This window comes from Myzus persicae, unplaced genomic scaffold (assembly GCF_001856785.1).
Source record: "Myzus persicae strain clone G006 unplaced genomic scaffold, MPER_G0061.0, whole genome shotgun sequence".
NCBI lineage: Eukaryota > Metazoa > Arthropoda > Insecta > Hemiptera > Aphididae > Myzus > Myzus persicae.
Window position 1 is genome coordinate 1694011 of NW_019104044.1, and position 142567 is coordinate 1836577.

The 142567-nt window shown below is 29.6% G+C and overlaps 15 protein-coding genes and 1 long non-coding RNA gene across 29 annotated transcripts in view; 5 read left to right on the forward strand and 11 right to left on the reverse strand.

The window, feature by feature from the left end:
- LOC111037984 (transcription factor Sox-10-like) overlaps positions 1 to 11330 on the reverse strand; it is a 13398-nt gene extending 2068 nt beyond the window's left edge. The window contains exons 1-4 of the mRNA XM_022320887.1: positions 11134 to 11330; positions 6033 to 6179; positions 1442 to 1663; positions 590 to 765 (exon numbers count right to left, since the gene is read on the reverse strand). Coding sequence (XP_022176579.1) covers positions 590 to 765; positions 1442 to 1663; positions 6033 to 6179; positions 11134 to 11330 — 742 coding nt within the window. The remainder of the gene's footprint in view (positions 1 to 589; positions 766 to 1441; positions 1664 to 6032; positions 6180 to 11133) is intronic.
- Positions 11331 to 50773: 39443 nt separating this feature from the next.
- Positions 50774 to 51616, forward strand: LOC111037991. Its single transcript, XM_022320894.1, has one exon. It carries the CDS (start codon positions 50774 to 50776, stop codon positions 51614 to 51616), a length of 843 nt encoding a protein of 280 aa, XP_022176586.1.
- A 905-nt stretch (positions 51617 to 52521) lies between these two features.
- LOC111037992 lies at positions 52522 to 53457 on the forward strand. Its single transcript, XM_022320895.1, has one exon. The coding sequence runs from the start codon at positions 52522 to 52524 to the stop codon at positions 53455 to 53457; it is 936 nt and encodes a 311-aa protein (XP_022176587.1).
- Positions 53458 to 54842: 1385 nt separating this feature from the next.
- Positions 54843 to 57005, reverse strand: LOC111037993 (uncharacterized protein K02A2.6-like). Its single transcript, XM_022320896.1, has 2 exons — positions 56822 to 57005; positions 54843 to 56737 (listed from the first exon to the last, which is right to left on the reverse strand). Exons 1-2 carry the CDS (start codon positions 57003 to 57005, stop codon positions 54843 to 54845), a joined length of 2079 nt encoding a protein of 692 aa, XP_022176588.1.
- Positions 57006 to 58165: 1160 nt separating this feature from the next.
- LOC111037977 lies at positions 58166 to 59728 on the reverse strand. Its single transcript, XM_022320878.1, has one exon. The coding sequence runs from the start codon at positions 58917 to 58919 to the stop codon at positions 58209 to 58211; it is 711 nt and encodes a 236-aa protein (XP_022176570.1). The 5' UTR covers positions 58920 to 59728; the 3' UTR covers positions 58166 to 58208.
- Positions 59729 to 59732: 4 nt separating this feature from the next.
- On the reverse strand, positions 59733 to 66635 carry LOC111037979. The gene is made up of 6 exons (XM_022320879.1): positions 66554 to 66635; positions 62260 to 62387; positions 61627 to 61769; positions 61132 to 61248; positions 60995 to 61060; positions 59733 to 60310 (listed from the first exon to the last, which is right to left on the reverse strand). Exons 2-6 carry the CDS (start codon positions 62297 to 62299, stop codon positions 60122 to 60124), a joined length of 555 nt encoding a protein of 184 aa, XP_022176571.1. The 5' UTR covers positions 62300 to 62387; positions 66554 to 66635; the 3' UTR covers positions 59733 to 60121.
- Positions 66636 to 71228: 4593 nt separating this feature from the next.
- On the reverse strand, positions 71229 to 72453 carry LOC111037994. The gene is made up of 4 exons (XM_022320897.1): positions 72401 to 72453; positions 71983 to 72087; positions 71616 to 71664; positions 71229 to 71539 (listed from the first exon to the last, which is right to left on the reverse strand). Exons 1-4 carry the CDS (start codon positions 72451 to 72453, stop codon positions 71441 to 71443), a joined length of 306 nt encoding a protein of 101 aa, XP_022176589.1. The 3' UTR covers positions 71229 to 71440.
- Positions 72454 to 77502: 5049 nt separating this feature from the next.
- LOC111037981 (UDP-N-acetylglucosamine--peptide N-acetylglucosaminyltransferase 110 kDa subunit-like) lies at positions 77503 to 88078 on the forward strand. Its single transcript, XM_022320884.1, has 8 exons — positions 77503 to 77963; positions 78843 to 78948; positions 79601 to 79683; positions 81738 to 81873; positions 82265 to 82283; positions 84146 to 85292; positions 87475 to 87961; positions 88029 to 88078. Exons 2-7 carry the CDS (start codon positions 78931 to 78933, stop codon positions 87932 to 87934), a joined length of 1863 nt encoding a protein of 620 aa, XP_022176576.1. The 5' UTR covers positions 77503 to 77963; positions 78843 to 78930; the 3' UTR covers positions 87935 to 87961; positions 88029 to 88078.
- Positions 88079 to 97079: 9001 nt separating this feature from the next.
- Positions 97080 to 100007, forward strand: LOC111037998 (ribosomal RNA small subunit methyltransferase NEP1). Of its 3 annotated transcripts, XM_022320905.1 has the most exons (7): positions 97080 to 97193; positions 97310 to 97386; positions 97767 to 97862; positions 98217 to 99155; positions 99224 to 99467; positions 99548 to 99756; positions 99833 to 100007. In XM_022320905.1, the coding sequence occupies exons 4-7, from the start codon at positions 99024 to 99026 to the stop codon at positions 99944 to 99946; spliced, it is 699 nt and encodes a 232-aa protein (XP_022176597.1). In that variant the 5' UTR covers positions 97080 to 97193; positions 97310 to 97386; positions 97767 to 97862; positions 98217 to 99023; the 3' UTR covers positions 99947 to 100007. The 3 variants fall into 3 exon arrangements, with proteins under 3 accessions (XP_022176597.1, XP_022176596.1, XP_022176598.1); XM_022320904.1 differs by lacking the exon at positions 97310 to 97386 and having other exon boundaries at positions 97083 to 97193; XM_022320906.1 differs by lacking the exons at positions 97310 to 97386; positions 97767 to 97862 and having other exon boundaries at positions 97084 to 97193.
- Positions 100008 to 102195: 2188 nt separating this feature from the next.
- LOC111037996 (myrosinase 1-like) lies at positions 102196 to 105661 on the reverse strand. 3 transcript variants are annotated; one of them, XM_022320899.1, is made up of 15 exons: positions 105524 to 105661; positions 105327 to 105463; positions 105038 to 105165; positions 104866 to 104913; positions 104687 to 104783; positions 104314 to 104447; positions 104112 to 104246; positions 103912 to 104034; positions 103674 to 103854; positions 103505 to 103602; positions 103272 to 103413; positions 103032 to 103180; positions 102842 to 102976; positions 102676 to 102782; positions 102196 to 102526 (listed from the first exon to the last, which is right to left on the reverse strand). In XM_022320899.1, the coding sequence occupies exons 5-15, from the start codon at positions 104766 to 104768 to the stop codon at positions 102397 to 102399; spliced, it is 1416 nt and encodes a 471-aa protein (XP_022176591.1). In that variant the 5' UTR covers positions 104769 to 104783; positions 104866 to 104913; positions 105038 to 105165; positions 105327 to 105463; positions 105524 to 105661; the 3' UTR covers positions 102196 to 102396. The 3 variants fall into 3 exon arrangements, with proteins under 3 accessions (XP_022176591.1, XP_022176592.1, XP_022176594.1); XM_022320900.1 differs by lacking the exons at positions 105327 to 105463; positions 105524 to 105661 and having other exon boundaries at positions 105038 to 105180; XM_022320902.1 differs by lacking the exons at positions 105327 to 105463; positions 105524 to 105661 and having other exon boundaries at positions 105078 to 105156.
- Positions 105662 to 105775: 114 nt separating this feature from the next.
- Positions 105776 to 108336, reverse strand: LOC111037997 (homocysteine S-methyltransferase 1-like). The gene is made up of 5 exons (XM_022320903.1): positions 107941 to 108336; positions 107711 to 107857; positions 107251 to 107513; positions 106331 to 106539; positions 105776 to 106269 (listed from the first exon to the last, which is right to left on the reverse strand). Exons 1-5 carry the CDS (start codon positions 108110 to 108112, stop codon positions 106122 to 106124), a joined length of 939 nt encoding a protein of 312 aa, XP_022176595.1. The 5' UTR covers positions 108113 to 108336; the 3' UTR covers positions 105776 to 106121.
- Positions 108337 to 114418: 6082 nt separating this feature from the next.
- Positions 114419 to 118155, reverse strand: LOC111037995 (myrosinase 1-like). Its single transcript, XM_022320898.1, has 12 exons — positions 118107 to 118155; positions 117274 to 117539; positions 116983 to 117116; positions 116790 to 116924; positions 116612 to 116734; positions 116372 to 116552; positions 116209 to 116306; positions 115483 to 115624; positions 115229 to 115380; positions 115039 to 115173; positions 114873 to 114979; positions 114419 to 114675 (listed from the first exon to the last, which is right to left on the reverse strand). Exons 2-12 carry the CDS (start codon positions 117407 to 117409, stop codon positions 114534 to 114536), a joined length of 1485 nt encoding a protein of 494 aa, XP_022176590.1. The 5' UTR covers positions 117410 to 117539; positions 118107 to 118155; the 3' UTR covers positions 114419 to 114533.
- On the reverse strand, positions 115949 to 116169 carry LOC111037999. The gene is made up of 2 exons (XR_002604929.1): positions 116081 to 116169; positions 115949 to 116019 (listed from the first exon to the last, which is right to left on the reverse strand). It is a non-coding gene; the product is annotated as an uncharacterized LOC111037999 (long non-coding RNA).
- Positions 118156 to 127012: 8857 nt separating the features above from the next.
- Positions 127013 to 131904, reverse strand: LOC111037962 (non-canonical poly(A) RNA polymerase PAPD5-like). 5 transcript variants are annotated; one of them, XM_022320839.1, is made up of 11 exons: positions 131138 to 131904; positions 130154 to 130222; positions 129145 to 129523; positions 128915 to 129085; positions 128691 to 128808; positions 128352 to 128588; positions 128136 to 128282; positions 127894 to 128075; positions 127561 to 127765; positions 127347 to 127491; positions 127013 to 127279 (listed from the first exon to the last, which is right to left on the reverse strand). In XM_022320839.1, exons 3-11 carry the CDS (start codon positions 129492 to 129494, stop codon positions 127047 to 127049), a joined length of 1788 nt encoding a protein of 595 aa, XP_022176531.1. In that variant the 5' UTR covers positions 129495 to 129523; positions 130154 to 130222; positions 131138 to 131904; the 3' UTR covers positions 127013 to 127046. The 5 variants fall into 5 exon arrangements, with proteins under 5 accessions (XP_022176531.1, XP_022176532.1, XP_022176533.1 ...); XM_022320840.1 differs by having other exon boundaries at positions 131134 to 131904; XM_022320844.1 differs by having other exon boundaries at positions 127201 to 127297.
- Positions 131905 to 132102: 198 nt separating this feature from the next.
- LOC111037964 (glucose-6-phosphate isomerase) lies at positions 132103 to 137038 on the forward strand. Its single transcript, XM_022320851.1, has 10 exons — positions 132103 to 132472; positions 133642 to 133735; positions 134340 to 134531; positions 134590 to 134670; positions 135345 to 135560; positions 135630 to 135869; positions 135936 to 136262; positions 136335 to 136539; positions 136626 to 136692; positions 136760 to 137038. Exons 1-10 carry the CDS (start codon positions 132342 to 132344, stop codon positions 136881 to 136883), a joined length of 1677 nt encoding a protein of 558 aa, XP_022176543.1. The 5' UTR covers positions 132103 to 132341; the 3' UTR covers positions 136884 to 137038.
- Positions 137039 to 137621: 583 nt separating this feature from the next.
- On the reverse strand, positions 137622 to 141915 carry LOC111037963 (acyl-CoA synthetase family member 3, mitochondrial). Of its 6 annotated transcripts, none has more exons than XM_022320845.1 (9): positions 141194 to 141909; positions 140966 to 141087; positions 140255 to 140463; positions 139873 to 140181; positions 139414 to 139570; positions 139124 to 139324; positions 138914 to 139059; positions 138078 to 138308; positions 137622 to 138019 (listed from the first exon to the last, which is right to left on the reverse strand). In XM_022320845.1, exons 2-9 carry the CDS (start codon positions 141082 to 141084, stop codon positions 137628 to 137630), a joined length of 1764 nt encoding a protein of 587 aa, XP_022176537.1. In that variant the 5' UTR covers positions 141085 to 141087; positions 141194 to 141909; the 3' UTR covers positions 137622 to 137627. The 6 variants fall into 6 exon arrangements, with proteins under 6 accessions (XP_022176537.1, XP_022176542.1, XP_022176541.1 ...); XM_022320847.1 differs by having other exon boundaries at positions 137628 to 138019; positions 141241 to 141915; XM_022320846.1 differs by having other exon boundaries at positions 137628 to 138019; positions 141182 to 141915.
- Positions 141916 to 142567: the final 652 nt, after the last annotated feature.

Here is a 142567-nt window from a genome sequence, read left to right on the forward strand (position 1 = left end):
AGTTGTCTCTGTTACCTATATATATATAATTTAAAAATGTCATACTTTTGCACAGTTAATTTCATTTGTATAGACATATTATCGAGTTAACGTTTTAACGAAATTGAATATTCACAAAAAGTAACGGCTTTAGTTTAGATTTTATTAGAATTCAAAAAAAGTAATTAATCGTCGAATTTTAAACTTTTCGCCATTCCGAATACATTAATATATTTACTGCACACGATGACATTTTCAAAATATTTAAGCTATTTTGAAACTATTTATACACACCGTGTTGCGGCACGGCACTCGGTATTGATTTATAAGTTAATAACAATAAATTTTAATTAATAAATTATAAAATATCCTTAAAGGACATTGCGCCGTTTCGACTCTGAATGGTTTTTCATATAGTTTGCAAACGATTTATCATCGAATTATAATTCAATATACACATATTATATTAAATTGCAGCGCAGTGACCTTATTCAGTGGTATAATTGATGGTACAACTCGAGGCGCACTCGAATCGTATATACAGCTACGGGGCAACTTTCCGGGTGTTTTAAGTTAAAATAGGTGGGTGATGTGCCGAAGTAATGCTTACCGTAACAAATAGTGTGCGTAGTGTTGCAATAACCGTTTTTGGGTTTGGCTGGGTAATAGTTTGGAGTAGTAGGAGGAGTCAGTGGTTCTGGTGCTGAACCGGATGGACTACTACTACTGGTCGATGATGAGCTGGCAGGAATCATTTCTTGTTTAATTGGACGACTACTAGCGGTGCTATTAAAAAAAATAAGTAACAATAATAATAAACATAAATATTATTAACTTTTATCAAGAACAGCATATACAACAAAACGATTACTCCCGAAAATTTGTATTAATCAAATCTGAATCTATATTAAGCCTAATCAAAACGTATGCTTATATAGTTAAAATATACTATGCATAATTGAGTAAGAAATACAAAATGTAAATGTTTTGGTTCGTTCGTACAGGTTTTTTATGACCAACTTAACAGCAGCGCCTACAATAAATCTACTTATTTTTTTATTCATGCTGCATAATAAATTCAAAAATGTATTTATATGCATATAAATGTTTAATATTACACTTGTATCTATCTGAAAACGTTTTAAACGCAACGCAGGAATAAAAGTTAATTTTAACTAGTCTTTGAATATTATGAGATCGCCATATAAAATCTGATAAAAATGCAGATATAAGTTGTATCGATGTGTAATACGTGCAAATAAAAAAAACATTACGAAACTGTGCCCAAATCGTTTGATATAATATCACAACAGGCTACAACTACAACTGTCTATAATCTATTACATGCAATTCAAAAATGCACAAAATATGAAATATTATGTACATTTATATAAATAAATTATTCACAATGTACACAGGAAGCTTTGAATAAACGATATACAATTATTATTATTGTTATTACCTGTTACAATTCATTGACATGTCGTGCTTTAAGTGCCGTTGATACTGAGGATCGTTTGTTTCAGATTTATCATGTTTTGATTTGTCCTGTATTTTTGGTATGCCCTTAGCCGCATTGCGCCGACGTGGTTGATATTTATAATCGGGATATCTGTTCTTGTGGAGCACTCGCAGTTTTTCAGCCTCTTCTATAAACGGCTGTTTATCGTCTCCACTCAAAAGTCTAAAGAAAAACATGTTTAAAAAGTATATTATAGTCACTGTGTAATATAATATAGTTGGACACATAATAATCCATCTAATATGATATACGATCGTGGGTTAACATATTTTGTGTATCCAAACACGTTTTAAAATATTTACGTCCAATAAACTAAACCAAACTGAACATAATGTACATCGTTAGCCGTCACAGAAGATTAGATGGTTAGCTCATAGAAACTCATACATTTATAATGTGTTTGCTATTTACGTTCTGTATAATATGAACAAAACAATAAACGTGCTAACCGTTATTACCGCACTTTAGGCCTTGGAAATTATAGATTTAATGTACCTAATTTACTGCGGCATGAGCGTAATACGACCCACCTCCGGATTATGACAATTTTTGTTTTTTGGTACAGATCATTTCATTCTCACTACAAAACTATACATTATTGCTCTACAATATGGTTTTTGATGAACACCTTAAAAGTATAAAAACGCGTAAGAAAATCACAAATATTGTATAACACCATCATATAATATAGAATACCGGAACTATTCGTTTTATTTTTATTGTTTTATCCTTGTGTTTTGGGCACCTGTTGTCAACCAGCCAAGGGATGAAAAATGTATTCCTCATGTTTTTTTAATATTTGACGTACCCAAAGGGTTAACGTGCTTGGGGTTGAAAATAAACGGACAATTAAACGTACGTCCGAATTGTCCCAGATGCTCGTGTGCTGGCATATCCGTCCCCAGACACTCCCTGTATTATGTCATATTACCATTTCTGAGAGAGACTAATTAAACGCGGGAGTGTCTCTCTGCGGAGTATGACCTTTCCCATTTTAATATTAATATTTTACGCTCCACTACAGTGTAGAGAAGTTAAAAAAAAAACAAAAACAAAAACAAATTGAAGACCGGAGATATTATTATCATGACGAAAAGTTATAATACGCATTATATCAAAGGTGAATTTATTTCTTTAAACAGTGGTGATATACGTATATAGTTGTTCGCGCGCGTTGACCATTATTATTGTACACGTTCTGAGTTCTGGTGTACACAATATACCTGTACAGGTACCTCTACAGCCTCTACGGCCATTTTTACATAATAATATGTGAATTATTCATCATAATAAAAAACCTCTGAAAAGTATTTACGGTGAAATTGAAAAATAAAAAGTTATAAAAAAATTCGTACACTTAAATAAAACAGCTGAACTGAATTTAGTGCGAAAACTTTAATCTCATAAATATATACGATTTTTTTCGTAAACCTATGGGAACAGAATTTTGACACCCGCATATTATATTATCATCCATTTATTTTACTTCTACCAACATGATGTTGTTATTTATAAACAAGTAACAACCCATCGTAAGTAATTTCGAATCCCATATGTATGGGTACCATGTTATATTATTGCATTTGTAATTGACACTAAATGTTTAAAATTATATTATCATTGGAAAAGTTCAGAAAAATAATGCATAGTATATAGTAAGACGTAATCTTTGACGTTTTAATTTAAGAAAAATGTACTATGTTTTATAATTTTTAAAAGTCACTTTATTATATTTGTCCGTTATAATATGTTTACAAAGGGTCGAAGTGGTTAGTGGTATTACTATAGAGTTAATTATATACTTATTATTTTAACAAAGTTTTTTTTATATTAAAAAAAACTTCTACAACCAATTGAAACCCATAAACTTAAAATGTTAACGAAAATAATTATAATATTATACTTATGTAATGTATACTTATCATATTATACATAATATATAAATTTACTATTTGATTTTATTCTATATTTTACGTTAAGTGACTAGATAGTAAGATAATTAAATATGTAATAAAATCCATTTCAAAAGTGAAATTATTGAATTGAAATATGTTAATTCATCAAACAATTTAATTATAAATGCCATACGAATATAGAATATTATGTCATAGCAATATAACTATTTTTCGGTGAAGTAATGAAGTTTAGATGTATAAAATAACATCAAAAATAGTTAAGATTATATAAATAATAAATGCCTAATTTAAAAATAAATATTTTACATAAAAAATAGCAGAATCTCATAAAATAAATTGCTTACACAATACAAATATTAACTATAATTTTTTTTTGCTTGATCAATAATATGGTGTAAGTATTATAACTATATATAGATTTAGTATGTATATGATACAATATCCATGCTGTATTATTCAGCTACAAAATGAGGACGAAATGTATTGAAGTATATTTTATTCGTTATATTTAAATCTTTACTTGCATTTTATCGGTTAAAAGAATAAAAAATCACTTTTAACACTTAGTAGTGCACACTAACACAAATATTATTCGTCAGCACTTTAATATGTAAAACGTGTTTACCATCATTTTAAACTGAACTCAGATCTAATCGTTGATTTTACTTTTTAACTTCTCTTTGAATTAATGCCGCCCAAACAAAAAAAAGTTATAATACTTCAAAATTCAAATAGTAATAATAGATGATACATTATATATAAATATAAAACAAATCATTGTAAGAATTTTGTACCCTGATGTGAGTAAATATATTATGTGGGCAAATTTTTTATGTTTATTACTATTAATCTTGGTTAGGCTTAGGCACAAACATAATATTACGAAGTACACCATAAATGAGTAACGATGGTTGGTTGGCTTTCATTTTTATTGCTGGGCTGTATGTAAGCTTCTTTATTTCAATTAGCTTTGTTTAAACAAACTATAAAAACACATAGGTATGAACACCAGTAATATAAAAATATATGTTACCATTTAGGTACCTATATATAGTTATAATTTCTATACAACATGCCTAATAATATACATATAGTAATATTTTTTGAAAGTGGCCATATACAGGATGTAACAGAAAGAACTGGCTAATGCAATAACTTTTGTTGTAATCAATATTTTTTTTTTATATATACATATATAATTTATACTCACTTGCGTTACAGACATAATATAAAAAAAAATATTTTTATTTTTCAATACTGAATATAAAAATTTAAAATCGAACTACATTTTTTGGGGGGTAAGTTCAAAATAGCTAATATGCGAATCTAATTATAAGAACAATTTTGATGGTAAACACATTTATCTAATTCGAGTAGTTTATTTTTAGAATTTTTTTTAAATATCTATATTTTTTTGATTTAATTCATTTGGAACGTAACAACTTTTTTCAAAATAAAATTTTAGGAAATTAGTTGACATAAGTATATTTCTTAAATTATTTAGTACTCATATAATATTTAAAAAATTTGTCCTACGTTAAGGTAGCATCATTATTTTTTTTTTGGTCAGGTCAGTCTGTTACACCTTGTATATATTAATAAATATTCGAGCTTTCTTCAATTTATGTACATTTTTATATATATTATGTTTGAAAAAAATGTTGCTATAGAATATTGAGTGATACCTACGTTATTAAAGTATGTCGAGTGAGATGACATAACCACGTTTTCAATATAATTCGATGGTAAAATAAAAATAAACATGTTTTATTTCAGGTACATGCTATAAATAATAATAAATTGATTACTATTATTACTTAATCAATTATCCCCAAACGTAAATTTATTCACCATAAGTATATTATGTAACTGACAAACATATAATATCTAGTAATGGACATTTGTGTTTAGTATCCGCATGTATCTGTATAATTTGAATTCATGGATAATTTTAAGCAGAAATTTGTGAAGATATATTAAACTCAAATAGGTGCCTACCCATATTCAAAAACAGTAATAATATTGTAACAATAGCACAGCTGAACAGGGCTTTTCGATCCCCACATATCGAACAATTTTAAATATAATAATATTAATAATAAAAAAAAAAATTAATAAATAAATATTAAATATTAATATTTAATTTAACATAATATACCGTTAATAATGTATCAAACAATGCTACGAGAATACAAATGAACTACGCTCAATATAATACACCATGATAACTAAGAAACTAATCTATGTTAATTTTATTTATTTACTTTTATTATAACGTGGACAAATATAATATATTTGCTAGGTTATAAACTTAGTTTTTCAGTTTATGTTATGGTTTTAACCACTGTAGTTTCAACTCATTCAAATTAGATGTTTCAGTTGTTCAATTTAGTTTAGAAAGTTGAATGTGTTATTTAGTAAAGAATAAAAATGATTTTTATAAGATTTTTGTTTGTTGAAACATTCAATGTATGCACTATATTCGTATAATTTGCTTACCACAATATTATGCTACATTATATCATCAAACTAAGAGTATATTTATTGGCTATTGGGCTATTTATAAATTGAATACTAAAACGCGTCATTTTATATTTTTGTGTAATAATATTTACCTCCACAGTTGTCCAAGCGTTTTACTGAGCTCGGCGTTGTGCAGCTGTGGATACTGATCGGCAAGCTTGCGACGTGCTGCTTGTGCCCAGACCATAAAGGCATTCATCGGCCTCTTTACGTGATAATTTTTCTTCTCCGTAGGTGGTCTAGAAAATACAATTTGTGTGTTATTAAGACATCCAATGATAATTTGTTGAAACAATTATAATATGTAATAATTGGTCTATATTACGTCGACTCACAAAACTATGATAATATGTTACTTAGTAAATGCATTTTTTTATTGATTTACTGACTTTGTAAATACATTTTAGTGTATATTATAGTATGGACCATGATTCAATACGAAATCGAGGATAATAAAATAGTACTTATTTCAGTTTTAGATAAATGAAAATTCGTAAAAGATTTATATATGAGATAATGTTTTATTGGACATGTAGTTTAAACACACCTAATATAATTTTTCGTAAACATAGTATACTTTTGTGTAGGTAAATAATGGTACAGGCATTATTTTATTATAATTAAAACGCTATTCTCAAATTTCAAGTTTCCTGTAAAAAATAAAAACGTTTACTATTTTTATCGACATTATAAATTTCGTATGAAAAACCTCAAATTTAGCAGCTATAACGGTTCAGTTAAATTTAAAGTGAAGACAGGCGACTGATAGTATCTTCCTTTGAGGGGTTTCGACCGAAAATACGTATTGGTAGGTGTCCAAGACTCATATGTTCTCGAAAAGATATGGCAAGACGCATAAACGTACGTAATTTGTATAAGCATTACAATAATTAAGTATACCTACGCGATGGCCACGGTTCGTAAACGAAGAAATTACGAACTGTAAAAAAAAGTGTCGTCTATAAATTACACAAAACATGCGATAAAATTAATTATAGCGACGATCGGCGAGGGCTTAATACATAATAATATTATAATTACGACCTATTGTGGTTTTATTCGTTCACGCTTCGTTATGGTTTGTTTTTTACACAATCACAATATACATGTTTCTTAAAGTACTATTATTAACACGGTGAACTTTTTTTGGTAACAAGGTAATTGGATACTAATTTAAAAAAAAAAACATACACACGAACTGCTTCTGTCTCATCCTTATTTACATGTTAATTTTTTTTTAATCATTTTGCGACTTTACTAAAGTTAGTATTTATAACGAGAAAAATTCAAATTTACTACCATATTCGATTTTTATTACGACCAATGAGCCGCTGTTACCAATTTATTTTAACCTATGGATTAGAAATATTTGTTAAAGGCAAAATATACCATAAACAACAATCTATGCATGAAACGTCATACTATTTATATAGGTACATATAAATGATATGTCGTGTATTTTTTCTAACTTTTCTTAACTTAGAAATTAATAATTAAATTATCTTAATTATTCAAATGATTTTTATCTAATATTATTCACACTTTACAGTAAACGTCAAAGCTCATATATTGGGCGTTATAGATAATGTAATATTATTGTGAATTTGTTTTAGAGTTTATCTTAATCATACGCTAAACGCACCTATATATTATAGTCATACAAGTTTAAGACATGAAGAACGGTTATGAGTTGTCACGTGTCAGTGTCGGATAGGACGAATACAAAGAATGTTGCCGAGACATCCTGCTCCTTATTTTTCAATATGAATAGGTACCTATACCTACCTCTTTTGAGGTTTTAATTTCATCCTGGTATCTGTACTAGATACTTTATGAGTAACATTACTCTTTTATAATAGAATTTCATAAATTCTTAACTTTTTACTCGTTTGCATCATGTAAAATAAACTATATGTACAATACACTCATATTTTTTGTTAGGTATAGTTAAGAAATAATGGGAAAAGTTTACGTTTCATTATTGAATTCTTGATACAATAACTTAATATAATATTCAGCTATATATACCTAAAATATAATCCTCAGTATTTTTCCTCCGAAACCACTGCTTGAATTTATTTTCTAAGAACTGTTTAGACATTGTTTTTATTAACCCCTACATGTTTTGTTTATTTAAGGAATATTTTATATCGATTCAAAAAAAAAAAAACAATTGTACATCCTTTTTGACTTAATGGCAGACACGTGTGGTTTGAATGAAAATTCACTTTCGTCCTTTTCACCGCAGGGTTATTTACGATTGACCGTGGTTTGCGTTTGATGTTTAAACAAAAATTAGCTGACTGTAGTGTTTGGAATATTGATCATCATGACATGAGACTAGGCGTCAGATAAAATTAACAAATATTTTTATAATTTTTTTTTTCGATTTAGATTTGTGTTTGGGACCCCGTAGGCGTTGGATCACAAAGACCGCTATCAGTATAGTTATGCTGATATTATTTTTTATTATAAAATACACTTCACATAGATATAAAACTAATAGCCTATCGAATTAGATTCCATCCACGTTGTGTGTCTTACTAAAGAACTTCCGGTCGTCCCTTATCTTCCGGTAGGACGGACGTAAAAAAAAAATGCCGCCAATGCCGTCGACAGAAACTGTTAACATTCCTTAATGAATTCATCTAGACTCTAGAGCATCGTATTAACTTATCAGATATTATGAGTACGCAGGTCTTCATATCGCAAATATGCATTTATTATTTATTTTCAAATGTATATCTGTATCCGTAAACGGATATCTTTGAAAAAATGTTTCGATTATATTGTAGACATTTTATTGAGGTTATAATACTATAAATATTTTTTCATAAAAATGCATCAACTGAAAAAAAATACTACTACATGTAATGTAATAATTAATCGAAAATGTATTAAACAATATTGTTAGAGTGGTTAGAGTGGTTTTATTTATTATTATGAGATGATTCATAAAATAAATTTAAATAATAATATCTTGTTGATGGTATCAAAATGTTATAATATTTTATTTTATAACAAATTAATGCAGTTAAAAGTCTATTATACCTTAAATAATTTAAAGTTAAGTAATATCACGGTTTTTTTTTATTTCTTTATTCCAAACCCATTTAAATTGTATTGTTGTATTGATAGAATATGATCAAATGTACCTACACGCCATCAATATTCATAATAAAAGTATACTAAACAATTAATCATTTCAGTTTTGTGCGAACATTGACAGAGTCGTTTAGGTAGGTTTAAATTTCAATTTAAAAACATCAGCACCAGAAAATGGGTTTCTTTATTTTAAATTTAATCGCGAAATATATAGTAGGTATGAAAAAAAAAACAATTCTGCACGAATCTCACATTAACAAAAAATGGTAGATTTTATTTTTTTTTTTAAGATGGCTCCATAGATTTATTTCACCCGACGTATTTTTTTGTTTTCGCAATTTCTTCAACAACAACTAGAAATTAAAAACAAAAACTGCTCGTGAAATACAATATATATTATAAAAAATTCTCATTGTACTACTCCTTGATTCCTCTTTTGGACCGCTTGGAGTATAAAATGTCATCGCGAGTTAAAATATGAACTTTTCGATACCTAAATCTCAGTTTATTTAGCAATAAAGTATAAATTACTTGTGCTTAAATTTAATGAAAATCTTACGTGACACTTACGATGTGCCACCAATCTATGGAGAAACTGGGATTAGGAAACCCTTTTAATCCTCGAATATCCATTAACCCAAGCAAGTACTTACCTAAGGTACTTTCTACAATGAAAATAGCAATTAATAGATTTATAATATATAATATTATTTATTATTATTATATTATACACTATACATTATATAATAGCAATGATTATTATTATTCATACACATTTAAGAATTTTAATGGATTTTTATTTATTATTACATTTATATAAGTGCAGAAAAAATGTATAAGAGTACAGCAAAAAAATCGAACTGAAGGTAATTCTTTAGTAGATATCATTTTGAAAAAATGTTGACGTAAACATATGGATAGAAGAGGAGAAAAATCGAGAACCATCTATTTAAACTACTGGGGTGGGCTAGAAGTAACACTACTTGTCGAACAGACAAGGGATGGATTTATAAGTGGTATGGATCTATTTTCGTGTCAGGTCGTTAGGGTAGTTTGACAACAACAACTTTTCTACTCACACGCTGACACTATCTCTCGCAGCTTTCAAGAAAATATATTTCCCAAGTTATCCCAGCCAATCCCGAATTATTGTTGAACATTGTACCCATTTCATAACTATCCTCCTTTCCTGTGATTAACCTCCCTTCCAATAAAACAAAATTTGCAATTAATACAAAATTAATAATTCTAGGGGTAATAACTTATATCAAAATATATTCGAACAATTGTTATTATGGTTGTTTGCTACAGAAAATTATATACTTTTAAAAATTGTGTAGCATTATCATCATTATAATTTATTTTAAAATAAAATCCTTATAAATTATTTAATCAAATTTATCAAGAGTCTTGGACCAATCAATCCCTAATTCTGATTGAAATTAAAAGTATAAGTATTAGGTTCTTGGTTCGTATAACACAGAATACAAATTACAATATATTTTAAATAAATATACAATATTATATTATTGCGATGAAGATACATTTTCATACGCGTTTTTTTTTTAATCGTGTAGACTCTTATAAGTTAACAAAATAAAACAAAATATCATAATTACGATACTCGCGATGATAACTTAGACTATTGACTGCAAAGCCAAAAAATATCAGCTGTATACGTAGGTAATGTTTAATATTTTGAATGTGCCTAGAATTTGTTGAGAAACCAAGTTAATTTTACGGTTAAAAAAATGAAAACGTACAGTCTATAAAACTGTGATACCATGGGTACTGGGTAGGTACCCACCCAAAAGAGTTCGAATAAAACGAGCTTTGTCTGAACTAATTTCAACGGCAACGGCGTTAAAGTTATGGGCAGAACGATTCACAATTTAACTACAGCCGTACAATATGCATGACGGGATAGGACGTTTTTCGTCTAAGATGGCCTCGGAATTTCGCAAGGCTGCAGACCGCGTTTTCGACCGAAGTGCGCGGTTTACAACGGCATATAATATATATGTATACGATTACGACATTATGATTTTATTATTACGATTAAATTAAAAGACGAAAAAAAAAACATACTTGGCAGGCACCGGCACTAGAGTCCAATCGTATCCACCCAAGACTTTGCTCACGGCATCATTAATCTGCTCGTTGTCTTTCAACGCATTGCTCATCGCCGCCTTCGCCGCGGCCGTTACGCTCGCCGCCGCACTGGCCGTAATAGTGACCACTGGTTTGCCGGACGGACCGGGTGATTTTACCAGTGAACAGTTCATTATTGAAATATTTGTACGACGAGAAAAAAACCGAAAAAAAAACAAAACGTATATATATATATTACAGTGTATAATGTATTTTCGAACGCGAGTTGGGCACTTGAAATCTTACGAATATAATAATATGTTGTACGAACCAACGAAATATGAAAAAATAACTAAATAATCCGTTGGGTCGATCGAACGAACACAAACAAGACGAGACCATGTACTGTTGGACGGAGATCATGTCCGCTCGTCTCGTATGGATCTTATCGTGGATCTTTACTCCCACTGCGCTAGACCAGGCGGAGCGTAACAGAACTCGAGCGGACCCCTGCCCCCCTCCCACCGCTTAATTGCACGTTGCCTTTTTACGGGGCACTTAATTTGATATATTTTTTTCAATTCCTGAAAAATCAGAGTAAAAATAACAAATTACGTATAGTAATAAAACACAATCAACAATAATCCAACAGGTGAAACAAGGGTTTCACAAATGTTTTGATATTAATACAATATAATATAGAAGAACTATGAAACTATTTTGGTTGATTTATTTTTACAACTTTTAACCGATGGCTTCCCTTATAATAACATAATAATGTAAGAAAAAAAATTAATTTCACGATGGGTTGGTATGTAAGCGCCTGGTAATATAATAGTCAGAGGAAATATTTCGGATTTCCTAATATATATATTTATATATATATATAGGTCCCCATTTAACTTTCAAAAAAATATATTTCATATAATTGTACCGCTAATATCATACATCAGCCCGCGTTTATGCAAAGCGCTCGAAGTTAACGATCATCTAAATTAACATTGTGAATATAATACATATTATATGCAAATTGTATTTTTCGTATATACCCTCTTCAGACAATGACACAGTGTTTAGGGTCGCGCATTAATTATTTTCTTTATGAGTTATACACTAAAACGTCTAAAAGTCTGCATTATTACTGTTATTAATTAAATAGTAACTAACACACAACGGTAAGTGCACATAAGGATTAAAGGACCATTCGCTTGCTGGCTTAAACGAAATTGTAAATGTTACGCTATAATATGGACACTAACAATATTATAGGTAATTTAATTTATATTTTTAACAATCAATAATCGTTACCCGGTTAATACAATTGAATACATTTCAATTGGTGTGAAAAAACACGCATAATCGTACAGTCAAGTAATAATTAAAAAAGGGTATTACTAATAAATTTAACTAAAAAATATCGAAAAGTTGCACTCTATGAACTGCAATATTCCATGTAATATAAACTATAATAAGTATCTACCTAACATGTTCGCTTCTAAATCTGTATACCTCAATAATACAGTTGGATTTAGATGGACAACAAATATAGATTCATATTGTATACACAATTATAAAAGTATAATAATTCAAATAATTTTAAAAAAGGAAAAATGTATTTAATACTAATTTAAAGTACCTACTATTGGTTGTATTTTGTTACAAGCGAGGTATTTTCATTTTTCAATGATTTTTTACCTTTTGATTACTTAAAGATAACTTATATCGAAATTCTTCAATCTAATAGTAGTACCTATATTTTTTCCAAAGATTTGAAACCTTATAGTCGATAAGTGTTTAAGCGTGTTTTAATTTCTTTCCCAGAATCCCAGTAGGTACCTATTCATTATATTGCTCAAACTCAATATTTGAAGATACAAATTACTTTTTGAATTATATCATACCATATTATTATATTTTTACTCTGAAAATCTAAAATCACTTTTAATTAACCTAACTTTCCACTGGCAGTATAAAATACAAACTGTAATTAATTCTGAAATAAGTTTTTTTATCAATTTCTTTTAAAACAATTAAAGTTACACTAAAAATTATTCTTTCATAAGCGATAAACTATGGTAGAATATTAAACTCACATTTATTATTCCAAGTTCGCAAAAAAACTCGTATTTAGTCTTTAAAATCAAAAAAAATGTCGCAATAACATTAAAGGATTGTTTTAAAACTTAAATTTATTTAATGATCGACATATCGAAATTATAATATGTTTTAATATATATTACTAATATTTATAATCGTATTAATTATTTACATTATATTATACCGATTTAGCTTTTACATAAATTAAATACAAACTTATAAGTGTTTGAGTTGTTTAAACAAAGATTTAATTTTACTATTGAGAAGTATATTTATGTTTGATTCTAGATATTATTTACATATCTATTCATAATATATAAATTAAGACGATTAGGAAAATGTAGACAAATTGTATTATTATTTAATAATTATTATTTGTTTACTTATATTTATAATGTATTATAATGATTTGAAACTAGGCACAAGGTTTTAAAATATTATCTTTGTATACATCCTAAAAGCAAAAATAATTTTAAAAATGTGTATTATTATTATTTGAAAGTTGACCTATTTATTATGTAGATAGGATTATGAAAATTTAGATGAGGTTGCTGTAAAAACTAACCCTTCGCCATACATTGGATTTGACCCAATTGCTATAAAATATTTCACAATATACGTACAGCGTACGTAAATGTTTTGTTTTTGACATAGATCTTTTACTATTTAGGTACTTATAGAATACATGCATAAGGCTTATTTACTTATGTGTTATTTTATTAAACTACATAAATTTTAACCTCGAACCAAGTTGTTATTTTCTTTTAGTAAGTTAAATTTCAATGGATTATTTTCGATCGGAGTACTATATGTTGTATAAATATTTAGGTGATAACAACAATGTCAAGAATGCTTACCATAACAAATTCAGGGACAGCGTATTTAAATTTATTTACAATATTGTGTCCATGTGCGTGTGGTAAAATAACATACAAATAAATACCATCTCACAAAATGTAAATTATTAAGTTTTTATCGTTTGTTTATTTTCCATGATATCTTATTATTATCAGATGATCCAAGGGTGATAAAACCGCATGTACCTACTTACATTTGTCATGAGTTCTAGTTTTTGATTTTGATTTCAATCGCGTTCATAATACGAGTAGGTATCTATAAAAATATTAATAGCTATTTTTCACTAAACATTTTTTAGATCACAAGTGAGTCACTATAACACTATATAATATACATCACCTACTACGCTGTACAAAATAAGAATACATTTTGAATTTTCGATCGATTCTTTAATTGAGGTAATATTGTATGTAAGTATTTACAGTAAATGTCAAGTATACGTACATTTTATACATGCATTTTAGAAAGTCGTCGGCTGTGTTTTACATAAGGAACATTACTTGCAATTTTCAATATTAGAAAAACAAAAATTAAAACAAGTAACAATAAATATTTTTTATGATGGTAAAAATTAATAATCGTGCCAAGTCTGAAATATTTCAGTAAGGTATAGCCAGCTCTAATTTTTGACGAATTACATAACACATATTATTATTAGGTATAATTGTATAAATATGTAACACAACTTTTAAATATTAAATGAACTTATCCGGTTATAATTCCCCAATTTTGAAATATCATATTTCTAAGAGATACTGATTAAGTTGTTTTTTAATTTTTACTAAATATATTTTGGTTTAAAAAAAAAGGTTGCACCAGATGTCGGAAACTTATATCAGCTGTCATCACTGAATGGATTGTTTGTTACAATATGGTCTCTGCGAGAGATATCCGGTTCGCCTCAGAATAGCGATTTATCCTCGAACATAACTCGGAAATAATATAATATTTAATTAGTTTACCTACGGAACTGCGGAAGTAATCCCGGATAAAACTATAAAAGATATTTGAAATAAAGAAAAAATTAATTTAAAGTAAAACCTTTTCCTTAGTTGAATTTCAGTGCTCTTCAATAGGTATACGTACATACTAGACGAACAAATTATTATTTTTTTTTAATGGATATTCTTTTCTATTTTTAAAATAGAATGGCCCGAGTTTTGACAATAGAGTTATTTGATTCTAAACAGAAACAATATTTTTAATTTCAGTCTATTATCTTTGCAACGACTATAATGGGTACTATTAAGTATTAATATATTATCATACTAAACGTTTAATTTAACCATCACTCAAATATTTCCAACAGGTACACAAGTCTGTAAAGAGCAAATATCCTATTATAAACGAAATAACGGAATAATAATAATAATAATAATATAGGTACCTACTACCTATCGTAAATAAATTATGGCCAATTCTTGTAGTACCTATACTGATCACTAATTAGTAGTCACTAAGCAGAAATCACTTTAGGAATATATAATGAATATTACCATACACAGAAAGTTTCAAATGTTTGCATTCCTTCCGACTATATTATAGAGGACACGTCTTATTATTGGTATATAGGAACTCGCCTTTACCGGCTTTCCATTTGAACTTTAAATTTAACTTAACAGAAATTAATATTTAAGCTTTTAAAATATTTACATAAATTAGTTCTATGAATTTTATACTTTAAAGATACACAAAACTACACTGCGGTTCGAACTAAAAACCAAATTAATAAATCAAAATAATTCCGGTACGCCTTAAATAAAATAATATTGTCCGAAATCGAATTTCAAGTATGTAAATAAACGTATAAAACTAATTATTATTGCCGGAGAAAAACTCTGAGGACACACTATTTATTAATATTATTCATACAGTTTATTTGTACCCATTTGGAAGTACGTTTAAGTGTTAAACTGTTTATTTTTATTTTTTTTGGTTTAGTTAATACATCGTATATTATAGGAACGTAGACATGTAGCTTATAGTTTACTAAACATTCGTATACAATGTTGTCGCCAGTATATATCATGTTGTATTGTTTAGTTGTGTCTTGTGTTGCATAGTCATAATATAGCATAATGACAACTCAAACGCATAAAATAAACAATTGAATTCAATTGGGCAATGTAAAGCAGACATTTTTTATTGTTTTATAAAAAATAAACTACCTTTAGTCATGCCCATCTTGTGTATGAAGCACATTGTGATTCGTCAAGGACTTATCCTCATTTTTTTTCTTTGATAATGAAGAATTTATTAAATTTCAATTTTTTTTTTACTGTTTAAATATTGTATTCTCAAATATTATAACCTTTTATATCATCAAAAGGATGCCTTTGGCAATGTCAACTTAGCTTGGTGTACTAAGGATGCACAAAGCTTTTTCGAAGATAATATGGAAACTAGCTATGACGATGGTTTTAAAATTACATATATTATATATGTGTAGTAATTAATATTAATCTGTTAACCTTATATGTATATATTTTTTTAATTTTCCAAGTTTATTATGTAGGTTAGGTAGATTAAATATTACATAAAATATTTTATATTTTTGTAAGAACCACTTTATCCTTTTGACCATTAGTCTATACATTTTAATAACTCAGAAAACACTTGTTCAAATTTTGATTTAGATACATTGACATTTTCAAAAACACTATCCACTATTGTCATACTCAATCCGTAAAAAGGTGATTCTCTTTTGAAAAAAAGTTGATATCGCCACGACGGGACACTTCTCAATCGGTATTCAAAAATGTAATATGATACGTGCACTTAAAAATTCCAAAAATCAGTATTCAAATAGATGCATTATTAAAGGGATAAAATAAATATAGGGGTGGACATGTTTGGTGAATCGCCAATATTCAAATATTGTTTAAAGTTCCACTTGAACTACTCGTTTTTTTTCTTTTTGTACATAAAAAATGAATTTATCATACGAAATATAAATACGAGTTTATCGTTCTCTATAGATTCGCACCATAGTTTTATATTATATATAATAAGCACCGCGTGGCTTGGCTATTTACAACCGTGTAAAAAATATATATAATACATATTATACCGCACCGAGGGTTTAAAACAACAATCCGGATGGAAATTCCGCACCGAGAGTTATATTTTCCGCCCTTTTCCACAAAACGTACAAATAACGCGTACCACAGGTACCTACTGTACTTCGGTTTATAAATTATAATAATATGTACACTGCGACCGGTCAGAATACTCGTAACTACCGACGGCGCATTTGCACGACGACGATGGCGATAATAATTATAATAATATACAATATTGCGCGGGAGTTATGCTGCAAAATTCTCGACGGGGGCTGAAAAAAAAAATGAAACAACGCCGTCTGTCGAATGGCGTAGAATATAATTATTATACTATTATAATTGAGGAACCGTTGGCTTTTATTTTTTTTTTCTCCGTCGCGTCACAAAATATAATATAATATCATCATCATCATCTACTATCGAACGGCCGGATCTAACGCATCTTACGGGTACCCATACCACTATAATATTACTATTATAATGTACCTAATGTGTGTAATGATTATTATACTATGCAGATGTGCCGAATGAAGCGGAGAAAAAAGTCGACCGAAAGATTCGCACAACACGCCGTAGTTTGCCGTTTGCGGAGTATAATAATAGTATAACCTAATATAATATTTTATAAGACACGCTGCACAACATGACATGATATTACCTATTAAATATTTATATATACCTAATATTATTATATCGCTCATACAATATGCAGTATTAAAACCCTCGCCGCGGCCCGTTTCTTTTCACATTTTTCTGCCGTTTCAATCTTTTTTTTTCTCCCTCCGCAAAGGACAAAACGTCAAGAACCGGCAAAGGCGTTCGGTGTGCGAGTGGTGGCGGGTGGCGGGTGCGGACGTGCGGTAAAAAATAATAAATCGATTTCCTCTCCTACGCGGCATCCCCTCCGCGGTATATATTATACTATATGGGTATATGTACTGTATAACCAGCTACCTACACACACATATATATATATATATATCATCTACACATTTACACGATATTTTATATTATATTATATTATACTATTATTATTATTATTATTATTATTTTATATTATTATCACCGCGACGACGACGACATGTCGGTCGTATATAATAATAATTCGGAAAAAAATAGTTATACAAGCAACGACCGCGGTGGTGTGGCGAGCGCATTATATTTGATTAGCATCACATTGTATTATAATAATGTCAGTAATGTGCGTTAATAGATTGTTTATAATATCATATATTATGGTAATATACTAAATAAAAAATTGTGATTTTTTTCAGCCCAATTTATAATAAGCAATTTAAAGTTTTCAAAACTAAATCACTGCGAGAAAAGCATCACTATAATAAATTTTAAAAATATTCCTGCACTCCTTTTGGAGTATACCCATTAATGTACATGTAATCACAGTTGAAAATATATAACACCACGATTAACAGATAATTCAAGTTTCAAAGCATTACATTATTTTATGGTTAAAAATTGATAAATCATTATAGTAATAAATATTACAAGTCGCAATTAAAATGTAGCTAATAAAAGTTGGGTGTACAACAATTTTGACAATATTTATAAGTTAAACAACTATGACAATATTATATCTGTAGCTGGAAATGATGCGCTACATCTCTGAAATAATCTTCAATTGTTTTATTATTATAATCTAAACATTTTTTTTGCAGATTCTAGTACTCCGATCTTAATATATATTTTTTTTTAATGGTGGTTCTGTCCCTGCAACATATTGTTATATTTTCGTCCTATTTACTTGATCCTCTTTTTGCAACACATCTATAAACTTCTATATTGTTGGGTGCGATGAAGAGTTTAACATTGCAATAAAACAATTATGCCACCATTCTACGGAGAAAATTGTTAGGGGAAAATCAGTAGACACTAAAGAATAACAGTTCCATATATTTATTGGAAAATTAGGGTCTCTTCTCTTTTTGTTTCTGTGTAAGCGACCAATCGAATTTCCCTCAAAATAATCTATTAATGTCTCTTCATTTTGAATATAAAAATCTGTTTCTAAAAGTTTCTCAAATGCATCAACAACTTTATTTGTTGGCACGTACGACAAAGTCGGCAATATTCGTACGTATAGAATGCAAAATCTGAATTTTCCCTATATTTTTTTTTGTAATCCAGTTTCTTGAACGTGACACCATACACATTGTGATAAATGAAAAAACCTCCATCTACAGATATACATCTGGAACTCAAATTTGACAGGATTCATTGCCCCTTCTTCAAAGTTCATCAAGTGGGTTAAGATTATAGGTGTTAATGATTTGAAAGATTGAAAGATAAATTTATATGTATTTTCCTTTTTATCGGGTAGTAAAATATACACAAAAAGAATAAAATTCGAATAATAAACTAGTATTAAGTCGTTGAAATATTTGAGGGACACATGCGAATGGTCCATCGTAAAAGCAATTTGTCACGGTTAACCATTAATTCAAGGTTCCGTGTTTTACAGAATAATGGAATTCGATTTGTCTCAGAATCTTCTATCAAATTGTAAAAATTGCTCACCACTCGTTGTTTTCGTAAACAGGTCTGGAATTTCAAAATTAAAATTTTGAGGATTTATTGGAGCTCCTAAAATATGAGATTGACCAACTCGCTGGACGGCGTTCTTTTTAAAGTTGACACATTTGGTAATAATTGTTCAACAACTAAAGCAGATACCTTAATAATAACAATAATAGTAGTAGTAATAATATGTAATAACATTTAATTTATAGAAATATAGTATGGGTACCAGAGAAGCAAGTGTCCTAATGATTTCATCTCATTTATTGCAGTTTTAACATCTATTTGAGATATCAGGAGCATGGTTATGGTCAATTTGTTTTGAAATGTTCTCGTTATTGAGATCAGCAATAACATGTACGCGCGGCCTCGGAGTTTATTTTTAAAACCTACGCATCTCCATATTGTTTTGTACTAAATTATTTTCGAAATGGTACATAAAACCTTCATTAACTAATATATATTTTGACCCCCTATCACTTTTAATATATTTTAAAGACATTTTAACATTTCAACTTCTATAGGAAACTATATTAGGTGTAGTACAGTTATAAACTGTGGTATACCGAGTGAACAACTGAGGATATAATCATATATTCATATACTATAGTATATAGATACGTATGCAAATATGTTAGCTATAATGGTGGATAGTGTCATCATCTGAATTGCCTATTATTTCAGATAGTAATGTTTAGTGTCCGATACTCATACAGTCATTTGTTTTATCGATTTTGTTCGATACGACACTACAAATTGTCATACTATGAAAAGTCGCTCGCGATGAATTTACGATCAATTATAACCGCTATCAATATTGTCAGCTACGGGACATCATACAGATAATTTTTATCTTTTTTGAAAATATTATACTTACATAATTTGATTATGCCATTACTCATTGCAAAAGAATAATTTCGAAAAAATAAAAAATGTTTACTATTTTTAATAGCATCATAATATGCATTTAGATTTTATAGTCCAAAGCAAAATATTTTCAGGAGTATTTCGATACATTAAAATAGAATTTTGAACAAGTAAGTTTAGAATTTTAGTAAGATTAGTTGTACAGCAAGTATATTTGAAGTTCAGATAATGAAGTAGCCAACATTTTTCGGGGTACCACTGTGCCACTTGAGTCCGTGCATCAAAACTTTAAATACTTTTAACTAATATTAACTACTCTTATTTTACTGCAAATGACATCCAACTATGTATATAAATATTTCCAAAAAAATTAAAACTTTTCGAAATAATGAATGTAGAGTGTGCACAAAAAAAGTAGGTCAACTTGTTGGTAGTGGCAAATTTAATGAGTGTTCAAGTACTTGAGAAAATTCATGAATTTTGAATTATAGGTATGCACAGACCATAATATAATATAAACCCTGTACCTAAAAGGCTAAAACCATTGGTTAACCATAGAGTTTTTCTCTCAACACTTCCTGTAATAATAATAATTACCTAATATAAGATTTAATTTAATTAAAAACCGCTTCTACCCATAGGTATACGGTCTATAATTAAGGTTGACCATAATCAGTTACATATACCAAAGTTACGTAACCGAATTACATTTGTAACTTGAATCAGTTACGTAATAACGTAATTTTCAAATAACTATAAAATGTATCTCGTTACAATTTATATTATTGCAACTTTAAATAAAATATACGTAATATGTGTTTTAAGTTACACTCACACAATAATTGGACGAGTTGTAATTTTTAAATATTGAAATGTTTTATATTTATAAGTCGTACTTAATGACTATGTGATGAACATCGGAATGAAAATTGGAAATTCAAAATATCGATGTATGTATAATCATTGCCGATTTCCAGTGGGAAGTTTTAAGTTTAAACAGAATCGATCAAATATCCGATCATACGTATACATATATGCTATTTCATTCACTGCACTATATAGTTACTTATACTTATTTTGCTTATTTGTCATATATATTTGTTTAACAGTGTGACTCGTGAATTCTGTTAACTTGTAACAATTGTACATCCAATCGACCGTACAGCTGGTAACCTAACCTACTACTAGGTAACTGCATGTCGCCGCAATCACCATCGCTGCGGCACAAACAATATCCTGGCTCCGGGAAAATAACACCCCAGAGTTTGATTTTCGACTCAAAAGTCGTACAAGACCCTGTACGCAGGGTCGATGTTCAGTTAAAAAGTTCGCCCAGAATTTACAGAAAAATCACACATGTTGCTCAGGCCTATACAACGATAATATTTTACACTCACTTAATCGTGGTCGTATGTCGTCTAGACGGGCGGCGGCGACGGTTGGGCGTTTTGACAGCTCTGCGTAGCCACACCTCGATGGCCTTCCATTGGTTTGGTGTTCAGTGACGACCGTGTGTGTGTGTCTGAGTGTGTATATATGTATATATTTTTATTATTTTTATTATTTTTATTATTATTATTATATTAAATGATGTGTGTGCACACAGCACACACATTTGACGGTTGTTTCACGTCGGACCGGACGTAAACACAACAATTATTATTATTATTATTATTTTTTTTTTTTCATCAAAGCGATATTTTAATATTATTCACATCTTTTTGTCGCCAGCCGCCGCCTCACCGTTAGCTTCCACTATACGCTTTTTTGAAATACATAAATTAGTGTTTGATATTATGATTATTATTATTATTATTATTATTATTATATCATATAATTATTGTGTATATCCTAAACTATCGCTGAGATACGATATCCCATACGCACGGGTGTATAGTATTATAGTGTATGATATTGTAATAATATAATTTATATGCGCGACACTATATATATTATATATACAACGACGCATAAAAACGCCGACGATGAAAAAATTGATTTTAAATCGACAAAAACAACGGAAACACTATAATATCAATATGAATGTGTGTATTCCAAATGACAACTATAATATGTTTAATAATAGAATACTGTCTATATTGCAGTGCCGCACTTTACCAGATACCATGGTGGTATATTTTATATTATAAAGAAAACCGAAAATAATATTATGTCTAATGTGCTTGCGCGTTCACATGAGATCGTTATTTGGAAGGGTAGTCAAAAGAAATTATATTCTAATTATAATCAGTGCATTGTTAAACATATTATCTTGTATACATCATAAAAATGTTGTTGTAATTCTTCTTTGATACAACAAATACAACTTTTTTAATTACACCACTTTGGCGTATGTAATAGTGCAACTTGCTATTAAAATAATACAATATTATTTACCTATATATATAGATATGTACCTTCGCCTGAAACGAAGTAATATATTATACTTTAAACAACAATAAAAATTTGATTTTAACGCTTAGTAAGTTTTGTTCAGTCTCCAAGATATTATTTAGATTTTCATTTTCCGACGTGACATTAATTATTGTTGTTATTTAAATTTTTAATTTAATAAAACTCAATTAAAAATGTACGTTATCGTTATTCGTTATCTTTTAATTATTTTTTAAAAATTAATTATTGATGAATCAAGAAATTATGTACAATTTATGATATAATGTATACTTAACACATCATTTGTACCTACATCATAAGCGATAAAATAAAATAAATACTTCTACCTTTCAACAATCTATTTATCATAAAATTGAATTCAAAATAAATTCTTTATTTAATTACCTATTTTAAGTGCTAATGTATACTACTATACCATGTTAAAAATATTAAATAAGCCAACTATTATAGCCATAATTAATTATAATTAAATAATAAATTAAATTTGTAAATTTGCAGCCAACTGTGAATTACCATAAACAACTCGAATGTTTTTTTCATTATTTTATAAGCCGATTTTAAAATGTAAAATATGTTTTATTTTTTTAATACTTATTCTTTATTTTATTCACACGATCAGTAAAAATTAGGTAAAATAAGAGAGCTCAGCGTAAGTGATATTTACAGAACTGTTTAACATTGAATAAACTTGATTTGGAGAAGCTACCAATAGGGTTTTTATAAAAATGATTACTTTCTTTTCAACCTAAAATAATATGTATTTGAAAATAAAACTTAATAAAATTAAAAAATAGCGTTTAATGAAAAGTGAGTTATTTATTAATATTGCTTAAAAATTGATACTGCCACGGAAGTATTAAATACAAATTTAAATCAAAAACTATATGAGGCTGAATTGTACTTGTTTTGACTAATTATTTAAAATTTTATTTTTTCAAGCAACATAAACTATATAAAATATAGATTATACCAAGGACTTTAGGCATGTCTTTGTGGAATGATGAATGATTATTTAGACTATACTGGGTGATTCACCAAACATGCTCCTGTTTTTTCTCCAATTATGCAATTATTCAAAATCTGATTTTAGGGAATTTCAAATATACAGGGTGTTTCTGAAGTGTGTGAGGTAATTACTAATTAGTATATTCCTGTGATGCCACAATGAAGATTTGTTTGGAATTTTTTTCGAACTTCAAAATCTGGGTTTTTTAAAGTTATTTTTAGAATATTATCTTGAATGTAAAAATAAACACTCAAGTCGTATTTTTTGCAAAGATTCTCTTACGAATCGAGATATTGCATCATTTTGGCCCTTGTCGCGCGTTTTTCGTCGGTTACGACAACTTAAAATAGTTTCACGGGTATGTTTTGTGATGAAGTAAAATACCTACCTAGAGTTTTTAATAAAATAAATCACCAATAGGTGATATTAGTTAAATACTTAATTAAATTAATTAGTACTTACCCAACATAAAAACCATGTCTGCATATTCAATGTTTGTGTACGCCATTGCGCAAAAATCAAAATTTTAATTAAAAATTTTAAATCTTAAAAATAAATATTAATATTTTAAATGTCGTTCAATGACAAGTATTGGACTGAGCTCTAATCAGACCAACTAATGTTCATCATGTACTCTGTAAGGAGTACGGTAAATTCAATATTAACGATAAAAGTATAATATTAGGTACACTAATAAATAATAATAATTGTATAAAATAAAATGTTTATCTTATCGAGTCAAAATAATTATGTTAGGTACTATGATATCCAAAAACTGGAATTTTAATATAAACCATGCAAATAGGTACTTTCTTTTATCTCTAACTATTATAACTGTATAAAGTTAAAAGTTATTTAATAAAGGTATGAGTGTATGACACAAATTTATGCTAGTAAATTTGATCGTTTAAAACTCTGTTAACCCTAATTTTGTTATTATTTCATATTTTTTATTAGTCGACAATGTAAAACAATGTGTTAATTAATCGTGTATTATCAATGACAACAAGTAATTATCACCACTGGTTATCTTGCAGTATTCTCATACAAATCGATGTGTCGCACGACTTTTTTTTTAGTTGGCGATTCGAGCGCGAAAAACGCGCGACAAGCGCAAAAATGATGTGATATCTCGATTCGTATGAGAATTTTGCAAAAAAAAATGACTAGAGTGTTTATTTTTTCATTCAAGATAATATTCTAAAAATAACTTTAAAAAACCCAGATTTTGAAGTTAGAAAAAAAATTCCAAAAAATCTTCATTGTGGCATCACAGTGAGTATGCGTATACTAATTACATCACACACTTCAGAAACACCTTGTATAGTTGACGACCATATTTTTCCATTATCGAGATTTAATGAACTACTTAAGAAGTGTCCTGTGCAAATACAAACTTCTGGTTTTTTAAATGAGAACCCCCCTCCTGTTGTACTTATAATAAAATATTTAGTGGATAATTTCTCTGAAAATGTTAAAAAAAATATTTGAGTCTTTACCAAAATTTAGTTTTTGAGTTATTTAACTTAATGTAAGTACTAAGTTTATTAGGTCGATGTCTGATGATAATGTGTTTGGAAGATATGGAAATTATGGCGATTTTGAATCTTTAGTAGGTAATTGATTTATATTTGATCAGTTTAGGTACCTATGAACTATAACTATGTCTATGTAAAATCAAAAATACACGCTGTCATTTAAAAATAAAAATAATAAGTAGCTTTAAAAAAAGATAACGATAAAAAATAGTGAAGAATACCTACAATTATTTTTCAAACTATTGTTTTGTAATGGCTTAATAAACCTAAACACATCTCGTCTATCGATACGAATAATTACTTAATTGGTACTTATTGATTATTTAAAATAATGGGGGTTAACTGTTAAAATAATCACCTTGTAATTTGTATACGCAGTAAAATTATTGTATTATACCAAACTCCTTTTAACATAAGCTTTGCCTATAAAATGAGAACCAATGGTTAATTAATTTTATCACATTATTTTTCGTATTATCTATACTCGTAACATTTGATGTTAAACATGTATCATTATTATAGTAGTAGACAGGTATAGAACATTAAGTATCTAATCTAAGGCGTGAAAGTATGCGATGTTGGATGACAATGACGTGTAAGTTTCCTCGCCACCTTTTCTTGTTAAGCGACATAATATTGCATCGTCCGTCTCGTTTTTAAAAAGTATTACGTATTACACGTGGTGCTGTTTTTTAAATTGTGGCATCCCCGTAGTAGGCCTAATCCACATTGTAAGAAAGGACGCGCAAATGCCGATCGGCTACAATAATAATATGATTTACGTAAATCGGTACAGAGAAAAATGCACCTCTCGCATATAATATGCGTGCTGTTCATCGGAATAACATAATATAATATAGATAAATACATATCGAATAATACTTTTAAAAGGTTTTGATTTGTATTTTTTATGTTGTTACGCCGTACTGCGTTCTCTCATTTCCAGCTTACTAGACGGTAGATTTTATAGTGTGTTACAGCCTCCGGAAAAACAAGCAAGCCCTGAAGTATTTGTATTTGTCATATTCTCGAAGTATTAGAATTTAGAAGTCCAAAGAGTAAAAATAGATTAAAATATATAGCCCCCCCCCCCTAAGTATCCGTGAATACTTATTTACATTCAACACCGTCCTAATACTATAACTATATATTATTACATTTATCATATTTTGTTAGGTAATGAGGTCTCACCGTATATTATATTTTATTTACTATAATTTAGTGATCATCCAAAGTCAGAATGAAAAGTTCCCTCCAACCACTCACACCGGTAGGACCACTATATTAAAAATGTCTAAAATGTCGCAAAATTCCTTTATAGACATTATTTTACAGACTTGGAACGATGTCATTTTGTGTGTAAGACGTATGCGTGATGCCGACCGGTGACAGTGGGTGATGTGTTGGGCATGGTGATAAAATGGTGAAGCGTGAAGGGACGATAATATTAAATTAAATAATTATTATGAGCGATACGAATAAAACGGGACTGATGCGCAGTGAACAACTTCCATTCCCATCGACTAAGTCACCGAAATCTTCTAGACACTGAATTATCTCATCTGTCACTAGTACAGGTGGCCCTCTAAGAGTGAGTATATGAAATAAATTTAAAGCTATAGTACTAACACTACTAACTACTCAATATGTAGTATTATATATTTATATATTACTCCAAATTACAATAAATACTAAAAATACTTAATAAGTATACTTATAATCTATAATAAGTCTGAATACATACAATTATTTTACTTGGTTTCTTTGGCGTCTAGTTTAGCTTAGCTGTACTGATCAAGACTTATATCAAAATAATTTCTTACTTTCACTCTCACAAAAAGAAAAAAGAACTTTTTTATAAAGCTTAAAAGTGATGAAACATTGAGGTACATAAAACTATTTCAAATTTCAAATCTGTGTTCAAAGAAACTGAATCCTTTGTTAATAATACATTATTGCATTCATTTTTGATGTATGTACCTAAATGAATCTAAAACGGTGTCGGGTGTTAAGGTTTTATATTGAAAATAAAAAGAACATACCTATTACTATCATTCATTCACGAATAAAAAAAAACCAAGAAAAGTTAATAGGAATCTTGGAAAACTTTTAAAAATCATACATTAGAACAGTAATCGGACAAATATAAATATACTATTCATAAAAACTAAAACTGATGTATATGATTTAAATGTATTTTGAAAAAATTAAAACATTTACATTAATAAGAAACAAACAGTTACAATAATATATAGTTATAGTTTCTTGTATTAAAAGAAAATTAACATATTATTTAGCCAATATATTATAATATTATTTTTTTTTTGTATAAAATATGAATAACTTGTTTGTAGTTTGTAACCTCCATCTATTATACTGTGTGCGTGTGTCCAACATATGATAATAATAATTAATACTAAGTATATTGGAGTATAAGACACATACAAATTTGTGTTGTCTAAAATTTTAAATTAATTTAGTTTGGGTGTCAATATTACTATTGAAATACTTAAAAATGTGAAAATATTATCAATTATCATACTTGAATATTTCACTGTATTTTTTCTAAAATACTTATACCTATCTTTAGTTGTCTATATAGATCTTAAATTTGTTGTATTGCGCGTATCTCTTTAAGTTGTAACTAATAAACTAGTATTAGTAGATCTATTCTAAAGCATATAATTACAACTTCCGTCCGTCAATATTGGAACCCATCGATAAATGAATATGGAAAAACATCAAACGAAAAGTACAATATTACCTTTATATATTATTTTTTTTCATCAAGAGCTCAGTAAATAGGTAGGTAACCATATATTTGAATTCGAACATTTATTTTGAACGTCAAAAATGATTAAGGTTGCACACAAAAGTCAATTTTAATGTACCATGGACTTGAAATGATAAATGATAATATGGTTCTGGGCACTATTTGTTAGCCGTATATTATATGCAATCTATATGCGAATCAATATCTGCGAATAACTACTATCAATGGCCACAGAGGGCTGAAGGTGTCTTTAAATAATAATAAAAAAAAGATTTATTTGGATCGTTAAAAATTTTCATTGAGCGAATAGTATAAAATACACGAAAGGGTAACATTAAAATGTTATTTTCTGTGCACACCTCGTATAAATATTTAAAATATCAATAAATTAATAGTCTCTCAATATTTTATTCGAAATTAATCAAAACAAGCCCGATGTGCGACGTGTGTGTTTATATTGTAGACAACTAAAACACTTATCACAATTATTGCATAATCTCGATTGCAATTAAAAAAGTACCTACGATTTGAGTTGATTACAATCTCTCACGAAATACATATAGATTTACTTATTTTCACATAATGGCAACGGTTAAGTGAGCATTTGGTTGTATTTTCAACTACACCTACGTAGGTACGTCGTACACGTATATTTGACGTAAAACGAACCCTAAGCACGTTTTACGTACAGTGTGCAATAAATCACAAACTATATTCGTTGGCAGATCATAAATAAATTGTGCTATAGAGAAACGTTCAAAAAGTAATAAAATGTTACACGCAAGACATAGTAAAAAAAGGTTTAATTTTCATACATTTATAGGTATTTTTACTGATATTATAATGTAAAATATATTTGCAAGAAAACATTTACGTAATCATTATTGGTAACATTGTTTTACTTTAACATCAGTATAACAATAATCACTATGAAAATAAATTTAAATTAAATAAACTACATTATTTGTAAGCTGAGATTTCAAAAAACACACTTCACAACGTCGCCTAATATAATACACGATATTCGTCTGACATAAATCAAATTCACTGAAACCTTAACATTATTATTATTTATTAATAATATGTAAGTTCACCTTCAAAACGATTTTTACGATTATCATGAAATGCAATTTATGGAAGACATTCTTTCTTCAGCGTGTAAACAATCAACCTGATGTGAACAAATGTGTAATTATGGATAAAATATTAATCCAATAAAATAAGATAAAATATTGCAATTACTATTCTACTGCCACTTTGCTCCTATATAGCGTGCTCGGAAGAGTGTAAAGGAAATCCCTTCGCCTTGCTGCACAACTTAAACTACACATAATATCATACCCTTCTTCCCTTGCGGTCATTATTTTTGTGAAAAGTAATGTGAAGTATGCGGTCTAGGTGAATGTATAGGTATATTTCCAATCAACCAGTCTTCTCTCCTCCAAGAACGACTGTTCTGAATACCATTATCTCGTGTCAATTTAAAATATGTTCCTATCCATCGCAGGTACTAATACGTTGTTCTGTCCCTTTCCGCGTTCCTTTCTGTCCGTATGATTACTTTCTTAACTCTCTAAAATATAATTATTCTCATGATCATTGCAAATACCGATTCATAATTTTCTCTTCCGTATTAGCAATTCAAGTAGGTATTACGTATGTATGTATTTATATGGTTATCCTAGTATATTACCATGTTGTAATAGTAGTTATACGACCCGTGTTGTAAAACAAAACAAAAATAAATAGGTACTGTTCAATTGAATGATTTAAAGCTAAATTAAATAAAGTTTTTTAGTAGATACTCGTTTCCTTTGAAACATAACAAATTAAAAACTTAGTGTTGTAATTCTGTACACTGGCCACTGGGTAATGCTTCTACGATTAAACAGAGAACAGTTATTATGGTAGATTTGTAGGTAATTATTTAAGAGAACGCGTATGCCACACTCCCGTAAATTGTGTGTTAAAACCCGTTTAATAACGGTTATAGATTCACTAACTTTGTAAAATTATTATAAAATTAGTTTTAAATTCGTGGTGTATACTAGCTGTATGGTAATTTATTCCATTTCACCAAATAAAAATGTACTTATCGTAAAATTAATACTTTAAAAAAACTGTCTGGATCAGACTGGACATGTTTAATTATTTGGATATTCCAATGATTTTGTGTAACAATGAAAAAATCACTGCTGAACCATTCCGTTATTAAGAGGATGCCGTAAGCTTTAAAGGTGTTTTAAACGTAAAATGGTTTGTTTAAAATAAAATGTTATTACATTTTGAAGCTTTTTGACTGAAATATACAAATTCAATAAACATAAATAAAAAAAATCAATTATTCAAAAATGTATTATTTATAAACTATATATTTAAACAATTGTATTTATTTAAAACGATACAAAATATTTCAAAATAATATCATAATATCATGAAATAAACTATTTTAAATATTTTATGAAGTGAAAATGTCAAGTCTTTACAGATATTCCTATAATAATAACAGCAAAAAACAAAATCGATTTTGACAAAAACTGGTGCTGGGTAAACATACTTGTTTTCCACTAATTTTTGTTTTTACTTTTTGCCGATTATTATAAAAAAAATACTGTGAGTTTTCTACGTTTGAGTTTTCAACTCCCTTCTCCCAAGACCCAAAGTACACTTTAAGTCAAATTTTCTACCAGAATGTTGAATATTAAAGTATTTTTCTGCCCTAAAAAGTGATAAATAAAATTTTAATTTAAAAAATACACACACATCATTGTTATTCCATTAGGACATTCATCGCTCTAAAACTGTGAATAAAATATATAGCTACACATTTTATCATCTAATTTTAAACAACTGTAAGATGTTATTTGGTTAAAACCTACAACTACAGCAAAGTATATATTCAGGCATGTTTTGAAAATAACTTCTCCATTCAGTGCGTCTAAAAACCATTGATAAAATTAGGGTAATATAGACTAATTAAATCACATAAATAAAACATTGTACCTATTCATTTTAAAACAAAGATACCTATTAATTATTGTAATAGTTGATACAATTAAATTTCATATTTAATATTGTACATAGGTACCTAAGTAAAGGGGTGTTTACCAGTTGCCCCCCAAGGCTATTATCACGATTTTAAAAATAATATACCAGTTGCCCACAATCAAATGTACCAGTTGCCCCCAATTGAATGTGCCAGTTACCCTCACATGTTAATATATACACAATGCAATATATAGCTCGTAAAATAGGGGAGGTAAATAAACAAATCATAAATAAAATATAAAATTCAAAATTTTAATAATTTATCAACATAACATGCAACTGGTACATGCCCAAGTAAAGAGGAATATTGAATAATGGGTTCTTGTATTCTAATATTCTAATATCTATAAATCTGAATCTTAACATGTTGAGGACAAACATTATTATGTTACATTTTCATAGAATGAACAGAAAAATACTTATATTTTTTGTAACTATTTTTAGTTGTATTATAGCCAACTGCAATGTTTGCCAAAAATATTTCATGGAAAAATAAAGTTTTACTCGGATAATATTGAAAGTTGTACAATATGTTCGAACAGAAATTTAGTAGTAAAACTAAATAGGTAGTATATGCTCACGAAGTTACAAACATTTTCAAGTAGATATAGCCGATATAGGTACTTACAATACCAACGTATATTTACGTTCTGGAAAGTACCCTTGTAACACGGGTTATCCATACAAACAATAGTTTCAATAAAATTTTATCACGCTTAATTTATTTAACCTTACAGTTGTGCCTACATATGTCTATAAACATCTATAAAACATAAGGCCTTTGTATATTATCAAAGTAATTTCCAAAAACGTTATTCTTTATTAAGGGGACTGCAAATCATCATTGAGGACTAACACAAATGCCATAGGCGGCAGCAACGAAATTGCATATTGTCAAAATATTGCCCCTTAATAAAGACACACAAGCAAGCCTTAAAACATATTAACAGATATAGGTAGTTGGTCGGGGCAGCCCCTTTTCGGCCAAAATGTACCCTTTCCTTTTCGGCCAGTAGTTTTTTTTTTATTAACATTATTATTTATTACCTACAATTGTGTGAAAAAATTATAAAACAATTGGCAATAAGCTGTTATAACATATTACATTAATCGAATAAAAATGAATATAGTCTTATAATACATATATATTAGTAAAAAATATATACACATAAGAGTACTTAATTGATTTTCCATAATGCATATAATGTAATATATTATTATATATTAGATAAGATAGAAACGGTAAGATATAACATATTGGCATTACTCTATAAAATACTACCATACTATACTCTATTGCCTATACGGTCTAAGGACATATCACTATACTGGTTAGGTCACATTTTACATTATATTATATCAAAAAACTAACAAGAAATAATACTGGTTTACCTTTAATTCCAAAAAAACCGACTATAAATGACATTATACTTACATTGAAGACTGAAAACAATAAAAATAGTAAAATTGCCATTTGTTTTATTTTATTATTTTTTCATACAGTTGTTGAGAATAATGTTGATAAAGTAATTACTGGCTGAAAAGGGACAGTGGCCGAAAAGGGAACGGAAAGTTTTGGCCGAAAACAGTGATGCCCATTGATAGTTACCTACTTACATATTTAACTATATGTTTGTTAAAAGATACAATAGCACTGTTTCTACATAGATAAGTACACCTTTGTGTAAACGATGTATAAATGTGTTAAAATAACCTAAAATTGTTTAATTTATATAATAATTGATAATTCTTAACAAAAAAAAAAAAATTCTGGTATATAACGATAATATTATAGGTACCTAAATAATATTAGCTTAAAATAGTGTGTCGGAATATCAACCCAAAAAGTTGAGAGTTGGAAGAAACTAATGTAATGACAACATGTTCCTATAAAAATAATACAAGGATTTGCATCGGAAATAATATGTTCTTAAATTAGTGTATTATATCCATTATTATCCAGTATCCGCCCAGTTATATATTTTGAGTCTGGTTACAGATTTGTATAAATGGTAAATAAATAATTATTATAACCAATAACCATATTATACGTATAGTTAGATATACAGAATGTATTTTAAATTATATGAGACTATAAACAATGACCTAGTTTCAAGGCATATTCTTGATTACAAAAAAAAAAGAAAATAATTAAAATTTACAGAGTAAATAAAAAAATAAAAAGCTACGGAACCCGAGAGGATATTGCTATCTGATATTGTTTAGAGACGATTTTTCAATTTAAAATATTAAAAACTACATTAACATGAACAAGACGGAAGAACGCATCAATATTTATTTCCAATAAGTTTGAGAAGTTGATAATGTTGCGTACTGCAGTATAAAAGCTTATAAAAAAAATAACTAGATTACAATAGGTATCTAATGAAAAATATTTCAACTTATAACAAATTAATATGCTTCGATGGTTGTTTACGATCCACGGTACAATTAATATTTGGTTATGGATGACTAAGTGATAAACAGAATTACCAGATAACCGATACAACCTACTCTTGATCACCAAAATTCAATAATATGAAAATCTTTTAGTAACTTTTTCGTTTTAGGAACTGAGAATAAGCACGTGAGATATACCTTTGTGATTGATCAACAAATAATTAGACCCATTACCATGGTACATGGGCTGTTGAGAAAAACATTAAAATAAAAAGTAGGTACGAATAAAATATTTTATGACCATAAATTATCTCTTTATTATAATGTATGAAAAAATGTATGACATTTTTATTGAAGCGAATATAACATAATTACTATAGCAACTAAAAAAATGATATTCTATGTACCTATATATTAATTCAAATATTTTGTATTTCAGTTTTTTTCATGAAAAAATCCAGTGGAGTGGGAGTTGGAGAGAGTATTGAGCACGGGGCAAAGCAGTCCCCTAATTATTAACCCTGTTTAAGTGCTATGGGCTTATACCTATTACCTAGACATAGCAGTCCCCACGGGCCATGACGGGCGTATATATACGCCTTGTTAGTTTTTATGCCACAGAATAATTCTACAAATATAAGACTAGTGACCTCTAGCTTATAAAATCTAAATTATTTTTAAAAAAAAATATGAAATTAGATAAATATCCAATATCCATGGAATAAACCAATATTCCCCAAATCACGAATATCAGGGGCTCCCAAATCTCATAATAACAAAAATATAAAAAAAACATCCAGTGCAGACAGGTAGCAGTGTAAATAATAATATTGAGCACTGAAAGGGTTAGTAAAAACATATGTTTTCCCATGCACAAATAAAAGTTTCACTTCAGTACCCAGACTTTTTGTTATCGGTACTCATGCTGATATTTCGCAAATATAGATACAAATGTACAATCAATAGGTACCTATAACAGGAGTTATGGCAGTTATGCTATTTACTTCTGTACACAAATAATACATTTTTTCCTCATTACTCCATTATCATATATTAGTAATATAATATACTATAAGTCGAAAGCAATGGTCAATGTTATATATATTTTATAACCAATAAAGTAAAGTCTGTATGGACAATATATTACAAAATGCCACAGTAGCTTTAATAATTCATAACTTCTATTTATAAATGTATAGTAGCTATTTGTGATTCACTGTAGTTAACTTTGAAGGCATATTATGTCATATACATGTATACCATTATACCTGATATAATATGTATAGACCTTTAAAGACAATCAAAATTAATCCTATTATGGTGTTATCGTAAAGTTGTATGGTATATTATGATTTTTAAACGGGGCCAGACTCCAGTAGGCATCAGTTTGCGGGATGAAACGACTAAAGATTGATAAGGGCTCTGCTGAATCTAAGCTCGAAGAATATTTTACTAAGCGTGTGTCTTAATAATACACCTACCTAAATATATAGAGCATTGAACTGCGTCCGAATATAATTGTATAATGTGACATTGTGACGGTATGCCAGGATAGAGCATCAAAAAAAAATTGCACTACACACTTTATACATTAACAAAACTCGAGCATAGTTAAAACTTAAAATAAATGTTCGGGTAAACTCAAACACGGTTTTTACACTAGTAGGTACTACACGTTGCAATTAATTTACCCAATTTGCATTTGCACTCCAAGACTGTAGTATATTTTTTAGGTATTGATTTATTTTAATTTTGATCAGAGCAGTGTGTGCACTATACGCAAATCATGTAACAACAAATAACTAATAAGGCTTTACAATTTAAACAAAATAATACATGTGATTTGCACAATTCACTATGCCTACATTCTGCGGGAGTAACCAAATTGTTTGCCGTTTGAAAAAGGTATTTTTTTAAGTTGATCCACATTGGTTCCCGTTAGGTCAAATAGTTACAACTTTCATTTTTAAGCATTCTTTTGCAATAGTTCATCATATGTGGGTATAGGTAATTGCTACGAAATATATAATGAGAAAGTTACACGAATTAAATATTTGAAGAAAGCTCGCTCAAATTTGGAAGCCAACGATTTAAAAATGTATATAATTTATTTATTATTTTTATTTTCAATCAGGTGATTTTGCCTTAAGAGGACGTGATACCCGCATGTGTTGTCTCTGTCTTACAAGTACGTAACATGGCAAATTTTACGCTCAGCAGAACACGTGTAGCTCCGTTAGTTTAAAAATTAGTGCGAATTGACCTCTTATAAAATCTAAAGGTAAGATTATTATCTAGTCAACCTCATAGGTTTTTTATTATATTTTAATTTTAACACGAGTTATGAGTATTTTAAAATTGTACATTTTTTATACATCTTAAAATACTCATAACTCGCGTTAAAATTAAAATATAATAAAAAACCTATGAGATTGACTAGATAATAATCTTACCTTTAGATTTTATAAGAGGTCAATTCGCACTAATTTTTAAACTAACGGAGCTACACGTGTTCTGCTGAGCGTAAAATTTGCTATGGCACGCACTTGTAAGACGGAGACAACACATGCAGGTATCACGTCCTCTTAATATGTATACATAAGTGATGACTGATGACTTCTAAATGAAAGATTTTAAATGTTGTAAATTATATTTTATTTTTTTAACACACATAACCCTACGGTTTTAACTAATCCTACTTTAAATTTAACAGTCCTAAGCTTCAAAAAATTTAAAAGGAAAATGTGCATATTTAAAAGGTAACCAACTCGGTTTACCTTAATAAAACACCTTTTTTGAACGGGAACCAATTTGGCATGTGGAGTTGGGACTCAGGAATCAATTCGGTAACAGTCCATTCTGTATTCATTAATGTATTGTGACACAGAACGGTTAAAAATGATGTGGGAGAATGTGAAGATAGGTGGGAAGGTCCGATACACAACAATAAATAAGATACCAATTACCTCCCATTTTCGATAAAGAGGTTCACAATGGGCACAATGTACACAATGGTCTTTGTCACGGTGGACACCTACCATTCAGGTACACAGGCACACAGCAAAGCAGTTATCTATTTCCCCCTTTCTTTATTCGGTCTCCTCATACGAGTTAAGACTTCATGACCAACGTACAACTTATAAACATGTTTTATGTAGGGTAAAGCTTGCAGGTAATATGTAGAAGAATTAAATAAATGCCAACTTTTTTTAGTAGCCCGCTACAACAATAGGTTATATTTTTGGAAAGTAGGTAGTATATAATATATGATATATATAATTTATATTATATATTTTATTTTATATATATTTTTATTTTTATATTTATATTATATTTATATAATTATTATATCTTATTATTCTTTTAGGTAAATAGTATATCAAAATAATGTTTGATAAATTATTGAGTATCTATACTTGCTTTTCCAAAAAACACTACCACTATTCAAAGTATTTATTACAACATTAACAATATACTTATTCTGAGAACTAAATCTTTATTTAGGTCTTAGAATAAATATATTGCCCTAGAATTATTTTAATTTGTTAACAGGACGTTATAGGCACCGCTTATATCATACCAACGTGTTGTCTCCGTCTTATACTAACGAAAACAGATAATTTATCAACTCAAAGGAGGAAATCGAATGATTATATCAAAAAATTAAAGGTGTGTCTAAGGCGCCTTTATTGTGTTTTAATTTTAAATTCAGTTTTATATTTTTATTAGACTACATTTTAATGCGATTGAAACATTTTCGACATTGTAATAGGGGTCATCCGCATCCTTCGTAATCCCAACCCTGCCACGGCCCCACCGATGGTCATGACGGTCAATGTCTTGACCCGAGGTATAGGTAAATGTATGGTAACTACTACTATAGTTGTATAATATGAATGCATAATAATTTAGATGAAAAAATAACGAACAACAATAACAATAATAAAGCGTTCGGTGCGGCATCAATAGTTTAGCGGCGACAGTACGTACCTATTTAAAATAATCGTGTTGGCATGGTATTTCGGTGCAGTGCGACGACTTCGACGACGACGATAATAATAATAATGTAAATGTAAAGGCGCTAATAAGAGGTTAAATAGGGTTAAACTCGAGTACAAAGAGCTCTCATTGATGGCCGGATCACCGGCGCGGTCCGTGCCAACAAAACCAAACGGCTGCAGACGGCTCATTATATATTTGTATAATGTGAGTTTGTGTGTGTGTGTGTGTGTGTGTGTGTGTGTGTGTGTGTGTGTGTGTGTGTGTGTGTGTGTGTGTGTGTGTGTGCTATTACGCTATGTGACTTTTTATTATTATATTATACTTTCTCCGCGTGGTGGGTATAATATGTACAATTTGTGCAATAATATTCATACTTATATACTATGTATGTATACATGGGCGCTCCTTGAGAGGGAGGGAGAAAGATAGGGCACTTGCCCCACCCCTGATATAAAAAATATGAACTTGTAGTTTAGTAAATATCACCATGATATCACCTAATAACCAAGACTTATCTTTTTAAATCACTTGTATGATATGAAATAATTATAAAACTACACTTATTCAAATTGTTTTTAATCAACTATATACATGCAACAATACAAATGTAAAATGCATACTTACATTTACATAGGAAAATAACATTAAATTTTCATTATCTTACATTTGAGAATTTTTTATTTTTACTCCCCCCCCCCCCTAAAATTTTACCTATTTATGGGCGTCCATGTTCGTATATAAGTGTGTAGCGTGTATATATTATAGAGAGTGATTGGCCGCATGCATGCTGTTTTCGTACCCGCTTGTATTCACAAACCCTTAGAGGCATTTGTTTAAATACTGATTTGATAAGACCATAATACTTAAAAAATATTAGAATGATATTTCACCCTTTATGATTGTCCAGCGGTCAGGGGCGATACAAACTTTGGCTCAAAAATGTACCTCTGTAATTATCTTCTATTGCCTATATAATGGATTTAAGAGACATACCTATATGGCTCAAACGCCGTGGCCATGGAAATGTTATTCAAAACACATGGTTTTTCGTTATAAATGTATAACCTTTACCAAATATAATATATAAACCTAAACCGGCTACTTACCTATTAATATACCTATGTGAACTTGAATAACAAACAAAAATCTGAGGGTGAAACGGGTCCAAATGACGAGCCACAAGTGCACTTTCATTATAATATTGGGAGTATTAAAATAATGTATGTTCCCCACATGACCGCGGTTTTCCAATAACCACCCCCCCCTCCACCATACAATAAACAATGATTGTGTGAGTTACGCAAAATCTCAATGTACTAATAATTATTAGGACATAATATTACTTATATCATATATAGCGATGAAAAAAAAACATTTTGTAATACCTACATTTGTACCCCCTTTACATTCTTCCTCTTTTCACAATGTAAAATGTAATATTATGTACTTTCTCTTTCTAAATTTCAAAAGCCAATAACCATAGTTTTCGTTGCCTCAATGAACGGCGAAAAAAATGTTGAGACTCCGAGGAATACGGAAAGTCAAATACAAAATATAATTACCACTTTGATAATGACAAATAAAGCACTGCAAACATTGCAAATTATTTCGAGGACCTTAAGTCTATAAGATTGTAATTTATTTTTGATATCGAAGAAGACCTAACACCAACAGAATATAATATTACTGTATTATTGGTAGATTGATTTTAAAAAAGTTTATTCAACTTTTCAAGAAATTAAAAATATTAATATTAAAACAGATTTTTAAATGACAAATTCAAAATCTAAACCACAATAATTTATGAACAGGTTTGTAATTTGTAACAGACTGTATTCATTTGCATTTTGCAGTAATCCAATGGTGCAGCCATAAGAACCCCGTACCAACATAATTCACTTACCTAACATACCGCGTTTACCTGTACGAGATGCGTACCTGCTATGAGTGCCGTCTTAGCGACGGGTGGCAGGGTGTGTATCGCACACCTTACAATATTTGTATCCATAATAATTTACCTAAGTGTTAATTGATCTGTGTCCTTGGATTCAGGCTTTAAAACTTTACTTTATGCCTTAGTTTATAAACTCAGCTTGAATAATACATTTGTGTTATAAATATTTGTTTTTTAATTTTAATTTAGGTATAACACATTATTTTCATATTATTACGTATATGTTAACGCCAAACGGCTCTTTTAAAAGTTAACAATATGATATTCTAAAAAGAAAAAACAAATCATAAAGAAACAAATGATAAAGACTAGTACTAACACACTATGATAGCACGACAAATTGATTAATTATATGGGGACCTCGAGAAACTTAGGTAGTTTACAACGGGCTTCATTCAATTAATAGGGGCAGATGTTTAACAATTGGTTCGACCAACAATATAGTAGAACTGTCCGTGGTTTTACTTGAAATACTGATATTCAGCAGCTACAATAAGCCCAAAGCGTCAATACGGCCTAAGATCTAATGGTTCCAGGATTAAGTGGATATTAAATGATTTACAGCTGCGATTTAAAAGGTCAAATCTGAAAATTTGATTAACTGGTCTGCAGTTCGTAAACGTGCATTAAGGGAAAAAATTTTCAGCCTAAATCTGCTAAAATTTAAAATCTATTTTGGGCCCGATTGAGTGTCGATTGAAGTATAATATGGTGCTAGGGCATCCGCTGAAATGAATCAAGGGAGGCGCAAAATATTTTCATTTTTTCAATTTTTGTTTCACTACTTAATAAGTGATAAAGTATTGTTTGTGACATATTTTATTTCATATAGGTAGGGAATGTAAAATTATTTATGAATCATAATAAAATTATATAGATAGTTAAAAAGAAATCTTACACAATTGATTTTTTCATGCAACTTAAAATTAATGAATGCATTTTTTATAAATAAAATGGTGACATTGATTTGATAATTTTAGGTTATTTATACAATTAAATGTTTCAAACTTCTATAAAATACATGAAATACCTAGATGTCAAAGTAAAAACCACAAAATTATTTTAATATTTTAAGAACTGAAGTCTATAAAGATTAAATATAATTATCAATCGCTTAAAATGTTGCCAAGTATATAATTTTCAAAACAAACTATTAAACTTATCACCAGTTACAAAAAAAAACTAGAAAACAACCAAAAATAATGATAAAAAAAAGTTGGTTTATTCTTATTAATCGGTTAATCTCAATACCAATCGGTTCCAGGAATTTAACATTAATTTGTATATCTATTAACAGCTGTAGTCAGCAGCTAGGAGCAGCTTTATCATAGAATAAAAAATTTGCAGACAGAAAACAAATTTGTGATATTTTACATTACATAATAATTATGATGATAACCCCCCCAAAAAAAACCCATGGGAGTGGCAACTGCCCTTAGTTGTGTGTGTCCCCCTCTAGCGTACGCCCTTCATGTGGTGCCCAAATTCGGCAGAACAATGACCATAATATACTAGTATACTACGGCCATAATAATATAAATTATAATATTGATACAATATACCTACGCGTCAACACTCATCGGTGACAGACTATACCGCAGGGATATCGCGACTCTGGAACTTTTACCGGTGGGCCGCCGCTTGTTGTTGTGCAGTTTGCTGTTATTTATTCATTATTGTAACTAATAATTAATAGAGGCATTCTCGTTATGTAACCTACTGCCTGTACCTATGGAAATAAATAAATTGAATAATATTGATGCTCAAGACATTATTGACTGCATCGTTGAAAATCAAAGTGACTTAAAAGTGTGCGCATTTTTTAAAATTAAATATTGTACTTTATCGAGCACAAAATATGAGCTAATTTTATCGGTAATAAATTACCATAATTCGAGGGGACAACATGCATTCCCCGTAGTTGGGGACTTAAACACAAATTCCGAGGGCCGGTCGAATGGTAATATAGCGTACTGTTCCGGACTGAATTTTACTTTTTTTGTTTTAAAAAGTGATACCTACATATGGGTGTACAAGTGGCGGCTTCGGACGCTGCGGTGACGGAGGCCGAGCGCGAGTGCTCGCGTTGACAGAACGCGTCCCTTACGTCATTAAAAAAAACGCTTGGACGCTCACTCTCGGCTGCCACGCACAGTATAATAATAATATTATTATTATCATTATTACACGCCGCCGCGGACGACCGTACGTACAAATGAGCCGCCACCACCGCGCTCGGTCGGCACGCGCCAAATCGCCCGTAACCGACTTAATTGGACGTTATGATGATTGATGCGATCGCTATGCGCATATCGTGTGCCATACGAGGCTGTCCCGATGCGATCTTCGGCTATTTTCAAACCGACGGATGCCGTTGAGGAGACTCCGTATAATAATATGATATGTTTATAATAATATGTTTTAACATGATAATTGTTAATATTATATTATACAAATGTTGGGTACCTACGTATAATTTTACATTAAGGATATTACGTATATAATTAAAATACTCCAATGAGTAGCCAGATATGTGCAATGCATATAATATAAGTATAAATAAATGTTTCATTATAAAAAATAAGCAGCTATAGTATCTCTTAAACCAAAATATAATACAGGTATTGGCGTATCGCTTTAACCCTTCACCGCATGACCACTTACATTTTTGTAAAAAAATTCTAATTTTTGAGAGACATTTTACAAGGATTTCACTAAAAATAATAAAACAAATCTACTCTTAATATTTGCTAACATGTAACGATATTGTTGTTGAGGTCAAATATGACCTTCCATGCATTCGTAGGTACATAAAATGATCCTAGTACTTGTCTTAATTATGGGATATTGATGTTAAACTAAAATGCTGTTATTACATCATATAAAAAACTGTACAGATTTTTCATCATTCAAATATTTAATGACATTCTAATTTTTAGTTTTTTAATTCTATTATAATATATATAATTATTCTCAAATTGAAAAAGCATAAATCATTATTACGTTAAAATGTATTATAGTCCTCAGCCCTCATTAGAAAGTTGTACTTACGCAGGTTATTGATTATGAGATAAAAATATTTTTAAAAAATCGGTAACCAACAGATTTTAAGGAGTTCGAATTAGGCAATTTTTAAATTATCTGAGTGAACAGTAAACAATTTATGCTCAATTGTATGTACATTTTTCCTATCCTACTAATTGACCTAATACTGAGATTAGGCTTGAAAAAACTGATCTGAATTCGTTATAAAGTCTACTTGTGATCAGTCAGTCTACATTTTGATATTTTCGATTTAAATCTCCAATAACCGACTATTGAAAATTAAAAATTTTTTAAATATTTAAGCTAAATATAGAGTTGTTAGAGCGGGGGTGTGAAATTGGGAGAAGTGAACTGACTGATTTCAAGTAGACATAATGACGAATTCAAATCAATTAAATAGTATTATCATTTATCACATTACAAAGTCGATCAATTTGATGGGTAAAAGATCGGTATGTTTTGGCTAATATAACTGTCCGCCACCGTTCCCCTTAAATCAAAAAATATAAAAACATTGTGTTAAGTATAGAATAATTTATTAAATAACAAAATAAGAAATGAGATAACCCCAAAATATAAAATTTTAACTACATTCATTGCAATCTAAATTACAACAGTTAAAAATGTGGATCGATCGTTCCCTTGTACATATTATGGAGAATCCAAATATTTGTTCAGAATAAAAATCGTAACGATTGCCGATGCGTATCGTTGGAATTAGAAACAGTAGCTTACGACGAAAAAAACGAGCATTCAAGCGGTCCTTTAAAAATAGAGACAGACACCATGAAAAACGAAAAAAGATTCTTTTTTTAAAACTCTAGGGGGGGGGGGTCCAAAATATGTTTATTGTAATTTTACTGAATTTAGGTTTTAAAATTAGGTTAAAAATAAGACCAAAAAAGTTTACTCATTATGATGAATTCAAATTATAATACTTAATGACGTATTTGTCACAGTACGGCGGATGACTGTATATTAATTATTATTAAACATTAAAGTAATATTTTTAATGTAGACAAATTTAATATTGTTGTTTATTGTCACCGACCGCCATGCGCGAACCGGCGTCAGTACGGTCGTTTCCTTCTTCTATCGATAAAAATCTATTATTAGACGCAGTAATAATATTTTTAAAGATGTTATAATTCAAATTAGTCAGCAGTCAATTTAATTGAAGTTCAAGCCATTTATAACTGAAAATATTTATGTTGGTATTAAAAATAAATAGTTATTTTAAACATTTGTAAAATATTGAAAAAAAATTAGAGGGGAGGCGGACCCCTTGGACCCCCCACAGATACAGCCTCGAACCGCCACCGCGAAGTACCTTTACACTCGACGTCTAATCAGTATGCTGACTTCTCTGGTTTTCGTGTCTACATTATGCAGTATCATTATATTATCATCAATTTTTATTCAAACCTTTAAAAATTGTAACCAACCTTAAGTATAGAATTTCTCACTTAATTGTATGAAAATTAACTTAAGAAATTTCAACGAAATGAATTGTATACATGTATTTTACATGAATTGTGTTAGTCTTCAATTTAAATTATGATTATTAATTTTCAAATATAATACAAGCTTTTGTACTTTTATGTGATAATCAAATTTATTTTATGTTGACTAATTCGTCTTATCGTGAATGTTAAAAAATAATTAAAAATATGACCAGTTTAAATTTAAATAAAAGTAACATTAAAAACTGTTTAAATCGCATATATATTATATTTTCTTTTAACTATAAATCTAAAATGTATAAGAAACATGAATATAATTGAAGAATCTTTGGAATCAATCACATTAAAAATTAAGTAGGAATTTTTCTGGAATTTATTTCTTAAACAAATATTCATTCTTTTACTTTTTAACATACATTTATATTTTATATTAGAAGGGATGTTTTCTCCTTGACTTGAGTAATAATATTTCAGCAAACATAAGGAGAAAAAAAGGATGAATCATAATAAAAATAATATTAACATCGTTACAAAATATATAACAAACGACCATACTTACATAAATTTCGATATAGGCAAAGAGTAAAAATTGTATACAATTCATTGCTCAGTGGTTAAAAAAAATGTAAATTTAATCAGCATAATCGTATACCTACATTAACATAGGTATAAGAAATGCATAACTATATGAACAAGTACCTACACATTTGTCATGTATACAAAATTGGCTATTTTATCAACATAATAAAAATATTACAGAAACAGTTTTTAATCATTTAAATCAATATATTGAAGACCTTATTGAAGTTATAATTTCTTTGTAATTCAACTAATGTAATGTAATTGAATTATTATTTTATTTGGAACTCAGAAATAGTAAAAAAATATCTGGTAAATGCCAAACATTTTCACTTTAAACGGACCACTTTTCTAATTTTCGTTAGTTTTTAATAAAAGCCGGAAAGTAATCGTTTTTTAACAAAAATCTAGAACTCTCTTCAATAAACCGTGAATTTATATTAATAATAATATTAGAGTAGTATTTAAATTAAAAATAAAGATACATATAGTGTAAAGGGTCTTGTCGTTGATAAAATGTTAAGTGCACGAAATACGACGTGTGACCGATATGAATAAAGTAATCGCTATTCGATTGGCTTTAAACACCTAAATATAAATATGTATACTTGTGCCCGTTCAGACATAATATTAAATATTATATATTCATGTGAAATCTAATGAACAAAAAGTGTATGAATAATAAAGATCAGGAGAACCTAGAGCAATCCAGATAATGTATATTCGGTCAAAAAAAGGTCATTAATACGACTATTTCGTTAAATATAACTTGAAAAATAATAGCTGTAAATAGCAGGGCTTGCAAACGTTATAATAACGTTATGATTATAACGTTATATTTGATAAAAAACGATTGAAATTTGTAAACGTAATTATAACGGAAAACGATAAACGTAAATAAATAAATAACACAAAACAAAACGTAACGTTTAACAAAATATATGATGTATCATTAAACAAAACATAACGCAAATCGGTATATATTGTATTCCATTAAACGAAATAATTAATTCCCAATTATTTAATAATACTTAGTAGTATTCAATTATTTATTCAATCCAAGAATTAATTTTATTCCGTATCCGGCCTATCCGGGAGATCCCGTATTAGATATTATTTTAAAACTTAATAAGAAGTTATTAATAGAATAATTTAATTACCAATAGCTAATAATAGTGATGCTCTGATAATATTGTACTGTACTATCTGTACTACGGTCGAAATTTATACCACTCAAGTTATTCAACTATTGTGTTCGGTGTTCAGTTTGCTCAGATTTATTCACTCGTCAGTGTTTGTCTAATTGTTGTCAAATGTTTAATATTTATATTTTATACTAATATACTTATAGTTTTAACGTGCATACGTTTTCTTTATATTAGTTTAACCCATTTAATTAAATAAATAAAATTAAACAATACCTACTTAAAACTCAGAATAGGGAAATTATGTCCTCAAAAAAAGGTCATAGTCGTATACTTTTAAATTTTAAATAACGATAAAAGCAAAAATTGTATAACGTTTTAATTATGAATAACGATAAACGCAAAAATTGTATAACGTTTTAATTCTGAATAACGATAAACACAAAAGTTGAATAACGTTTAAATTTTGAATAACGATAAACTCAAAATTTGTATAACGTTTTGATTGTAAATAACGTAAAACAAAATTTATTTTTCAAATGCAAGCCCTGGTAAATATTGAAAAAATACAAAACTAAACAAATATAAACTATAGAAACTTTAATTACCTATATATATATATTTTGGTAAACATCTAAAAAACAAATACTGCCTACATTTTCTGAGGTTGCAGATTTAATGGAGCACTTGTTCCATAATTTTTATTAAATAAACAATAATAAAAAATCCACTTTTTTTTCCAAGACACTACTTTTATAATTTATACAAAATGTAATTAAGTTGTTTTTGTGTTCCAACAGTTGTAAAATATGATCTCAATAACGATTTTTCTTTATCCATTTGAATCCACGGAAGTAAATTACCTACGTACAAAAAATAAAGGGAATAATATTTCCTAACATTAATACAGGTGGGTATTGTTGGATGGTACACTTAGATGTATAAAAAAAAAGTGTACGCCGTTTCTTGATGAATATAATGACTAAATGACATTATATTTTTTCTCTGGTTTATTCAATTCTGTTTGATATATTTTACCTGCAGCAAGAATAACGCGTGGAATAGCTGTTACCTACTACCTACCTACTCCGTTGAAAAGTTAAAGTGAACGACACTTTGAAAAACATTTTCTTTAATATTATTACGCCTATTTTGATATTCTTTCATCATTTTGAGTGGATACTTTTAAAATAATTTTTGTTAGACTTTTATCCAGTGTCACCGAAACCTAAGTATGTGTAGCGGGCAGTCACCCATATAATATATTATTCTTACATATAAAATTCGGCGCATCCGAGTTGGGTCCCGAATTCTAGGAGCTAATCGCAGGTAGTGTACTAGTTGGGTCCCGGATTTTAAAAGGTGCTATACTAGTTGGGTCCCGAATTTTTAAAGGTACTATACTAGTTGGGTCCCGAATTATTATAGTTCCTGAATATTTGTTGGTAAGTACTACACTATACTAACATTTTCATTCCCATTTTAACAGACTGTCTATGATCTATTTAGACCACAGGTATGGTTAAAAATGTTTTTTACAGTTATTTTTAAATATTAAAGTATAAGTAATTGATAGTTAGTAAAAATATTTTAATAATTTTAAATATTATACAATAATATTAATACAATTTTATTAAATTGAAAAGTAAATGAAAAGTACTTATACGTATATAATATGCCTATTGGGATATTCGTAATAAAAAAAGACGTAAGTGGTTTTCGAGCATTCGTGTAATAATTTCAATGTTATCGGGAATATCTGATAATTTTTGACATATGTTATAATAAACTATCTGGAACAGCGATAAATGCCGGTTAAACCTCGACGAGTTGGTTAGGTTAAAAAAAAACTGTAAAAAACATTTTTAACCATACCTGTGGTCTAAATAGATGATAGACAGTCTGTTAAAATGGGAAGGAAAATGTTAGTACAGTGTAGTACTTACCAACAAATATTCAAGAACTAGTGTTGTAGCTAAAATAATTCAGGACCCAACTAGTGTAGTAACTATAAAAATCCGGGACCGAACTAGTGTAGTACCTAAAATAATTCGGGACCGAACTAGTGTAGTACCTAAAATAATTCGGGACCCAACTAGTGTAGTACCTAAAATAATTCGGGACCCAACTAGTGTAGCAATTATAAATTCGGGACCCAACTCGGATGCAGCCATAAAATTGGTGGGAGGGGGTTTCCTTTAAGTCTTTGAGAGTACCTTTTTTAACAGCGGTAGATAAGTCATAGCTATAGAATATAATCCCAAAATATTCTGTTTAGAAAATGAATCATTGCCCTACCAACAATAATACAATGGTAGTACATATACATAAAATGCAATGAATTTTGATCTCAAATTAAAACCACAGCCTCTCAACTCTCAACCTATAATCCACTTGTTAAAAATCTCAGTCACCAGTCTCCACTCAATTACCGGTAATACTCCAAATAGACATTTTATAGGTAGGTAAATTATGTTTTGAATTTTGATTTTCTAGATTCATATTTAAATGAACAATTTACCAAGTTAATACATTACTGCGTCATTTTAAAAAAGTGGATCTACATTTAAAGAGAGAGAAAATCAATCCATCCGAGTGTCTCTCCTCAAAGTTTTTCTTTGTTCAGCTAGGTAGTCTTATAGATTGTATATTATTTTATTTCACAGTTTTAGTCGTATTTCAACATTTTAAGAATTTATTTAACTTTGACATATTTAAGTGTTTGTACTTTGTATCAATGTTTTTTAAACCATCATTAATTATTATTTTGTAAACACAATTATCTGATTATACCGGTATACATACTCTACCGTGAGTACCTAACATACAATATACAATAAACTAATTAGCGGGTGTCACTATTTTCAGCAAAAATGTACCAATAAGATTTCGGTCAAAACTAACTAATTCGTTTTCAGCCAGTTTAGTTTTCTTTAAAATGTATAAATATAATAACTGAACTGAATGCTGCAAATACTGTACTACCACTCAAATATTGAATATTATCATTACCTCTGTACTCTGTTATTATTAATTATGTATTAAAACAAAATATTTAAATTAATAAAATGTGTACAGTTTATTTTCAATGTCATGAAATATACCTACTTCAAAGTTCAATGATTACACTTAATTTTTACAAACCCCAAGTAAATAAGTAAGTTCTATTAAAAATAATTTAATATTTCTGAAATTTTAAATCAATGTATACTACTAAAGTACTAAACTCTATTTTCTATACTTGATTGAAAAAAAAAACTATAAACGAAATTAAACTTAAAGACATTGAAACTCGACAATTTAAAAAATAATAAAAGTGTTCAACTAAAAATTAATTTTTTATTTGACTAAGGTAATAATATTTGGGTCGCAATCAGCTCATAACACAAAAAGACCATGTGGTTAAGGGTGCCTTTACGACCTTGAATAAATATATAATGACAATAATAAATGTATGAATAAAAAATTATAATTAGCCCTGTTGGCTCAGCAATTTAAATAATATAATATTATAAGTAATACAGCCCTGCTGGCTCAACAATATAACATAATAATAATACAATAAATAATACAGCCCTGCTGGCTTAATAATACAAAATAATATGATATAACAAGATTATAATAAATAGTATAATGCGGCTCGTCAGCCGTTTACCTGCGAGCTGCCGTCCGTTAGCGGCTTCGAACCTAACGCTACCGCCTCGAGATGCACACCTTTGCACAATAAAATAATACAATGTATAATAAAATGTGTGGCAATCTCGAGAACGTACGACTAACGGGCCGACAGCTCAGACGAATAATTCACTGACATTCACAAACACAAGGAACACGTGCTTCTGCAAGTATGTCTCTCTCCACCCTAAATGGGGAAAATATATTAGAAGTGCACAATGTAGTGACTATGAACGATACTTACAGAAGCGACTCACGACACAAAGAAGACTGACGAATAATGACAAAACATGAAACCTGGCGAATAATAACTAAGAAAACACAGCCGAATGCGCATAAAAGACAATGTGCAAATGTATTATGAAACGAAAAAACTGACACAGGCTGTCACAACCTGCTCGAACGGCGGAAAAAGAAGAACAAAAAACGGCCAGTCCGTCACACGGTTTTAACGAATCGGAACGAAGACAACATGAAGTTTGAAACGATAGCTCAGTGCCACCTACACAAATGAAAACACGCGAACTTATGGAACTGTCGGTGACACTGAGGTGAATGACTTTAGAAAATACACGAAACATAACCGAACTTTTTCGACAGCACACGCACGGCACGAAACAACGAAAAACAATTTAAACTAAAAATGAGATAACGGCCGCACGCACGCACCGGCCAGTTATCACACATCAGCTGTTGTCAACCGCACCGCGGTGTCGCACGATACGAACCGATACCTCAACACAAAACTCATAGAACGAAAACCCCGCCAAACGATTATAATTTAAAAAGCCAATGTTGGCGACAACAATATTTGTTCGGACCAGACAACGGCAGAGTGCGCCAGCTAATTGTCAAAATATAATTAATAAACCCGGTTGCGAGCACGCCTGCGCCGTCGCATCCGTGCCCCGTTCGCGCCGTGTCTCCTGCTCAGTCTGCTATTTTGCTCGCGTGGTCACGATCCCCGATACCGGTCGTCGTACATTTTTCTTTTTATATTTGCCATCGATGGCACGTCACGGGGAGAATTAGATCGTCGATGTATCGTGCGAGTATGTAGCCTACAGCGGGTAAATGATTGCTTATGTACAGGTCCAAAATTACAGACTGAAATCAGCGATATTTTACTTCGTAGCAGATTCTACAAATACGTGTTCGTCGCTGATATTGCGAAAATGTATCGGCAAATCAGAGTACACGACGAGGATTGTGTCTATCAACATATCTTGTGGCGTAGGTCACCGGAAGAAGAAGTGCAGGAGTACCAATTGTTAACTGTCACCTATGGCGTTAATTCGGCTCCGTATCTCGCGCTGCAATGTCTAAGTCAGCTTGATCTAGAAGACGGTGCAGATTTTCCCCAGGCAAAGGGCCTGTTAACTTTTAATACTTATGTTGATGATATAGTTGCTGGTGCCAATAGCGTAGAGGACCTGTTAGCCGTACAAAGGGACCTCGTTAATTTATTACAGCGAGGCGAATTTGAGCTGAAAAAGTGGGCCAGCAACTGCGGTGCCGTGCTGAGGTGCATACCAATCGAGGATCAGGCCATAGAACCAACTTTTACACCAACTGAGGACACGGCTTTGAAAGTGTTAGGAGTACATTGGGATCCTACGACCAATACCTTTGGATATCACGGAAACACCAACGAAGGGTCGATTACCAAAAGGACAGTGTTGTCTACAATCGCACGGCTGTATGACCCAATCGGCGTGCTAGGTCCGGTCTTACTGTGGGCTAAAGGGTTGATGCAAGATCTATGGATCGAGAAACTTGGATGGGACTCCCCATTACCCACATCATTACGGTTGAAGTGGCTGCAGTTCCTAGACGAGTTACCGTTGTTGTCACGTGTTTGTTTACCTCGTCATATCGATATCCGTCGAACCAATGAAGTGCAGATAGTGGGTTTTGCCGACGCCTCACAACGCGGATATGCAGCACTGGTATTTTTATGGATAGCTGACAACTTGCATGTTTATTTTCTCACATGTAAAACTAAGATAGCACCATAAAAGGTATCACAAATTGATGTCGCAGTGACAATTCCTAGGCTCGAATTGTCCGCGGCTCTACTTCTGGCCAGACTGTTGTCGCACAATTTTGAACTATTGAAATCCATAATTACCTTCAACAAAATCAGAGCCTGGACGGATTCCACAATTGTTACAGCATGGCTTAAGCGAGAACAAAAGCAGTTTAAAATATTTGTTACCAATCGGGTGGCCAAGATACATGCATTGATGCCCAATTGTGAGTGGGCTCACGTGAACACGAATGAAAATCGGATGCCTCTCATTGGCCGGTGGTGCCATCTACAGAAGTTACGGTATCATCAGATGAATTACCAGAACTTAAGAACTCGGTACAATACATACTGCATATCCATGAAGAGGAGAGTCACTGGATGGAACGCTTTTCTTCCCAGTCCAGGATGCAACGGGTGATAGGGTACTGTCTTCGATTTATTCATCGAGCGGGAAAGCGTCCTGCGTCGTCGGGACCTATATCACTTGCAGAACAATATCAAGCTTTATATAGAGCTATTAAATATACCCAACAGGTGTATAATTTTGACTTATACAAGCAAATCAAGGCGTGCCGAGACATTGTGCCAGCAACTTTAGCTCAATTGGCTCCCTATGTAGACCAAGCGGGGTTAATTCGAGTTGGGGGACGATTGAAACATTAGACACTAGAAGACAACGCGAAACACCCAATATTGCTACCACAACGGTGCCATCTCACATTGATGATCATTCGGTATTATCATCAGCTATTGTTACACGGTGGGACAGGAGTGGTATTGTCTATGATAAGCCGACGATATTAGATAGTTTCGGGCAAAGCAGCTGTACGCCGAGCAGTATATTCATGTATTCCATGTACTAAATATCGGGCCAATACTCCTCAACCCTTTATGGTGGACCTTCCTGCTTCCTGGGTCACCGCAAATCGGCCATTTTATAATGTGGGCACGGACTATGGAGGTCCATTCATCATGAAGGAGAGCCACCGGCGCGGATCCCGGACTCACAAAGCATATCTGGCTTTATTCGTATGTATGGCAGTGAAAGCCGTACACTTAGAAATTGTGAATGATCTATCAACGGATTCATTTCTCGCGGCATTAGACCGTTTTACTTCTAGCCGTGGAATCCCAGCCCACATTTACACTGATTGTGGAACAAACTACGTTGGGGCTGCAAAACAGATCAGGACATTGCTTAGCACAGATGAGGCTCGTCAGGCAGTTTCTGCCCGAATTAAATGTGAATGGCACTTCAACCCGCCGGCCGCGCCCCACTTTGGTGGACTGTGGGAGGCTGCAATCAAAAGCACAAAGACACATTTGAAAAAGGTTGTGGGAGCTCAAACATATACCATCGAGGAGATGACGACACTAGTGGTAAGAATTGAAGGTGTCTTGAATTCTCTGCCATTACAACCCCTGTCTAGTGACCCACACGATTTGGAGGTCCTCACTCCGGGACATTTCCTAATTGGTCAGCCACTCTTAGCCATGCCCGAAGAGAATATTATAGATGTGGCCACCAACCGATTAGGACGGTGGCAGCTGATTCGCCAGGCACTCCAATCGTTTTGGCATCGTTGGAGTCATGAATATCTTCAAACATTGCAGAGACGCAAGAAGTGGTTCAAGCACACTGAGAATTTGTCAATAGGAGATTTAATCGTGATCCATACACCCAATCATCCACCTATGTCATGGAAGTTGGGACGTATCGCAGAGGTACATCCAAGCCCAGACAAAGTCATTCGCGTAGTAACACTTCAAACGACCGACGGCCTTCTGAAGCGGCCAGTTGTTAAGGTTACCAAACTACCCGTGTAAGATGACCGCCGCTAGGAACATTGATGCGTTTGGACGTTCCATATCCTTATATGCATTACCTACCATTTGTACCTTCATTTTATTGTATTAATCATATTTATTATATTATAATGTTTTGTTTTTTTTGTGTTATATATATATATATCCACAAGCGTGGTTTGTTTGTTTTATACTCATTTATATTTGTTATATTATTCTAAGCTGTAATATCATAAATTATAAGCTTCGTTTGAAAGGCGTCCTTTCAAAGGCGGGAGGATGTTCGGACCAGACAACGGCATCCGTGCCCCGTTCGCGCCGTGTCTCCTGCTCAGTCTGGTATTTTGCTCACGTGATCACGATCCCCGATACCGGTCGTCGTACATTTTTCTTTTTATATTTGCCATCGATGGCACATCACGGGGCGAATTCGGTCGTCGATGTATCGTGCGAATATGGTGCCTACAGCGGGTCGTGTGCGTACAATATAATATTTAGTCAATCGACTTCACGTGATCTGTCTTTGGGTGCACCCGTCAATAGTATAACATGGTCTGCACCTGCGCGGGCGGTGTGTAGCTTTGTGTTGGTTTCTGGTGCACCGGGCAAGGGTTGTTTATGATTCTTTCATTTATTTATATCGCGCGCGGGTGCGAAGGTGAGTGCATCGGGCCTCCCAAATTTGGTGCCGAAAACGACATTGTGGGCCAACCAGCAGCTGCACATGGATCGCGGGATTGCGGCAGTAGTTCAAGGTTTTCACACATTTCAACATTTGGAGGTTATGGTTCGGTTGGCGGCACTCTGACGGTAACGCGTAGCATATGAGTGATACACGATATCTTTATCATTTGTATTATCATTTTGTATTATCATTTTTTGTATTATCATAAATATTGTTATTTATTGTTAGTATACTCGTAACATCACGGATTAAGGTTCCGTCCTTTTATTATTATTATTGTTGTGTCTTGTACAACAACTTTGATTTAAAAAGATAAGAAACGCTACTTTTAATTACATTTCTTTATTTGAGAAAAACGTGCCATACATGAAATCATAAAATCACATTGTTTAATGGGTCTCAGGAAGACTCATACAATACAAGTGTGTATCTAAAACAGTGTTACCTTTTATGGTATCATTAATATTATATAACACTTCACCACTAAAAATAAAAATTGAATATAATATGAAAATTGAACATTTAATATTACAAATGAAAACTTATAATAACATAAAAATAATAGAAATAATATAAAAACATGTATATAATATAGTATATAAATATAACATGAACATGATAAACTAATACAGAATATTAAATAATAATATATAATTATGAGTGTTGGTAAATACCATTACAAAAAGACAAATGAGACAAAATACAATTAACCTAAAAAGGGTTATTGATAATATTTAGCTGGTTTCCTAATAGTTATCTTGGGTCTTTGTTGGTTATTAGTGGTATTTAAGGTTGTTTCAGAAATCGGACTTTTATAACTATTATTTGTTGAATCAGTGTTAGTATTAGAAATTTGTTCATGATTGGATTGTTTAATTTTTAACATTTGATCTATATGACGTTTCCAAATGTGATTTTCGTCTGTGGTGACTTGATAATTTCTAGTGCCTAATATTTTTGTTACTACAGCTGTTTTCCACTTGGAACTTGGAGATCTATAATCCCTTACTAACACTTTTTCATTTATATCAAAAACGACATCTCTCCTTCCGCTATTTTTAATTAGAGTAATTTGTTGACCTAGGACTATGTCGTCAATTTGTGGTTTAAGTAGATAAAAAATGAATCTTACTGACTTGCCTAATAGAATCTTAGTAGGAGTTTCCTTTGTGGTAGTATGAGGAGTGTTTCTGTATTGAAACAAAAATTTACTCAATTCAACATCTAAATCAGATTTAACAGGACTTTTTATAATTTTCTTAATAAAATGTTTAATTATTTTTACAGCGCTTTCAGCAGCACCATTACTTTGCGGATGGTAAGGGGCTCCAACTAAATGCATGATACCATACATTTTTAGGAAAGAATGGAAAACTTCATTAGAAAAACATTTAGCACCATCGGATGTAATTGATTTAGGTAAACCAAATCTAGAAAAAACTTCAGTTAAATGCTTAATGACTGTGGTAGTGTTAAGAGAATTTACTTTGAAACGTTCAATCCACTTGGATGTGGCATCAACTAAAACAAAAAAAGTTTGACCGAAAACTGGCCCTAGAAAATCAATATGAATTCTTGTCCAAGGTTTAGTTGGCCATACAAAAGGTTTTAGAATTACTTTTGGAGGAATTGCTCTATTTTCACAACATACTTCACAGCTACTAGTTAACTTTTCGATTTCACTATCAAGTAAAGGCCACCAAAAATAGGCTCTAGCCAAACTTTTCATTTTGGTTGTACCCTGATGTGATTCATGTAACTGATCTAATAATTTATTTCTAAACTTAGCAGGAATTATTACCCTGTAACCCCACATTAAAACGTTTTGTTCTATAGTTAACTCATTTTTTCTTTTATAATAGGGTATTATATTTGGATCTTTATTGGAATCATTTGACCAATTATCATTAGAAACATAATTAATGATTTTTGCCATGATAGGATCAGACCTAGTCGCTTTTTTAATTTTGAACCAGTCTAAAATCCAATTTGATTCATCATTTATATAATTTAAATAATTAGTGTTTGCTTCTATGTCTATTTGTTTACTTTGTATAGATAATCTAGATAAATAATCAGCTGGATTATTATTAGTGGAAACCCATTTAATATCGAATTTGTAAGCCATCAAAATATAAGCCCAACGCTGTAAGCGGTTTGCAGCAATAGTGGGAATGCCCTTTTTTGGATTTAAAATGTGTGCAATGGGCCTATTATCTGTTACTAAAGTAAAATGTTTTCCAAATAGATAATCATGAAATTTTTTAACAACAAAAATAATTGCTAACCCCTCTCTTTCTAACTGTGGATATTTTTGCTCAGCTTTTGTTAATAAGTGTGATGCAAATGCTATTGGTCTTTCTGTATTATCATTATAAACATGTGATAAAATGGCACCAACCGCAATACTAGATGCATCAACAGTTAACTTTAATGGTAATTCAGAATCAAAATTAGCTAAAACTCTGTTAGAAATTAGAAGTTTTTTTATTTGATTGAAAGCATTATTACATTTATTAGACCAAATAAAATCCTCTTCCTTTCTAGTCAATTTATAAAGTGGTTCTAAAAGTTCAGCTGAATTGGGTATATATTTGATATAATAAGTAACCATACCTAAAAAACTTTTCAACTAAGATAAAGAAATAGGTACACTAACATTTTTAATGGCTTCAATATGTTTTTCAGTGATATGTATACCGTTTTTATCCAAAAAATGACCCAAATATTCAATGGAATTTTTAAGAAATTTACACTTTTCAACTTTAACTTTTAAACCAGAATTTTGAAGTTTGTTTAACACAGCCTCTAATCTATTATTGTGTTCTAATCTAGTTTTACCAGAAATAGATATATCATCTTGAAAAACTGTGACAACATCCATGTCTCCAATAGTTTGTTCTTAGACTCGTTGAAATATGCTAGCAGCACAATTTATGCCAAATGGTAGCCTAGTGAAAGCGTACCATATGTAAATGTGTATTTATTACAACTAAATTTCTAGACTCTTCAGATAAAATTAACTGTGCATAAGCATCTTTGAGATCAATTTTGCTAAAATAAACACCATTGGTATGTTTTGTGAATAAACAATCAATTTTAGGTAAAGGGTATTGGGTTCCTACTTCCTTGTAAGACAGGGTTCAAGGTTACACTAAAATCCCCACATAATCTGACTGTATTATCTGGTTTAAGAACTGGAACAACAGGGGTTGCCCATTTGGAATGTTCAACTGGAATTAAAACACCATTCTTAACCAATCTATTTATTTCAATTTCAACTTTGTTTTTTAACGCAAAGGGTACAAATCTGGGTTTAAAAAACTTTGGTGTACAATTTTGGTCTACAAAGAGAGTAATTTTATACTTTGAGAAAATACCTAAACTTTTTACAAAGACCTTGGAGTATTTTTGACATAATGATTTTATATCTTTTGGTTCATCGTTATTATATAACAAATTTACATAATTAACATCTTGAGTTATAGACAGATTTAGTTTTTTAAAATCATTCCTACCAATAAGTGGAGGTCCTCCATTTTTAATAACATACAAAGTAATTTGGCCTTTATTGGAATTACATTCAAATTTTAAATTGAGTTTGCCTAAAGGTTTAAAATGCTTGCCAATATAATCTTTTAAAATAATATCATTTTCATTTAATTTAATGTGATTAAAGTTTTTAAAATAACAACTTTCACTTATAAGAGAATGCAAACTGCCAGTATCAATTTGAAATTTAACATTTATGTCATTTAGTTGTAAATTTAGTTCTAAAGGCTTTATTGCTTCATTACTTGATTCAGAAATTAATTTGAAGTTGTCTGATACACCCAAAAAAATGTCATCGTCATCAGAACTATTACTTTTTTTTTTTATATAATGAGTATTGTAAGTTTTATTTTTTTGGTTAAATTTATTTTTATTTTTATTTTTACACATGGGAGCTAAATGTCCCACTAAATGACATATATTACACAAATAACCTTTGTACTTACAATTGTTTGATTTATGGTTTTGACGACCGCATACCTACTTGACATTTTTGTTTGTGGGTTTCGCCCGAGGTTTCGCCAGCTTGATCCTTCTATGAGTTCTTTGAATACTGTTTATTGGTTATCTTCTTAGTGGATTTCTTGAGGGTAACTTTATTTCCTTTTACAAAATTTACTTCATTTGGTTCTTGATTATTTTTCGCAGCATTTTTACTGGCCATTTCCTTAGCAAGAGCGATGTCCATCATTTTATTCATAGTGATAATTTTGTTTGTGGCATCTTCTTCGAATAATCGTTCTTTAAATTGTTTATCAAGACCAAGAGTGAAAATGTCTATTAAAACAATATTTAGTTCAGTACCAAAACCAAATGGTATGGATAAGGTGCGTACTCGAGCAGCCCATTCTGCAACCGTTTCCATAGGATTTTTCTCCGCTCTGTAGAATTCATATCTGGCAGAAAAATACGATTTTACCGGCGTGAAATGTGCATCTAATAATTTGATTAGATAATTGAATGATTTTGCTTCAATGTCCAAAGGCACACATAAACTTGAGAGTAAGGACAACGTTTCGTCACTCAGCGCAGTTATTAAAATGGCTTTCATTTTGAGGTCACTTGAAACATCACCAGCAATAAAACTATTTGTTAACTTTAATTTAAAAGTTTTCCATTCGCCGGAACGGTGATCAAATGACATGTGGTTAAGTCCAACATATGCCGTCATATTATTACCCGCGTTGTTACCAAACGCAGTGTTTGACACACTTGTTTCCGAATCTGCGGATTTGTTTTTCACCATCTTCGTCGCCAAATTTGTTGTGTCTTGTACAACAACTTTGATTTAAAAAGATAAAAAACGCTACTTTTAATTACATTTCTTTATTTGAGAAAAACGTGCCATACATGAAATCATAAAATCACATTGTTTAATGGGTATCAGGAAGACTCATACAATACAAGTGTGTATCTAAAACAGTGTTACCTTTTGTGGTATCATTAATATATAACAATTATCAAACTACATTTGTTTTATATAGTAGATGGACGCCTACTCCCCGTGTTGTAATATTTGTACCATAATTATCATTTGTTCATGTTTGTGATGTGCTGTTATATACTCAATACAGTCCACTGATGTTTGAACTGACAAAAAAGGGGTACTGGATAAAAAGGGGGCGCCCAATACACCTACTGGGTTAGTTCCGGAAGGAAAAGGTAAGATTTCCAATTTTTAAATGACCTGAATCAGTTGCTTATAAATTATGACTGTATAGACATTTTTGCACTCACAGGTGTTTCTATACTGTTTTAAAACCCGATAGTTGTAAAAAAAAAAAGTATAATGATACATCATTTACTCACATCAGTTATATTTTCGTATCATTATCAATTCTGTCTATCCATCTCTTCTTAATTCGACCATAATCTCTCCCTCTATCCTTCTACGTTAAATTCCATAGCCTCTCTTGCTAGCTCCATGTCACTTCTTTTCATAACATGACCAAAAACCATCCCAACCTATTCTCCCTAATTTTGTCTAGAAGCAATACAATTTAATAAATTGTTTATACAAAAAAATATATATTTTTCGATTTGAAAATTTAATTATATGTAATTATCAATTACATCATGGAAGTACAATAATTATTACTGACTAACTAAATTAACAATAAGATGGAAACAAATATTAAATTTCACATAAGTGTAGAGGTACACACATACAAATTGAACATGTTGTGTCAAGCACTCGTGTGCCATTAAATTTATTAAAAAAAAAATGTTAATTTATAGTTCAATGTAATTTATAATAGCTAAATATAAATACTTATTACAGCTGTTTATTAGAACAAGATTAAAATTGAAATTTTTGCTGCCCAACAAAATACATCATACCACTCTGTGTCTTTGACAAAAAAAAAGGTTGTGAATTTTTGTATGCCTGAATTGATTTGAAATTGGGTATAAATTGTATATTTATTTAACAGTTAATGAAAAAGCTGGTTATTTATATAAATATTGGTCTGATTGAATATCAAATTTCGTACACGGTGTTTGTGAACCCTTGCGGAGGCCTGCAACTATGTTTTGAAATCCCATAAACGCTGAACTACAACTACAGTCGTTGTTAATGTCATCAAGATCGAGATACCGGACAACTACTCCACTGTCTTGATTAAGTGCAAACGTTCCCTATAAAACCATAAAAAAATATGATTAAATAAATTTAATAATAATAACTATTTAAATCAGACAAATTAATTTCTAGAATACGGCTAGAATTAGTTCTTTAATCACATTATACGTATGTACATAATATTGTGTTGCTAAAGTTTACAATCGATGGCCAGTTACAGTATGAAATTTATATTTTAAATGCCAATCATCTGCTTCATCATAATAGCTTTTAGGACAACATATATTTTATATGGATTCATTGCACATTATCTACACAAAAAGTGGAATTTTGGCTTTACTAAACTATATCTGTAAAATATTTATACTCTTAATATATTAAACGGTAACTAAATTGGTAGAGCTACAAAAATATTTTTTTAATTTGTTTAGTGGATTTTAATTTCTAAATTAAAAACTGAAATCATGCTAATACAGAATTTTTAAAAACCTATTAAATATATTATCAAAAATAAATAAAAGATTTTCATTTTATACAAGTTTAAAAATCTAGAAAATATATTTATTTTCGATATAAGTACTTAGAGACTGCCAGTCTGCTTGTACAAAGTATGATACAAATATAGTAATCATAATATAAAATAACGATCATTTGGCGATCATATATACATATGTATGAAATTTCAATTGGTTTAAATTATTTTGAAAACTAATATTTTAGTCCAACATTTATGATTTTACCTTGTCAAAAAAATTTATTGTATTTTGTACACACGAATTTGAAATATTCAATTTTCCTTGACACACCTAAAACATATTAAATGTACCTAATGAAAGAATCAAATGTGTTTTCTTAAAAATATTGAAATCTACGATACTTTTGCATATGTATTCACCGTATTTGGAGAACTTGCGTCTACTGGAGCTAATTCAATCTCATAGGTGATTTTTGTAAGACATATTTTTGTTGACTTTAGATATTCTGCTACTTCTTCCTAAAAATTATCAATTAAGATGGTGTCATTACAATTTTTAATTGACATTATTAGATAGTTATATATTCTTGGTTTATGCCAAATCATTCATTGATTAATATATTCTCACAAGGTATCTATAACTTTTTTATCAACTTACACCTTTATTTCTTTTCCTGCTTTTCATATTATTTCTTATTATATTGTTTACTATATTATTACTCGCCACTTATTTAACGCCGACCACCCCTGGACTATAGGATACAACTTACCTTTTTGAAGGAATTAGAGAACAATTTTGCTTATAACCTCCTCCCCACCCAAATATCCCATAGGCAATCGTCCCCTCAAAGATTTAAAGAAATTTCAATATTAACAAAATACTTTAAATATTGTTACCATTCCCAACATATGATTATCGTTAGGTTCAGCTTTCGTAATTTGACTACAGCCGTTATAAAGTTTGGGATTACATGGATTCATAAAACTCGTCTGTATTTCATAGAAGTCTACTAAATCGTTCATTTCTTCAAAATTATACACTAAAAAAAAAAAAAGAATTAAATTTAAGTTATAATATAATTTTTAAATAAAAAAATTAAATTCTTTATTTTAAAATTGAAATAACTTTACGACTACGATATTATAACTAATTCGATGTTTGCCTAAATATAAAATAACTATAATGATCTGAAACAATGAACAATGGGTAATTTTTGAAATTATATCGGTATGTTTATTACCAAGAGGCTAATTAAAATATAAACGAAAAAAATCTCCAATATTTTCTAGTATTGTATCTTAATGATTTCAATTGGCGAAATGAAAGAGTGTCAATCAAAAACGTACATACAATTTTCCAAAATAATTGTGTAATTTATTAATTGATGAAAAACGGAAAGATAGGACGTCTCCCAAGCGCCTACATTTATAGCATTCACACAACATATAAATTAACAAAATTAAATGATCAAGCAAAACATTTTATAAAATCTATACATTAGTATACAAAATATAATACATATCACGTACCGTATGGATTCTGTATATACGACTGCAGCGTTTGTACCATAACACCGATTATGAAGTCAGGACTGCATTTTAATTGTCTTATATATGGTATAATGAATTTTCCCACATTTGTGTTTGAATAGTTCGTCCTTAGCATGCAAAAACGAGAAGAATCGAAAGGTTAAAAGTTAAAAATAGCTGGTACTTTTTAAAAATGGAAAAAAAAAAATAAAAAAATAATTGTTTTGAGTATTTTTATGTAATACCAGTTTTATCCTTTATCGATTACATTTTTTTTTCGTAATTCATAATTGTTCGAACGCGGCTGATTTTCCCGCCGAATCAGCACATCGCCCAAAGGCTTTACAAGTCTCCGCGATCGGTGTGGAGTGTCCGCGACAGGTCATCCCCCCTCTACACATCCGTGGCCGACGATGTCCACTCCAACCTTCGTCCGTCCGCTTGCGAAGTTTTTGTCTTTTGCCAACGGCTGAACCTGGCGGGTCCAGTTCGCTCGCCTGTTCGCCACATTTGTTTTTTCTTTTGTCAACCGCGTGGTCAACCGACCTTATTTCTGGTCGTTCGCATAACTGTCCATTTTCTTTTACGTGGTGTACGCGACAATCGTCGCAAGTCCCGAGACAGTCAGGGCTTGACGTGTGCGTCCCATCCGTCATTTAGTATCGAATATCGATGATCCATTTATTGTGACACTGCCATCATACTTTCTCCATACGTGCCACCACGGGCGCCTTACCAGTCCATACTACAGCGTGGCTTTGCCGAGTTGCAGACAGCAGTACAGGTCATACTTTTTGTTCTCATTTATTGTTATTAATTATTGTATATATTTTATATTGTATGTATTCAGACAAATAAGTTGTGATTTAATTATTAAGAGTAATACGGGCCCGCACATTATTATTTATTATCATTTGTCATTGTTATATACGCCGTGTTGTGATTAATATATTATGTCTGGCGCACGGCGTCTGTTTATTGTATCATAATTTGTATTTTGTATTATTGATATTTTCACACCGTGAGGTACCTGTATATTCCAACACTCCGCAAGTCGTGGCCGACAACCGCCGCCCTTGTAGGAGCGGTCGCGGCGCAACAATAATGGAAAAAGTAGTTATTATTGTTATTTAGGTGTAGGTTATTCAAAAAATATTAACGGTACAGTCATATACTCATTTAGATGAATTATTCTACTTTTATTCATATTATCATTTAATATAAATAGGCACACAGTGAAATTTTCAAAATTCCGAGAGTTGTTTAGCTATTCATAAACATCTGACATTTTAGAATTTTAGATTCCGTGTAGACCAATGAATATATTTATTTTACAATGAAGTGTATTTTTTTTGTTCTTCAACCCATCAAGAGTATCTATTTGGTATTTTTCAGAAGTAAAAGTGTACAATAAAAATGAATAATCAGGAAAAACTAAGAAAATCGGGTTTTTGTTGTTATTCAAAAACAAATAACCTTAGTGATATCAAATTGTAAAAAATATTCAGAAGAGAGGATATAACTTTCAAAATATTTGTGTGATATTTAAAAATATTTGAAAATATCTTAGATGAAGAGGTTAAATGGAATGTTTCGTATGCAATATTATTTCTCTTAATTTGAATTTAATACATCTACAGTGACCTACTCACTGAGAGGTAAACTCTAAATCTGCTATATAATAATATGAAAAAGTATTTTTAAATAATTTATCAGGTTTTTGGACAATTTTGTCGTAGGCAGTTTTATTTTATAGTCACCATAACAAAATATAAGCCCTAAAGCAAAACTACTTTACTTTTAATGATATTAATACTAATTAACATTTTTAAAAAGGGAAAAGGTATGTTATAAGGCATAAGTTATAACATTTTCGGTATGTATGATAGTTTTTTATGGGCACAAGTTAAATACATACGTATTGTAGCGTAAGCTCATCTATTATGTATCCCGCAACATTGTTTTTTATTGCAAAATCACATAAATATGCTGTCTCGTTAACATTGCCGTCAGAACCCAATATTTCACCCCACTCCGAGAACCCTCGATATCGCGAAATAACGATTAGCACAGGTTTATTTAATTCAACCATTGATTTAAGAGACTCTGAAACATATTTATTATATCTGTTGGTATACTAAATTCTGTATGGTCACAAACTATATAAACTAATAATCAACCAAATTATTTGTTTGATTTATTTAAATTATTAAAAATACATTATTGATCAATATGACTATATTACTGACAAAATGACCAAACTTTTGACAGTTAAGTACCATTTTATTTTTTAAATAATACATAAATTCATAATTATACATTTATACACATAGGTATTGGATTCTCCATGTCCATCATTTTAGATAAGGTCTAGTGAGATTGTCATTACCTAATAATAATAATATAATTCCAAGCAAATAGTATTTGTGTAGGTTAATATTTAGTAAAAATGAATTTACCTTCATCTACATTTGGAACAGAAAATTTGTTAAGCTCAAATCGAGAGTAAATAAGTACTTCACATTCACCCGGTATTTTGTCTAATTCTAGATCAACTAATTCTGCATTAGTTGCCTTCAAGTTTCCCAACAAAGTGCACATGATTGATTTAGAATTAAATGAACTTCCTGTAATACCCGAAACCGCACAACAATTATTATTGTATTTAGATGTAAAATATTGATGACAAATTTATAATTTTGACATTACTATGTAGTACATATTGTAATTTACATGAAATTGAAATAGCATCAATTTTTATTTTAATATTAGTTTGTTTTAACATAACAACATTACATTTATTATTGATAAAATGTAACAAAGGTCATATGAAAATATAATATACGTATACCCCCTCAAAGTTGCATCTAAGTTTTAGATAGGTTTGATTTTATTTCGTTACATATTTCATACCACCTCCCAGATAAAATTTAATTTAATTTAATGTTTTCGTGAAATTAACTTGTCTAGTAAACATAAGATTAATAATGAACTAATACAATATGTATTGTAGCTTCACCTCGATATAACTTATAGAACCAATTTTTTCTCGACGTATATTTGTAAAATGTACCTCAAATATTTAAAGTTACATATTGACAACGAAATCTTTAAAACGATTGTGATTTATGAATCATTTAAATATTATAACTCTGAACACAATTTCACCATACATAATTAATCCAAAAAAAATGTTTATAGGTAAGTACTAGATGAAAAAAAACTATTTTGAAGACGTGGTGCTATACATTGCTCTGATGGAACCTGGAAGCCGGAAGGGTGGCCATTGAATTGGCTCCCGATATTAGGTTTGGTACCTAGTCAAGACTTGAATTGACTCCCAAGACAGACAATATTGAATTGGCTCCCAATATAATTTTCAACAAGTGGTTCCCAAAATATAAAAGTTCAAAATGTACGCGAAATAAATTTAAATAAATTCAGTTATACATTAAAATAATTTAAAATACAAATATTTCATCAAAAATATTCACTGACCTGCACTGTTTTAATATTATTTAGTAGGGTCAAATTCTTTTTGCAAGAATTTTTATATATTCAAATCTGGATACTATACTTTTGTCATATTTATGAATTTGACTGTCTATAAATTGTATTTTTTCTTGTATATTTTTTTTGTGTGGTCTTTCTACATTGGAGCTTCTTAAAATAATTTCAGTATCCACTTGAATACCATACAATACATCCATGAAATTGAAAATATTTGGATGCGTAGAATAAAATTGGAAATTCAATTTTGAATGAAAAGATTCACATGAATTAGTGGTACGACTAACACTACTGCTTTTTCTGCCCAAATTAGAGGTGGAAATAAAGAATTATTGTCAATATAATTTTCAACTAAATAGTCCATAAATTTGGGTGTATAAATACGTTATCGGATTAACGAATTGATAATTACAAGACTAACCGGTACTGTGTAGCTAAAAATATTACAGTCGCGTACTTTTTCAACTTTTATATTTTTAACGTATAGACGTACCTATAGTTGAATTTATTTTCAAACAATTTTGTTAACCAATTTATTTATAAAATAAATGTGTAGGGAGCCAACTCAATGCATAAATCATGGGAGCCAATTAAATACGTAAAAATGACGATTACCTGAATTAGGGAGCCAATTCAATAGCACCGCTTGGGAGAGCTAATTATAATAATAGCTCTAATCAATATTAATTACGTTTCTTGCTGTACTATAATGTTAAAAATTGTTATTTTGTATTATGCTACCTGGGAAGTGGGAAGTAGTCAACGAAAATTACAAATCACATACCTGTCGTATGAGTTGTACCGTTTGTACTGTTTGTAGCCGTCGACCCGCCGAGGAGACAAAAAAATACCAAAAAGAAAATCATTGTTTTACCTATTGGCTGTTGTTGCAGATAAATATATATTAGTAATTAAATTCAAAACTTAAAAATTACCAACATAATCATAAGGTGATATTAAAAAACTAAATTTGTGAGTATTATTTTTGTATAGGCACACAGTCAATTATATTACATATGGTAGGAATCATAAAAAATCAAACAATTTAAATAACGTTCTCGTATTTCATGTTTATATTTTTATGTCTGTTCTAATTGTAAAATAAATATTTGTTGTAATATTTAACTGTTCAAGTATCTTGGTATATAAAAACGTCGTAGACACTGTCAAAATTGCATGCCGTTATTACCGAATTAAAACAATTTCAAACAAATAAAAATATAATAGTTATAAATTGTTTATCAAAACACATTTTAGAGTATATAGGATACATTATTTGCTTAGTTTTTTTCATTTTAATGGACGTAATATTTGTACAAAACAAAATATATCAAATATATTATGAACATAGTAATCATAACATTTGTATGGATTTACTACAACATTATTTTACATTTCAGAGGAGCGATAAATATATTTAACAATGATATGTGTTTTTATTTGTGTTTGTTTTATTTTTTGTGTTTTTTTTTTTTTTTGTTAAGTGAATCTAGTTGATCTACTCAGGCCGGTCAAAATTTAAAATTTCTAGTAGTTTTCAAAAGCCCCAAGAAAAACAAAGCTACAATTAAAGAAAAAAGGGAACTTTTAAGCATAATTGGTTTTTAAAAATTACTGTAGGTGGATGAATGTTTCTGTACACTATCAAATTTTCAAAATATTTTGACTCCCGTCGAGGTTAACAAATATGATAATATGCAAATATTATTAATTCAACCTACCACTTGTAACCTACTGTACAGCAGTAGTATTTTTGAGAATTGTTTGTTCATATTTTTTTTTGTTTACTTTTTAATACTATTTTATTTAACATGATTTTTCATAATTTAATTTATGATTTCATAATAAATAAGTTAGCTTTAAAAATGTGTATTAACTATTTCTACGTAGGTGGCAAGTGACAGGCTGCATATGTGTTTGGCTAATCTAAAAATTTTGACATTAATAATTAACAACAATAGCAGTGTAAAATATTACTGGAGTCAAAAATGTATATAAATATATATATTATTTTATATTATATTATTTACTATCAAATATCAGTTAAATCTAAATATTTTGACATCAAGTTAATCATTAACTTAATTCAGAATAAGGTTACAAACTAGTAGTATAAAATAATAAATATCTACATTAATTGTTTTATATTTATCTCCGTACAGAAATAAAATTCATAAAAAATAATAAGGCTAGCATTGATGAAATAAACATTTATATTATATATTTATTAATCAATTCTACTAATAGTGACTAGTCCGTACTCTGCCGTTCTAAGCCATAGGGTCCATGCGTGGGTATTATTGGATGGTACACTTAGACATATCAAAAAAAGTGTACATCGTTCCTTGATGAATATAATAACATTATATTTTTTTCTCTCGTTTATTCAATTCTGTTTGATATTTTTACCTGCAGCAGTGCCGCAGTAATAACACATGGAATAGCTGTTGTACCTACTACCTACCAACTCTGTTGAAAAGTTAAAATGAACGAAACGTTGATAAACATTTTCTTTAATAATACGCCTATATGGTTTTCATATTCTTTTGTCTTTTATAGAGTGAATACATTTTAAATTAATTTTGTTAGACTTTTATCCAGTGTCGCAGAAATCTTAGTTTGTAAAGCTGTCAGTCACCCATATCATATATTATATAGCCTTACATATAAAATTATTGGGGGAATCTTCTTTGAGTCTTTGAAAACCCCTTTTTATCAGCGGTAGGTTAGTTAGTCGTCATACATATAATCTTTAAAATATAATCCCAAAATATTCTGTTTGGACAATTAGTCATTGCCCATCCAACTATAAATTATAATACAACAGTAATACATCTACTAACAGACATTTCGATCTCAAATAAAATACCATCGCCTCTCAACTCTCAACCTATAATCCACTTGTTTAAAAATCTCAGTCTCCAGTCTCCCCTAAAATCCCGATAATACTCCAAATAGACCCCTTATCGGTACGTAAATTGTGTTTTGAATTTTGGTCTTCTATATTTATAATTAAATGAACAATTTACCAAGTATGTACATTATTGCGTAATTTTAAAAAAAAAATGTACCTACATTTAGGAAAGAAAAAATCAATCTGTATGAGTGTCTCTTTTCAAAGTGTTTCCTTCGTTCCCTTTGGTTTTTGGTATAGATTGTATATTATTTTATTTCACAGTTGTATTCGTATTTCAAAGTCTTAGGAATTTATTTAACTTGGACATATTTAAATGTTTGTATTTTTTATTAATTTTTTTTAACCCATAATCAATTACAATTTTGTAAACATAATTATCTGCTTATACCCTAATATACTACACCGTAAGTACCTAACATACACCATACAATATACTTATATACCGGGCGTCACCGTTTTCTTCCAAAACATACCCTTCGCTTTTTCGGCCAAAACTTACTCAAATGTCCTACATACATCATCACTAGTAGTATAATATAATAGTATAGTACATAGAGTAATGCCAAAATGTTGTTCAGAATCACATTGTTGAATGCAATCATATTTAATTATGCATAAAAAATAATAATATTGTTATAATTGTACATTTTAAAGAAAACTGTACTGGCCAAAATGTGACACTCGATGGAAAGGTGGCCGCTCAATATACCTGTTATATTAGTTCCGGAAATGGTAAGATTTAAAATTTTAAAACTACCTGAATTATTAGATGCTTATAAATTACCTATAATTGTATAGACATTTTTGCACTCATAGGTGTTTTTTTACTGTTTTAAAACCAGATAGTAGTAGAAAATGTATTAATTCATATTTTTCATTCTTTAAATATAATTGGCTTGAACTTAATACATTTACCTACAGTTTACTAAATTTGGAATACAACACATCAGGTGACTATGAAAATAAATATAGGGAGCATTAAGCGCCAAAAAAAAAGTAAAGGAGGTAAAGAAGAACCGTCCAAGGAGTTTATCGGATGGAAATGACTGTATGCAAGAAAAAAATCATTGCATTAGATTGACATTTAAAATAAAAAAATAAAAAGTAGGCAAAGTTTTTAATTTGTATAAAATAAATTTTAAAAAATATTATAAATATGTATTGTATCAAAAGGCAAATATGCTGAATTAATTGTCATAAATAATAATAATATAATTGATATTACTTAAATGTATAAGTAATTAGTTACCTATAGTCTCTAGTTAACTAAAAAAATAGACCAACATCAATTTTTATATTTATATATAAGTTAAATTAATTTCGTCTTTATTGTTGTTTGATTGCAATGGAAACTGTAAGACAATATGGGCCACGAAATCGGTCTGAAAAAAAATTATACCCAGCCAAAAACATTTGTACCCATTATGCCTAATACCTATGATAAAATGTTTTTCGTTGTATCAAAGTATTTTAGAGTTTTCATTGTTATTTAGGTTGTTGTAACATGTATGAGTTATTTAAAACTTAAGTGTTTGGTTTGTATAATATTATAAGATACAAAAAGAATCACAATATTATGATAAAAACTATTTTAATTTAGATTTAAATCACTTTAAGTATAGCAATGACTTAATAATAAAAGAATAGTAAATAATAATATGATTTTAATACTATGACTAAATTAGTATAGGTAGGCACTCCATAAAATGTCTAAGAAATATAATATGAGATATACCGTTTAAGCGGATACTAATTGTTTAAACAATTTGTCTAAAATTAATTTCCAATTTATAAAACGCTTGACCATTACCTATACAAAGTGATTCTGGATTCACCCAGTATGCTCGAAAAATATAAACCGAAAAATTGTTTTTACAATTAAAAGTTCTCTAAAAACCAGATTTACATATTGGCTATTTTGAATTTTAAAAAAAATAATTAAAATCAGATTTTTCAGTATTAAAAAAATGTTTGATTCAAAATATCTTAAAACTATAGTTACATTTCTTCTTTTAAATGTATTTGTTAGGTATATGTATAATATATAGAACTATGCCAAAAAAAATCTATTCATGATTAAAATATAAATAATTTTAATACAAGTTGTATTAATAAAATAATACAGAATTTAGTGTATATAATTATAAATTATAATAAAAATATCTTAAAACTAGTTACATTTTTTTTTTTTTAACTTCATGTTATAGAATATATTTATTTTATGAACATTTCATAACGTAATATTGAAACAATATATTAGCTATAACGAAAAAAACCATATTTGTGATTAAAATATATAAACAATTTGAATACAAGTTATATTAATAAGATTATTCAGAATTGACAGTATGTTATAATTCTAAATAAAAATATCTTAAAGCTAGTAACATTTTTTTTTAAACCCTATGAATTATGATATAGAATATATTTTTTTTAATTATTATTATTGATTCATTGACATTATTTTCATTATTTTCATTATTTCCATTATTGAAATAATATATGAATGTGTACCTAAACTAAAAAAATAATACTGTATTTATGATTAAAATATACAATAGTACCCTTTATAATTAGTTTTAATACAGACTTCAAAACTTAATGAAATTAAGTACTTTATATTTAATGCACTTTATACCTATCTTACATAATTATGGTGAATAGTCTGAAGGATTTTTTTTTGCAGATATTATTATAGCTCAAAGCGAGATCCGGCCCCTTAGTCTATCCCATTTGTTATCGGCTTTTTTTCAGCTATCCAATAATTATATAGACTATCAAGCATAATAACACTATGAAAATCATAAAAATTGAAACATAAGTCCAATCGAAGCCCAAGTTATGTATGATAGCCTGAAAGAAATTTTTGAAAATGAAATCAGGTCCATACATATATGAGAAGTAAAATTTGTATTAGTATATAACTTACATTATAAAGATCTTGTAAAATTCTTTCATCATCAGATGGCGTGTTATTTCTGAATAAATAAAATATATACTCAATATAGTAAAATTAACACTGATAAAATTGATATTAAAATTTACTATTGTGAATAAATTGTATTCTTTAAATAATGTCTTAAAATTGTATGATATAAGTTTCAATAATAAAATATTATTTTTATTATTTTAATAATTTTCAATGTTAAGATGTGCAATGATTTATAAGATATTTAACTTCAAAATAACATTGTTTTCTTTATGTTCTAATATAATAAGTTACATTTATTGAAATTATCAATTTGGATGTAAAAATAAGTATTTATAAGTTTAAAAAAAACTAGATTTCAAATTACCGGTTGTCGTCAATTAGTGTGGATCTGTATTCACTAACTAAAGCTATACAGTCTGAGCATAAAAGTGGATTTACATTTTCTATAAATTTACGAACACATGAATGACTGTAACATAAAAAAATGACATTTATACTAAATTCCATAGCTATAGGTAATATTAACTAATCTATTTGATTATATTATACAAGTTCTAAATTAACTAGATTTTTATATGGATTCTTCTAATTTTTTACCAATCAAATTAGCAGAATATAATATGTACTCAAACTTTTATTTATTAAATTTACTGTATAATTAGTAATATGTATTTTAGATTAAAAAAATATATGAAATACCTAGGTAATTGTCTAAATTATAATTTATAAATAGAATATTATATATATATTAATAATATTTATATATTTATCCTACCCATAACCGCGGCAACGAAACAAGTAGCGTGATCTTGCACTCGGCGGTCCTTTTTGCCATAGTTTCTCCGTATATGTACGTCGTAATTTTAAAGACGAGAGAGTCGTGCTTATCATTTTGTCAATAAGGTACTTAACATTCGAAATTAAACAGCTTGAACAGTCACAGCACGAAAATGCATATACAGTAGAAACTAGTTAACTAGAAACTCGATTAACCGTTACTGTCGGAACCGGGACTATGACAGTTAGCAGACATTTTGCAATAAACGTAGATTCTTATAACTTTAATTTAAACGATTCAATTTGTTCTTTAACGCCGTGTTTATCGCGTTCATTGCATATTTTGGATACCTACTACAAACTAGTTTTATTCGCTTGGTAATTCTTGCTATGCAAATTTCGGGATCACATCATTAACTATTTATTTTTCGACGATGACCGATGACGGATAAGAGATTGATGATAAATTGAGAGGCGATTGATCGAGTTCCTACTGTATTTCAGTATTTGAATCAAGAACCCCTGCAGATCTTTATAAAAAAAACGGCCAATCCACGCAGAGTAATCATATATTTGCTAGTTTTTCTAGTATCATAAAAGGCCCACCTCACATTTAATTGGGAGTGAAAGGTAAAAAAAATATTTTTTATAAAGGCAATTGTATTATTTCAGCAACAATAAATAATAAAAATAAAACTTTTACACATGTATAAGTATATGTGTAAAAGTAAATAATACACAAATACGTCATGTAAGCTTAAAAAACTTCCTTGGAATTAAAATTGTACTAACCTGCTGGGAGGACATCCACATTCGACGATGAAACTTGCTGATTGAGTTTCCGAGGTCAAGAGAATTTTACAAACCAAACATCTATCCATGATGTTGACGTGATATTTTACCATGTTCAAAAACGGACGATCAACACTAGATCAAAATAATATTGTTAAGTTGAGGCAATGATATAGGTATATTTTCATACTCACAAACAAAAAAAAATAGATTTCGTCAAATAATTTATGTATCTACACAATTCTTATAAATTTGTTTTAATTATCTCCTGCATTAACATCGACGCTCAATGACTGGATGGCAAGCACAATCGGGTGTATATTTTGAGGAAATTCGGCGACAGCGGTACACGGTGGTCGAGTCCAACACTCCCGCCGTATACGAAAATCGCCGACACGGTTGTCTAAAAGTGGAGACGACTCAGCGACGACGGCAACGGCGACACACACGTCGCGGTAAATGAACACTACCTACAAGGAGACCAAATAATCCGTAGAAATTAATTACCGAAGAATACACCCTGCACTTTGGGCAGCGCACGCGGATGACCGAAAACGGTGATTGATTAGCATGCCAAGATGAAGAATTCGATGAACCAGGATGCATCGTATCCTTAAAGAAAACCTTCCTTTCTCCGTGCAATTGACGACGAAGTGATGACGGAAATACCCAATAAAGTGTGGTTCGGTGGCAGCGGGGTGGAAATAACCTCAACTCGTGTTCGCAGTTTAAGGAATGACCAGCAAGACGATGTCCAACGTATCGAATGACCGAGGACGTTCGACCACCCTAAATTCCGAAGTCAATGATGACGACGTACTATATGGTGTGACGCGGTAGCCATCGACGTACAGGTGTATAACAGTGCTGGTAACAAGGGGTGGGTGGGCCATTTAGACGCGTTTTCGTCCGTCGACCCGGCCATTCTGAACAGGTCAAAGCAACCCCTCGGACCGGCTGTTACAAGCATTAGGCGGGAAAATGACACAGGTTCAAACTGTCAAGTGCCTCCGGGTCGTGCAATTCGTAAGAGATGGTCCTTAATTTAATCTATATACCTGATTTTGTTACTATACTATACCTAGATGTTCAGAATTTTTCAAAAAAAATGTTAAATCCCAATTATTTTGAGTTAGATTTATTCGTTCAATAAATACTTGTAACATAATAAATAAGCCAATTATTTTTTCAAAATATTCAGATTAATTTTAAGCTATTGCTTATCTTTTGTGCTACAAAAGAAAAATTGAAAACCGAAATTGCCAGTAAACAGCTCAAAAACAAAACAAGTCAACATTTTTTGAAATTTTTTTAACTATAGAAAATAATAGATTAAGCACTTGAGGAAATTTCAAGTACCTACCGTTATACCGTTATTCGTATATAATTACAAGAAATTAAAAAATCGTTCCATGAGAAATCGAATGAATATCCAGCAATGTCGTAATATTTTGAACATCAAACACTCATAAAAACTGAATTTTTTGACTTTTCGGTAGATTTTTTTGTTGATAAATAAAGACAACCTTATGAGGAATATTGAATGTAGTTTTCAAATCTTAGATAGAAAAAGAAAAATGTCTATGAATTTCTAAATCAAACTAATTCGCATATGTTTATGATTTTTATGCATTTTGACAAAATTTGAAATTCAGACGCTCCTAAAAAAATATTGAGGATTTACGGAAACAGTATAATTCACTTGGTAAAAAACTAAGAATGGACATCATATATTATTGATTTCATGAAAACAGGAACTAGTATAGGTATACCAATAAATAATAAGCGATACGGTATCGAAATTATATCAGGAACCGATACCTTTATTTTTTAATAAAAACCTAGAACCGAACAATGACAGTTATTTTAGTATATTTGACCAGTACCTGAAACCATAAATATAAATTGAATAGATCTGATCTATTTTTTGAAATGTCCTATATCAGATCAATAAATTGTATTTATGATGTACAGATAAATTCGTAAATCGTAATACTATGTATTATGTAATGTAAATAAAGAACATTAATTCTTGGTATTCTACCTAAATTTGTAATAAAATATTATACATATTTATAAAATATTTGAAACTAAAAAAATAAACTGTAAAAAACATTGTTAAGGAATAAGTATACCTTATATTATTTTATCATAACCACGTTTCGAGTGATAAAAACACAATACTAAAGCTGAAAAATCTTGCACTAATTTATATATAAAAAGCCAAAGTATTAATAGTAGAGAATATACGAATCAAATTGTTCCGTTTGTAACTCATGAAAAAAATTGTTAGTATGAGTACTAACTTGTTGTAAGGACAAGCAGTAATCCATAGTTCCCGGATGGGTGATCACCCGGGTTTTTAAGTGAAGACTCTTATTCGCCCCACATCCACGAATTTCAAATCAACCGTATTCCCCGCACAACAGGATAATAAGTAATAACCATCACCATGACTTATTTTTGTACATCCTTGCTTTGAAAAATTATTTAATATCAGTCACGTTTGAAACAATTTCCTATTTATTTGAATTGAAATAACATGTATAGTGCACATAAATTACATTACGAAAATAGGGTCGAAAATGATTTAATTTTTACACTGCATAGTACTACGGACTATACGCTACCTCTAGCCGCACAACAATTGTGTGAACTACCTACCCATACTCCTTGTTGCCGTGCCCAAAAAACGACCTCGCGGCCATTGTACCCTCGCTCCGAGGGTCAAAACAGACGACCGGATTTTGCCGGCCGGCCGCAGCATATGCCGTCCAGTTTTTATTTTAGAGTTATATAAATTACGTTTAACAGACAGTGAAGTTTTTTGCCGGCCGGTCAACTCACCCAGTTCGTCGGCTCGACCGACGACTGAGCTTGGGTTTCTCCATTGCGAATGGTGGAAAAAATTGTCGTCAGTTGCAATGCTCCATACCCGCCCAAACATTATATTTTCATATTATTCAGAATTATTCATAAAAATTTGAACCATTATCTATTTTTCATTACAGAGTAGGTATTTTGTACACAAATCGAACATCCCTGGGTATTCGAATATGTCTGAGCCGTCTTGGCGAATATCTGCAACCATGGGCCATCGGACAAAATGTGTATGCAATGTTTTGGCCTAATTAGTGGATGTTAATAGTGTATATAGTCCTAAATAAAGTACTTGCGATGATCTCTATTTTCAATCACTTGCTCGGATACTATATAATATCGCACTACCTGCACGCCTAAACCTATTGTTAGGTTAAATTTTTCAGCTACGACAATGTATTATTGCGCCGTTGTTCATATTTGTTAAAATTAATGAACTTCACGACTAACCTATGGAATTGGAATAGGAATAATTTCAAAAATGAAATATGCAATAACTATAAGTTTGCGATTCATATTGTTGCCGACCTTATAAAAAAAATATATTTATTTGTAAGTACCTATTACCTATTCGATTCTATATAATCTATACATATATTATACGATTGTACATATATAGATACCTACGATATATATTAATACATTATACGTATATAGTACGTATGAATTGTGAGTTTGTATTATACAAATGTGTAATATCATAAATTTCTAAAATTATGTATAAAAAAAATTTAAAAAAATTAATATTAGTATAAAATTATTTTTAAAAAAACTATTACTCATTACCTACTTTATTACTCGTTTCCCATTGACTATTAGTTTTTATTTTTTTAATGTCTCCAATTTGTATTTCTAAGATTTAATTTTCAAACGGGATGTGGTTGAGTAATTAAGTCTACATTTTGCAAGTGATTTTTGCAAATATAGGTACATTCAATTGAATAGAAGAATTTTAATTTTAAAATTGTGCAAAATGTGCAATGCATTGTATAATGTACGGTATAATACAATCATTTACATTATATTATATCATATACATGTATTCATCTACTTATTTATAAACGAAAAGTAATAAATAATCCAAATGTAACACTCGTATCATAATACAAAGTACACTTTTAATACGGAAAATACGGTATATATCAGAACATTTAGTTCAAAAATACCGTACCTATTTCAACAACATTGAATTAATACTGATGCACAGTATTTACAGGTGCTGTACCTCCATAGTGCCTACATCCTTCCTGGCTCCCTGAGTTTCTGTATTAAAATTTATAATTTATAATTTATAAATTTTAAGCTTTTGTCGTTATTTTATTAAATAGTATACAAATGGGTACCAGACGCGTAACCGGTCAAAATTACCGCCAATAGTATATAACCATGGTTTGTATCTCAGGATATAATAATATGGTTTATACCGCTTTTGGAGTTTGTACCCGGCGTGGTGTCGTCGGCAACACACGCGGCCATGTCACACAGGTCAAGGCTCGTGGACCAATGACGTTCTTAGTGGCGGAGCATCCACGCGACTCGCGCACTCGCAATATGTCGGCAAACGGGAAACAAGCGCGACTAGCTTTACAGTTGTTTACATGACTAAATACATATTTTATTTATTCATATTTCATGAATGTTTGGATCTTTTACTCCGTTGTCAGAGTCTATGTTTATATAATTCACCTATGAAATTCCTGTGTGTTATTTAAAGTCATACAATATTCTTCATCCTTGCTTGTTCACTTCACTGGACTAACTATACTTTATATAGAGGACTGGACTACTGGAGTCTGAAACCAACTGAACACTCTTTAAAACATTCTGTGCGCAGTGCTTTTAGTGTCAACGCCACCTGTGGATCACCACCACCCCATCGTTTTCCTGTAGTGACTGGTGAGTATACATAGTGCGAGCTAGAGAACATGGCTGTGTGCACTGGTATCATTTCGACTTGGACGTAATATCGCCCAGTCCTCTAGGTATATTTTAATGATTATGACCATATTTATGTTTAATTATGATGTAAGCCTGTCTGCGTTTTGTGGTTGAGAATACCAACAAGTGGACAGCACACAGACATATAAAGAAATAGAATGATAAACAGAGAGGTTCAGGAGCCAACATTGTTAGAAAAATATAGCATACAATTTTTTGGTAGTCAAGTCTTAGGTCCCATTATATTACATGAGTATTGACCATCTCTTTCTAATATTGTTGGCAAATGACAATATATTTTAGTAAGATATAGGGGAAATTCATATATTAATAAGTCTATGGGACAGCTTGCCATAGCACAGACATGCCCTGAACCAAGTTGAGAACATGCCAGTGTTTAGCCGTTCTAGAGAATCTCATTTTATAAATGCTCTCAAGAGTGTGGAGTGTGGCTGTACTTTATATGATTGTATTTTTGCAGCTGCTGGAGACAACTATTACCATACTTCCAAATAGATATTAAATCTTTAATAAGCTTGAAAGTTGCCATCGGAAGTCTTTTTATTTTATTTAATTCTTGTTTACAAACGGAATATCAATAAAGCTTACCAGCACCTAATGCTGTTGTGATTGCATTGTTCACTGTTTGCTATACTATAGTGACCGTCATCAAATTATATTTGATTTGATTTTCTGAACATATCCTTCATGATTAAAAACTGAATTATGAAAAATACACAAATGTTTTTTTCAACTGAATATGTTACTATATTTATATTTTATTCATTCTACTAATGTACTTATCACAATAATACAATGTATATTTTGTTTTTGCAGTTAATTATCAACAGTCCATCAATAAGTTTACGTGGATCATTATAAGTTGTCTGTATTTGAAAAATAGTACTAATCTGATACTTGAACTATGAATTCGTCACCATTAGTAAGTAATTTATTAATAATTTGACTATGTATATGTGGTTTTTGTGGGCCATACTAACTATAAGGATATAATGTTAATTAGTAAAATCCTATTATACAATTTGATATTTACAAAGTCTAATTACTGAAATGTTAAGTAATAATTAATAGGCATTTTAATGACAAATAGATTTACCTTATGTGTTTTTTGTCCTTCAAAACTCCTATTTTGATATGTGACAATTTTCGATATTTTAAGATGCTGACAACCTTTTGTAGGAACTCTCATAAACCGTACATCAAAATGAGAAATCGGGGTATTACAACTCTCGTGGTATATTTCTTATTGCAAATATTTGCAGTATGTTTACAATTAATGAGGACACCACACCCTCATTTGTTGTCTTAATATTACAAATGCATATCAGCGGATTAATTAAGCTAAATGTAAGCTCCTGAACATAAATTTGCCATGTAACTTTCTTTAAAGACAAAAAAAAAGGGGGTGGGATCCTTTAAGTGAGGCAGTTGTCTAAAAATACCACTTTTGCAAAACATCAGCATAAATTCTTTATTAAAATAGTGTATTTTATTTTCAGATTTTTGATAAACCTGTATACTGATTTTATCAATTATAGGTACATTAAACTGATTAATAATTATAATACTTACAGGATTCATTTTGTCCAGTCCATTCGGAATCTGAAGCATCAATAACAGCGATTGCAACGATTGTTACAAAAGATGACACTTTAAAGTAAATAATTTACAGTTATTAATTTTATAATGTATTAGAATCTCGGCATCTTTTTTTAAAATCTAAATAGTTCTATTTAACCACTTATTGTATTTTGGTTTTTGAGTAAAGTAAAGAATCAAGAACGAGGTATTTGTTCAGTATGTGACCTACGGATCAAAAATCATGTTTAGTATATGACAATAACCCAATAAGACCCGTAGAGACAACGTTTGCATACCAATCTATTAATAGGCAAGATACATTTTTAAATGATGAACAAAAACATTCTAAGCATATTTTTTAAATTAAATAAATTTTTTTATAGTAAAATAATTGTATGACATTTTTTGAATAATTTTGACATATTGCTGTAATATAGGTACACATTCAATATTCATACCATTTTTTTCACCAATATTTCGTTTGACCTATTTTTTACATTATTAAATGTAATCCTGTATTATTTTATAATGGTATTACTAAGTAATTAATTAAATAACATAATTTTACTAAAAAATACTAATACTAATACGGTAGGTCATGCGGTCTGGTAAGTCACATACTGAATAGATACCAAGAATGATGTATTATATTAGTTCAATAATGGTATTTGCATGTTTAGTTTGTATATTTTTTCCTGTATTCAGTTTGAAGGACTGAAGGAGGTTAGGGGTAATCCCCCCCCCTTTCCATCATTGTTTTTTTAACTGTCCTATTATTAAATGTTATAATTTATACATTTCAACTAATACTTACTTGCTATGTTTTATGCTACTTTTTACATTAAGTATACGTTATATTTGTAATATACATTACGTTTTAATGATACGGAGCATAAACATATTTTCCAATAATCACCCTAAGCCTAGCCAAGTACTAATATGTTGTTTCATAGTAGGTACAAGGAGTAGGTATGTAAAGTTATTTTGTACATTGAACTCTTTTTCATGTGTTAGTACATATTTTGTTGTATTTGCATTTCAAGTGAAAATTGTTACTTGTATGTTTGAAAATTAGTTAGAATTTTTTTTTAAGCTGGTAAAAAAATTTTAATTTGTAGTTCAATTTTGATATCAAATTAGTTAATAATATTGTCATTATCATGTAATTATTATTATTATTATTTGTAATAAGTACATGTTAACTTGAATGTTTTGGATAATAAGCAATTGTCATAAGCGTGTTTACAGGAGGGGCCGGGTGGGCACTGGCCTCCCGGCAGACTCAACATCATGCCAAGATAAAATTTTCTTTATTATGTATCTGTTTTTAATTTAGTTTTAAATGCATTTTTATTGTTTTGACAATGGTTATACTTTTTGATCATAATTAAAAAATATTCCTAACATTTTGAATTTTGTAACATAAAAAATGAATGTTTCTTCATGTCTAAAAGAAAAAAAAATAAGTCTCACAATTAAAAAATGTATTGTGCCCTCTCGGCCACCAAAGTCTGAACACGCATATGGCGATTGTGCATATTTTAAGGATTTTAAGAGCATGAAATTCTTAGCATAAGTAATCAATTATCAGCTGCTTCAAATAGTGTCAATACGTTATTCTTGCAGCGTTAATGCTAGTCCAATACATGGTCTGCATCTAGACTATATGATGCTGCAAGAAAAACATATCTTAAGTCCTAACATTTATTTATATAGGATATACTTCTATAGTTATTGAACACTGTAGTTTTGATATTTTACCCCTGCAACTTGCTAAAATGTATGATTGACTTATAACTGGACTGTGGATTATTATAATAATTCCATATTTTGGTCAGTCATCTTTACTAATCGTAATAGTTTCAAGCTTCTGATGGCATATTAAGATACTATAAGGTGCGTACTGTGCGTAAAAATCTGCACTCTACTGATCATTTCATCCCATTGAAAATGCATGGCTACACCTCCGTCTACTGCACTATGGAGCAGCTGTTTTTCAAAAGTTCAATGTAGTGACAATCATAATCTAATGCAACAATTTATTATTGCTTTCAAATGTTACATGTTAGCTTACTTATTACTAACTTATTAGCAATATAATTAAAAATTAATTGTTTTTTTTTTTTTAAGATTTGATGATATCACCAAAGAATTTCTCAAATTAGGGTTTATAAAAGTTAAGGATTTGGCTAGAACATCCATGTTAAAAGCTAGCTCAGTTAAATTGCCGGGAGATTCTCTAACACTGCTTTATGAAGCTATGGAGGTATAAACTAATTATTATTAGTAAACATTTTTTAGATAATGTTTTTCGGTATTCGTTTAGTATGTGACCTACCGTAGGGTATTTGTTAGTATTTTTAGACAAAGTTAAAATCATAAAATGATGTTATTTTATTAGTTTGTTATTACTAACTCATTAGTAATACAAGTATAAAATAATACAGGATAACATTTAATAATGTCAAAATCAGTAAAAACAAAAATGTAAGAATATTATTTTATTATAAGAAAAATGTATATTGCCTGTTAATACATTGGCACCCACATATTGTCCGTACATAAATAATTTTGTAGGATAGATGTCTCGGTAGATCACATACTAATACCTGTTTTTATTTTATTTTATTCAAATGTTATTTTTTTTTTTCTTATAGACATATACTGATCGCCTAGGTAAGATATTACTATCAATTGCTATGTTTTATTTAGATGGGTGTACCCGTTACTAAATAAACAAGCATGTCTGGACTTATGTATTTCTCATATCACTGCACATGGGTACTCCGGACTTGGATTTTGCTAACATGCCTGTTTATCTTTATTTAGCCATGAGTAAACTGTGGCCAAATGACCAATTTTTTTTTGTTAACTGCTCCCGGATTAGTATTTGGGTTTAATGAAGTACAATGTAAACTGCACCCTTTATATTATTGATTTTTGATACTTAGTTGTAATTCTAAAATGAATAACTGCAGACATGGAGAGGGGGGCTGTTGGACCTAGAGTATAAGGGCCCATAGAAATGAATTTGGAATTTTTGAAATTTTAATAAGATTACTTTTTTTATATTAAGTAATATTTTATAGGGTCCTCAAAAATATTTGGTACATAGGCCCAACATTTAATTTGCTGTGGACTGACTTGACTAGATACTAGATACACACATTTCCACCAAATGTTTTTTTTATCATTGCTATACACTGAAAAGTTTTCAAAATATTTTTTGATAAAAAAAATTGATAATACTATGAATGGGTAACTTGTTTAAAACATTGTAATATATTGTATTGTTAAAATATTCTGATTGTTATTAAGCTATTTGTAGACATGACATTCTATTTATTTATTTTCAAATATCAATAAAAAATGTTCTATCAGTCAAAATCTTAAAAATTGAATACAATATTCCTCGTCATTTTTGTTTAATTAAAATATAATGATACTACCTAAGCATTTGAAGTTCAAATTAGAACAAAATTAGATATATTTTTAAAAAAGAATTAATTTTTTCTTTGGTCGTGTAGAGGGAATACAATGGTTTAATCGATCGACAGACCCATTCTACATCAACAGAACCAGCATGTTCTTTTGTGGAACACAGTATAGTAGACTGATTTTGTTATAATTTATATTTTATGTACACATTGTTAAAGTTCAAATAGTTTTATCATTTTTGACCCACAATAAAATAATACATTTTGTTAAACTATTAATTTACCTTTTAAACCTTGTACACTGTATATCATTATATAAACTAAAATTAATTCTGAAGTTTCTGGTAGTGTATACTAATTTTTAATTTTACTGTAAAATTATACAATTAAAATTAATTAATCTAAACTTTTCTCTGTCCACCAATAAAGCTTAGTCACACACACATAAGTACCAAAGCCATAAAAAAGTATTTTTGTAACACAACTTTTGCAGTTCACACTATTATTTATTTGTATATTAACTACTATATTACACTTAAAAAATTAATAAGTGTCTTATTATTACAATATAATGGGTTACAAGTTATATTAAGTAGATATTGACTAATAACTAAATGGGATATAATTTATTATTTTAAAACTATTTTCCTCGTTTTTTTCCTATACTTATCTAACACTAATTTTGTATTATGTTATTTGTAACATCTCTCTCAATATTTAAAATGTGCAAGTCAGTAAACCGTTGCTTATCCTCAACCAATTTTTAATTTGCTGCATAAATAAATTATATTGGCATTTAACTGCAATTTAAAATCACTTTCTTAAGAAAATCTTTAAAAAAAAAATTTTACATTATAAAAACATAAAATAAAATGAAATCTTAAAAAAATAAATTGCTTTTTTCTCCCATCATGTTAAGATGTTTTCTAATGGTGACCAGGAGTTCTGAAAAACAGTTTGGGGGACAGGGGTGCTTTGGTTCTATTCCATTTTTCATACAATGATACTCCATTCGAATCTAATCGTTATTATTCCAATTTACTTACTGAAACAACTTAATACTAATTAATGTTTAATGTTTAAACTATATATATTTTTTAGATAAGCTTCATGAAACTGCAAAATCAGAACATACAAATGGAAATTTCGACAGTACGCAAAAAATATGTACAGAATTACTTGTACATAAACCAAAAAGTTTAGATATTATATTGCTTAAAGCTGATTCATTTCTCAGTCACAAACATTATGAAAAAGCCATTGAAACTTTAGAAGAAGCAAAAAATATTCATCCCAATTGTTTTGAAGTTTTATATAACTTAGCACTAGTTTATTGGAGAAAGTCTGAACAGGATTTAGCAAAACAATATTTATCGGAAGCTTGTGAATTAAAACCTTTTTGTGTTAATGCATGGACAATGTATGGTAATGTATTATCTATTACAAACGACTTGAACTCAGCTGAACTAGCTTATGAACGGGTTTTAAGTCTAAAACCCGAATTATATGAAGTACGTAATAAGTACGGAAAACTGCTATTAAAATTAAATAAATTAAAAGATGCTAAAAAGCAATTTAAGATTGCCCACAACAGTGCGACAGAATGTCCAGAAACTTTAAATAATTTAGGAGATGTTTATTCTGAGTGCGGTAAATTTGAAAAAGCTATTTCTAATTATAAAAAATCTTTAGAAATTAATCCTGATCTAAAGAATACTCATGGTAGTTTGGGAATGGTTTATCTAAAAGTTGCAAAATCACAAGAAGCAGCTACTGAATTTCTAAAAGCATTAAAATTAGAACCAGACAATGTGTTGTATTTAAGAAATTTAGCAGTTACATTTTCTCTTCAACAAAAACCTGAATTGTCTGTTGAAGTATTTAAAAAATGCTTGAAACTTCAACCTGAAAACTTCATCATAAATTTAAATTTGGCTATGGTGTATATACAAGACCTTAAAAATTATCAAGAAGCTATAATTTATTTAAAAAAATGTATGCAGTTAAATCCGGAAGCAACATATGTGTACAAGATTCTAAGTCATGTATACCAGCAGTCTGGAGATAACCTAAGTGCGTTTGATACTTGCATGGCATTGGGTGATTTGTATATGGATAGCAATGATCATGAAAATGCAAGTAATATATTTACCTGTGCAACTCATTTTAATCCTGACAATGCATATGGCCATTGGAAATTGGGCCTAACTATGTATAAACAGGGTCGTCTTGATTTGGCTTTATTGAGGTAATGATTAATTATTAGTACACTAGTCCTTAAATGTTCATCTTGTTATATAGGTACTGGTTATCTTAGGTTTTATCTTTATCTGATGACTTGGTAATCTTAGGTAGACAATTTAATTTTCACAACAAAAAAACACAATACCTAATACATGATTAAAAAAATTATTTATGTTAAATTAGTTTTCTGTATTCTTGTTACTTTTGCTGTATAAATACATCTTATCTGTTAACTTATATTCTAGACTCGTCTTACACTCCATATTTATTTGCAGTAAATTGTAAGCCTATCTTAGTTTAATATTTTCTCATTTATTATTAGCGTGTACCTACCCTTCTAATTTTTCTTTTGATTTACTTCATTTAGTGTTTTCAGTTTCTATATTTTGTGTTGAAATCCTTACAAGCCTATTATCTGTTATTCAATCTCAACTTTGAAAGTCATTATTACATTATGTTCCATAAATTTACCCAACTATAATCACCTAACCTAACCAGGATTCATTTTCAAAAGGTAAGAGAAAACCTCTTACCTGAAATTCACAAGTGAAAACATAGTACGTACGTACTAAAATCATATGGGAGTTGAACATATTCACTTTAATTTTTCAATGCTAAAACAAAATCAAAAGCTAGTGAATTGTAGATTTTGAATATGTTGGCTGTTACTAATTTTAAAAAAAAAATAAGTTTTTTTTTGCTTAAATTAGTTTAAAATTGTGTATACAAGTTACAATAAGAAACATAATATGCATAATAGTATATTATGATTATTTTAAACTTAATTAATTAAAAATATTTACATTTACCATTTCCTTTAACTAGTAAATCCTCCATATATGTCAAACCATACACAACACATTGATTGTAACTTAAAAACAATTCATGACAAAGCTACATTTTCCTATAGAAAATTGTATTACTGTCTATCTACTCATTCAAATTCTCTTATCAAGAAACAGCACTGGCGGGAGGTTGTGCTGGGCCCGAGGCAGATTTTTTTCATGGGACCAAGAAATTTTTTTTCGTAAGGCAAAAAAAAATGTCTGGCATGTCCTTGTACTCGTAAGAATTTTTTAAATATTTATTAAAATAAAATATGTACAAATTAAAATATTCAGGTACACTAAGTACACTAAATACAAGTGTTACACAAACATTTTTAAAAAAATTTAAGATTTTAACATCAAAATTGTTTTGGATGTCGCCGTCGCTTGTCGGCATTATAATTTATTTTTACTCTCACTCATTTATTATATGGATTCCAATTATTATATTAAAACCCACAAGTCGCCACTGCAGACTGGACTTGTATTTTTAATTCAAAAAACAAAATTATTGTCTTAAAAATCATCAAATGCTTTGAAAAGTGCGGGGCCCTAACCTTCTGCCCTGCCCTTCCGCCAGCGCTGTCAAGAAATTATCATCCCTTACAATCCCAGGTAGCCCCTCAAGGCGACTTACCCGTAAATGGTGCAAAGATGTATTACATTGAAATAAAAAAATAAAACACATGACCTAAATCAAATTGAATGTGTCCCCAGTGGGTGGCTTCTTTCCCCAAATCGCGTAACCGGTGTTTGAAAACTAATAAATACATTTTTACTATAAATTAAGTTATGGTTAAGTCATTTTTTACCACTGTCGAACTGCATTAAGTCATTAACTACATGACATAATAGATTTTGGATGTTCATTATTTATAATAAAGAAACAAGTTGATTTTAATATACATATAAGTTCAGAATATAATATTAATAATTCATTGATAAATGTGTTAGCTACTGTTTCATTACTATTTTTATTTAAAGATAATATCATAATGTATGCCGGTATTATAAAGCATTGTGTATAATTCTTCTATGTATTATCCTGACCCAAGTCTACTCTACTAACATAGGTTACTCTTTCAAATGAATGGTTCACATTTTATTTACATTTTCATGCATGCATTTAATGTTGACTATGTTTTAATTGTTTATTATTATTATTTTATTTCTTTTTTGACTTCAGTTTAAAATATTATACTATTGTTATTTTCTTACTTTCTTTGTTAATAATTTCTGTTTCCTGTGATATATACATATTACACTTGATACTTGATTTTTAATTAATAGAATATTATTCTTGAAAAATATATGTATTCAGCATAACTAGTAATTATATCATGATTTATTTTCCAACAGTTATAAAAGAGCTATTGAATTGAAACCAAATCTGGTTGCCGCTTATTGTGACATTGGGATTATCTATGAAGAATCTAATCTTCCTGAAAAAGCCATGGTCAACTATGAAATGGCAATTCAGCTAGATTCTAATAATTTAAATGCATTACATAATTTATCAAATCTGAAACAAAATTTGGGTCAACTAGATGATGACCTTATTGACATGTTTCAAAGAATATTGAAAATTGACGAATCAGAGGCTTTTGATACACATAAAAATCTAGCAGATATTTTTAAGACAAGAAGAAATTTTAATGATGCACTTACGCATTATGAAAAAGCTTTGGAATATAACAATACATCTGTCGACATTTATAAGCAGATGGGAGATATATATTCAGAGTTGAACATGGCTGATGATGCATTACGTTGTTTTAATTTGGCAACTCACCATGAGAACAGTGTTGAGAAGCTTTAATTTATGACGGTTCTAAGGAAAAATATGGTGATATGAAAATGACCCATGATTAATGATTTTAATATTAATTAAATAGAGTATTTTTTTATTTCAGGTTGAATATCTTTGAACACGATGAAAATTTGTTACACCGCAACAGGAAGATGCATTAAAATTAAATTTTTTTCAAATATTAACTGTATTAATTTTATAATATCAAGCATTTTAATTTACTTAATTTGTGAGTTTTATACATTTGTGTATAGTTTTATTATTTTCAGACTATAATGAGAGTAAAAACTTATTAAATATGATTTATTAATTGAAATGTTGATTGATAATAAATAACCAATAAGTAATTCAACTTTGTGTTGTTAAGTTATAACAAATTACAATATTATTCTAAAATGTATACTTATCATGTTGTTGCATATTGCACATAATACTTTGTATTTACTATATAATATTATGCTACTTAAAAATATTTTGAGGAAAACGTTTCAAAAATTAAACCACTCACCCACAAAATTTATCTCAAAATGATTGATTATAAATCCTAACCTTTCAATATATTGACACTTTGCAGTGATATTTTGTAATAATGTATTAGCATTATTAAATAAAACGATACAATCAGTTTATTCCATATACCTATAGGACAAATCGGGCAGCTGGTATATAATATTATGTAATTTAATTGTTATAACTTTTAAGTTTTGTCAAATCATATCTACGGGGCACGGTATTTTTAGAGGACGTCACAACCGCATAATATGTTGTCTCCATCTCACAAAATATGTTAAACATGGCAAAAACTGTTTCTTTCGGGAAATAACCGAAGAGGCTACAATTAGAAGTTAGAACTAAAAAACCAAATTTTCGTCATGAATAGTGGAGAATTTTAACTGTGTCGTAGCTTTTTTATTTTGTTCGATAAGAGCATAAGACCAATATATCAAAAATTATTGAAATTTGGAAAACTTACAAATATCAGATTTTTAAAAATTAACTTTTCTTATTAATGATATCAAACAAATAAAAACTCTAAGGCACAGAAAATACTATCTTCTATATTTTGTAAGCTTTTGGTGTCTCTACTACAGACTGAGTGGAATCCAAAATCCCGCTCAAAACTGTTTTTGTTATATTGTACATATGTAAGACAGAGACACTGTATAGCGTCCTCTTAACTAGGATTACAAAAAAAAACCAAGGAATAAATTTAATCAAATACTTTACAACGCTATTTACTTGAAAAATAATATTTTCAACAGTATTTATTTTACAATAAAAAGAAATGTGTATTACAGTTTTAAATTTTATATGTGGATGGGTTGCTTCAATATCTTACCTTATGGATACATTTTTGTAACATCACTGCCATCACTGGATAATTGTCTGTTGTACGGCTTTACATTGTAATATTTTATATTATGTTGGAAATAAATAGTTCAAAACAACAGTAAAAACGTCAAGGTACTATTGTATTAATGCATCAATGATATAACCTCAAACACATTTTTATTAATTGACTTTGATGTTGTGCATAACTGCAACTGCAGGCTCTGGCACTTCATCTAAAGTAACGATTAGTGCTTCTTCAGAATTTTCAAAAACCTATGGTCTATGGAATAGCACTTTTGTGTCACATATAAAGCATTTCAATTTCATCAATAGTTTTTAATAAAACAATAATATTTGTATTCCACAAATTCGTGGCATACATTTTTTCAAATTTATTTATGTATAGGAATATTATATTTTTAGCGTACCTACCCATAAGATAATTTTTATAAAATAACAATTGTTGATATTTGTATTATTATCATCGTAGTAGTATATTAATATTATTTTTAATATACAATTTTATTATAATCTATAAAATATTATTTTTAATATACAATTTTATTATAATCTATAAAATATTATACTTAATTAAATTTAACGTGGCCGTCAATTCCCAGTATATAACGCCATTGGGGATTTTTTTTCCCCAGTGTCCCTGTATAGTGGTTAAATTTGTTTTATAGGTAATCACGGATTAGAAGAATTAAATATTATGAAAAAATGAAGTAGTTAACTACTACTACAGACTCCTATATGGCTATATAATTAAGTCTGTGACTTTTACCCACGTAATATTGTATTATAAATCTTTATTTTACAATGATTCGAAGTTTCGTTCTAAAGTCTAAAGACAAAAAAGCCTTAATATATAATTAATACCGAGGCGTATTCAGACCTTCATGCGTGGGGAGGCAAATTTTAAAATTTTAGTTCTTACATACTACATCTATATACGTTACCTAATATTTGTGACCCTTCTAAGTTTGGGTTTGATTAAACTCATAACTTCGAAAAATTTCTTTCACTGCAGGCTACCTTGTAACTGGCATAGTTACAAATTCTTTTACAACTTAATATATATGTATTTTTAAATTTGGTATCTTTTTCAGAATTGGTCAACCGTTTTATCCAATTTTTCAATAAGTCACTACTCACTGGAAGGCTATATGGTGCCCCCCTGCCTTCCCCGCAGACACGCCTATATAATTATAACTCAATAATAATAATATAGAGGATTTTTTTTATTTTCGTATGGCGCTAGTTCGGACGCCTATTTGGCAGAATTTTGATTGGGCACCTGTAGGTTTCTGTCATGCCCAGTTGGGGGACAGCGGCCTCTCTCCAGATGACAGGTGTCTACCCGGAGAAAACTGCCGCCCGATATCGAGGATGTCGGCATTTGTGTTCTCTCTCTAACCAACGTAACATACGGACATACCAAATTTTCTAACCGACCCTATGTTGTTAATTAATAAATTGAAAACTTAATATACCTACCAATGGTACTATGGTAGGCTACCATATATTATTATAGTGATAGTAAACTTGCCAATTATCAAAATTTAAGTTAAGAACATTATCTATGCCGTTATGTTGGAAGTTTTGTGATATTTTCATTTGTACGTAGTATTTATTATAATATATTTGTATGTTGTATAATATAGTTTATTTTATCATTCTTCATCAAGAAGATGCATATTAACGGGCAACAAAGTGCACAGGATCAGCTAATACCTATAATATAATATAATACCCAAAAAATATTATGATTATAAATAGTTTTTAATTAATTTAAATGTTTTGAAAATGTAACTGTGTTATGTATTATAGAAATAATAATTTCCCCATAATATACTTGAATTTCAATAAAATAATTAAAGTTTTTTGTTTTAACACCTAAAAGGTATTACCCATTTAATTTCGTCCAAATCTAAACTTCAAAATAATTTTTTTCTAATATTTGATTAGTTATTAACTGTTTTAATATAATAGTAATTTACCAAAAACCAATAACTAATAGCAATAATCCTAAAGATCATAGGCGGAGATCGTGTGAAATATTGAGGGGGGCTCAAATATTTGATGACAAACATGCCCGTGGGGGCATTGCCCCCACACCCCCAACAAACTAATTTTTACATTAAATCACTCATAAAAAATTGTTCTCATTGACTCGTTATCATAACAACTTCAATAGTTACAAACATAAAAAAAAGAATAATTAATAAACGATTTAAATTAAAATATTTTAAACATATTTGAATTAAATTATTTATTTAAAATCTAAATCACAATCTCAAAAGAAATGTATTACCAAGAACATCAAACAATAAGTAAAATATAATTTAGTATAAAATGGTCAATACAGTTAACGATTCATTCAATCACAATAAACTTTACGATAGGTTTAACATAGCTATAGCGATAGTCCTAAAATAGCTATCGCTTCTCGAGAATTAACAAAAATTAGGAAAAGAAATAATATTTTTCCCATCTAAAATAGAACGGTATAATATGTTATTCAATATAGATGGCCAATTGGTACAAAATATGTACAGTATTAGGCAGTGGCGTATATAGGGGGGAGGCCCCCTAGGCCAGAGCCCATAGTGAAATTGCAGGATCAATTAAAGCATTGCATGTATATTTACACTGTTAACAGTTTTTCACTATGATTAAGTTAGCCGGTTGATTAAAATCATTTTTGAGTAATCTACAAGGAAATGTTAGATATATTGACGGGACTTGCTTTAATGACTTATTGACTTTGATGTTAAATTCATAGTAAGATAACATTAAAATATACAAACGACACTGTCAATATTTTTAAAAAAGAAACAAAAAATTAATTTTACATAATAATTATAAAATTGAATTGCGCAATTTTTATTTGAACTGTATAATACGTCATAATTCTTAATTATATAACAGCTGCTCCCTTAAAAATGTATAATTATGGCTATGCTGCTTGACTAGTGATAATTGATAAATCGGCCCATAGTGAAAATAATTCGTATATACGCCACTGGACTATTAGGTATATAAACACAATTTAATATTATTGTGCATTGTGACTTAATTGTTCGGTATGTTACCGTAAATAATAAATTGGTAAATACTAAATAGTGTGTATGTGATGTACTAGGTACACTTATATAATTGTGGATATAAGAATATAAAATAATGAAAAAAATTCTGCAAACTGTACAAAATTACGGTATTGTTTGTTTAATATTCTTAGGGGGACTTTAACTTCAAATCATTTATTTTGGGGGGACTAAGCCCCCGTAAGCCCCCCCTGATCTCCACCTATGCTAAAGATCAATTATTATATACATAATATATTAATATGTAACACTGGATCTCCAGAATATTGTGTAATAAACTAATATATCGGCGCATACTAGTTGCCTCCCAAAATATACGAATTGCCTCCCGTCCTTATCGTAAATAAAAAGGTTAATTTACACTAGTTGCCTCCGATGACCAGATAGTTCATAATTATATACGAGTTGCCTCCCAAAAAGTTTCACACTAATTGCCTCCCATATAGAATTAAGTAGTGGTTCATAAACTTCACCAAACAGTTCCACATAAATAGATAATGTTTATACTTTATTCATTATTAAAAATACCAGACTTGGTTAAAATAATAATAATATAAAAATAATCAATAAAAATAAAACATATTATAGGTACTACTTATTAAAAATATATAGTGCAGTTAAAAAACATCAGTCAAATAATAAATCAATAAGTTAAACAAAATAGGAAGTAGTACCTATTATTAGTCAATAAAATAAATGTATGGTAATAATAATATAATATAATATGCATATAATGGTAAAAAATTATTTATAACATTGTTTAGGCTTGTATTTTTTAGCCAATATTTGTAATTACTCAAAATTTGATACAACTAGTACTAGACCCTTTTCGTTTATGATAAAATTTAGGGTACGTCGGGAGGCAACTCGTATATAGTCGGGAGGCAATTCGTATAAAAATTATGGGCCTTTTTGACTTCGGGAGGCAACTAGTGTGCGCCCTATAATATAACTAATAAGTAATAACTAATAACTTTGTTCTTATAAGTTGTAATTTTATATCATGTATTAATCAATTTCGACGTATACCTACCGTAGTAGAACGGAGATAACAGGTTAGTATGGTACACCTAGTACCTATAAAAGCGCTTTTAAATATTATTCTAAGAACGACTATACTGAATATTTAAAAAAATGCATAGTGTATAGAGAATACTATTATCATATGTAAATAGGTGTAATGTCGAAAAGTTGTTAAAACGTCCAAACGTCAAAGATTTTTTAAAGTACCACTGCAGTCCATAGAACAACTAAAATCGTTAGATGAAAAATTATGTTTTGTCGTTTAAATAACAAGTAAAAAATGCATGAACTACAATATAGCTCATAAAAAAATTGTATGACACATTGACACATGCACTAATTTTTCGTAAATTACAGTAAAAAAGTGGTCAAATGGGCAAACCGTTTTGCTATACAGTTCGAGTCGAGTTATAAACTAATGATGGGTCACTGTAAATTGTAATGGATGTGGTACAACAAAATTTTAAGATAAATTCAAGAAAATAGATTCTAAGTCTTAGAATCTAAGAGTAAACGGTCTGTAAGCTTTATACAGTATATTTTATCATGTATTCAATTAGGTGTATATTGATATTTTATTTTGGTATAATAGTTATATGGTTCTATATAGGTATTGTGCAGGATAAAATCAATATCAATATCAATATAATACTAAATAGTATATGATATATGTATCTATATATTGTACAATGTTAGTATGCCAATAGGGTATATAGGCTATATCTATATATATAAAGAATAAACAAACAAGTTTATAATTTGTATGGTGTGACTGTGTTATGTACATATTTATTCATATAAGTATATTATATACTGTATATACATAAACAGGGTGGCCAAAGGAAACCTCCGTATTTTAAAAGTCTACCCCGGAGTCCCAACAAAAGATTTCGGTACAATTACCTAATTGCCCGATTTTTTTTTAAATGTGCCATTTTCATACTAAAAAAAAATATGTAAAAAAATTACAACCGCAGTCGCAATTAAACGCCAATGATCCAGCATCAACCATTGTATGTGTCGTAGGTACCTGTATTGATTTCATTATGTTAATAATAAAAAGGTAATTTTTTATTCAATAATAGACGATATTAATATGCTATTTTTTATTAAATAAACTTTATATTCCATGTAAAGTATCTTAAATGATTTTAAATTCAACACTATTTTCAATTTTGGTTGTATATTAAACATTAAAATTAAATAAACACGTCGACGGAAAAAATATTGATAAAATCATAAATTATTGAAAGTATGCATCTCATCGTATAGAATCGAAAAAATATGCACAAAAACCAAAAAAAACTCGAAATATACATTTATAAGCAAAATAAAAGTTCAAAACTAGCTTTGTTTCAGCATGAAACGCGTATGTGTTTCTTAGGTACTCAGCTATTTTTGTGATCGTGCAAAAAACAAATACCTATGCAAATGCTACAAGTCCTCAGCTGTAATTATAACTAAGGTTAAATGGGTATAATCCTCGGTAAGGGTCAATCACCCCCTCCCCCCCCCAAAAAAAAAGAAATGAACTGTTTCAAGTTCTTGAGACTGGATATCTGTATACTAAACGTGACAATCGTGACATAATAATAAGTTTGTCGTGTTCTTTAATGTACAATCTTGAATTCCTGAGTAAACGGGATATAGATGTTATATGTATTAACAACGTAAAGTCCACCGCGCGCAAAAAATACACTTTAATTTGAACGATAGGAACAATTTTAAATTTACTTATTACCACCACTTACGAGTTACGACTTAAGAACAACCAATGAAAACATAGCCATTCAAAGCGTTAACAAAGAATTTAATGGAGCACCATAGCATTTCACATTTATCAAAATGGCCCAAATTTACCCAGAATCGCGGTCTAACCTAACCCTCAGCCTAACCTAACCGTAGATAACCATGGGGATCTAGGTGATACGTCACCAGCAGCTGTTTAATACCACATCTGATAAGAGTTTTAAATGATAGTAGCGCCCACTGAACGAATGGATCATCGCAGGAAAAATTCCAAAAGAATCCAACATGGCGACGTTACTCTTATCACTATGGTAATAGATAATTTATTGGTTATCATCACTGTGTCATCACAAACTAAGGTTATCATAAAATAATTAAAATAATAAAATAAATCTTAGGTTAATTACAAATAAAAATTACACAATAATTCAATAATAATTTATAATACAAAATACACGTTTTTCAGACTCTTTGTCCATGTCAAAAAATTCACCTTAAAAATACGAATGATCATTAGATGAATGAACATTTAATACTTCACCATTTGAATTATTCAATGAATCCCTAATTAAATTGCTTTCAAGTGAAGAAAGAGGTAGATTAATGTTTGGTTTTTTTCTATTATTTGAATAAAATCTGGTTTGCTTTTCTATGTGTTTTATATTTGTAGTTTTAGTAGGTACATTATCACTTGATTTGTTCGTTTCTTTTGAAATTATAGTAAGTATTTTATCACAATGCTTTAAAATGTTTTGTTGGCTTTCAATACTTAATGTTGCTCTGCTGTGCATGCCTAACATTGCTTCCATTTTTTTATTTATTTCCTTGTATAAATCTGTAATATTTGTCTCTGTATTATTTGAAATTTCTCTTTTCAGTTTACCATTTTCATCTGTATTATATGTATTTACATTAGATGATGGTTGAACTACTATAACATCTACTTTGGCGATCGCATGGATATGCTTACAGATATTCAAGTATATAATATTGTCCATACACGAACATTTAAATATGTGAACACAAATTTTACAATATTCACAACATAAAACACAGCCATTGCAAGGTAAATTAATTTTTTCAATAATATATTTTGTTTTAGGATCAGTTTGTGAATTAACCATCCATGTGCAGCTATTAACTTTTAAAATCATATCCGACTTAATATAAGCACTTTTATTATGACTGGTGATAATTTGTAATATCTTGGATGACCTTTTTTGTTTTGAAATCTTAATGATCCTTTCAAAACATTTATCTCGCACTAACAACATTACTGCATTAATGGCTAAATCGAGTCTTCTGCATTGCTTTCCTTCTAGATAGCAATATTTAATATTTTTATGAAGAGCTTCCAAATACATATTCGTGTTGATACCAACATGTCTGCGATTGAAAAATGCCCATTTTTCAACTCTTGAAGAATAATTGCTCGCAAAATATTGACCAAAATCTGCAGTATCTGTATCATTTTTTAAATCTTCAATGACCTTTGTTATTTCTATATAAAATTTGTTTTTATCAGTTTCATGCATTAAAGATTTTAATGTTTTATAAACCATAGATTTCTTTTCTTGTGAGTGAATTTTGGAAAGGTTTTTACTCCAATTTCTTAATACGTGCCAAGTACATAATAGTTGCTTAGAAACCGGACCCATAATAGATTGCCATGCATTATAAAATGCAGGTTCATCGTCGGACATAAATACATTGGCTTTGATAAGTCCTACTGCACGCTGGATACATTCAAAAAATAATTTATATGTAGATGTATCTGATTTATTTGTAAAACAGAATGCAACAGGGAAGCCATTTCCATAATTGTCTACTACAAGTAAAGTATACAACTGAAAGTTATAACTATTTAAACCGTGTGTTCCATCTACACATATTTTATCACATCCAAATTTTTTTAACATTTCAGCTTGGTATTCAGTCATTAAAATTAAACAAAAATCATCCCGAGTCAAATGTGTTGTGGAATCTTCTCCTTGATGCTTAAAATATAACACTGGATTTGTCTCACTTTTTTCTTTGATTTGCTCTACCCACAGGTAAACACTAACAAAATCATTTTCATGCATCTTTGTAGAATAATTATCAATTTTAAAATCACGTCTAATATTATGTATATCTCGTTTTTCTAATAAATGGATTCTTTTAAAATCAGTTATAGTAGCAGAATTTCGAACGTCATTTAAGACTCGTTGTACTGTTACACCCATACCTAGTTTGCCTAAAAAAAATGTAAACATAAATATTTTTAAACTATGATTATTTACTTTTAGGATAAGCTTTAAATAAAAAGGTATTTATCCTATTACTTTTTAATTTTTAATTTTTAATGTGACTACAAAAGTAAATTAAGCATATTTTTTGCATTTTATTATATGAGTACCTGCTAATTGGCATCTGACTTCAGTATGTAATCTTTGTTTCCCTATTTCATTATCATGAAATAAATGAGTACTACAAAATTCTATCTGAAATTGGGCTCCATTTTTGTGTACTCTAATATATGATGGACAAACCTTTCCAATTTTAACCGAACCACTACTTTTAGGATTCCTTTGACCCTTAAGTATAAAACGTATCTCATATTTTAATAATATAATTTTACTTTATAGGTCATTTATTTCAAATAGATAAAGTGTTATTACCTTGCTAGCTAATCTTGGATGGTATGACCGATGACAAATATAATACGAGTATTCCACATTATGGTGAGTTTTAGTAGATGTTCTTTGAACATATTGACAGATTTTAGTGTCTTCAATATTGGTTTTCCATTTCTTAAATTCTAAACCAAATAATTGTTTTGACAATTTTAATTTTAATTATTGGTTATTATCTATTTGTAAAATTTTTAATAAATCAAGATACCTTCTATAGTATTGAAACTTAGTGATTCTATATTGATATCAATGTTGTGATCATTTTTTAAATGCTTGGAAAAACATTTTAATGTTTTATAAGATCTGTTACAATTCTCAACTGAGCATTTAATTTTTAGTTCACTATGTTCCTGTTTAAGATGTTTAGTAATACTTTTTTTTGAATTAAATTTTTGATTGCAGTTGTCGCAAGTATAACCATTTTTCTGTATGCGATTAACCTTCCACAAAATACAAGATGATACATTCAGACATATTATTTATAAAATAAATCAAAATAAGAATTTTTAAAATAAAAATTTTGTGTTTAATTATGGCCTAACATTTATAAAACTTGATATTATAATATGTACCTGTGGTAAAAGCTCTGTATGTTTTCTTTTTAAATGTTTATTCAAATTAGATACAGTTGAAAATGTAGTATTACATAGAACACAATCTCTGGAACTCATTTCTCTAATATTGTATTGTAATATTAATCATAAATAATAATAATTATAACTGGGAACTTAGTTGTATTATTATAACACTGGTATTGAAAAACTAGTCTGTGAAATAATCTCTAAATAACTGGTTAGTTTGTATTACATTTTTAAACTTTTTTTTTGAACGCTTAAATAAATTTAAATAAATCACGAAATGGAAAAAGGCGGTATACTTCGTAATCAGTGATAAACTGATAACCGTGTGATAAATATGTAGTGATAAATGTGATAAGCGATTTGACGCCATGTTGGATTCTTTTGGGATTTTTCCTGCGAAGATCCATTCGTCCCACTGAGGTAGATACTATATTCTTATCTACATATATCTGTGGCGCCGAATAAATATTTATTCTTTGATAGTAGCTGATGATAATAGTAGTTAATACGGTGATAAAAATCTAAACAACAGTCAACAACACGTGTTTTTAAATATTTAATTTTTAATTTTTAATTGTTAATTTATATTATTAATTCTCATTATACCCACGACTGCTTACCTATTATAATGGGTAAAAAACGTAGGCGCACAGACGAGGATACCGAATTCGATTTGACCAGAAAAGCGAAAGAAGTAAAGGACGACAATGAAAAACGTCTTATTGTTATTTTAGAAAACGCTCAGTTGGAAACTGTTAAAGTAATTCAAACGTCGATTGATGATTTGACATTGTAATTTTTAACTATAATTTGTCTTAAACTTCACAGGTAGGAAAGTCTTTTGAACTACTAAACCCCGATGAACACTCACATATATTACGAAAACACGGACGAGAGATAGGAAATTGTAGACCTGACATTTCTCATCAATGTCTTTTGATGTTGTTCGACAGCCCCTTAAATCGTGCTGGCCTACTTCAAGTGTATATTCACACGGAAAATAATGTTCTTATTGAAATTAATCCACAAACACGGATCCCTAGAACATTTAAGCGTTTCGCTGGACTAATGGGTAATAATCGATCTTGATTCATATGCACATAATAATAATATTATATTATATTGAGACTTATTTGATTATACATTTTTTAGTTCAGTTACTACATAAATTTAGTGTAAGAGCAGCCGAAACATCGGCCAAATTAATGAAAGTAATAAAAAATCCAATCACCGATCATTTACCTGCAGGCTGTCGAAAAGTGGCAACTTCTTTTTCTGCTGAAAAACCTATTAAGCCATCCGAACTTGTTCCTCAAGATGCTCCAATTGCTTTTGTTGTTGGAGCAATGGCTCATGGACAGGTATTGCAATTTATATATAACTTAGTGATTCTTATTAATTATAATGATAAACTAACTTAAATTTATTATATCATAGATTAAAGCAGATTATGCCGAACAAACAGTAGCAATAAGTAACTATCCACTATCAGCTGCATTAACATGCACTAAAATATGTTCAGCTTTCGAAGACAGTTGGGGTATATTGTAAGATTGTACATGTGAATAATATGTTTTGTTCTTATTAAATTGTTTTGTATTAATATGCCTAACCTAAGTTTTCAACTTAATTTGAAGAATTTTAAAATTCAATTCAATTTGAAATTATTCATAAAAGCAAAATATTTTAACCAAGGGAACTAGTTGAAATTTAAATGCTGCAAATTGTATAGAAATCTGTTTGGAGTATATTACCTGTATTGTTGTGTAATTATTTTCAAATATATCAAATATAGGGCCTTGTGAAATGTGGGATTTAAATAGGTATATTATTTCTTAAAATATTTTTATCACCCTAATTTGGTGTTTGTATATAAATTAATATAATCAATATTGTAAAATAGTTGGTTACAGTGTTGTAAGCAATCCACCATTATTTTCAACTTTCACAACCTTTTGCATAGCCCACTGGTGTTATAATCAATCTGTCAAAAAAATACATACAAATATTTCAAACAAATTATCGAAGTAAACTTTATTAAATAGTCAGTTACATAAAATATTACAAAAAAAATAGTTTATGAAAAAAGTTGCTTTCATGTCAATAGTTGAAACCTTTGATGAATGCATATGTATCTACCATTCTTCTTCGGCCTGCCTTTCAAGCAATGGAAGAAGCTCCATTAATAGATACCCATAGAATATATTTGTTTTGTTGTACACCATAAACATTCAATGTGCTAGGTATGGACTCCAGTTAGAGAATCCATGAATGTGACTCTTATAAGTTATTATAAATGGTTAGCAAACAAATCTTAGATCATTAAAATTGTGGTAGGTCACGTACAACACTAGTTATTAATTATTATAACAAAGTATGTCTGTCATCATCAGCCTCTGGAGGGCGAAATACTTGAATACTTCCTTCTTTATTCAAATACGTATTCCGATTACAAAATAAAAGTATTCTTTACAATACTGCAGTTGTATCATTGTATAGGGTAACCCAATTTCATATAAAAAGTTATCGATACTGAGAAAAGTATTTAATAACAGCTCCCCATAAACTTTCTATGTAAGTTTACAATTTTTTTTTAGAACCATAATGTTAATTTGAATGATTCCATATTTCTTTAACAACTTATGATAATATCCCCTCTAACTGAGTGATTAAATTTACATTTATGGCTAACAAATAACATAATACACAACTTTTATTAGAACAGAGTTAATTATCGACTTGCAAGATGTATTAGACAACAAGCGTGCAGTAGTGGACTGCATACGACAAGAATACTGAATAATACTAAAACTTTCGATTTTTATTGACTACGCCACCGCTTATTTAACATTCATGTAGATCACAAGTGTAGGCATGATTTAAAATGTCCCGTATTTAAAGGTTAGAATTAGGTTTAAATTACTAATATCAACTAAAATAGCGGGGCTAGCATGCCCTAGATAGTAGTAGGTAAAGTTAGAACATATTGAAATACTATAGTGGCAATTTATTATTTTTATATTTAATCTTGAACTGTGGTTACCATTATAGTTTTGTCGCCAATAAAATAAATATTTAAGCCCCTGGATATTACTATATTTTCCTACTCACGGACTTACGGTGTAGGTGAACAAGTATACCGCAAATACAAAGATCAGATTTCTTCATTATTTTGAAAACGAAATGTAAAACAATTAGACGTTCAAAACGGCGGCCGCGAATGACGTGGGATCTAAAAGCTATTCTCTCTGAATGTAAAATATAATAATTTTTTTCCTTGAAGCTTTGAGTGGAAATAAACCAGAAGTATAACAATTCGCTAACATATTTTCATGAAACATTGCTCATGAATGTAAATGAGGGACGGTCAAACTTTGTTGTGTTGTTACGTAATTGCCTATCTAAAACGCTGTGCGATAGTGGATTTTGGTAGCAAAATTTGTTTTTTAATAGTATGAACTGCTATTTTAAATTTCAATGATGCACCATTTGAATGGACTCACCTCAATTGTGAAATCATTGTTAACTATAAAGGAACCATCTGGTTAGGTTAGGCATTTAAAACAATTTTTTATACTTTAAAAACTACTATAGGTATTAAGCAAAAATATAAGTAAGAAAACATAACACAATTTTTAAAAATACATTATTTCTCATCCACAAGATGGTAGGTAGCGTAATAGGACTTTTTTGAGGACACAAAATCACTATAGTAAATTTCAAAATTTATTTTTATCCAATAATACTAATTAATTTGAAAAAACACCTCGGTGTTGGTTTATAAATATTTGTGAAAAATGTAAAAATGAACAAATTAATATGTATATTATCATATTTGTATAACTAAGTTTAACTCACCTAATAGCTTAGTAATCACAAGTTAAATGAATCTTAGAGTTAGACATTACAAAATTATATCAACAACAATAAGTTATTACAGAAGGTAAGAGGTATAATAATAAATAAACATTACAAAAATAATAATAAAAAATTAGATTTTTTCATAATTCAGTTAAAGGTGTTTCCAATCGGCCAGTCGATATCACATTCTTTAAAAATGTATATGATGCTTTTGGAGTACGAGTTCTTTGAGGATCATTGAAATCTACATTAACAATTCCAAAATGAATTCTGAAAAAACAAAACAATTAAACCTGCATTGAAAAATAATGATTTACTGCATTAAAACATTAAATAGGTACGCTCTTTTTAAATCAAATCCTTCACATTTATCACAGACATAAAGAAGAAGAAAAATTATCAAACATTAAACAACTTACGCAAAACCATCCATCCATTCAAAATTATCCAAGAGTGACCATACAGTAAATCCTATAACATTACAATTATCTTCATGTATCGCTCGTAATGTTGCATTTAAATAGCCCTGTAAAATGAAAAAAAATATGTTAGCATCAATTACATACTGTAGTACTAAACTACTACCTTTATGTAGCTAATTCTATCAAAATCATCTAATTGACCGTTGTCTCCATATCCATTTTCAGTTATAATCAAAGGCGGATTGACATATTCATTTTTTAACCATATCAAAAGTTGTCTTAATCCATCAGGTACTGACTGAAATATTATGATTTTAATAATATATTCAACACAATTTTGATTTATTTATTACTATAAGCCAAGGTGCAACAGATGGTTTTAACCATGATTCATCTACAGAAGTAACATATTCTGCATCAGAATTATAATGACAATCTTTATCATTTCCTCTAGTTACCAAACGAGAAGAATAATGATTGAGAGCATAAAAATCAGCTGTACCTAAAAAACACATTCATATTTGTTTTAAACTTTTAACCATGTAACTGGAACATAATAAATTATCTGGTTATGTTATCTGTTAAACATGCACCTTTAATTAATTTTATTTCATTTTCTGTAAATGTTGGTAATGTTGACCACGGTCTACCTTCTTCTTCACTTTTTTTATCAACCCATTTTCTCATTATGGGTGGATAGTCTCCCTTGTACACTGGATGACTGAACCACCCTCTCTAAAACATTATATAACAATATATTATAATAAGCTAATTTATCTTATAAATAATTGAATAATTATACTAACTAACTATTTTTGATACCTACCTCAAATTGATTGGCTCTTTCAGCAGTATTTATATCATCAACTGAGTCAGAATTTTTAGGCATAAAAAATACTCCATTTATTGAAATACTTATTTTTCCTATAAAAAAATTAGGTTTTAAGACTTATTATATTACAAACTCCTATTGGCCATTACCATTTGATTAATACCTTGTTGTGTAGGTTTGAACATCTCTTCATACAACCTATATGCTTTTCCATGTGCAATAAGTTGTGTATGAGCTGCCAAATACAATCCAGTGTTGTTTAAATTCAAGTATGGTGCATAACCTTTAATAGCATAACCTTTACAAACCTCCATTGGTTCATTAATTGTTATCCACCATTTTACCTATTATAAGTATAAAATGTAGATATTTCATATTTTTCAAAAATGTATTTAATTTACTCTGTCTCCGTAGTAAGTAAATAACACTCTTGCATATTCCTTAAAATAATCTGACATAATTGGATTAACCCAGCCTCCAAGATCTTGTAGGTTTTGTGGTAGATCCCAATGATACATTGTCACCTGCAGATAATTTAAATTTTAAATTATAAATTATATTCTTACTTCATCCTTTATTTTTAACTATAAATAATACTTACCAAAGGAATAATATCATTATTGATAAGTTCATTGATAAGACGGTTATAGTATGCTATTCCTTCTAAATTTAATGAATTCATAACTCCAGTTGGTGCTATTCGAGCCCATGATATTGAAAAACGATATAACTTCAACTAAATAGTGAAACATCTATGTATTATTTATGATATATTAAAATTTGAGTAAAAAAGAAAAAAATACATTTAAATTCTTTGCAAGTGCTACATCTTCTTTATACTTGTGATAGGAATCACAGGCAATATCTCCATTAGTCCCATCTCTTATTAATTCCGGACTAGTATGTACCAAATGATCCCAAATATTTTCGCCTTTTCCTAAAGAATTGACATAATTACATTTAGTATTACAAAAATAAATAATTATTCATAGAATACATTAATATAATTAAATAAGTAGCAGTTCACTGTAATATTTAAAATTTTGTTAGATTATTGAATAATATGAATTGTATACATAATATGCTATGTAGACGATAGGACAAACATGTATATTATGTATGTATTAAAGTTATAAATGTTTTGTTTATTTAACTATAATTTGACAATTTGCATACCGTCTTCATTCCAGCCTCCTTCAATTTGATATGAGGCAGTCGAAGCACCAAACATAAATTCATTTGGAAATTTATAATCCATATTGAATATTTGAATCTAAATGAGAAATTATATACATCTTATAAGTAATGCAAAAACTAATTTCAATCAACTTTTGAAGTATTGTATTTATAATTACTGATTAAATATTGTTTAGTCCAACGAGAAACTTGAGATTAATCAACCCCTGTAAAACAAAAATGTATCATTAAATATTATAGGTAACCAATATAAGTATTAATATAATAATATATGATAGCGACTATAAGTATCTAAATTGATAGAAAACTATACAACTATCAAATACGTACCTACTAATAGTTAATGAGAACTAACATTTTCTGCATTTACCTTATTATGTTATTATGCATGGTATTAGATCTTAGAATATGTTATTCCAATTTAATTATAATTATTTTTTATGATTAATCTTTGATACCTATAATGAAACAAAAACAACATTGTAATTAGTTCTACTTCTTGTTTTGTTGACTGTTGCAAGTATTGATAATATTTTAATCTTTTTTATAATCTGTTAATAGTACAGTTGAATATTCTGAATAGATTATATAATGACATTTTAAAATTATTAAGACATACTTATTTTTTTTGTTCATCACATCAAATAAATACTCATTTTTATAATTTATTTATTATCTTCTACAGATTACAGCTTTATAGGCTTCCCATATGATGTCCTTAGCAATATAAATTGGTATTTAGTACAATCTAGTTTGCTGCAAACAGAAATAGTCTAAATAGGCTGAAATAGTTTTGTAATTTTATTTCATACTTACAGCATCAATAAGGTGTTTAACCCTTTAATGTGGGTGGGGGGTGAGGGCTGAGGGGGTAGATCCCTCATTACTTTTTTTCGATGTTTAAGATGTGACAATTATAAATTATATATACAGTGATTAAATAACTTCTCCACTAAATATTGTTACTAATATATGCACTATAATTAGATCAAACTTAATATTCTTAGAAGCATGTGCATTTGAACATTTGAATGACACGTTGTTTGTACAAAAATTGAAAATGCATAGTTTTACATCTCAAATGTTTAATAGATTTTTAAATATTAATTCACATAATATTATTATATAAAATATACATTATTCATAAAAAATATTGTTTGGAGTAAAAAAACAGTTAGTACAGCCATACAGATTTTATGGATCATTATGGGATCGATTTACTTTATTACTGATTTAATAAACATGTTAAAAAGGCTGATAATTTGGGTACAAAGTGTAATGTTAATTGGAGTATTTAGGTTTGTTTATCAATACATAAAAACTAAAAACTATATTAATATACTGTACATCTGTGCATAATTAAAAATAACATGTAAAAATAAATCGTATAAATATTAAAATTACTAAAATTGCATTATAAAAGTAGATCATCTATTAAACTTCTCAGACGCGCTATTTCAATAGCATCAGTTTTACAACAGCCTCCAAATATTTTCAATCCTTTTTTATTCCATATGTTAAGATCATCTATAGAAACTTTATATATTTGAGTATCGTCATAACTGAAAACATAAATCCAATAAAAAATATTTTTATTTATACCTTAAATAAATATTAAATTACCAATTTTGAGTGACATCCCAAATTCCACCTCCGTTTGGATAAGCAATAAAATTAACATTTTTAGTCTTCACAGACATCAAAAGTGGTGTAATAAATTTTGGGTGCAAACAATTCATACCAATGGCAATTAACTGTTTGCGGTAATCGTTTGACCAAAACATTTCAACAGCACTTGAAAATGTTTCACCGTGACTCAAATAATTGCCGTCCTAAGAAAGGTATTACAAATATCAATAAAATGCCTATAATAGGAGCTACCTATCAACAATAAAACTTTCCCATTGATTTTTGATCATACCTAATTATCAATTTCTTTTTTCTTTTTATAAATTAAATTTTAACTTAACTTCTAGATTATAGCTTATAACTATGTTTTCAGTTAAAACAAAATCAATTAAAAAAATAATTTTGTTTCAATTCCTATATACGTTGATAACTAATATTATAAAAAACTTTTAAGTTTGTATTGTCTATATCTATGTTAAGTTACATGCTGTATTTAAATTTTTAATTACATCAGTGATCAGTTGTACATAAGTACTTAACATAATATATTTATCAAAGATCTGAAAAGATTATACCTAGCATTCTTCTTGTGTAGCCTACTTTTGACTTAAAGTCATCAATTATCTACAGCATCAAAATTCAAAATCTATTTTTATAGTGAGCTCTTAATTCACAGTAATGAGTTTTTTTATATATTGTAGATTTTGACAAGTTATCATTTTGAGAACAACTTTTCACAAGTATAGTAAATAGTTACAGGAATTATGTTTTATGTATTTATGTTTGATTGTTAATTTATTTATTTTTAGAGGATCTAGAGCGTGCAGCAGCTTACTCTGCAAGCTCCTTGGTTTGATAGCCATCTATGGAGTTGACAAATTACAATTATTTATTATGATGGTAAAAAGAATTACCTTGCATGAGAATGATAAACATGCTTTTTGATTTGGAAATTCAGTTAGTATGCTTAGCAAAATAGTAGCCTCAACGACAGAAGGTATGGTCTCAAAAAGCATTAGATCGACTCCAGCTTCCACCAATGCTTGAATTCGAGGTTTGTGCCAATCATACAATTCTTTTAAATTCATGGTGTCTATGTAATTACCATTATATTCTGAACAATCACGTAATGATGCACCATATGAACCAATAGATCCCATTATTTGTATATTGCGTTCTGTAAATTAGTTTATATTAAATTATCATAAACTATTTTAGTGATTCATTCCACAGACCATAGCCTTCTATAAAAATACTACTTAGGTATACAGGTAGAATATATTACTTTTATAGACGGGTAATAATTAAATGTAGAAGCATAATATAATGTTTGATTTACGAGAGGTACCGTAATTTAAGGAATCATTTAGTTACCTACATTTGCCTCTGTTATTGCTCGCCGACAAATCATAACAGATTTCTTAATCAATTCAAAACTCTGATCATAATTTAGGTCCAAATATTTTTGAAAGCCTCCAATGCTTGCTTGGTATGTGTTGGTGGTCAAAAAATCGGCTCCAGCTGTAGTATAGGTAATAAATAAATACACATGAAAATTAATAAAATAAAAACCATTTTCTCTGATATGTATCTATAACAATAACCTCTGATGTAATCTTTATGACCACGGATAACAGCATCTTCATTGTTTAAAATCAAATGTGATCCCCAAAGTGGATGTTTTATAACACTGTCAATATCCACATAAGGTGTTACACCACTAATAAAGCTGCCATCCAAGAGGTACATTTTGTTATTTGGTATCATTAAATCCATAATTAAAAAAAAAAATTATTTCTTTGGTACCTGTACGACTTTGGGGCCTTATGAAAACAATTTTAAAAAAACAACAATTAATTGCTTAGCATAAATAACAAAGTAGTAAAATAATAGGTAATAATAAAGTCGTTAAACACTTCAAACATTCAACAGCTAATAAGTGATAACTGATAAGGTAAAATAAAACGTATTGTAATGAATCTGTTAATTAACATAATACAGTAATTAGTAATACCTGTCCGACTAATGGACTTTAATCAGTATGATTGTAGGACAGTAATCTATAAATAGATAATAAGTAATAGGTAGTATACTAGTATATTATAATAATTTATCAATTATCAAGTAACAGGCAAAGTACCTAGGCATCAACTCATTCGAGTAATCAAAGGGCAATATTGAGCAAAGGGCCAAAAACGTATCGCAAATCGCAATGTACAATTTTATTGTTTGATACACAAATAGGTTACCTATATCATAACTCATAACAGTGGCGTACGTAGGATTTTTTTAAGCGGGGCGTCATACTTCATAATAATATACACGAATTTACCTTTATTGTTGTTTTTTTGATCGTCACTAAAAATTCATCTACCACTATAATATGTTATGATAAATTAGTCAATACAAATAAAATAAAATAAAACATTTGTACATAATATATATAATCAAGGTTACAAAATACTTATTTATAAAATAAAGTCAGTACGACGGTTTTGTTTTGCCAATACTTTGATTACTTCCCCTAACTTCAACATCAACTTTGCGGTGAATATTAAGAGCTGCTAAACCATTCAGTCAACTGACCAACAGAATTTCAAATGTATGTCTTAATTCTTTTTAGTGTAGAAAAACTTCTCTCTGGTTCACACGATGACACGATGTAACAGGTAGTGTTGCAAAAATTTGAAGCAGTTTGAACACATTTGGAAAGAGGTCTTTATTGCATTTATCAAGAGCATCTAGAAGACCATTTACACTTAATTTTTGCAAAATGTGCCACTTCAAAAACTTCTTGATCAATATCATTTGAATAAAATTCATTTAAGTCTTTGATCACTTGGTTATCATAATTTTCATTAGAAATTAGAAAGCAAAAGCCAGCTATAATATTTTTATGGTTTAAAAATCCGTCTTTTAATTGTTGAACCAAGCTGTCCACAAATGGTCCACAATATACTAATTAAAAAAAAAATTTCAGGTTCATCTGTAGAATAATTTGATCTATGTTTTCGTCGCTTAACCTTTCTATGGATAGTAATTTCAAAATCCATTTTCTTTGACCTTTCTGTGAGCTCTTCAAAATACTTGTGAAACTCATCATCACAATTTTCTCTTATTTTTTGAGGTTCAGAAATTACTAAGTTAATAAGATAAGCTTGAAATAAATAGATGTTGTTTTTTTGTAAATATGAACAAAGAATTTTTCTATATTGAAATATTTTATGAATGACAATAAGGCTTACATTAAATTCTAACGTTTGAATAGCTGAAAGTAACTGGGCTGATCTTGATGATGTTTCAGTGAGAAAATTTCAATTTTTTTTTTTTAGTTTTTTTATTCGAACAGATACTTGTTTAAGAGGGGTGTCATATCTCCCTGGCACTTCCCCCTTGCTTCGCCACTGACTCATAATATTGTAATGCAATTTTTTTTTTTAAATTAATTTTAAATATAAGACATTTCTAGCCTAAGGCTATCTATATATAGTGATGTTTGACAATTTACATATTAGTGTTAACAGATTAACGTGATAATTAAAAATATTTTTAAGTACATTTTATGGATAATTGACGATTGGGGATTTTAAATGTACAGAAGTTATGTGATTATAATAGTACTCTAATAGATATGGTATGAATGGTCGGAAGGTGTAAGATGATTTTGTTCGTTTAATTAAGGATTGGGGTTTTGTTTATTAGGCATGTTAGAGCAGCTAGGAGGGGGTTTAGGGCTAATTTTAACTCGTTAAGGAAATTGGTGACGATTTGCAAAGGTTGATCGGGTGGTGGAGTTTTCGTTGTAGCTTCGGCATATGACTATATGAGGGTTTTTCTTTTGGGTTTGAGCTTAGCGCGTCATGTCCTCTTCTGTGAGTTGAAGTAATGTAATAACATTCACAATATTATTCAGACTGAATTGCATCAATAATGAATTATTGAAATTTGAACATAATAATATAATTGGTACCTACCTGTATTATAATCTAAAATTCAAAAGCCACATCACAGGTAGGTCGCCCACTCGTTACCTACTTTTGTTTACAGTTAGATTCTTGCTCAGAGCTCAGCAGATATATTATATATATCTCAAACCGTGATGCTCAAGAGTCAGTACTTCAGAAGAGACAGCTTTTTAATGGTGAGGACTGAAGACTGAAGAGGTGTAAAATGTTCTCACCCCACCTGGGACTGTATTATTCATTTTATAGCTACCTCGAAAGTTGAACTTTTATTATAAGTTCTCTTCTTAAAGATTAAATAAAAATAAAATAATATATTATTTTACAATAATTAGATACAGAAAATCGTCGTAACGTTTATGAAATATTGTAGGTACACGTCAATTATAAACATATGAACGAATAGTTATCGTATTTATTTTACTAATGCGTGCAGGATAAATCGTTATAAACTTATAACTTATGTAACATTATAATACTGTTTATTCGTTTTCACTTGTGCTATACATATAATATTATTTAGATACATCATGGACAATAATACCAATATGACGGGTTAGTAGGTATATGGTCAATGTTTCAATAAATCGGATCACGGACTCGGATCCCCGCCTTCGCAACAGCACAAGCTCACTCTGTTCGTGTAGATCAGATATTCAATGGCCTCGGTCAGCATGTCAGCGTTGCGTTTCCGGCGGAAGTGTTCCGGTCCGTACCGATCGCACAGCGCCTGTTGCAACGTGTCCACCCGGACGCCACCGCGGTGGCAAGACCACCGGACCACCGTGTCCGCGACGAACGTCACCAAACAATCGAATTCCCGTTCCATGTCAGACATGTCGTATGGGTAGGTAAAAGGTAAGTGGTACCTATATCTGCTATGGTAATGGTATACGGTTACGATGTAAGACGTGTTTGTGGTACATATTATAATAATAATTTGGACGACGGCGAGAAGAATATATCTGCGCAGATTTGGTATAGGTACCTGGTTGTTGTGGCAACGGCATTCGTTATATTAAAAGCACAGGGCAGGACAGGTCGATTGCGGCGGACTATGAATTATGTACGTGCCTATACTAACAAATATAGGCCGTAGGTAAACTTGAATGAGCAAACACGGAGGAGATCTAAGTTTAAAGGAAAAAAAAATCAATAATAAAGTTCAAACAATTATGTATATCTTAGAGTTAATATTTTGTATTGAATATTTATAGGTAGATATAACCATAATGTTATAGTGTACTGCTCTGATGGTCGTAACGACTCGTAACTATTGATTGCGAACTGTGTTGATTACAACAATAAAACAACCATTATAAGTACGCAGGTATATTATGTTGCCTATATTTTTTTTGGTATTCATGTCGTATGCGGTCTACCGCACACTTGTCGTCTACCACGTAAGTTTCTACACGTCATATGCGGTCTACTGTCGCGCATCTATGTATTTTAGGTCATTCCCGTTGATCCGACGGCTATTAAGCTTTATCTTATAGATACAGATACAGATACGAAAATCAGTTACAGTTATTATTATTATTATTATTATTATTATTCATGGTACATCTCCATCATTGCTGCCCTCGTATTTAGCGGAACAATGGTGGCGTCTAAAAACAAGAATGACAACACATTTGATTGTTTTTTAAGAGATGTGAAATTATATTGTACCTAATTTAAATTGACTAATACATATTTCTATATATTTTTATATTTTTTGTCGGTTAGTTTTTAATACATATACTAATTAAATTTACCTACATACATATTATAATGAAATTCTAAATTTATGTAGGTATTCATTCATATTTTTAACCATGTTGTAGACCGCATGCGTGGTAGACAAAAATGTGCGGTACCTACCTAGAATCTAGATGCGGTAGACCGCATATGACGTGTAGAAACGGTCGGTAGACCGCATACGACATGATTACCTTTTTTTTTGTAGTTTGTTCGAAAATGTTTATAGGACGGTAGTCATTTTACATTTTCGATTAAAATCGTATACTTCCCCTTTCGCCTTTCGGCCATATCAAACATATATCTAAGCATGCATTAGAAATATACGTTTTACAAAAATTATTTATTTTGTATTAATTGTTGTTATGGTATAAACTCGAAGAACATCAATAAAATAATTAACGACAAAATAGGTGTCTAATATAATACCAATAGGCCTATTCATGTCTTAAAAAATAATTCATCAATATTGTAAGTTGTAGCTTCAAAATGTATGGTCCAGAATTGTATACAAATTATGTAAAAAACATGGGAAAGGTGACAAGGGCGCCTGCAGGCTAATACATTTCAAGAAGCAAAGATAAATTTCAGAGTAAATTATGGAGTCGGGATACATAAGCTGAAGTCTGCAGTCTATAATCTCCAGGTTAATTAACCTGACAATCTTTTCATAATTAGTTTATTAGGCAACAACTGATTAATCAGATGTCTCCTTAAAATACCTGGTTTATGTTTCAAAAATGTACATAAATATAAGTTATATCAATGAAAATAAATTTGATCAGAGGTTTTTGAAATTGCTTCAATGTGTTATAATTTAATCTGAAATCTTTATTTTTATTTTGAACATTTTTCCTCTATAGTTGATCTGTTTTTAATTTTTATAGACTTTTTAACCGTTGACAACCAGATAGGTACCCCCTAAATTTTTTTTTTAAGCGAATATGCCTGTTATCCAATACTCATTTTTTTCGTTAATTTAACTGAATTGATTTAATAATATAAATATTTTAAACATTGACACGCTATCTCGAGGAGACCTCTGACCTATGAATAATCGTTCTTAAATTGTCATTTGTACCTATAAAACAGTATATGAAATAAACTTAGGTTAAATTTTTGAGGAGCGTCTGAATTAGAATTTTGACAAAATACTTAAAAATTATGAAAATATGTAATTATTTTTAGTTAGAAATTTATAAGAAATTGTCTTTTCAAATCTATGATTTGACTAACTGGAAAGTCAAATTAAATTTTTATGGGCTTTTGAAATTTAAATTTTTCCAACATTGGATTATTCACTCGATGTCTCATATTACGATTTTTCTATTTCGTTGTAACTCAAAAACTATAATGACTGTAGATACTTGACATTTACACCATGTTTATTTTATAATTTCCTAAACTAAATGCAACTATCGAAATATTTTTATTTGCTTTGAGCTGTTTACTGACATCTTCAGCTTTCAATTTGTTTAAGTTTTTTTACTGTAGATATCAATAAAATGTTATTTGTTTTACTTTTAAAAAAGCTTGAAAATTTAATACACGACTCCTGACATATTGTTACAACAGCGAGCAGTTGAAAAATATTAAAAATATGTTGGGACGATTTTTTTAGACAACCATTTAAAGTTCAAAATGTATCTCATGGAAAATGTATAAAATGATCGACTTTTATAGCTCAAAATTGAAAATCTAAAACAAAGTCCATGTAAGTGGGTTATTTGGTCACCAAAAAATTTAAAAAATGTATAAAAGCAGTATTTTTGTGTAGTACTTTTAAGTAATTTAAAAATATTTCTGGGGGTACTTGAAACTTCTAAAGTAAATTACTACATACAAAGTTGATCGTAAACAAATAATATTAATTCAACCTACCGGCTACAATACTAACAATAACAATGTAAATATAATATAAGATATCCTAGGCCATGAACTATGATTAATCATTGTTCATGTCCTAGGCCGACAAACCGTCTTCGCTCACAATCGTTTTTCAGATACAATGACATAAGGCACCTACATCATTAAATTCAAATTTAACACCATCCATTACAGTGACCCAGTTTCCACCTACTGAATAACAGACTTACCAGCTTTTTTTGTTTTTTTATTTCCTGGGTTATTTGGCAAATGTTAATAAAAAATGTTCACTGTCAAAAATAAAAATACTAAAAATGTTAACACAAGATTCCTTATTAGTTTTTATTATTCAAATGGTCATTTATAAAATTAAAGATACCGACTTGCTTATAATGCAAGCATTTTTTAAAAATATATATGCTTTATATGCTATTTTTTAAAGATATTTGAAATTCAAATTACAATGAAATTACATATTGAAATGAAGAATAATGATATTAGTTATTTTGTTGAAATTCAAAATCATTATTCAAAACTTAATAACAATAATATGATATGATATAAATAAGCAAAATTAAAATAATTAAATATTAATAATATAAAAAATGTAAATGTTTTCTTTTCTTTTACAATTCAGATGTCTTACTACAAGAATTAGTTGTCAATTGGCCAGTAGTTACCACATTCTTGAAAAATGTATATGACGCTTTTGGGGTACGAGTTCTTTCAGGATCATTGAAATCTACCTTAACAAGTCCAAAATGAATTCTGAAAAAACAACAAAAATTAATCTTACATGAAAACCTTATATAAAACTAAAAAATAATGATAGACTATATTATCACATAAAATACATTATTTAAATTATAACAGTATATGTCACATCACTCACATCCATCAAATTTATTCATAAACAAAGTAATATGTTTTTAATTGGCTAATAAAATATATATAATATTACTTACGCATAACCATCCATCCACTCAAAATTATCCAAGAGTGACCATATAGTAAATCCTAAAACATTACAATTATCTTCATGTATAGCTTGTAATGTTGCATTTAAATAGCCCTGTAAAATAAAAAAACTGTAATATCTATTACCTACTTGTTGTCATACTAAAATTCTACCTTTATGTAGCTTATTCTATCTAAATCATCCAATTGACCATTATCTCCAAATCCATTTTCTGTTATAAACATAGGTGGATTATCATATTCATTTTTTATCCATACCATAAGTTTTCTTAATCCAACTGGTGCTGTCTGAAATATAATGATATTAGTAACATACATGACACAACTTTGATTTAATTAATACTATTAGCCATGGTGCGGGAGATGACTTAGGCCATGATTCATCAACAGATGCATAATAATTTGCAATTGAATTATAATAAGAATCTGGATCACCACTTTCCTGAGTTACCAACCGAGAAGAATAATGATTGAAAGCATAAAAATCAGACGTACCTACAAGAATGTAAACATCATTTTTGTAACTATGTTATGGAAACTTTATAAATTATTTATAGGTATTTAGTATGTTATCTATTGAACATATACCATACCTACCTTTAATTAATTTAATTTCATCTTCTGTAAATTTTGGTAGTGTTGACCATGGACTACCTTCTTCTTTACTTTTTTCATCTATCCATTGTCTCATTATTGATGGATAATCTCCTTTGTACACTGGATGACTAAACCAACCCCTCTACAAACATGTTATAAACTCTAATGAGTACATATTATATCTTACAAACTGTAATGTGAAATGTGTTAAAAGTATCCAACCATTATCAATTTTACAATTGAATAGAAAGAAAGACATTTCCGCTTGCGGAATAAATACCAAAACATTAAAAGAGGTATATTTAGAGTCATTAATGGCTTTGTTATTCCATACATAGTAAAATATAAAATTTGTGAACATTCAGAATTTAGCAGCTTTATCACAGTACAAGATCCCATTCCTCATATTTTCTTCAGAATTATTTAGCCAAACATAGCATTATTACTTTCCACCTAGCCGCTACATTCTTGACATGGCTCCTTGTAACTTTAAGCTCCCTTAAAAGTTTTTATAGTTTTCTGAATATAAGGTCAAACCTAACATTACAAATATTGTGTATCAATTACTTTATTTGTTTTACATTTTATGTTATATAACTTTTTGTTTTGGTTGAAAAGTGAGTCGACCGAAATGAGAACGGTATATTTTTAGTCAAAAACGGTCACGCCCAGTTGAATACTTATAGTTTATACCTCATACATTGTGTAAGAAAATTATTCTATTACATCAAATTGATTGGCTCTCTCAGCAGTATTTATGTCATCCACTGACTCAGGATTTTTTGGTAAGAAAAATAATCCACTAATTGAAATGCTTATTTTTCCTGAAAAAAAAATATTGATAGTATTCAAAATGTAATTACTATGTGTATTACACTTTGCTGTATACCTTGTTGAGTAGATTTAAATTTCTCTTCATACAACCTATAAGCTTTTCCGTGGGCAATGAGTTGTGTATGACCTGCCAAATAATACCCAGTATTGTTTAAATGCAAGTATGGTGCCAAAGCATTAAATGCATAACCTGTAGAAATCTCTAACGGCTCATTGATTGTAATCCACCATTTTACCTATGATGAGTATAAAATGTAAAGATGGTTCATGTTTTTCAATTATTTATTTTACTTACTCTGTCTCCATAATTTGTAAATAACACTCTTGCATATTCTTTAAAATAATCCGACATAATTGGATTAACCCAACCACCAAGATCTTGTAGATATTGTGGTAGATCCCAATGATACATTGTTACCTGGATAACACACCATTTTAATCGTTGTCCTTTATTTTAATCAAATAATACTTACAATTGGTATAATATTATTTTTAATAAGCTCATCAATAAGACGATTATAGTATGCTATTCCTTTTTGATTTAATTTATTCATTACTCCGGATGGTGCAATTCGAGCCCATGATATTGAAAAACGATAAAATTTCACCTATAGAAATTATAAATTAAAATATATTTTGAGTAAAAAAATCAATCTCTAGTATTACATTTAAATTTTTTGCCAGTGCTACATCTTCTTTATACTTGTGGTAGGAATCACAGGCAATATCTCCATTTGTTCCATCTTTTATTAATTCTGGACGTGTATGAACCAAATGATCCCAAATATTTTCTCCTTTTCCTAAAGAATTGACATACTTATTTATTTAAAATTTATATTACTACAATATGTTTTAGTGGCTTTGATATAGGATCAATGGCATAGTTTAATAATTTAATTTTATAAATATGTATATTAAATATTTTATATATTTGATGTGTAAGGAATGTTTGTTTACCATCTTCATTCCAGCCTCCTTCTATTTGATAAGCAGCAGTTGCAGTACCAAACATAAAGTCATTTGGAAATTTATAATCCATTGCATTTGCATGAGAAATAATAAAAATCACAAGCAAGGATGTAATTTTTGTCATTTGAATATTGAATTTTAATGAATTGTGTAAGAACGCTGCTACTGTTATCTTAATAGAATAGTTGCTCTTCAAATGAATAAGCACCTATATATATATATATCTTAAACGATGTCTGGTTATTAATCAAACCCTATAAAATAAAAAGTGTATTAATTATAAGTGCTACCTACTTACCTAAGATAATCATAGTAAACAAATTAGATGAAAATCCTAATGTATTATATTAGTATGGAACTAGAAAATTTATAATCTATGATTACAAAGGTTAAACAGCATGTTTTTATCTTTTTTCATACATTTTGTAAAGTATGAGACATTTATTATTTAAATGCAATAATAAATAATTTGTTTCATATATGTGTTTACTTTCCAAAAACTTAACGTAATTATACCAATTATAAACGATTATAGCAATGTTAGTTCATCAGTAGGTACATAATGCCTATACTCAAATAATTATGAATTATGACAATATTATAATATTAGCTTTTCTATAAACACGATTGAATTAAACATTAAGTCAAATATATCTAAGATGGAGTTCCTTGTACCAACACAATTAGATTCTTCAATAGTTACATCCTGGATATAGGTAGGTAAATAATAATTAAATATCCAGGTACCTACCTATACAAGATAGGTTTTAAATCTTAATCTATAAATATGGCTTGAACTTTAAAATTTGTTGGGCACTTACATGTATAGACTCAATATATTCATTATTCAGACATTTCAGACATTTCAATTTTAAAAACTTCATGAGTGTTATGAAATTATTGTAACCAAAACGAAAAGTAATTAGTTATTTTTCTAAAATAAATATGTTAAGTGGTAGGTAGGTACTTTTTAGGTACTTAACTTCTAAGTACAGCTGATACCAAAGTACATACATAGGAATAATTCAATAATGCGATGTGCAAAAACTACAAAATCCTCTTATACTTAGCTGCCAAATGAGCATATTATAAATATAAATATTTGAGTAGGGTAGAAGGCAGGCAACTACTTAGTACTTACTTCCTATCAATCTATTATGAATGTGATAAATGATAATATTTGTTTTGATAAATATTTTGTAGGACCAATCGGCAATCATGCAACGAAGAATGAAGAGTGTGTAGTTGAGGTAGAGTGTATAATAACACAATAATATAATAATACCTTTAGGTCATAATTATTATTATACTATATAGTCATAATAGAACAATAATATAATATTATGGAAGATAATGCCTAAAGTATTTTCTTTAAGCCATAGACATAAACATAATATAGCCTATGCTTTCGACAAAGATATTCTATAGAATAAATTAAAATAAATCAGAATAAAATCGTCCACAAGGCCGTAGCTGAGGGAGAGGAGTTCAGACTACCCGAAATTAACATATTATCCACATTTGAAATTTTAAAATTTGCTTTTCAAAAAACATATTTATACTCCAAACCCCCTAATGACCGTGCATGCATGTATGTTGGAATAATTAAATAAGTGGTTCAAAGTATATTAAAAGAATGGATGAAATGTCTTTCTTTCAAAGAAATTTTCATTCCTTAGGTCTCAGATTATGACCACGTAAGTCGTAAATGGTATCAGGCCTTTTTTGATAATTTGGGATAAGGTGGTAACACAAACACATAGTTAATAAATTATACATAAGTACCTGTAGCGTATGTCTAGGCACAGAATAGATTAAATTCAATCTATTCTGTGGTCTAGGTATACACTGGCTGATAATTTACGGTCCGGTAATATTTTTTGAGTTTTGACAGCCTGTCCCAGCCCGGGAATAGTTTTTGACAGCCTGTCCCGGCCCGGGAATAGTTTTTAGTGTGAGTAAGCCTGGCCCAATCAGGCTCTGTAAAATGTTTAGAAAGCCCGGCCCGATTATACTTTTTGTTTAGATACCTACCAATTACTTATTGTGTTTCAACGGGTCTGAGAACGTTGTCCGGTTTATCAAAACAAGTGGTTATAAATAGTTTATGTCATCGCCACACGTCTAGTCCAGCTGTTATTTAACATTAATACATTATTATAGTTCATTCATTGTTCTTCAAAATAAAATAGCAAGTAAATTTCATCATACCTCTCACTTGTCTATAATTTATATTCGATAGCAAAGTACCCATGTTTTTTTTTTTTTTTACAATTCTGGTCTTGCTAGAATTTCTCATTTTTCATAGAAGCCTTGCCCGGCCCGGATTTGCAAGTCCAGCCCGGTCCGACCCATAACTCTTGGGGCGATTGTAAACTCGGCCCGAGGAAAAAATAATGTTTGAAAGGTCTATTGTAAATTATAGGCCCGTGTTTTTTCCAGGTAAAAATTATTTAGGTGTTAACTCGGCCCGGATAAAATGTTTTTATATAATTTTCTTATAATATTTTTAAGAACCATTTAGCATTACCCAGAGGACACCACGAGGAGGCGATTCTCATTATCCTCCAAAAATTATTTTCATTTTCGTATTATTATTCATAGTATGAAAATCGTTATATAACTGTAAAATGTATTTATGTAAATTTGTAATTGTAAAAAGTGTAAAAATATAATGTACAAATCTATTTTTTAAGTAAAAAGCCATGTGTTTAACGTATTCACTTACTGATATTTCCTTATTTTTATATTTTGTAAGTGTTCTTTTCTAAGAGTTCTCTTTTTTTTTTTTAGTTTTCGTATTCTGAAATTGGAATGGTGCATCTAGGCTGTTGATTTTAATGTACGTTTCTGTTTGTATATCTTTTAATTTCGCAATGACGAAATATATATTGGGGTGAGTGGAATTGAAACTTGAATTAAAATGCGCATGGAACGATTCACATGCATTAGTTGTTAAGCACGTATCAACTGATGCACAGCCGCACAGGCCCACAAATCAGGTGGAAACATAGCATCTTCTATTCTTCTACTACGTAAATATTATCGGGCCGAGATTACAACCGACCTTTTTTATTACGTGAAATTTCCGGGCTGAGTTTACAACATAAAAGGTAATCGCGGGCCCAGTTTACATTTGCCCAACTCTTGTCCTCATATAGGTCCGGCCCGTGCAGGTCTTTACTAGTTTTCTGGGTATATATCTTACACTCTAAACCATAGAGTAAAGAATATAAACTAAACAGAGTAGGTAGGTAAAAACTATAATCTCAATCTCAAAGCGAACATCAGAACGGAAGCCCAGGCCGGCGGGTGTATGCGACACAGGGACCGGGTCATCGGTCGAGAATAGGAGCAATACAAGCAAGAGACCAATATTTATTTGTGTAAATTGGAAGACGATTGAGCGTCTGAGCGCTATCAACAATCGACAGATGTTACTCGGGTGTTTTTTATTGCGTGTATTTAAATTTATTCGCCAATAAATGATTGCAGCAGAAGAGTAGTATTGACGTATTGTTAAAACAGAGCCTCGTCCTCTGCTATCGGTTAAACAGGAAAACGAAAACAAAGGTAAAAAACTATGTTTACAACTCTATCAGTTAAGGTACACGGGTATGTAGTGGCGTAGTGCTAAAATAAATTAAAACTTAACTTTATGTCGGAAAATTTTACGCGCACATGGAAAAAACAATGAAAAAAATTGTATAATCCATGTAAATATCTAGCGTCAGCCGTGCGCTAAATTGGCATCTATACTACAATATAGTGAATACAATTTGATTTGATTTAATCTTATTATGTAGTTATTTCTATTATAGATACATTATTACTTACCAGACGCTTATACCCGAGTAGCATTTTCAGTGCTGTCAGTGTTTAATATGATATTAAGATGTGTTGGTGCAGAGTACGGTGTAAATCCTGTTCAGTGAACCGTTTTTTCTGATTTTGAAAACCGATTTTTTATACAGGTTAAACCGTGTATTTAAAGTGCTCATATTGGTGTAATAACCGTGCATCAGTGCACCTCGATTTGTATAATACACCGTGTTCCTTTGCTTTAATTTCTTGTGTAATAACAGTTCAATTTTCTTTGATTCAACGGCCATTCAACGGGGTTCATACATTGTTTTATCAATTGGTATATAACAGTTCAATGTTTAATACAGTAACCGTGAATACTATATAATCAGCGGCGTATTTACGGGAGGGGGGATTAATCCACCCCTTGGTCTTTTTTTCTATTATTAAAGAATTTACCTATATTTACCTGACACTAAATCGTGTTTATAGTATTTTTATGTGTAACATGCAATGGCTCATCCCCTCCCAATAACTATTCCTAAATACGCCGCTGTATATAGTATATACATAATATGTATATATATTATATATTAGCAATGAAATTTCGTATTCTATATTCCCCTTAACTCTATCATGAAGACCTTTATTTAAAAATGTCTATGCTAGATTGACCATTTACCACCCCCCGCCCCCCTAATAAAAAAATTAAATTAAATCCTGATTATGAAATAGGTTGATTAGCTTATAATTTTAACCAGATTGAAAGGGTTCAACAAAAGTTTTTCAGATTCACCAGCTATATTATAATATGTAGTTTCAGAATATATATATTGCTTGTCACCCACATAGTTCCATTTTCATTATACAATAGGTAATTATTTAACTATAAAATTAAACTAAAAAACATGAATTAGGAACAAATATTTATTAAGTTCATTATAAAATGTGTATAATAATATGTTTAGTAAGATTAATAATATTTTAATTGCTTTTGTCTTTAAAATTATAAATACATAATTATAGTAGGTTCACCTTAACCTAACTAAAAGAACTAAAAGAACATAATATAAACAGTACATAATTATTTGAAATGTTAAAATATATAGTAGCAATGGCATATATTATATAAAAAAAGTACATCACAATTTTAAGTTCAAAATAAAATGTATGTATATAATAATACCATATTTTATAGTCATATATATATAGATCAATATTTATATATTTATTTTTATATTTTTTTATTTATAAATCTACTCTTTGGATGAATTAGATTTTTTTTTAAATTTCTATAAATAAAGAAAATACGTAATACTCATCATAATATAACAACATAGTAGTGCATACTGAAAACATTTTTAAATTTTCCTTTAATTTTGGGGAAAGGTGCATTCCATTATCCACACTGCACGAGCTACGGCACTGGTTTGCTTTATATTAATACGTTTGAAAGATAGTTTTTTAAACTTTATAGTTAATTAATTTTCTAATTAACCTAAGGACTTAACTAGTTAAATTGACTGTGATCATAACTTAGGTAACTTTTTTCAGTTGATTAAAAAAAAATCACCAAGTATTATGTAAATATTTTTGAAATAATGTTGTTAGATTTGTTTTTGACAGTCTTTCTGACGTTTACCTATATTTATATATTATACTAAATTCAGTATAGGAATCTAACCTAACCTTGTGCACAGATATAGGTAAGTACAGTGGCGGCGCGAACTTTTTGAGTCTTTGGAGCAAATTGTACATTTTTAATATTTTTACCACCAACGACCCATCATCCCCTTTATTACATCAAAATGATTAGGTATTTACTATAATGAAGCTATGAAGCAATTGCTTTAAATAGTATTATATCCCGCCGCCACTGGGTAAGTAGGTACACAATACAAATGGAATAATGGGTAAGTGGATTAGTGGATAACACAGAGTAGATACTAAGCAAGTTTTCACAAAGTGGTGGACCTTAGGTGTACGCATAGGCGCAACTAGACCTCTAAAACAGGGGGTGCTAAATATGTGAATGTACCAAAGAGCCGTGGGGAGCTTCGTCCCCCACACCCCCTACACATGAGCCTGCAATGCTCGATAATTCAACATTTTAAAACATATATTAACACACTTCACATAAATAAAGTAAAATAAATTTATAATTTTTTTTTGCTAAAATTTCAGTAACTTTAAATTTGACAGTGTAAACACTGACGTCAGTGCTCAAATCAAAATTACACTGATCCGTGGTTCACGAACGTGGCTACTTTGATAAGTTTTTGATAAGTGTAAACCGGCCTTTAGTAAAAAAAAGAGGGAAGTAATTTAACCGATCTGCATGCTGTACAACAGGAGTCAAGTGTAACTCATCATTGAGTAGTTACCTATTATTGTATTACTGTATTTCGTTTGAATGTTAACTGTTTTGGCCTTATATTGACTTATGTTTATAAACAAATACACTACATATGACTTAACCTCGAATTACATTTTCAGCCTCAACTATAACAATTGAACACTATCAATTTTAAACTACAATATAATTTTACAAATGTTTGTGATGTTGACTATTTTTGTAGAAACTTCTAATGATTATCAAAAAAAAAATATGCTTAGAAAGCTTACATAAATACATAGGTATCTTCAATATTTTTAAATGGCTGTAATAAAATCTTATGAGGAACCTTGAATTCAATTTTATAACTATAATGGTGTTTAACTATTTGACTGAGTGAAAATTCTTTCATCGAAATTTATAAAAAAAATCGAACATGTCAAATGTCTATATAGTCAAGTTGAAATAATCCCATGTATAGATTATACTATCAAGTATCAACTTTTAGAAAAAATTTCAAACATCTACTACGTCGACTATTCGTTTTTGAATTACAACAAAATAAGGAAACCGCTCAGAATCCAAAATGAATTGGCATGAAAGCATTTTATCCATGTTTAGGGTGGGCCAGGGAGAAAAAATAAACAGTACCCGGAAATGCTCTTAAGACCGCTGGCCCTAATGTCCTCATGTTAAAGAGGACAAAAATCCTTTACAAATATATCTGGTTGACACGAAAATTTGATATGTTATGGCTCTCATCAAAATATACCTAATAAAATAATCCTTTTCAGAATTTGATATTTAGGAGCCCCGAAGTTAGGATTATTACAATAAGGAACATCATTGTTGTTAAAAAATAATTTTTAAGATTTTGTAGTTCCGTGAAACATCATAGTTAACATTGAATAGTATGTGTTTGAAATAAGAATAAATTAATAATGATTACTAACCTCAAACTTTAAATACGACCGTCAAAATCAAGTTTTAAAATATTCTCAACTCTTAAGGATTCAGAACATTTTTGGGAGTGGATATTTCATCACAATATTGTGTCAATACATATTATCCATAACTCGTCCTACAATCAATTATCGCAGATTAATTAAATGCAACAAAGTTTTTAAATCAATGTTTCATGTAATCAAAACGTATTATACATTAGATCTTAGTCTGACCAGAAAACAATAACAAATAATAATAAAAAAAAATAATTTTCTCAAAGTAAATCAGCTATAATATGTGTAGACAATTATGTAACCAATATTAGTTATTATTAATTAGTAATTACCTATATGAGTAATCTCATGATTTTGACATCACTTCATTGGGGTTTTTATTGGGCGTCAAAGATATATTCTGTTTAAGCCATAGTAAATTGTAATTTATCAAAAAAAAAAAGCACAAGCAGTCAGTTATAAATTATAATGTGTACTGTCAATAAACTTATATTTATAGACAAATTGTAAAGTTTGTTAAATTGTCTAAGAGTTAGACTAAAACTGTCAAACATGTCGATAGAAAAATATTCAACAACATTATTTTTAGTTTTATATTTTATACATGTATATTTTAAATAAATTACAATCAAATTACATTTAATCATCAGTCTAAGCATTATTATTTTTTATCACCAAACTTAAAATTAATCGATAACTTTTGATGTTAAAATGTACTTAATTTATGAGTGTACTTAAATTATTATCATATTTTTAATTAATTTCAACCACACAACTGTTTAGTATGGTTAAGTTATTAATAGTTCGTTCAAAATTGTTAGCAATGTATATGTATCAAATGCATTCTTTTAGAAAGTAATTAATAACATAATAAGGAAAATGATAAAAAAACAGCCATTTAAGTTTTGATTAACATGTTTAAATAAAAACCAGTAGCTGTTGAATTAGTTTTTGATTTTCATATTAAAATAAAATAAATCTTATTTAATATTAGTATCAATGTTATTTGAAGTATAGGCATTGTACTTAATCAAACAATATAGGTTTTAAATTAAAAAACTTTGTTAGGTTTTAAACAAAAATCTTTACCATAAATATTTTATTTTACTTGATATATTTATATTTTTGTATGATAAATTAAGACTTTCTCGATTGCCCTATTATACATTATAGAACAGTTCATGACATTAAAAATTATTAATTGCTTAAAAGTCGATTTATAAGAACAAAATGTAAGGCACCTAAGGAATAGGAAATATTACAAGTAATAGTTGGAAATGAATTTGGGAATAGTTTTAAATTTATTAAGGGCACACATTTTGGCCTAAAGATGTTTATTACAAAAAAAAAAAAGAAAAAAAGTAATAAAACAAAACGTATTATTTATACCTTTCAAAAAAAAATATACATTTTTACATAATCTGGCGACATAGATAACAGTCTCCATAGTAACTATAGTTGCTTACTACTCATACACAGCGTTGTGGATACCTGTGCGTCATAAATCATAATCTAACATCTATTTACACTTTACCAAATAAACAATGTTATTGGTGTTTTTCCTTATACACATGCATATACATATATATGAATATGTATAAAATAAAATATACACATACATATATATGTAAAATATAAATTATTAATTTTCATGACGGTGTGAGAACAACGCAGTGCATTGTAGTAAAGTAACACTTATGAACTTAGTAACAATCGGTAAACTTTTCATACTTCACGCTTATATCTAAACAATGCTAACAAAAGAAAGAGAAAAAAAACCAAAACAACTTGTACATAGCACTCAATATTAGCATTAAGTATAGACGAAAATAAGCTCCTATGAACATGTTTCCACGTTGATGCGTTTATTAGTTTTTGAAAGACAGCGTGTCCGTACATAAATAACTTTCAATTTATTTGCACTCTTATAATAAATATTAAATAATATTTGTTTTACAACTACAAATTTACATGTAAATTAAAATTTAATTATAAAAATGACTAGGAACACAGTGGGCTTTGACGCGCGCGATTTTAAATGTTAACGCCACAGTTCTTTTATTTTTTTCAATGCATTTTGTGGCAGTGACGATTTAACTACATAAGTGGAGCATATGCTTTTATGCACATATATTTTAATGTATTCATTATATACATATGAAAAAAAAATTATATAAATATATGTATACCGCGGGACCAACAAGATGTTTTCCGAGTTGAATGAATTTGTCTTCTAACATTAGACATTTTCAAATGTACGAATAAATAAAAAAAAAAATTATGTGAATATTTAAAAAAAAAAATTGACAGCTTCATAAAAAATCGCTGTATAGTTCTATTTAATTATATTAATTTTTTTTTCAAAAAAAAAAGCAAACGCAATTTTAATTTTCGAATTTAATTTTAAAATATTTTTCAGAACTAATTATTAATTTTATATAACTTTGTTAAATATACTTTTTTCTATATAATAAATATGATTGTTTTAGATTTAAGAAAAAAAAAATCGTCGAAAAAGGACGATCCTCATGGTTTTTTTTTACGTTTTTGGTATTTTTGTTATTTTTTTTTTTATTTTATTTATTTTTTTTTTTTATATTTTAAGTTATCATTTACTTTGTCTCGTTTATTTTTTTTAAGTTTTAAGATTGGACGCGCGTATTTTATCTTACATCTTGGGTTTGGTTTTTTCGTTTTTGGCGTTTGCTTGACATGAAATTACCAAAGTGTGGTTGGTAATTTCCCGTATACTGGTGTTTATTGCCCGCATTAGGCCGGTAATTTTGATGGTGGTTATAACTATTATTGTAATTGTTGTTTGTGAAACCACGTTGTTGGTAATTATTAGCTGGACTAGTGCATATTATTCTTTGATTTCGGGTAGATGGGTGATTACCTAAAATTGTTTAAATCACTGAACATTAATTTGTAATCAATTGAAAATATTTTTCATTGATAATTACCAGAGTTAATCATTTGATAATTTTGTTGATTATTCCAGCTATTATGTCTATGATAATGTGGATTTTTACGTCTGGGTTGGTAATTACTATTCTGATCATTGTGGTCGCCAGCATCACTTAATTTTTCTATACTACTCTCAGAGTCCTAATAAATAAATTATACATCAATTATAAAGGAAACACAAGAACAAAATGAGTTTACATTGACACTTACAGATTCAGCTGATCCAGAACCAGAAGATACTGTAGAAGCTCTACTACTAGTAGTGGTAGACACACTAACATTGTTACTAATATTACTAGTGGTCAAGTAATTATTAATTATCACTCTTTGAGTATTTTGTAAGGCATAAGTGTCTCTAACCCACTGCCGGTAAAGTATAACTTTGTCATTAACTCGTACTATCCGTCCGAGTATACTGTAACAAAAAAGTGTTGTAATTTACATTAAAATAATATAAATTAATTCAAATGTAGTCTTTAATAGTTGAAAATGAATGACTCATTTCATTATATTTTATAAAAGTAAAATACATTAAAAACAAACCTAAAACTAGGTGAAACAATTTGAGGGTCGAGAGCAGCTTTTAATGTGGTAAATGCATATTCAAATACACTTTTTACTTGAAGAGCACCATAAGAACCACGACCAATATCATTTCCAGGGGTTAATGGATCCTCTATACACAAAATACTTGGCCTATGACCATCAGCCATGTCTTTTTGGACCTGCAAATAATACATTAATTAATGTTTATACTGTAGGAACCATATAGCATGTTCAATTACTTCGTCTTTAGATATGTATAGTCCACCATCTTTCACACGTATAGCTGTATGCATATAGTTAAATTTTTTGCCATAAAGTTCAAAGAACTCTATTAACAATACACCTAGATTGGCAGTGGGATAATTTAAATCTCCTCTAGGATGTAACTATATACAGAATAAACATAGGTGATACTTTTTTAAAAATATGAAGGAAATATTTTATAATTTTGGTACCTGCAAAAAACTGACGACCATAAGGATCAAACTATAAGAAGATATGCCTCCATAGAACACTTCATTCATGTCCCTCTGGGCTAAAAATTGTTTTAGCACTAACACAAGTTTGGGAAGCATTGGAAAAACATCCATATAGTGTTTTATCATTTCAGCTGACTTCACACCATTATTCATGTTAAAACTTATATCCACCCTAACATCAGTAGCCTTATCAGTCATTTTGACGATTGGAACCTAAGAAAAATATGTAACATTTAAAACACTAACGCTTAAAAAAATGTATTAGATCAATAATAATAAGACGATATTCACTATAGAAAATAAGAAATAACTCACCGATGCTTTGTCAAGAACCTGAATGTTTTCATTACAGACATTATTTTTAAGTAGAGCTTGAGCAAGTGAATGCAATGGTAATGTATCCCATTCACCTATTACTACCAGATCCATATCACTAAAGTGTAAACAATAGTAAATTGCAAATATATTAACAGTTTCATGGTTTCAATAAGTTTAAATAAGATTAAATCTTAAAATAGGATATTTAAGGGATACTTTACCTAGTGGGCAAATAAAGTCCGGTTCGAAAACTACCAAATACTTCAACTTTAGCTTTAGGCCATTCAGCATGTATAACATTAGTAACACGTTCCAGTACATCGAGCCGCATGCTATGCTCTTCTGGTGTGGCTGACATATATGCAAAAAAGTCTTCTATCTCTTTATGGAGGCTAAATTATTAAAATAATGATTAGTTAATTTTTTTTATTTAATTTAATTTCAAACATACGTGCAAATTGGTTGGCGGTCATAACTTTTTCCATGTCTCCATGGACACCCACCAAATTTGCCAATGTAATGAGCTTGCATTTTGTTCATGTCGTATGTACTGGCTATATTTGTGAACAAGCCGTGCTCATATAGATTACTAGTCTTGATTTCTTGATCGTCTATAGAGAAATCAAACTTCCAATCCAACGGTAACGTATATTCGTCCTCGTCTTCTTCCTCTTGAACAGTTTCAGTGCTATACTTATCGTCGTTACTGTCTGTATCTTCAGAGGAGTCCAAAATTCTGGACCAAAATTCTTGAGCGGGACCTACTTGTTCTGGTTGCAGCCAACCTATCTGGGGATCCATTTAATTCATCACTAATGCTGTATCGCACACTATAAAAAAGTACAATTTCATATTAGGTATAGTTCTAGAAATGTATCTACATTAAATGAAGCAACCAAAATTTAATAGAAATTAAAGATTACAAAAGTTAATTTTATAATGTTGTGCTATGTTTTAGTAATATACATGAAATATTTAAAGAAATACTCTGAAAGCCATTTGAAGTAAAAAAAAAAAATACTTTTTAGTTTTTACTAATATCTTGTATTAAGAAGCTTGAAAGATTTTAAATGTGTCAACCTAACATAAATTAAGAAGTTTATGTTATAAATTTAATATGAAATTAAAACTAATTAGATATAAGCTGTTGGTAAATATTAATTATAACTAAGTACTAAATTTTCTTTATTTTTCTAACATAATGCATGCATATTTTAGTTATGTAAGAATTTAAGCAAATAAGTACTTCATATGACCCTCACAATTTGTATCAAAGCCGAAAGTTGACAAATTCAAATAATGAAGATATAAGAACAAAAAAAAGCATGTGCTTAATAAGTTTTTCTTATTAAAAATGTAAAGATGCAAGTGAAGAAATAATAATAATAGTTATAAGATATAAAGTGATAGGTAATAAAGAAAACTGAAAATATACTTTTACATAAACATGATTCAAATACCTAGAAATATTAACAGCAGGATTCATTGCGCCTGAAGAGGACAATTCTTATTTTCTGAATATCAATCACCTTAAACCCAAATGTTCACACTATTAACCATATTTATAAATAATTTTTATTAAGTAACATATTTAATGTGGGTGTATCTAAATGGTCCAAAGTTATTATCTTGTTGCTTTCAAATTGTAATGATTTGTTTTCATTAAAACGTATGCAACCCCGCCCAATAATGTCCTGTTAAATTGAGGTTTAAAACACTTCTATAAATTAAATAAACAATAAAATTTACCGAAATAGGGAAGGATTTCCTCCAATAGTTACATGTAAGTTATAACAGTATACAACCTATATCTCTTTCAAGAAATATATTCTGAAACAAAATATTTTTGAGCTATATGCCACCACATAGTTTTAAATAAAGCTTTCAAAATACAACCACCTGCAACAGTTTGCACGTAGTTTAAAAACTGCTCTAGGCTATGGACAGAATACTGCACAAACAATTCCATGGTGGTCTAGGGAACTGAGAAACTTAACTGACGAAATATGACGGATATAAATTATAAATACATAATATTATAAATTATAATATTATGCGACAAATACAAAACCAGGATGAGGACGATTGCTGCTGCAGCCAACCCTCAGTGCCCCAGTCAAAATGACGAGTTCTGGCAGGGGGGAAGGGCGATTGGCAAATGGATACAGGTAATTAATGATATTATGTTGAAAGTATCATTCTAAAAAGTCCGACAACAAAGTGGGTGGAGGGGCGGGGGGGCGGGGGGTGAGGTTCGAAAGTTTCCACGGGGCGGACGCGGCTGGCTGATGACGGGGCGGGGATAGTAAAAGCGCGTGTGGTCCACGAGTGGTGGTGGCCACGGCGCAAGGGTGGACGCGAGGGGCATCGCATGTGTCCACGCACGGACGACGGGCCGGTGGCCACCTAAAACGGCCATTTTGTGGCCAGATATACTTACTTACCGGTGGTACGATAAATCCGACGTGAACGTCGACTGGCGCGTGCGGTCCGGTCACGACTGTTCCGGCCTCCGGGACGACGTGTTTACGACGGCGGCCCCGTGAAACTTAATACGCCATTCGGACGTTTATCATTTTTAAAATGAAAAAAACAAAACAGTAATAATAACACACATGCGTGCATATGAATATGATGTATTATTTGTACCGTGCATGTGTATGAGTGTTGTTGTTGGTGTGTGGGTGTGTGCGTGTGATTTTTGATTTTCGAAAATCAGAATATTTTAATAATTGTGTTGTCCGGAAAAAAAATTGATTGCCCGTTTTCGGATAGAGCCAAAAGGAAACACCACTACTGCGACCACTACTACTATATATAATATATATGTAATTATTATTATTATAGTTTACTATGGTCTACTATTGTTCGTCTTGGAAACGAAAAAAAACTTATGATAAGACGATACGAGACATCGGCAGCGATTCCGTGTATTATTTTTTTCGTCAAACGATTAACGACGCGCCGTGAGATTTTAGCCGAAAATCTATTTCCGCGTTCGGCTCACAACAGTTTGTATGGTGTAATTTTTTTTCCGAGGAGTTATTGAAATATTATTATTATTATTATTATTCGTCGGACGAGAGGGAGCGATTTGCAGTGTGCGAGAGAGAGGTGGACAAATTTAAAATAACAAAATTACGTACACCACTCGCACACACGTACTATGTTGCGCGAGTTTTTCACGATTTTCTCAACCGTATTGGCGAATCGTGACAGACTGGTTTCCCACCCATGTCGCTCTATCGATAGCGCGCTCGCGCGATAGTCCGGCTGCGACGGCGTGCCGGTCGACCTTCCCCCTCTCCACCCCTCCGGCCGAAGCTTTATTTCGGTGTACCAGTACCACAGAGCCTGTACCTTCGCCGGAACGCTGTGAGCTGCGTAGAGTGATTAGCGAATACGAGAAAATCGAGTTCTCCTTCACGATCACGACCATTAGATAATAAAAAAAATAATAATAATAATAATAAATAATAATAATCCCGACACGTCGTCTACAAAACCGTCGGAGCTCGGTCTGCTCCATTCACTTTGCGCAACGCCGTCCGACAGGAACGTTTGACGTCCCCTCGTAACCAGCGCCGTCGAGCACCGTCTTCACACTCGCCAACGCCGACCACCCCCGAACGAACCTCCGACTGAAAAATGTCCGGAAAAGTGCTACTCTCCGCCGACGCGGCGTACAAGGCCCTGGCCGAACACTACGCGTCTGCCGGTTCGTCGTTGAACATGAAAAATCTGTTCGCCAGTTCCAGCGACCGTTTTGACAAGTTCAGGTGAGCTGCGATTGTACCTACCACTAAAATCATCTTCGAATTATCATTCATCCCGTCTGATCTAGCACGATATAGGTTTTGCGTTTTGCGTTTTTTGGATTAGTCTGCGACTGTGCTTCGATCAGCATCTGGCTTTTCCTCAGAGTATTCCAATGACAGGGGGGTACTTTTTAATGTTAAGAAATATGGAAATAAAATAATACCGTTATTGGTACTCATGTTTAAATTATAATAACCAATTAAAAAAAAACCTGTTCGATGGTACTATGATCACCTTAAGCTCCCCCTCCCCTTAATGTGTCATTGATGTACTGTTTCATGAGACGGGTATTTTGAATTTTCCAGCAAGTTGTAATCGTTTTGTGTACAAATAATTACACTTTGTGAAGCTACTCATGGGTATGCCTTCTGCACTTTTTTCTCGTACTTCTTATCTACGGTCAGATAATCTCGGGAATATCCTCTATTCTAGATTTCTTAGGTGGATTTTGAATTTTCATACTAATTATATACCAAAATAATTTGTACTGAATTAATAGTTATCATAATATTTAAAAATAGGTCCTATTCGTTACCTAATAACTTACATATTAGACAGTTTAAAGTCTATAGACTGGTTTGATTATAAGTAAAATTTATTGTAATGTATACTTTTTTAACTATACCTATTTTGTGCATTGTGTTATTGCTACCTAGGTATTTATTTTCTGCATAACAGTAAAACCGTGGATGTAAACCATAAAACCATGTTTTAAACATTGACCCTCAAACAAAACTAAATTTAAGTACCTAGATATAATATCTTTATGATACCTATATAAATATGAAAAGTGAATTGTGTTTATCAAGGATAATGTAAAGAAAGGAACAATATGGCCTATGGGCTATGGTCAATGGTCACTTTTTTCAAGGTTATTCTTTGATCGTGAAAAATGATTTTTTCCTAGGTCTTATAACCTTGCGTTCTAATATTGGTTCAACATATGGTATTTCATAATTTAATAAATTATTAAACCTAGCTATGTAAATTAAAATTAAATTCATTTAAAAGAGGTATTTTGATTAAGAAAAATAATATTACATTTATTAATAAAATCATAGTAATTTGATGGATAGCTTATTTATTAATTTTAATGATTAATTTATACATTCTTTTTTTTATATTTTAGCTTACGATTAACCACCCCAAATGATGGTGACGTGTTACTTGATTATTCAAAAAATCGTGTGGATGAAAAAACTTTAGGTTTATTGTTTGATTTGGTAAGAACATTTTTTTTTTATTATTCACTGACCTTTAAAAAAAAGAAAAATGAATGCCCTTGAAATTAGTTTGTGAAAGCTTATTTGATTATTAAAATATGTAATGAATATTAATTCAACATGAAAGTAAATTATTGGAATTTAAAAATATATACAGATGGGCTTAACATGTTTTACTGTTTTACTAACTTAGCTTTGTAGAAAAACAATCATACATAGTAAGTATCCTATAATATTTAAATATTTACTATAGTCCTAGCCACGTAAATTGGCTCCTGACCACAGCGATCAACGAGACATACCCAGCCTGTTAGCCGTGGGTTTTCAAACTAAACCGGTTATTGCTGCTGGACTTGTACATTAGGAAAACCACTGTCTCGAAATAGCTGCTAGGTTTGTGAGTCTGGGGCCACTTTTCGTGGCAAGAACTTTAAGTACAAAATTATTTGTAAAATCAAAAAAACTTCCAAGAGTAATAAAAATACATTTATGTAAATAAAAATATTGTTTAAAGTTAAATCATGTTTTTGTCTTAGTAAGAAATCCATTACTTTTAATGTTTTCTTTTATATTAAATAATTAATTTTAATTTTAATTGATTTAGGCAAAATCTCGTAAAGTTGAAGAAGCTAGATCAGCTTTGTTTGGTGGTGAGCGAATCAATGTAACAGAAAAACGACCTGTGTTGCATGTAGCCTTACGTAATCGGTCTAATAAGCCAATAGTAGTTGATGGTCAAGATGTAATGCCAGAAGTTAACAGTGTTTTAAAGCACATGAAAGAATTCACTGAACAAGTAATTCTTGTTACCATAAATATTTTGAAAATTTACAACACATTTTTTTATTGTAAAGGTAATATCAAAGAAATGGGTAGGATACACAGGAAAACCTATTGAAGATGTAGTCAATATTGGTATTGGAGGATCAGATTTGGTAAGTTTTTTTGTATAAGTTAAAAACTTATAACCATTATAGATTTGAGCTATTTAGTAAACTTACTTTAAGTTTTAAAATGTAAAGAAAAAATAGGATGTTAAGAAAAAAATACAGATTTCTCTATTTGCAACTAATTCTGTATACAATAAGTTGAGAAATTACACAAAGAACTACATTAGATATGATGTCTGAGCTGTATTTGTGTCTAGTACCTATCCATATTTTATTTTTATTTTTGTTACATTTTAATTTCAATTTCAATAGTCATAATGACTTAATATTTTGTTTTTGTTTAGTTATTGTTATAATTATTACCCATTATTATTCAATATTCACCCAGACTAACAATAGTATGGCAATCTAAGCGTTTTTATCTTATATCACGTGATTTGAGCTTCAACTTTTTCAAGGTTACAGACAACCAGTTGACTTTACTATTCAGTATTCAGATAATTGACTCAATGCTAAAATATTGTATTGTATTGTTTAAACTATACAAACTCTGATATTATCTTATCTTTCTTATCATAATTGGTTCTAATTTACAGAAGAATAATTGTTTCACCTTTAAATATTTGCAATGTCAATTAATTAATATATTTTTAGCGTATATTAAATAATTAAGTAGATTGTAAAAAATGTAATTGATTTATTAATTTATATTTTTCCAGGGCCCATTAATGGTGACAGAAGCATTAAAACCTTATGCTATAGGTCCCCGTGTTCATTTTGTATCTAATATTGATGGAACACATTTAAAAGAAGTATTAAAGCTGGTTAAACCAGATACGGTGTTGTTTATAATTGCTAGCAAAACATTTACTACTCAAGAAACAATAACAAATGCAACATCTGCTAAGAAATGGTTTTTGGAAACTGCTAAAGATGTAAAACAATATATACATTTTTGTTATTTTACCATTAATTTACCAATTTTAATCTATAACTTTATGTAGGAATCCAGTGTTGCTAAACATTTTGTTGCACTCTCTACTAATAAAGAGAAGGTAACCGAATTTGGAATCGATGAATGCAATATGTTTGGTTTTTGGGACTGGGTTGGTGGACGTTACTCACTTTGGTCGGCCATTGGTCTTTCAATATGCTTATCTATTGGTTTTGAAAATTTTGAATCTTTATTGAGCGGTGCACATTTCATGGATCAACATTTTGTCAATGCTCCATTGGAGAAAAATGTTAGTTTTTTTTTTAATATTATTGCTTTCAGTTAACTGATCATCATTTTTTTTTTTTGCTTTCAGGCACCTGTTATTTTGGCTTTATTGGGAATCTGGTATCATAACTTCCACGGTGCTGAAACACATGCACTTCTTCCTTACGATCAGTACTTACATAGGTTTGCTGCATACTTCCAACAAGGTGACATGGAATCTAACGGAAAATCAGTTACCTTAAATGGTACTCCAATTTCATCATATTCTACTGGGCCCATTGTCTGGGGTGAACCTGGTACAAACGGTCAACATGCATTTTACCAACTAATTCATCAAGGTACTCGTCTCATACCTGCGGATTTCATTGCTCCTGCTGTCACTCACAGCTGTATTAGTGAAGGAATTCATCACCAGGTAGCTTAAGTTCATAGTAATTAAGTTCAATTGAAATTTGAAATCAAAATTAAACTTATTATTTATTTACAGATTTTGATGGCCAACTTTTTGGCTCAGACTGAAGCACTCATGAAGGGTAAAACTCCAGATGAAGCGCGTAAAGAGCTTGAAGGGTCGAATTTAGACTGTGCTGAACTTGAAAAGCTAGTAGCACATAAAACATTTTCTGGAAATCGTCCAACCAACTCAATTGTATTTAAGCAAATTACTCCATTCACATTGGGATTATTGATCGGTGAATACAATTTTATGACATATAATATATATACATAGATATTTTTAACAGGTTATTTAATTATGTTTTCTATACATTTATTATAGCATTGTACGAACAAAAAATATTTGTCCAAGGTATTATTTGGGACATCAACTCATTTGATCAATGGGGGTAGGTTTATTTAATTAATCATAATTTTATTAAATTTAGCCTAAATTTGTTAATGGTTTCTTTTTAGTGTTGAATTGGGCAAACAGTTGGCCAAAAAAATTGAACCCGAACTTAAAACTCCAAACAAGATTACAAGCCATGACTCGTCAACCAATGGTCTCATCAACTTTATCAAATCTTATTGGTTATAAACCATACGGGATTAATTCAGTCTAATTTTGTTATTATTTATTAAATTGTTTATTTAGAAGGCTAGTATTTATGTGAAAACAAATTATATTTTTATCATTTGTTTAATTTTGTGTAATAAATTATTAGAATGTGATTTTTAATCACTTAACATCAATCTATTTGTTAATTTATTTTTTGTATAAATATACTTAAGTCTTTATAGTTCAAATATAATATAAAGTATATAATTTTCAGATCTTCAATAAAATGTTGGCTAACTACTATCGGCTTAATAAAAAAAATACAATTTTTCAATATAAAACTAAATAGTACACATTTCAAGCTTAGCGCCTTATGAGAAATAGTGTTGAATACTCACATATATCTGTATTATTTTAATTTTGTTTGGGTTTCAAATATTATAATTATATATCTGAGAAAGAATTCAAATTTCAAACCAGAATTACTTATAGTTATTGAAGAACAGAATGAATAAAAAAATTTTCAGCCATGCTTTAAAATCGAGAAGTATTAATGATTTGAACTTAATTTAATCAGAAAAATGTAAATGATAAAAATGATTAAATATGTGTTATATTATAGTGGTTGTAAGTATCAATATTCTTATAAACAACACATAAAATATCCACAACTCATATAATATAAAATATTAAAATATATAATATTAATTATATGTTAATAACAAAACAAATAACCTAATAATAATGTTATTGATTATAATAGTCTTAATAAAAATAGTTCAGTTAAGTTTCCAAGTACTTTGAAAAAGAATTTTTTAGTAGCGATTTTTTATCCACCTTACCCATAGCATTCCTAGGTACTTCTTCAACAATGTTAATTACAGTTGGTATACTATATGGTGGTAATACAGTTTCAGCCCAACTTTTTAAATCCTTTTTAAATTTTTTATGTTCGACATTAGTATGTTGTTCATCAATTACAATCAAAGCACCTATTCGCTGTCCCCATGTACTATCTGGTAATCCAACCACAGCAATATCTTTGATACTTTTGTTTTGTAACATAACAGTTTCAACAAACAAAGCACTAACTTTATAACCTCCGGTTTTGATTATATCTATTGATGTTCGGCCTAATATTTTAAAACTATCATCAACATAGGTCACGGAGTCGCCTAAAAACAAGATCATTAATTAGTAGAATACACAGGAAGCATTTATGTTAGAACTTACCAGTTTTAAACCATCCGTCTTCAGTAAATTCTTTTTTTGTTGATTCAGGTTTCCGCCAATATTCCTTAAACACATTATTCCCTTTTATTTGCAAATCCCCGCTATAACCTTCGTTGCTATCATGCTTTTCTGAATCCATAATTTTTGTGTTTTCACTGTCCCCTTCCAGTAATATAATGCCGTCCTTAACAATTCGGACATTTACACCCGGTAAAGGTTGACCAACAAAACCTAAGATAACAAGTAACACATTTAAAAAAAAATATCTTTTCATATTCACAATGCATAATAATATAATATAGTTCAGTATGTGTATGATTGCGGCGCCTAATTGTATTAATTTAGTCCAAGGTACTTAATAGCAATTGCTCATTATATTCTACATATTATTTGAAGTTATAAATGTATGGATAGTTGTAGAAAAAGTAAGAGTACAATACTGGGTCGCACGAACAATCATTAAACATTTAACGAATCAATAGTGAGCTACTGGTCCTTTAAGCAAGGTTTAGCAGCCCATGATTGGACCATTAAATTTTATTGGGCCGTTAAATTAATACATTGCAACCGGACATTCATATCATTTTATAGTGCAAAGATCAGTAATAGGTCTTTCAAACTCCGTGTTTTTTTTTTTAGACGGGAAAAGTACAAAATGTATTTAACTTGTTTTTGTGCATGTTAAAAAATCGTAGTAAATTATAAAATCTTATATCACAAGTTCGATATTATAGTTTTTTTTATTAGCTTGTAGTTAATATACTATTACACCTCAACAATTATGATATTATAGATAAAATATTAAAGCTTACTTTATAATTTGTAATAATATTTACCCGGTTTTCTTTCACCATTTAGAGGATTAGAAAGAGCCATTCCAATTTCACTCATACCATATCGTTCTAGTAATTTATGACCAGTAATCTGTTCCCAACGGCTAAACAGTGTACTGGGTAATGGTGCAGAGCCACTAACCATTAATCTAAAACATAATTTTATATTTGTTAAAAAATAAATTTAACATTGATTACAAAATATAGACTTGCCTGATTTTTTGAGAACAAACAGCTTTAACATATTCTACCATTCTATCATTTTTTTCAAACATTTTTTCATAATTTTCGATAAGTTTTACATACATAGTTGGTACACCCATAAACATATTTACTCTGTATCCATAGTATTGTTCTATAGCTAAGAGCCATGTCCACACATCAGTAGCATTAAACTTTGGTAGCATAACACATCTGAAAAACATTCACTCAAATGAAAATTCTAATAAACAAATATTATAAAGCAGTTTCAGAAATGTGTGTACATTTTTGTACATTAGTACCTTGCGCCTGAGTGTAGTGGACACATAAGTGCATTCACAATACCATGGATGTGATTCAAAGGTAGAGCGTGGAGAATAACATCTTTATTAGTCCAATTCCAAGCAGTTTTCAAACAGTTGATCTGTGAATTTAAATTATGATGTGTCAACAAAACACCTAAAATAGTACAAAATACAAATATACAATGTATTATATTTAAAAAAAAGTTGACATGTAATATATGGCGCAAAGAGTTTTTTAGTAATATATATTAATACAAGCCGTTCATATTATTATATTATTATTATTATTATTAAAAGTTTGAGATTGCTATTATTTTCCATTATATAAGTTTAAGTAAATTGATTTTTTTATTTTAACTCATACATATTTCAGTACTGTGTATTATATATATTTCATACTATTTATAAGGGAACCAATGATACAAGAACTATAATGACAATATAATATTTAATTACCTTTAGGGGAACCGGTTGATCCAGATGTGTAAATTATCATTGCATTTGACTCAAAGAACTGCTCATCGCTTAAATTATTGTCAGTATTTAATAATTCTACTTTATCATTATCTTCAAATGATGTTTTACCAAGTGGTTTAAAATCCAAAGTAATATGGTCTTCAAGTAAAAGATACTTTTGATTAAATTTTTCAGCTAAAGGACGTACAATATCCTCAAACTGAGCAGTAGTTAATATGACTTTAGCATCACTATCGTTTATGAAATATTCTAACATAGCAGCTGGGTGAAGTGGACTTAAAGGTACAACTACAAACAAAAATAAAATTTAAATAAAATTACTTTAAAAACCAAAATAAACATTAGTTAAATAATGTATTACTTATTTGTCCACTCATCCATGAAGCCCATTGGGCAACTACATAAAATGCATCGTTTGGACACAAGATTGCAACGCGTTCTTGAATTTCTCCATGTAAAGATTTTTCTATTATTTTTGACAATGTGACACTGCTGTTGAATATGGAGGAATAAGTGTGTTCTCCGGATTTGTCTACAACTGCAACGTTGTTCGGCCATTGTGCAGCCAACCTGTAGGGAACAACTAATCATGATTATACTAAGAACAATTTAAAATAACCTAACCATAACCAATAGTATAGCTATTTGACCTCTTAAAATTTATAACAAAAAAATATATAAATAACCTAAAAATTGGACGATTCATGCTGGGAGCTGGGAAAGGTTAAGAAATGTTTGGGAATGACTAACAATAATTTTTTTTTTAATATTAATTGATGTATTGATAAGAAGGTATTTTTGTAATGAATTATTCATCAATCATTACACTATAATGTTAACCATTTTTTTTTATAGTTCAATCATTTAATGTTTTAATGTATGTACAACTGTACAGCATGTCTAAATCTTGATCAACTATTGTGCAACCTGATAATATATTCAACATTTTAAAGTTTTACAATCAAACTGTATAATGTTCTTAGTTATAACAGTATGTGCACTAGGAACAGTATAGAATAAATAGGTTTAACCTATTCTGTGCACTAGGTGCAATAATATCATATCTACCTACCTATAAATAGGTGCTAGAGAAGATTCATTCTTTGGTATGTTTTTGAATGCTTCGGAAGAAAGTTGTCGAATACAACAACTGTAAAAAGGTCTGTACAGCAATTTTCTGCACAACACCATTTTCTAAACGTGTTAAATTTTTAACTAAATTAGTATAGACACATCGTAATAATATATTAACAATAAAAAAAAAATGTTTTTAAAATATAAAAATTACTTATTAATTTACCAATTACAGGATGACGGTCACTGAAATGGTTGTTAGTTGATACGTACTTAATCGCAGTAGAAATGGGCAGCACACCGAGTTAAATTTTCGTAAATAATAAAAAAACAAGTGTACTATAATTGCGTGGTTTGCAAAATATTGAAGGTCAACACACAAACTCCAGCAGTCCAGCGATTTAAATTTAAAAAACAGTAACCAGAGACTCCGGAGTCGCGGTGTAGTGATTACAGTGATAATAGGCACCCGCCACCCACTTCTCAGATATATAGTCGGATAATCAGATCTCACTAGATATAAAATCATATATTGTAATATGACAACGTAGATCGTTTCGAACGATGTCAAAACACTGTACAAGAAGTACACTTTTTTATTATTTTTTTTATTACAGCAAGACGGTTGTCAGTAGGTTCGTGGGTAACACAATAACTGAATAAAAGTTTTGAAGTTTTTAATTACCTATTAGTGAATTATGATACGTATATCACGGTTAAATAATACTATTATGACAATCATGGGCAAGCGTATTAATTTAAAACATGAACTATGTGTGATATGAAATAGTACCTAGATATATAAACTATATATTTATTTATTTATTATACGGGCTGGGCCCGTTTTTATAATACATTTACGGTTATTAGTTGATTATTTTCAGTAGACAATTAGACATAATAAGAGGTGGCCATTAATATTTACAAAAATAATTCGTCCTAATAGAGAGCACGGCTACAATGAGACAATGCGTGCATTAATATTAGGATAAATATTCATGTATAATATTACAGGGACGGATTGGGCCATAGGGAAATCGGGAAATCCCCGATGGACCGCGTACTAAGTAAATAGCGGAAAAGTAGACTTAAATATAACCTAATAAATATTACCGTTGATTTTAAATTATTCATTCTATAATCAATGATATTAGTGATATTACGTAATAACAGTCTATAATATTATAACGTAAAGCGTTATAAATTGTAATAATATAATGTCTACAACCGAACTGAATAATAATATTAATTATCAATAAGAAATATTAGAAATAACAATAACTATACAAAAAATCAACCTCCGTGGACAGTAAAATAATTGGTTATTCGAGTTGTCGTCGATCAGATGGGCCGGCGGGTTGCGGGTAATGACGACGGCTTTGAATGCTGCAAGTCGTTAAATAAGAATATTTTTATTTTTAATTTATAAATTATATTATTTATATAAAATATCAATCGTCATTCAAAACCTCAGCACTTATCAGCACTCGGCAGTCAGCAGTTCACAATTTGGTTAATTTTACAATTTAATTACTAAGTGCTTAACTAGGAATATTTGATAAAATATTTTATATTACAATAGTAACTAATAGTTGTGAAT

What these genes read in the sequence shown, in the direction of transcription:
- LOC111037991 (XM_022320894.1), top strand. Translation starts at nt 50,774, where the DNA reads ATGTATCGGCAAATCAGAGTACACGACGAGGATTGTGTCTATCAACAT.
- LOC111037992 (XM_022320895.1), top strand. Translation starts at nt 52,522, where the DNA reads ATGGTGGACCTTCCTGCTTCCTGGGTCACCGCAAATCGGCCATTTTAT.
- LOC111037993 (XM_022320896.1), bottom strand. Translation starts at nt 57,005, where the DNA reads ATGGATGTTGTCACAGTTTTTCAAGATGATATATCTATTTCTGGTAAA. An exon ending in TCATTTTTTGGATAAAAACG is followed by an intron (nt 56,738 to 56,821) that starts GTATACATATCA and finishes AAAGTTTTTTAG; the next exon opens with GTATGGTTACTTATTATATC.
- LOC111037977 (XM_022320878.1), bottom strand. Translation starts at nt 58,919, where the DNA reads ATGGTGAAAAACAAATCCGCAGATTCGGAAACAAGTGTGTCAAACACT.
- LOC111037979 (XM_022320879.1), bottom strand. Translation starts at nt 62,299, where the DNA reads ATGGTACAAACGCTGCAGTCGTATATACAGAATCCATACG. An exon ending in GTATATACAGAATCCATACG is followed by an intron (nt 61,770 to 62,259) that starts GTACGTGATATG and finishes TTTTTTTTTTAG; the next exon opens with TGTATAATTTTGAAGAAATG. An exon ending in CAATAAATTTTTTTGACAAG is followed by an intron (nt 60,311 to 60,994) that starts GTAAAATCATAA and finishes ATGGTTTTATAG; the next exon opens with GGAACGTTTGCACTTAATCA.
- LOC111037994 (XM_022320897.1), bottom strand. Translation starts at nt 72,453, where the DNA reads ATGGCAAAAAGGACCGCCGAGTGCAAGATCACGCTACTTGTTTCGTTG. An exon ending in ACACTAATTGACGACAACCG is followed by an intron (nt 71,665 to 71,982) that starts GTAATTTGAAAT and finishes TTATTTATTCAG; the next exon opens with AAATAACACGCCATCTGATG. An exon ending in TTTTACAAGATCTTTATAAT is followed by an intron (nt 71,540 to 71,615) that starts GTAAGTTATATA and finishes AATTTCTTTCAG; the next exon opens with GCTATCATACATAACTTGGG.
- LOC111037981 (XM_022320884.1), top strand. An exon ending in ACAAAAGATGACACTTTAAA is followed by an intron (nt 79,684 to 81,737) that starts GTAAATAATTTA and finishes TTTTTTTTTAAG; the next exon opens with ATTTGATGATATCACCAAAG. An exon ending in CTTGATTTGGCTTTATTGAG is followed by an intron (nt 85,293 to 87,474) that starts GTAATGATTAAT and finishes ATTTTCCAACAG; the next exon opens with TTATAAAAGAGCTATTGAAT.
- LOC111037998 (XM_022320905.1), top strand. Translation starts at nt 99,024, where the DNA reads ATGGGTAAAAAACGTAGGCGCACAGACGAGGATACCGAATTCGATTTG. An exon ending in GCGTTTCGCTGGACTAATGG is followed by an intron (nt 99,468 to 99,547) that starts GTAATAATCGAT and finishes TACATTTTTTAG; the next exon opens with TTCAGTTACTACATAAATTT. An exon ending in GAGCAATGGCTCATGGACAG is followed by an intron (nt 99,757 to 99,832) that starts GTATTGCAATTT and finishes ATTATATCATAG; the next exon opens with ATTAAAGCAGATTATGCCGA.
- LOC111037996 (XM_022320899.1), bottom strand. Translation starts at nt 104,768, where the DNA reads ATGGATTATAAATTTCCAAATGAATTTATGTTTGGTGCTTCGACTGCC. An exon ending in AAAGAGCCAATCAATTTGAG is followed by an intron (nt 103,414 to 103,504) that starts GTAGGTATCAAA and finishes ATAATGTTTTAG; the next exon opens with AGAGGGTGGTTCAGTCATCC. An exon ending in CTGTTGCACCTTGGCTTATA is followed by an intron (nt 102,977 to 103,031) that starts GTAATAAATAAA and finishes ATAATATTTCAG; the next exon opens with TCAGTACCTGATGGATTAAG.
- LOC111037997 (XM_022320903.1), bottom strand. Translation starts at nt 108,112, where the DNA reads ATGGATTTAATGATACCAAATAACAAAATGTACCTCTTGGATGGCAGC. An exon ending in TCATAAAGATTACATCAGAG is followed by an intron (nt 107,858 to 107,940) that starts GTTATTGTTATA and finishes CCTATACTACAG; the next exon opens with CTGGAGCCGATTTTTTGACC. An exon ending in GTTTATCATTCTCATGCAAG is followed by an intron (nt 106,540 to 107,250) that starts GTAATTCTTTTT and finishes TACCTTTCTTAG; the next exon opens with GACGGCAATTATTTGAGTCA.
- LOC111037995 (XM_022320898.1), bottom strand. Translation starts at nt 117,409, where the DNA reads ATGACAAAAATTACATCCTTGCTTGTGATTTTTATTATTTCTCATGCA. An exon ending in CACTGGCAAAAAATTTAAAT is followed by an intron (nt 116,925 to 116,982) that starts GTAATACTAGAG and finishes TAATTTCTATAG; the next exon opens with GTGAAATTTTATCGTTTTTC. An exon ending in AGAGAGCCAATCAATTTGAT is followed by an intron (nt 115,625 to 116,208) that starts GTAATAGAATAA and finishes ACATGTTTGTAG; the next exon opens with AGGGGTTGGTTTAGTCATCC.
- LOC111037962 (XM_022320841.1), bottom strand. Translation starts at nt 129,494, where the DNA reads ATGGATCCCCAGATAGGTTGGCTGCAACCAGAACAAGTAGGTCCCGCT. An exon ending in GGACTTTATTTGCCCACTAG is followed by an intron (nt 128,809 to 128,914) that starts GTAAAGTATCCC and finishes TTTACACTTTAG; the next exon opens with TGATATGGATCTGGTAGTAA. An exon ending in TGGTCGTCAGTTTTTTGCAG is followed by an intron (nt 128,283 to 128,351) that starts GTACCAAAATTA and finishes TTCTGTATATAG; the next exon opens with TTACATCCTAGAGGAGATTT.
- LOC111037964 (XM_022320851.1), top strand. Translation starts at nt 132,342, where the DNA reads ATGTCCGGAAAAGTGCTACTCTCCGCCGACGCGGCGTACAAGGCCCTG. An exon ending in TGAAAGAATTCACTGAACAA is followed by an intron (nt 134,532 to 134,589) that starts GTAATTCTTGTT and finishes TTTATTGTAAAG; the next exon opens with GTAATATCAAAGAAATGGGT. An exon ending in CACATTGGGATTATTGATCG is followed by an intron (nt 136,540 to 136,625) that starts GTGAATACAATT and finishes CATTTATTATAG; the next exon opens with CATTGTACGAACAAAAAATA.
- LOC111037963 (XM_022320845.1), bottom strand. Translation starts at nt 141,084, where the DNA reads ATGGTGTTGTGCAGAAAATTGCTGTACAGACCTTTTTACAGTTGTTGT. An exon ending in ATCAACCGGTTCCCCTAAAG is followed by an intron (nt 139,571 to 139,872) that starts GTAATTAAATAT and finishes GTACTATTTTAG; the next exon opens with GTGTTTTGTTGACACATCAT. An exon ending in AAATGGTGAAAGAAAACCGG is followed by an intron (nt 138,309 to 138,913) that starts GTAAATATTATT and finishes TTGTTATCTTAG; the next exon opens with GTTTTGTTGGTCAACCTTTA.